Raw genomic sequence first — 136,159 nt, 5'->3', positions numbered from 1 at the left:
ATTATCTCATGAAGCATTTTTCTGCTGTTGGAAGCAATTTGTATAAAACAGTAAGCCTCTTCGCCCCCATTCTTTTACGGGGCTAATTTCTACTTATTCTCCAGTTCTCATCATAAACTTCACATTGTTAGAAAGGGCTTTGCTGTCTCTCCCACTAGATTAGGTGTCCCTGTTCCATGACTCTCAGCACATTTCATTGTGATGTCTTATTAAATGTTGGTATTCTCAGCTGGACCCTAAGCTACATGGACAGGGACCTAACTTTTGTTCACCACTACCCCAGTGCTTAGCACATTGATGTCACAAAATTGGCCACCAATAAATATGTTTGGCCGAATGAGTAAAAGAAACATGGCAAACCGGAGTGCCCTGGGAAGGCCTCCTGCTTCAGAACCAAGAAGACAGGAAGAAAGAAGGGCTACAGCCCAGCTGTGGAAGCAGAGCCCTAGGCAAGGAGGTGTCCGTGCAGTCCTGGTCCCTCTGTGCAGGAGCCTCTCATAAAGAGGCCGAGCTGTGTCAGCACCAGGAGCCCCATCATCACAGGAGGTCAGTGAAGCTTGGGAGTTCTGGCAGATGCAGCAGAGGTGGCCCTGAACACTTGGAGATTCTGGGATGGTCACCTGGGAGCCAGCAGCCATGCAGGGTAATGGGGAAGACAGCAGAGATTTCTGGAGATTGGCTCCCCTCAAAGACAGAGAGAGGAGCTTGGGCAGGACTAGATTTTCCAGTTTTTTTGTTTTGTTTTGTTTTTGTTTTTTGTTTTTGTTTTTTTTTTTTTTTGAGACGGAGTTTCACTCTGTCGCCCAGGCTGGAGTGTTGTGGTGCAATCTCGGCTCACTGCAAGCTCCGCCTCCCACGTTCATGCCATCCTCCTGCCTCAGCCTCTTGAGTAGGTGGGACTACAGGCACCCGCCACCACGCCCAGCTAATTTTTTGTGTTTTTAGTAGAGACAGGGTTTCACCATGTTAGCCAGGATGGTCTCGATCTCCTGACCTCGTGATCTGCCCGCCTTGGCCTCCCAAAGTGCTGGGATTGCAGGCATCAGCCACCACACCCGGCCTAAGTCACACTTTCAAAATTCCTAAATCCACCCAAGGCACAGATAGCTCAGTGGCTTCTGCAGGGCCCTGGAGAAACTTCCCTCACCAGGTCCTGACCCTCTGGCTCATGTTGGGTAATCATCTTGTTTAGTCTGCATCTGCACCTTAGTACAAGGAAGTGCCTTAGGCAGAGGCACAAGAATTCACTACTCACTGGAAAGACCAATGTCCCAGGTATTCTAGCTTACCTATCAGTCTCGTGTGACTTTGGCTAGCGTCATTCAGTTCCCTTGAATGTCGATAACGCTGAATATTGTGGCAAATAGAACTTTAAGTCAAATTATCCCTGGATCCTAGTGACAATCATCAGTCCTTAATACTAGATGATGGTTTGTTTGTTTATTAGTAAACCCTGACTGAGCACCTCCTGTGGGGGAGACCATGGTTGGGTCTGTCCCTGGTTATCAACTTAGACAAATATTTCCATGTGATCCAGATATCTTAATCTATAGAGTGGATCTGAAAGCTGATGGCTTAGACCAGCTGTTTGCTAAATTTCCTTCCCAGGATCTCAAAGGAGAATAGAGTAATGAAGGGAGGAGGTTACTTGAGAGGGCCTGATTCAAGCATGCAGGTTTGACTAAATTGTTGGGTGGGAGTCACCATCACTACAGCATTCCTCTCTGAGTAAAGCTGGGGCAATCCCAAGACAAGCCTTACAACTGAGTAGGGGCCTCTGGGAGCTGACTCTTCCCTGAGGTGACCAGCTACTGGCCAGACAAGGTCACATTGGCACTTTTTTACTGCCACGCACAGACCTTTCACTTTTTCACTATGAGGGCATTTTACCACTTTATCCTTTGAATAAACTACAAGTACATAAGAGACTTCAGCCCCACACAAGCTTGGAAGGTAGGATACCACAATGGTGGGTAAAAGCATGTGCTCTGGGGACAAAGTCTGATATCAAACCCAACCTCCAGGGAGTCTCTCTGAACCCATTTTGGTTCAGGGGGCTGCCTGAAAAAACAACAACAAAACAAAAAACCCAACCTCCAGCCTTAATGTCTCTAGGTCTCATGGACAAATAGGGTTAATAAGAGTCCTGCAACAAGGCTGGGCGTGGTGGCTCAACCCTGTAATCCCAGCACTTTGGGAGGCCGAGGTGGGCAGATCACTTGAGGTCAGGACTAGCCTGGCCAACATGGTGAAACCTGTCACCACTAAAAATACAAAATTAGCCTGGCGTAGTGGCACATGCCTGTAGTCCCAGCTACTGGGGAGGCTAAGGTGGGAGAATCGCTTGAACTCGGGAGGCGGAGGTTGCAGTGAGCCAAGATGGCGCCATTGCACTCCAGCCTGGGCGACAAGAGTGAAACTCCATCTCAAAAATAAATAAATAAATAAACATAAAAATAGAGTCCTGCAACAGTGAGGATGCATTCAGATGAAAGCAACAGAAAACTCAGCTAATAATGTCAGTTAATAAAGACATTTAATTGTTTCATATTTCAAAAATGTCTGGAGGTCAGCAGCCAGTAAGCCCCTTAACGATATTATCTAGGACCTAGGGTCTCTTCATCCTGCTCCATCATCCTTGGTGTGCTGGCTTTTGGGGCCCTCTGTGTGACACTCCACTGATATTCTTGGCACATGGGAAACATCATCTGCTCTTGGATTTCCCAGATCAATCTGAGGATACTACTTCTTGGGGGTAGTAGGGCCCTGTGGTGGTTTGGACTGTTATTCCCAATTTTTTGCTTCCTCCTTATTATTTAAGTGTACATCCATCCCCTTTGCTGTGTGACTTGCTTGTGCCAACAGAATGTCAGAGGACACGATACAAGCAGATGCTTTAAATGTGCTTTTGTAGTTTGGCTTGGCCTCTTGCACTCCTGTGATCTGACAAGAGAAAGGCAAATTCCAGATATCCATTGCCCCTTCAGCTGTGGCCCAGAATAGACACTGGACCAGGACTAAAGGAGTCCTACCAAGCCCTGCCAAGCCCAGCCTGATTAGACAAACCACAGACAACTCACAAACCCATGAGCATGAAAATAAATAGAGTGGCTTAAGCAATCTCCTGGGGACAGGTATAGGGGGAGAGCAAGGGTCTTTGGGTTCTCAGAGTATCCTCCGGCTCCTCCACTTTATGAGTCAGTATGTACTTGGTCACATTCATCCTGGGGGCCTTTGGCTAAAGTCAACATTTAGAGTTTCTCATGGATCTCTTGGCTGGATCTGATCTCATTGGTGCTTTCTGGCTGACTCAACCTCCCTGTGGCTCTCGGTAGCCCAGTGAACCCCCTGAATCTCCACCATGTCTCCCATTCAGCTCCTAACCAAGTTATGCAAACCACATGCCTCTGCTGCCAGGTCACCCTCTTCCTATCCCCATGCCCCATGGCAGGCCCATGGCTCTCAATTCAATACCCATCACTGGAAAAGGGCTGGTAACACAAAACAGACCCTGTCTCCCTGCCAATGCATCCTGATTTGTCCACTTATTTACAATGGGCAAAATTTTGTAGCAGCTTCAGTGATCTCTTCTGTTTTCTGGATGTTTCTGAAGCCATTCCCCCAATTCCAAGGCATCTCCTTGACTCTCACCTCCCTGCCGTCCTCTTGTTCAAACCCCAAGATGAGAAGTGGTAGGCTTCTCTTTTATTCTTTTCATATCTTATCTTTGGCTTCCTGGCTCTAATTGCCGCTTCAAAAGACAAGGGTTCCCTTTGGAAACAATCTGTTGAGGTAGGTGTTATTATCCTCATTATGGACATATAGGAAATCAAAGATGAGAGATTAAATTACCTCCTCCTTTGGTAGAAACTTGATTCTAGATCTGGCTCTTGATTATGTTAAATGGGAGCTAAATGAATGCAGAAAACGATTTCTTTCTCATAGTCCAGTTTTCAAGTCCATTGTCTTGCTGCAAAATCCTATTTTGAATCTCAATAGAAGCATATTATCATTTCCTTCTCTTTATATTTCTTCTGAAACAATCTTAGTCTCCTCACAAGCAGTTTGATGCCACAACCAAATAAGAAAGAGGTCATTTACTTGCTGAAGGCAAAAGAGAAGAGAAGAGGATAAAAGGAAAAAAACACATTAATAGTTTCTTCATACGTCATCCATTCTAGCTCCCTGCTTCCACCTGACTTCCTTATTGCAAAGTCTGGAGAATCTTTATCTAGTCCTTTGAATGTGTGCATGCACACGTGAGAATTCATGGCTGCATGCAAGAGTGTGTGTGCATGCATGTATTGATGAGAGTGTTGAAAAAAGGAACTCTTCATTTTCTTTTTTTTTTTTTTGAGACAGAGTCTTGCTCTGTTGCCCAGGCTGGAGTGCAGTGAGCTCACTGCAACCCCTGCCTCCCGGGTTCAAGGGATTCTCCTGCCTCAGCCTCCCGAGTAGCTGGGATTACAGGCACGTGCCACAACACCTGGCTAATTTTTGTATTTTTAGTAGAGACAGGGTTTCACCATGTTGGCCAGGCTGGTCTCGAACTCCTGAATGCAAGTGATCCACCCACGTCAGCCTCCCAAAGTGCTGGGATTACAGGCTTGAGCCACTGCTCCTGGTCCATTTTTTCTTTCTTTGTTTTTAATGCCATAAGTCTTTGAAACTCCAAAGCCAAAAATTTGACCCATTTATAATTGGTATTATACTGTCATTCCTTGCTTTAGGTAATAAAGCCAGAACCCTTGGTTTATTTCATTGAGATAGGGAACCAGATTACAAGGATTACCAAAAATATAAGATAATAGGCTGCTATTTTTAAAACCTTACCTCTCCAGGATCTAAGTCAGTGGCAATAGGGAGGGAAGAGAGTCATTTTGTGACCCAAACTGCTGCTGAGCTGCCCAGTGCTCTGGCTCCTCCTTTGACTTCTTGGAACCATCACTTTGACAACAATAAACTCCCAATGCAGGAAAACAAAGCCAGGATTTTTTTGAGTCTCAGCCATATGCTAAGCGATATGTGATGTACTTTTGTGTACATTATCTCATTTCTTCTTAAAGCAATACTTCATAGTAGGTATTATCATTTTCACTTTTTTTTTTTTTTTTAGACAGGGTCTCATTCTGTCACCCAGGCTAGAGTACAGTGGAGCAATCACTGCAGCCTCAAATTCCTGGGCTCAAGTGATCCTCCCACCTCAGCCTCCTGAGTAGCTGGAACCGCAGGCGTGTGCTACCATGCCCAGATAATTTTTAAATTTTTTTGTAGAGATTGGGATCTCGTTATGTTGCCCAGGCTGGTCTCAAACTCCTGGCCTCAAGCAATTCTCTTGCCTCCGCTTCCCCAAGCGTTGGGATTACAGTCATGAACCACTGCACTTGGCCTCATTCTCATTTTTTAATGATGAGACAGGGTGCACAGGCTGAAAGAGGTAGAATAACTTCCCCAAAGCCCAATAGCTAAAACGCGAAAGAGCCGGGATTCAAACCCTGCTCCTTGGTACTGCTAACCTCACCATCGTTTCTCTACATTGGGTGCCTCTTGAGAGATTGTGCTAGCACTACATGGAGAGGACTCTATAAAGATGACTACTTTCTTCCTTGTGGGAGTTTTTATTTTATTTTATTTTAATTTTTTGAGACAAGGTCTCGCTCCGTTGCCCAGGCTGGGGTGTAGTGGCACGATCTCGGCTCACTGCAGCCTCAACCGCCCTGGGCTCCCATCTTGACCTCCAGAGTAGCTGGAACTACAGGCGCATGCCACCACTCCCAGCTAAATTTTTTATACAAAGGCTGAATGTAACAAAAGCCCACCAAGAGTTTTGCCTAGGCCTTTCCTGGAACTTAAAGCATGACAAAATAATGAAGGAATCCTTAATGGGACCCACTTAGGATTAAACAAGTTTTACTGTGGGTCTGAAGAAACTCCCCGGGCCTCCACAAACAAGTTTATTGGGGTCTGAAGGAACTCCCCAAACCTCCATGATTTAGCAGGAGACAAGATAAGGGTAATCACCCCAGCACCTGGACCCATTTAGATTAAGTAAATTCACTGAGGCTCCAGAGGAAGGTCTTCAGGACTTGGACCTTAGTTATAGATTAAAAGAAGTTAATCACTTATGTCTTTAGATGAATGCACATGTACACATAGACATATAGCTTAGAAGGTATATAAACTCTGAAAAACTTTGTAATTTTGAGTTGGTCTGGCAATAATATCCAGGCCTTCTCTCTGTAACCGGTTTACAGAAATAAAAACTCTCTTCCTCCCCAGTTCATCTGCATCTCGCTATTGGGCTGAAAGAAATAGCAGCCCGACCCTCAGTTCGGTCTGAGAACAGTGGCACACGCCTGTAATCCCAGTTACTTGGGAGGCTGAGGCACGAGAATCGCTTGAACCCAGGAGGTGGAGGTTGCAGTGAGCCGAGGTCATGCTACTGCACTCCAGCCTGGGCAACAGAGTGAGACTCTGCCTCAAGAAAATAAATAAATGCATACATGTGTACATACATACATACATACAAACATATATAAAATGAGTTTACCGGCCACGTGCAGTGGCTTATGCTTGTAATCCCAGCACTTTGGGAGGCTGAGGCAGGCAGATTGCTTGAGCCCCTGAGATGGATAAAAAAGCCACCCAATCTGTAGGTACTGTTGAGGGTATTTCCACTCTTGTCTTTAAACTTGGGCTTTTATGGCATCATGGTTTGTGATTTATAATAAATAAGTAAATAAATAAACTTGGGCTTTTAAAGAACAGAACTATGGGCCAGGCGCAGTGGCTCACGCCTGTAATCCCAGCACTTTGGGAGGCTAAGGCGGGTGGATCACCTGTGGTCAAGAGTTCGAGGCTGGGCGCGGTGGCTCATGCCTGTAATCCCAGCACTTTAGGAGGCCGAGGCGGGAGGATCACGCAGTCAGGAGATTGAGACCATCCTGGCTAACATGGTGAAACCCTGTCTCTACTAAAAATACACAAAAAAAATTAGCTGGGCGTGGTGGCGGGCGCCTGTAGTCCCAACTACTCAAGAGGCTGAGGCAGGAGAATGGCGTGAACCCGGGAGGTGGAGCTTGCAGTGAGCTGAGATCGTGCCACTGCACTCCAGCCTGGGTGAGAGGGAGACTCTGTCTCAAACAAACAAACAAACAAACAAACAAAAAAGAGTTCAAGATCAGCTTGGCCAACATGATGAAACCCCGTCTGTACTAAAAATACAAAAATCAGCTGGGTTTGATGGTGGGCACCTGTAATCCCAGCTACTCGGGAGGCTGAGGCAGAAGACTCACTTGAACCCAGGAGCTGGAGATTGCAGTGAGCCAAGATCCCACCACTGTACTCCAGCCTGGACCACATAGCGAGACTGTCTCAAAAAAATAAAAAATAAAATAAAATAAAGAATGGAACTGTGGGTAAATTTTAAAAAGTCTAAAGTTAATACTTTCTAAAGGTTTTTTTTTTAATTCTAAAATGCATATTTTCTTCCGGACCAACAAATACTTTTAGCTACCTTCTCTGTTCAAGTCTAAATGTTGCCAGGTCTTCCTGACGTGTAGAGGAAATCCCTCAAACATCAGTAATGCAAAGCTTCTTTTCTGGTTTACTTGGGTTATCTATTGCCGTGTAACAAACTGCCCCAGAACTATTTCCTAAAACAGCAACCATTGTATGTTTTGCACAATGCAGGGTCAGAATTCCACAAGGGCACAGCTTGCCTCTGATCCATGTGATGTCTGCTGGGGATGAAAGGCCCGTGACGGCTTCTTAACTTACACGCCTAGAGCCTCAGGTTGGAGAGTTTGAATGTCTAGGGCATGGCTGGAACTGCTCAACTAGGTCACATGTCTGGGCCTCATCCAGACAGAAACCCACCAGACAAGAGATTGTCCAGGACACGTGACAGGGACAAGAAAGAAAAAAAGACCTACAAATACTGATGGGAATTCCCAAGTAACAGCCCAGCTAGGTCACCGTAGCACACGTCACTGACCCATCCATACCCCCTGGGCAGTCCCACTTTAATGTACTTCTGCTGACTTCCAACTGCCAGTGACTGCGGCACGTTGCTTGAAGTGTCTCTTCAAAGCCAGGGAAGGTTACTCTGCCCAGGAACAAGGCAGGCAGAAGGAGCAGGGAATTAACCACCCCAGGAGCAGCTCTCACACCCAACAACTGTCAGAATTTGATTTATAAATACCCCAGCTCTCTTGCCTTGCGTGCAATAACTCTGAGGTGTACGTTTTACATTCTTCCCAAAGGTCCTCTGCAGGATTAAGCCTCACTCACTCCCAGTCATAGTTAGCATCATGGCTGCCTTAGCTTCCCTGTCTCACATTGCTACTCCCCACCTGTGTTTCCACTGAGCACTCTACTCAAATCCATGTCTTAGGGTCTCTTGGGGGGAACCCAAGCTAAGAAAATCACATTAAAGTCACCAAGCCCCATGCAAGATGAACAAAGCCACTATCAGCTTTCTATTTTACTTTATTTTATTATTTATTTATTTTTTGAGATGGAGTCTTGCTCTGTCAGCCAGGCTGGAGTGCAGTGGCATGATCTCAGCTCACTGCCATCTCTGCCTCCTGGGTTCAAGCCATTCTCCTGCCTCGGCCTCCAGAGTAGCTGGGATTACAGGCACCCGACATCACATCTGGCTAATTTTTGGATTTTTATTTTATTTATTTATTTATTTATTTTTGAGACAGAGTCTTGCTCTGTCGCCCAGGCTGGAGTGCAGTCACAGGATCTTGGCTCACTGCAAGCTCCGCCTCCCGGGTTCAAGTAATTCCCTGACTCACCCTCCCAAGTAGCTGGAATTACAGGTGCATGCCACCACGCCCAGCTAATTTTTGTATTTTTAGTAGAGACAGGGTTTCACCATCTTGGACAGGCTGATCACAAACTCTTGACCTCAAGTGATCCGTCCACCTCAGCCTCCCAAAGTGCTGGGCCCTGCTCATCAGCTTTTTAGTGCCCCGTTGTCAAATATAAGCAGAGGAAGATTACCAGAAATGACAGAAAGACCTCTAACTTGAAATATGGCGATTAAGCAAAACAAAAATAAAAGAATAACTTGGAGAAAATAGAGACTAAACAAAAGGAAGAAAACTTACCAAAAATCTGTTATCTATATCTTTAAGAAAGTTAAGAAAGGAAATTATAACCATGAAATCAGAAAAAAAAATACTATAAAAAAATCTAGACAAAACGGAGCTTTTTTTTTGAAATGCAGTCTCGCTCTGTTGCACAGGCTGGAGTGCAGTGGCGTGATCTTGGCTCACTGCAACCTCCGCCTGCCGGGTTCAAGCAATTCTCCTGCCTGAGCCCCCCGAGTAGCTGGGACTACAGGCACGCACCATGATGCCCGGCTAATTTTTTGTATTTTTAGTAGAGACAGGTTTCACCATATTGGCCAGGCTGGTCTCGAACTCCTGACCTCATAATCTGCCCACCTCGGCCTCCCAAAGTGCTGGGATTACAGGTGTGAGCCACCACGCCTGGCAAAACAGAGCTCTTGATAACTAGAAAAATATGGGCTGGGCACGGTGGCTCATGCCTGTAATCCCAGCATTTTGGGAGACAGCGACAGGCAGATCATGAGGTCAGGAGTTTGAGACCAGCCTGGCCAACATGGTGAAATGTTGTCTCTACTAAAAATACAAAAATTAGCCAGTTGTGGTGGCATGCGCCTGTAATCCCAGCTACTTGGGAGCCTGAGGCACTAGAATCCCTTGAACCCAGGAGGCGGAGGTTGCAGTGAGCCGAGATAGTGCCACTGAACTCCAGCCTGGGCAACAGAGCGAGACTGTCAAAAAATGAAAAAGAGGGGACGGGGAGGGGAAGGGAAGGGAGGGGAGGGAAGGGGAGGGGAGGGCAGAGGCTGGGTGCTGTGGCTCACGCCTGTAATCCCAGCACTTTGGGAGGCCGAGGCGGGCAGATCACAAAGTCAAGAGTTTGAGACCAGCCTGGCCAACATAGTGAAACGCTGTCTCTACTAAAAATACAAAAATTAGCCAGGTGTGGCAGCACTCGCCTGTAGTCCCAGCTACTCAGGAGGCTGAGGTGGTAGAATCACTTGAACCCGGGAGGCGTAGTTTGCAGTGAGCCAAGACCACACCATTGCACTCCAGCCTGGGTGACAGAGTGAGACTCTGTCTCAAAAAAAAAAAAAAAAAGAAAGAAAGAAAAAGAAAACCGGAAAAATATGGTAGCAAAAATGAAAAATATCCCAGAAAATTTGGAAGATGAAGTTGATGAAATCTCCCAGAAAGTAGAGCGAAAAGAAAGAGATGAAAAATGAGAGAAAAACATAATTTAAAAATTAGGGGCCGGGCTCAATGGCTCACGCCGGAGGTGGGCAGATCACCTGAGGTCAAGAGTTCAAGACCAGCCTGGCCAACATGGTGAAACCTCGTATCAACTAAAAACACAAAAATTAGCTAGTCGTGGTGGTGCAGGTTTATAGTCCCAGCTACTTGGGAGGTCGAGGCAGGAGAATTGCTTGAACTCAGGAGGTGGAGGTTGCAGTGAGCCGAGATCACGCCATTGCGCTCCAGCCTGGGCGACAGGGCGAGACTCCATCTCAAAAAAAAAAAACAAAAAACAAACAAAAAAACCAGTGGACAGAAAATCAGTTCAGGATATGGAAGACCTGAACATATTATCAACAAATTTGAGCTAATTGACATTTATAGGTCACTTAATCTAACAACAGAACACACGGTATTTTCAAGAGTACATGGAGCATTCATCAGGATAAATGGTATTCTGGTCCACACAGCAAGTCTCAACACGTCTAAAACAATTGAAATCATAAAAAGTATGTTCTCTGACCACACTGGATTAAATTAGAAATGAATAACAGAAAGATACCTAGAAAATCCCCCAAATATTTGTAAATTAAACAGCACTCTTCCAAATAACCCAGGGGTCAAAGAGGAAGTCACAAGGGAAATGAGAAAATAGTTTGAATTGAATAAAAATAAAGACACAACGTCTAAAAATGTGTGGGACACAGCCAAAGTGGTGTTTAAATGAAAATTTAAATATTAAATTAGAAAACAAGGAACGTTTCAAATCAGTAATTAAATATTCCACTTAAAGAAACCAGAAAAAAGAAGAGGAAATTAAATCCAAAGCAAAGAAGGAAGGAAATAAAGTAGAAATTAATGAAATGGAGAACAGAAAAACAATAGAGAGACCAGGCACAGTGGCTCACACCTGTAATCCCAACACTTTGAGGGGCCGAGGCAGGTGGATCACGAAGTCAGGAGTTCGAGGCCAGCCTGGCTAAGATGGTGAAACCCCGTCTTTACTAAAAATACAAAAATTAGCCAGGTGCAGCAGCGGGCGCCTGTAATCCCAGCTACTCAGCAAGCTGAGGCAGGACAATTGCTTGAACTTGGGAGGCGGAGGTTGCAGTGAGCCGAAATCACGACACTGCACTGTAGCCTCGGTGACACAGCAAGACTGCATCGGGAAGGGGAAGGGGAAGGGTCAATGAACCAAAAGCTGGTTCTTTGAAAGCATCATTAAAAATCAACAAACTGCTAGACAGACACATCAAGAGAAAAACTATATTAAAAAATTGGTGGCCGGGCGTGGTGGCTCACGCCTGTAATCCCAGTACTTTGGGAGGCCAAGGCAGGTGAATCACAAGGTCAGGAATTTGAGACCAGCCTGGCCAATATGGTGAAACCCCGTCTACAAAAAATACAAAAATTAGCCGGACGTAGTGGCACACACCTGTAGTCCCAGCTACTTGGGAGGCTGAGGCAGAATTGCTTGAACCCGGGAGGCGGAGTTTGCAGTGAGCCAAGATCGCACCACTGCACTCCAGCCTGGGCGACAGAGAAAGATTCCATCTCAAAAAAAAAAAAAAAATTGATAAAAGAGGAGATTAGGTCATTGCGTGTAGGAGCTGCCAGTTAGGGGAGAGATTGACTACAAAGGAGCCAAAGGGAACTTTTAGGGAATTGGAAATGCTCTATATCTTGATGGTGATGATGCATGTAATTCTACACACTTATCAAACCACACAGAACTGTACATCTAGGCCAGGTGTGGTGGCTAACACCTGCAATCTCAGTACTTTGGGAGGCTGACACACACAAGAGGACTGCTTTAGGCCAAGAGTTTAAGGTTGCAGTGAGTTATGATGGCACTACTGCACTCCAGCCTGGACAACACAGCAAGACCCTGGCCACCCCCCCCAAAAAAAAAAGAAGAAAGAAAATAAAATATGAATGCATTTTAGTATTTTATATAGAAGGACTATCTTATAAAATTTTTGTTTTAGATGTGTGTTCTGGATTGCAGAATGTAATGTGTTATTTTACCCCATGAATTGTGGCTTTGTAAAAAGAAAGAGGCCTGGCGCGGTAGCTCAGCCTGTAATCCCAGCACTTTGGGAGGCTGAGGCGGGCAGATCACCTGAGGTCGGGAGTTCAAGACCAGCCTAACCAACATGGAGGAAGCCTGTCTCTACTGAAAAAACAAAATTAACCAAGCGTGGTAGTGCATGCCAGTAATCTCAGCTACTCAGGAGGCTGAGGCAGGGGAATCAGTTGAACCTGGGAGGCGGAGGTTGCAGTGAGCCGAGATCACGCCATTGCATTCCAGCCTGGGCAATGAGTGCGAAACTCCATTTCAAAAAAATAAACGAATAAATAAAAAATTAAAAAGAAGAAAGAAAACCATTGTCCGACAACATGCCGAGGTCTTTCCCACCTCGGGACTTTCGGACCAGTGTTCTCTCTGCCTAAAGTGCTGGAGCATTCTTCTACTTCAGGTCGCCTCCTTGGGGAGCTCTTTCCAGGCCACTCTATCAAGTAACTAAATCTCTCCCCACTGTCTATCTCTATTTCTATCACACTATTCCCTTCATATCACTTACTCCAATCTGTCATTATTTTACTTCTGCGGTAGTATATTGAAACTGTGAACCTATAAATTGCATCAGATAGCTGCTTTCTCCAGTCCCACCCCCATATTTTTAGAGATGGGGTCCTCCTGTGTTACCCAGGCTGCAATGCCAGGACTATTTACAGGTGCAGTCATTGAGCACTACAGCCTCCAACTCATGGGCTCAATGCAGAGCTTACAGCTTGCAGTGCATGCCAAGAATGAGTTCTCAGACAATTCCAACTGAGTGGGGCCCGGGGTTGGGGGGGCGGGCAGTTCTAAGAGAGCCCATCCCTGCGTCTGTCTGCCAAGTATTTATTGAAAGGGCTTGTTAAACCACAAACAAACATCCGCTAGATGGCTTTTTTGAGGTCGTGTTGTGAGATACCTGTGGCCGTGTAAAAGCTCTCAAACCGCATTCTCAGGAGGCTGTTTTCAGCGTTCCTTATCACACCACACACTCCACTCCCTGTCCTGTTTTCGGGGTCAAGGAGTTTGATTCTCACGCACAAATAACATATACACAGTGCCTCAGTATTTTTCCATGCCCCGACCTCAAATGCCATGTACATAAGCTTGAATATGTTGCCGTGGACCCCCCACATCTCCTTTTTTAATTCTTAGAGCCTGCTGGTCATCCAATGCAAGGTAAGCTTCTATCATTCTTCCCTGGTCATGGATGTGTTTGGTTGCAGTACAGAGTCATCTGCAGATGCCTAGCAAACAGATACAAAAAGAATAAGTACAATGGCCGAAAAGAATAAATACAACGTACGTTTAACCCACACAACCAAGTGTTTGGGTTTAACCATTGAAAACCTTCTTGTAATTGCTGAAGGGTACTTGTTAGTAGTTGCTGTGACTATTTGTCAAGCTTTTTCTTTAATTTACACTCAGGAGTGGAAATTTGAGAAGACAAACGGTTGTGATAAGCCCTTTATAGATGTGCTTTTACTCTCTCCCAAGCATGTTGGGAGCTATTATATGGCAGAGGTGTGACACAGATAGAATTATATTGCCAATCACAATGTAAATTTTGGCGGGTAATGAATTCCTGCTGCTGATTCCCCAGCTATTTAACAGCGGCTTCAAGAGCCTTCAGGTGAGACAGAATAGTTTTATCAATATTTACCTGTTCTTGAAATTCATGGGTTACATTATATACCATGTGGCTTACCACTGAGGCTGTGTAAATAGATTCTGTCAGAGAAACAGCTGTAGTAGCGGCAGTTGCTAATATAATAATAGCTGAGCCTAAAAAGGCAATTAAAGTGGCCAGAAATCTTTTTTTTTTTCCAAGTATGAGACAATGCTTTTCTTTTCTTTTTTTTTTTTTTTCTTGAGATGGAGTTTCGTTCTGTCACCCAGGCTGGAGTGCAGTGGCGCAACCTCGGCTCACTGCAAGCTCCGCCTCCCGGGTTCACACCATTCTCCTGCCTCAGCCTCCCGAGTAGCTGGGACTACAGGCACCTGCCACCACCCCTGGCTAATTTTTTGTATTTTTAGTAGAGACGGGGTTTCACCGTGTTAGGATGATCTCAATCTCCTGACCTTGTGATCTGCCCGCCTTGGCCTCCCAAAGTGCTGGGATTACAGGCGTGAGCCACTGCGCCCAGCCAACAATGCTTTTCTAAATAGCTGCAAGGTGGAATCTGCCCCCCATCTCCGGGTTAAATTTACAGGCAGCCACAATTCTGTACGCCATTTTAAGATCATGACATAGGTTATATTCAACTGGGTAAATTTCAATGAGACAAGCATATAGACCAACTACTGGAAGAGACTTTAATACTATAAAAGGATTGATTCTGCTCTATGTTAGGAACATCTTGTCCAAACAAGAGTATGTAAGGGTGCGTAGTACAAATTAAAACTGTGTCAGTAACATTATTATGCAAGGAGAGGGTATAGTTGCCACCGCCTCAGCACCAATATTACAACTGAAAGGGAAACAAGCTTTAAGCCCTGCTCATACCCAAATTTAGAGATTAGGACTTCGTTTCTTTTTAACAGGTTTTTTCACATGGTGAGTATATTACTAGAGGTGCAGAATTGTGGCTGCCTATAAATTTAACCCGGAGCTGGGAGGGAGATTCCACCCTGCAGCTATTTAGAAAAGCATTGTCTCTGCCGGGTACGGTGGCTCACGCCTGTAATCCCAGCACTTTGGGAGGCTGAGGCGGGCGGATCACGAGGTCAGGAGATCGAGACCATCCTGGCTAACATTGTGAAACCCCGTCTCTACTAAAAATACAAAAAAAAAAATTAGCCAGGGGTGGTGGCGGAAGCCTGTAGTCCCAGCTACTCAGGAGGCTGAGGCAGGAGAATAGCATGAACCCGGGAGGCGGAGCTTGCAATGAGCTGAGATTGCGCCACCGTACTCCAGCCTGCGCAAGAGTGAGACTCAGTCTCAAAAAAAAAAAAAAATTTTTTTTTTTGGTCCTGAAAGCCCATACTCTGACTAGGTAGTAGAATTATTGGAGGGACTTCCAAATCCAATAGTCTGATTTGCAGACATAAGATTACCATGGGGACCCCAATCAAGTAAGGTGCCATAATCAAACAGAGGCCCTTGACGCGGTGCAGGTTGTCTGCACGGTGACCACTGGACGGCCTCAAACTTGTATCGCCAGTCGCTACTTGGATGGCATATACGAACATTAGGCAGTTGTGTAGCTTCATTAGATACCTCAGTAAGATTAGTGGTAACAGCAGAAAATAAAGGTCAAGTTTGCAAGCTTAATATCCCTTTCGGACTGATAGTAAAGATACTCCTGAGGAATGAGTGTAACACACTTATGTGCTATTGTGCAAAAACAAAGAGAGGGATTACTAGACAATAAAATCAAGGTGTCATTAAGTTTAATCCATCCCAAATTTTCAGTTAAGGGGTAAGACAGGGGCATCCATCGACCTTCTGTCCAAGAAGTATCATTAGATGACAAAGGCGGGTCAGCATCCCACCATGTAATAACATTAAAAATCGGGGGATTTAGAACATGACTCCAATAAACATGTTCTTGAGTTTATCCCACTTGGCAAAGGACAAGAATTACCAGCCACCCCAACATCCATGTCTGTCTTACTTTCTCAGAAGTTTCCCCAGTTACCGCCAGATACATAAGAGACCAATTCTCTGCAGTTGCAGGGGCTTCCACAGCTGCATGCCGGATAGGTACTTGTTGATCCAATTTCTTTTTTTTTTTTCTGAGACAGAGTCTCGCTCTGTCACCAGGCTGGAGTGCAGTGGTGCAATCTCAGCTCACTGCAACCTCTGCCTCCGGGGTTCAAGAGATTCTCTTGCCTCAGCCTCCTGAGTAGCTGGGATTACAGGTGCACACCACCAGGCCCGGCTAATTTTTTTGTATTTTTAGTAGAGACGGAGTTTCACCATGTTGGCCAGGATGGTCTCAATCTCTTGACTCCATGATCCGCCCGCCTCAGCCTCCCAAAGTGCTGGGATTACAGGCGTGAGCCACCGCGCCCAGCGATCCAATTTCTTTAGCTGTCCCCAGGTAATGTCAGGTGCCTTCCAAGTCATCAACGTCATTGTCGGTTCGTTCTCCAACAACAGGGCCCATTCTCGAGAAAAGAGCCACATATTCCCCCTTTTTTGTTTATTAAGATATATTTTAGGAGTTTAATGAGCTTGTTTAACAATGGCCTGACTGGTTGAGTTATAAGGAATATTAGTTTTGTGTTGTATGTGCCAAAGTTGTAATGCATATGCAAATTGAACACTAAGATAGCAAGGTCCATTATCAGTTTTTATAGTGTGTGGAAAGCTTAAAGTCATAATAGATTTAAACAAAAGAGCAATTGTATCTTTAGTTTTTTCTCCGGTCTGGAGGGTAGCATGTATCAGGCCTGTATAACTGTCCACCATAACGTGGAGAAATTTGAAACATCGAAAGTGTGGATACCGAATAACATCAGTTTGCCAAATAGCATTAGGCACCCAACCTCGTGGGTTGGCACCAAGGCCTAAGGAAAACGGGGAAAGAGAATGCGGTTGGCAACCAGGACAAGTTTTATTAATCATGTGAGCTTGAGTAAGTGTCAAATGAAACTGTTGTTTAAGACTGCGGGCATCCTGATGAATAAAAGCATAATCAGCTTGAGCTCACAAAAAAAGCAGGAGAATCTGCAAACCACATCTGTGGTCATACAAGAGCATCAGCTCTAGCATTCTTTTCTGATAAAGGACCAGGTAGCCCAGAATAAGAGCGAATATGTATGATGTAAAGAGGGTGACAACAGCAGGTACAGAGGAGCTCTTGTGCCACAAGAAACAAAGCTAGTAGAGGTTCATTTGTAATGTCCTTCACATGTGCAAGATCTAAATGAGTAATACTATGCACCGCGTAAATGGAATTACTAATTATATTTATGTTTTGGTGAGAAAAATTTGTAAGGCCAATATCAGGGCACCTAATTCTACCTGTTGCGTAGATTTTAAAATGCTCCTGGATTTTGTGCTGCCAGTTCTGCATGGCATCTTGCCACACTATATAGCTTTTTCAGTGTTTTTTTTTTTTTTGAACCATCTGTAAAGACAGTGGTGGCATGAAGTAAAGGCTCAGAGACAACAATAGATGCAAATTTAACAGGCACAGTTTGTAAAAATTTCAGGAGCTTAGAGGCTGATAAATGAAAGCTGATATTACCAATAAAGTCAGCCATTGCTACTTGCCAGTCAAGATCCCAAGCTAAGAGAGTATGAAATTGTTCCTTGCTTAAAGGTAGGAAAAGAGTAGCAGGGTCATATCCTGACAGCTGGATGCAACGTTGGCATCCCTTTATGAGAAGAGAAGCTATTAAATCTGTAGTCTTTTGTACATGTTTAGAGGGATTATGAGACAGGTACATAACGTATAAAATACAGAAATGGCAAAAGATAAAGCCTACCTGTTCAACTGAGGCATGGAAGGGATGGATATTTTAAGTAATTTTTACTATATTTTGGCCCTTGAAAGTCATTAGAATGTGACTGCAAGTTGCCAGGATAATAAACCTGCATTGAGTTAGCTTACATGTGTAAAAAAAAGAAAAAAAGAAAAAAAAACTTTTTAAAATGTCCTTTGGTGTTAGCCATTTTCCTGCATCAGCCTTTAGCTGGAATGTCTTAGAAGTGAGCTTGGGAAAGTAGGGCTGTGGCCAGTTTCTTTTTATTCATTCTGAGCTCCTTAGGCAGCTTCTCTTTTTAATGGCCTGCTACTAGTTGCTGCCCTTACCCTGAGATGAAGGAAAGAAGACTACAAGTGGCATTAAGAGGCCAGAGAATGACTAGGTGGTAAAGTGTGTGTGTAAGCATGGAGGCTGAAGGCAAGAGGGTAACAGGCTGGGGGAAAATCACTCCCCTTATCTTCTAGGCCACCTACGCCTGCAGCCAACCCTGTTAGGTAAGGTACTGAAAATATACTGGGCTTTTTATTATTTTTACCACCCTCAAGCAGAGAGGCTCAGGGGAAGAGCAGACATGCAGCACAGGGTCTGCTTTGAAGTTTCTTTCTTTTTTTTTTTTTTTTCGATGCAGTTTCGCTCTGTAGCCTGGGTTAGAGTGCAGTGGCACAATCTCGGCTCACTGCAAGCTCCACCTCCTGGGTTCATGCCATTCTCCTGCCTCAGTCTCCCGAGTAGCTGGGACTACAGGCGCCTGCCACCATGCCTGGCTAATTTTTTGTATTTTTAGTAGAGACGGGGTTTCACCGTGTTAGCCAGGATGGTCTCGATCTCCTGACCTTGTGATCTGCCCACCTCGGCCTCCTAAAGTTCTGGGATTACAGCATGAGCCACCGCGCCCGGCCTGAAGTTTCTTAGCCACAGTGCTTTTAAACATGTTATAAAAAAGCGAAACAAACATTCCTTACTGCTGCATCTATCTTCTGAAGATGACAGCAGCTGGCAGAGCTCGTCCACCTCAGCCTAGTTAGCATTTAAATATGGCTATAGGAGAGCGTCCCTTATTAGCGGGCTCCTCCCCCAGGGCTCTGTACTCTAGGCTGCTCCACACTCCTTTGCCCACCTTAGGCTAGTAAGGTCGGGGTGTACATGGACTGTTTCTTAGCCCTTTCCCTAGGGGGCCAGGGGAGACGAGGAATTGCTTGTCAACTGAGACATGTGAGGGGTGGCAGGCAAGGGCAGAAGTAGGAAAAGCAGCAGCACAGCAAGCAGCAGGCCACTTCCTGGGCACAGTTACTAAGGCAGGTGACCATGGTGAGGAGGATCCTCAGGACTGGGCTGGAGCTGCCTGCAGCCACCTGGGGACTTGGTCTGTGCCTTTTGGCCTCCCCTCCGTAACCACAAACCCAGAAAGGGGCAACCTGCCCAGACTGCCAGTGGCCAAATGGGCACTCCATGGCATCTTAGCAACTCTCCTGCTCCAGGCCTCTGTGGGCAGCAAGAAAGCTAGAGCTACCTGGGATAAAACCCAGGCGGCAGCATGCAACTTCCCCTTATATTCCAGGGTATTAGATATGAGTTCTAAATTTCTTTTCAAATAATTGTCATTATGTTCAATTCTTTGCCTTCTACTTTTAAACTTAACTTCCTCGTAAAGCAATCTTTTTTGATTACCTACTCCACCCTGACTCATTCCGATCTGCTCCACCCTAACTCATTTTGATCACCTGCCACCTGCTCTGCCCTGACTTCCGCCAAAGCACTCATCCCGTCATTCTCTTTAAATTAGCCAATCAGAATTAGTTTAGCCTGTGCCGTCTAACCCTAGCCAGTAGGGGAACGAAACAGCAGCAGAGGCCACGTGCGTTAGGGATAAGAACCCCTTCTCCTCCCTTGTCCAAGTGTGCGCTCACCATTGTTCCATCTGCAAGGGTGCACCTTTCTACATAGAAGTACCTAGCCTTGCTGAGAATTAAAAGGAAAATTTTATATTTGAGTGATATTCCTTTTGCGGCACCGAAACTTTATATATAACAATTTCGGGGCTTATCTGGGATTACGTTCCCCTCCGGGGGCAGTCTCTGGTTCTCTCTCTTGAGGAGGTGAACCCCGCCTTATTGTGGCCGCCTCAGGGGTGAAAAATCAAGATCGACCCAGTGCAAGGAATAACCCAAGCTCTCAGCAATGTGGGGAAAAAAAAACCCAAAAACTGGCCATCAACCTTTTGGGGTGATCAGACCCAACACCAGGCCGTGGGGGCTACGAAGTCCAGCAGAGTCAAAGGAATGAGAAAACACAAGTTAAGAGAGAAAGTGGGACCAGGGGGCCAACACTAGTATGGAGGTTGTGAAGGCCCTGAGCTCTGGAAGCCCACACTATTTATTGGTGATCAAACAAACAGGGGGTGAGGATGTGGGGGTTGAAAGGAAGCGATGTATCAAGCGAATGAACTACAGTTGTGATGGTTTAGCATTTTCTTTGAAACATATGGCTACTTGAGATAATGGGAGTGCTAGAAGCAAGAAGCCAGCAAGTCTGGACACATTCCAAAGGCCACCAGGGGTTTTACCCTGAATGTACAACTATTGAAGAAACAATTTATGTGCAAGGTGTATAAGGAAAGTAAAATATACTTTTAGTAAAAGGATTATAAGGAGGCATAAGAATGTGGATTTTTACCTACATTAAAAGGTTAAAAAAAATTTTTGTGGCCAGGCATGGTGGCTCACGCCTGTAATCCTACCTAGCACTTTGGGAGGCCAAGGTGGGTGGATCACCTGAGATCAGGAGTTTGAGACCAGCCTGGCCAACGTGGTGAAACCCCGTCTCAACTAAAAATACGAAAATTAGCTGGGCGTTGTGGCGGGCACCTGTAATCCCAGCTACTCACTCAGGAGGCTGAGGCAGGCGAATCACTTGAACGTGGGAGGCGGAGGTTGCAGTGAGCTGAGATCGCGCCATTGCACTCCAGCCTGGGTGACAGAGTGGGACTCCATCTCAAAAAAGAAAAAAAAAATTTGTTTTGAAGGTTTAAGCAAGTTTTAAAATGTTAATTGTAATGGAAATTATGTGTGTAAACATATTGGCTAAGGTTAAAAGGGTATCACCCAGTTTTTCTGTGAATTGAACATTAAAATAAAAACACAACGGGTTTTTCTTAAAACACTAACCTGCTCTTTAACAAAAATTATAAAAAGTTAAAAACAGGCCAGGCTCGGTGGCTCACGCCTGTAATCCCAGCACTTTGGGAGGCCGAGGCAGGCAGATCACCTGAGGTCGAGAGTTCGAGACCAGCCTGACCAACATGGAGAAACCCCCATCTCTACTAAAAATGCAAAATTAGCTGGGTGTGGTGGTGCATGCCTGTAATCCTAGCTACATGGGAGGCTGAGACAGGAGAATTGCTTGAATCCAGGAGGCAGAGATTGCAGTGAGCCAAGATTGTACCATTGCACTCCAGTCTGGGCAACAAGAGAAAAACTCCATCTCAAAAAGAAAAAAAAACAGTCCATAAAAATCTTACCTTATGGGCTGGGCATGGTGGCTCACGCTTATAATCCCAGCACTTTGGGAGGCCGAGGTGGGTGGATCATGAGGTCAGGAGATCGAGACCATCTTGGCTAACAAGTAAAACCCCATCTCTACTAAAAATACAAAAAAATAGCCAGGCGTGGTGGTGGGCGCCTGTAGTCCCAGCTACTTGGGAGGCTGAGGCAGGAGAATGGCATGAACCCGGGAGGTGGAGCTTGCAGTGAGCCGAGATCATGCCACTGCATTCCAGCCTGGGTGACAGAGCAAGACTCCATCTAAAAAAAAAAAAAAAAAACTTACCTTATGATCAGACATTAAAAATTGAATAAATATGTCTACAAAGTGTTATTAAAACTAAGTTTAACATTAATAGGCTGGGTGCGGTGGCTCACGCCTGTAATCCCAACACTTTGGGAGGCCAAGGCGGGCAGATTGCCTGAGCTCAGGAGTTCGCGACCAGCCTGGGCAACAAGGTGAAACCCCCTCTCTACTAAAATACAAAAAAATTAGCCAGGCGTGGCAGCGTGTGCCTGTAGTCCCAGCTACTGGGGAGGCTGAGGCAGGAGAACTGCTTGAACCCAGGAGGCAGAGGTTGCAGTGAGCCAAGATCACGCCACTGCACTCCAGCCTGGGCAACAGAGTGAGACTCCGTCTCAAAAAAAAAAAAAAATTAATAACACACTAATATAAAGGTGAAATTTAGCTTATCTGGTATAAAAATCATACAGGAAGCCCTGTCAAATATAAAATGGTGTTTGGCGTTCTTTGGTCTAAAAAACTAATAAAAATAAGTGCTAAAGGAAATTTCTCAGTAAGAAGGCACCAAGGACTATAAAGCCCACTGCTGATGTCCCCACATTTAAAACAAAAGGTCAATTTCTTAGAAATTATATGCTTGGTTTATCTTCCACTTTCCTTTCCCTCAAAACTAAAAGTATTTTAGCACATGTACCACCCCTAAAATTTCTGGTAAACCAGCACTAGCCTGAAGATCATGTTGTCATCAAAGGGTGGAAAGAAGGAAAACTCGAGCCAGCCTGGGAAGGACCCTACCTTGTGCTGCCAACCACCGAGACTGCAGTTTGTACAGCGAAAAAGGGATGGATTCATCACACCCGAGTCAAGAAAGCACCACCCCCTCCAGAGTTGTGGGCCATAGTCCCAGGGGAAAACCCTAACAAATTAAAGCTAAGAAAAATTTAACTCTTTCGTCTATTCTATTACTCTTTCTTCTTTCCTCGCTCTATTGCTGACCATCTAGTTATTAACATAACCAAGTCAATTTCGCCTCAAACTATTGCATTTAGTGCTTGCCTTGTTATACCCTGTAGGAACTTGCCAAGTCAAAGACAGGTCTCTACTTCTGAAAAGTACCTCTGTCCCTCCTGACTCTCCTCAGACTGGGCATTAGTAAATTAGGACCATTGAATCACGGGGGATTTCGATAAAGACCCCAGTGTCAACCAGGAGTCTTGACCCCTGATGTAGAGCTTTTATGCCATAGTTGGTCCAACGTTCTGTGGATCACTAAAGAGCAAGTATGGCCTGCCCCAACCAGTTTTTGTAATTTCCTAAAACCATACATTCATTTTACTAGAGGATCATAGAAGTTAAAGACTTAAAAAACATTTTGGCAATTAACACAGGATACCAAGATGCTAATGCCTGGTTGGAATGGATCAAATATTCCGTCCACGTTAAACAAAAGCAATTGTTATGCTTGTGCACACGGCAGGTCAGAGGCCCAGATTATCCCCTTTCCACTAAGGTGGTCCTCCAGTCGACCAGGTGTGGGCTGCATGGTAGCTCTTTTCCAGGATTCTGCAGCCTGGAGTAATAACTCATGCCAAGCTCTCTCTCTGCTATATCCTGAAGTCCGGCACCCTGCGCATCAGCCCCCGAGGGCCATCCAGCTTCTGTCTCCCAACACTAAGTTCACTTCGTGTCTCTCCCAATAGGGAGGAAACTTAGCATTCCTTGGAGACCTGAAGCGATGCGGTGAGCTTAAGAATTTTCAAGAGCTTATCAATCAGTCAGCCCTTGTTCATCCTCGAGCGGATGCGTGGTGGTATTGTGGTGGATCTTTACTGGACACTGCCAAATAACTGGAATGGCACTTGTGCTTTATTCCAATTGGCTATCCCTTTCACCCTGGCATTTCATCAACCAGAGGAAGGAAAAATAAGATATCATAAAGCAAAAGAAGCCCCTTATGGGTCTTTCGACTCTCATATCTATTTAGACATAATTAAGAGTCCCATTGGGAATACCAGATAAATTTAAAGCCCAAAATCAAATTGCTGCGGGATTTAAGTCAATATTTTGGTGGGTAACAATTAATAAAAGTGTAGATTGGATAAACTACATCTATTACAACCAATAGCGATTTATTAACTACACTAGAGATGCTGTTAAAGGAATAGCTGAACAATTAGGGGCTACTAGCTAGATGGCTTAGGAAAATAGTGTCACAGGCATCTGTGTGAAGAGACCACCAAACAGGCTTTGTGTGAGCAATAAAGCTGTTTATTTCACCTGGGTGCAGGCGGGCTGAGTCCGAAAAGAGAGTCAGCAAAGGGTGGTGGGATGATCATTAGTTCTTATAGGTTTGTGATAGGCATACAAACTACATTCTTAAGGGCGGGGGAGAATATTACAAAGTACCTTCTTAAGGGTGGGGGAGAATATATTTATCAGTTAAGGTGGGACAGGAACAAATCACAGTGGTGGAATGTCATCAGTTGAGGCTATTTTCACTTCTTTTGTGGATCTTTAATTGCTTCAGGCCATCTGGATGTATATCTGCAGGTCACAGGGGATATGATGGCTTAGCTTGGGCTCAGAGGCCTGACAGTCCTATCTTCTTATACTAATAAACAAAATAGTGGTGAAGTGTTGGGGCGGCGAAAATTTTTGGGGGTGGTATGGAGAGATAATGGGCGATGTTTCTCAGGGCTGCTTTGAGCGCGATTCAGGGCAGCATGGGAACCTAGAGTGGGAGAGATTAAGCTGAAGGAAGATTTTGCGGTAAGGGGTGATATTGTGGGGTTGTCAGAAAGAGCACTTGTCACTGGGCGCGGTGGCTCACGCCTATAATCCCAGCACTTTGGGAGGCTGAGGCGGGCGGATCACCTGAGGTCAGGAGTTCAAGACCAGCCTAGCTGACATGGTGAAACCCCGTCTCTACAAAAAAAAAAAAAAAAGAAAAATTATCCGGGCATGATGGCAGGTGCCTGTAATCCTAGCTACTCAGGAGGCTGAGGTGGGAGAACTGCTTGAACCCCAGGAGGTGGAGGTTGCAATGAGCTGAGATTGCGCCACTGCACTCTAGTCTGGGTGACAGAGCAAGACTCTGTCTCAAAAAAAAAAAGAAAAGACAGCTGGAAAAGAATGGTTATCATCTTTAGGAAAAAAGAAAAGGCCGGGCACAGTGGCTCACGCCTGTGATCCCAGAAGGAGCATTTGTCGTATAGAATGATTGGCAATCGCCTGGATATGGTTTTGGATGAATTGACAAACTAAACGGAAGATACAAGGTCTGAATAAGAGAAGGAGAAAAACAGGTATTAAAGGACTAAGAATTGGGAGCACCCAGGACATCCAATTAGAGAGTGCCCAAGGGGGTTCAGAGTAATTACTTGCTTGGTTGGTGAGTTTTTGGCCTCTATCCTTGAGTTTTTTTATGTTGTCATACACCAGGCCAGATTGATTTAGGTAAAAACAACACTCTTCATTAAAAATTATACAGAGTCCTCCTTTTTCAGCAGTAAGTAAGTCAAGGCCTCAGTGGTTTTGGAGGACAACTGCAGCTAAAGAGTCAACTTGGGCCTGGAGGACTGATAAAGTTTGTGATATGTCTGTGATGCTAACAGAGAAGTCATTAGAGAGGCTACGGAAGGTCGTGACAGAGGTTGAAATGCCTGCTATTCTAGTATTGAGAGCAATAGTGGAGGCAGAAAGTCCTAAACCAACAAGCAAGGGAATTACCGGAATAACTCTTTTTGGTCGTGTGGGTGTCATGAGGGGAACAGGAAGATGTTCGGTCCCATTTGCAAATTGAATTTTGGGAGTAAGGAAAACTAGTGTGCATGTGCCTGTCCAATTAGCAGGTAGACACATGTAGGTAGAGGATCCATAGAGGAAGAAGAGACCTTGTGTGAGGCAAAACTGGAAATGCAAAGTAAAAAGATGAGAAGGAGTGCTGAAAGAGGTGTCCTGTACCCAGACTCCTAGGGATCCAGCTAAGGCGGCAGCCATCAGAGGTTGTAATGGGGACTGATGGGGTAACTACGTAGAGGGGGAGGTTTGATTTTCATGGTGTATGAGAAAATGTTAAGTGTCTACGAGCAAGCTTTCACTGTTATTTATGGGGCTGAGTGTAAGCAAACAAGAAGAGGGCCTGGAAGGAGAGTCTGACGAGCAAGGGAAAGGTAGCCAAGGATGGAGTGAAATACAGGGTAAATGTCTTCCTAAGCAATAATAACTGCTAATATTTTTAAGTTTGTCAGTATTGATAGACAGCTTATCTGTAATACAGAGCTGGGTGGCTCCAATTGTTTCAGTGGTGTGTGTAGTTGGGCTTTGGAGATGAAGAGTGAAGGAACATCAAGAAGGTGAAAGGTTACCCAGGGGAATTCCAGTGGGTCTTTGCCAAGAGATACACAAAGGAGCAGCCATAGGAATAGTAATTTGTGTTGTGAGGGGTCCAAATATGGGGGGAGTAGAGTTGATATAAGGAGAAAGGTTTTTTAAGTAAGTGTGGAGGAGGGTGGCAGCTTGCTGAAGTGAAATGTCTGGGGAGGTCTTGCTGGACCTGTCTAGAAAGTAAAGAAGTTCTTTAGGAAGGTAAAGGTGAGGGCTTTTAAAGAAGTTCGGAGGTGTAGGGAGACAGGAGAGGTTGCCCAGTCTGTATGTAAGGCGGGGACAGCTGTGTAGGTGCAGGAAGCAAGGGAAATGCAAATCCAGCAATTGTTCGCTAAGGAGGGATTAGAAACGGGTAGGAGAGAGTGAATGAGATTGATAGGGTGGTGGAGCTAGCTGGGGAGAGGTAGAAGGTGGCATAAGAATGGGAACAAGAATAGGAATGAGTATAAAAGTAAAGAATAGGACTTCATCAGGGTGAAAGTATTGGAGTGTGCCCTGCCAGCAAATATTATTTATTTACTTTAAGAGGGAGTTAAGAGTGGCGGTTTGGGGATAGCACCAGGAGATACCAGCTGTGATGGCTTGGAGAAACAGTGTAAACCGGCAGTGTAAACAAGAGCAGGGCATTTATGACTAGTTGAGAACGGTGAATAAGAGTATGACTAGACAGAAGATAGTAGGGATGACAAGTTTTTGGGGTGCAGTCCAAGTTGGGCTGGTGTCTGGAATGAGACCGGGGCCTAATAAAAAGGAGCATCCATACAGGAGCTCAAATGGGCTGTACCCTGTAGCATTCCGAGGACAGGCCCGAATTCTGAGAAGGGCAAGTGGTAAAAGTACTGTCCAGTCTTTTTAAGTTGGAGGCTGAGCTTGGTGAGGTGTGTCTTTAAAAGACTATTAGTCTGTTTTACTTTTTCTGAAGATTGAGGATGGTAAGGGGTATAAAGGTTCCACTGAATACCAAGAGCCTGAGAAACTTCTTGGGTGATTTGACGAATAAAGGCCAGTCTGTTATTGGACTGTATAGAGGTGGGAAGGCCAAAGCGAGGAATTACGTCTGACAGAAGGGAAGAAATGACCGCGGTGGCCTTCTCAGACCCTGTGGGAAAGGCCTCTACCCACCCAGTGAAAGTGTCTACCCAGACCAAGAGGTATTTTAGTTTCGTGACTCAGGGCATGTGAGAAAAGTCAATTTGCCAGTCCTGGGCAGGGGCAAATCCCCGAGCTTGATGTGTAGGGAGGGGAGGGGCCTGAACAATCCCTGAGGAGTAGTAGAATAGCAGATAGAACACTAAGAAGTGATTTCCTTGAGGATAGATTTCCACGATGGAAAGGAAATGAGAGGTTCTAAGAGGCGGGCTAGCAGCTTGTAACTTACATGGAAGAGGTTATGAAATGACAACAGAATAGAATGGGCCTATGAGGCTGGAAGGAGATATTTTCCTTGGTCCAAGAACCATTTGCCTTGTGTGGGAAGAGACTGATAAGTAGAAGTTTCAGTGGGAGAGTAGGTGGGAGTGACCCATGAGAAGGAGAAAAACTGGCCATGAGGGACAGAATTTGGAATGCTAGCTGGTTCTTTAGCTACCTTATCAGCAAAAGCATTGCCCTGAGCGATGAGATCTGACGCCTTTTGATGGTCCTTGCAGTAAATGACTCCAGCTTCCTTTGGAAGTAAAGCGGCCTCGAGAAGAGTTTTTATTAAAGAGGCTTTAATGATGGAGGACCCTTGCATAGTGAGGAAACCTCTTTTTGCCCATATAACAGTATGGTGGTGCAGGATATGGAAGGCATATTTAGAGTTGGTATAAATATTGACGCGTAGTCCCTTTGCAAGAGTGAGGGCTTGAGTTAAGGCAACTAGTTCAGCTTGCTGAGAGGTAGTGGAGGGGGACAGAGCGGTAGCCTCAATGATAGATGTGGAAGATACTAGAGCATAGCCTGCCTTTGCTGGTGTGTGGCAATTAGGCCTGGTGGAAGTGCCATCAACAAACCAAGTGTGATCAGGGTGAGGAACAGGAAAGAAAGAAATATAGGGAAATGGGGTGAATGTCAGGTGGATCAGAGAGATATAGTCATGGGGGTCAGGTGTGGTATCAGGAATAATGTGGGAGGCTGGATTGAAGTCCTGGCCAGGAACAATGGTAACTGCGGGAGACTCAACAAAGAATGAGTATAGCTGAAGGAGCCGGGGAGCAGAAAGTATATGTGTTAGATGTGAGGAAGAAAATAGATTTTGGAAATTATGAGAACTGTAGAGAGTGCGTTGAGCAGAGTTTGTGATTTTGAGGGCCTGTAAAAGTATTAGGGCAGTGGCAGCCACTGCACGGAGACATGATGGCCAGCCTAAAACAGTAAGTCAAGTTGTTTGGACGAAAAGGCTACAGGGTGCGGTCCCGGTCCTTGTGTAAGAATTCTGACTGTACAGCCCTGCACTTTGCCTGTGTGTAATGAAAAGGGTTGGGATGAGTCAGGGAGAGCTAGTGTGGGAGCTGTGTTTTAAGGAATGGAAAGGAGAGTGGGGAAAGGATTTAGGATCTATGGGGTCAGCTAGGTTTATCTAGAACACAATAATGGGTTGTGGAGGGAGGTATTGAGGATAGGAGAGTATATGGGTTTGACACCACAGGGTGGATAGGCAAAACAATTTGGTTGATATGGCACAGATCCTGAACTAACCTGTAAGGCTTGTCTGGTTTTTGGACAGGTAAAATGGGGGAATTGTAAGGACAGTTTATAGGCTTTAAAAGGCCATGCTGTAACAGGTGAGTGATAACAGGATTTAATCCTTTTAAAGCCTGCTGTGGGATGGGATACTGGCATTGCACGGGGTAAGGGTGATTAGGTTTTAATGGGATAGTAATGGGCGTGGGATCAGTTGCTAGGGAGGGAGTAGAGGTGTCCCATATCTGTGGATTAAGGTGGGGAGATACAAGGGAAGGATGTGAAGGAGGCTTTGAACTGGGGAAAAAGGCGGCAATGAGGTGTGGCTGTAGCCTAGGATTAGTCAGGGAAGCAGATAATTTAGTTAAAATGTCTCGACCTAATAAGGGAGCTGGGCAGGTGGGGATAACTAAAAAGGAGTGCATAAAAGAATACTGTCCAATTTGGCACCAGAGTTGGGGGGTTTTAAGAGGTTTAGAAGCCTGGCCATAAATACCCACAACAGTTACGGAGGCAAAGGAAATAGGCCTTTGAAAAGAAGGTAATGTGGAGTTGGTAGCCTACATATTGATTAAGAAGGGTGACTTACCCTCCACTGTAAGAGTTACCCAAAGTGTCTGTGATGGCCTGGGAGGCTTCCAAGGTGATCGGGCAGCATCAGTCTTCAGCCACTAAGCTGAGAAGATCTGGGAAGGAGTCAGTCAGAGAGTCTTGGGCCAGAGATCTCAGAGCTCTGGGAGTGGCTGCCGGGTGAGTTGGACAGTCTGATTTTCAGTGGGGTCCTGCACAGATGGGACACGGCTTAGGAGGAATCCCGGGCTGCGGGCATTTCTTGGCCCAGTGGCCAGATTTCTGGCACTTGAAGCAAGATCCTGATGAAGAAGGTCCTGTAGGAATGCTTGACCACTGCAGTTTAGGCATGTGCGGCTTAGGTATTTTGAAGTTCTTGTGTGCTGGAGGTGCGGCTGGGTTTTGTCTCACAGCAGAGGCGATTAATTGTAACTTTTCTCTATTATTGTACACCTTGAAGGCGAGGTTAATTAAGTCCTGTTGTGGGGTGATGCGCGCCTGTAATCCCAGCTATTTAGGAGGCTGAGGCAGGAGAATGCTTGAACCAGGGAGGCGGAGGTTGCAGTGAGCCGGGATCGCGCTACTGCACTCCAGCCTGGGCGACAGAGTGAGACTCCGTCTCAAAAAAAAAAAAAAAACAACTTTTTATTCTTTGTTCATTTCCTGACCCATGATAACCGAACCCCTGGTATTTTTCGCGTGGGTCCTGTCCACCTGATGGTAGTCAGGACTGTCCCTTACCGGGATTTTCCGAAAATTGATGAGCTCTCCTCCTTTCACGCATAACTTCAAGGCGATCACGTTGGGTGCACCACTTGCAGAGTTTATAGCTTGCAGTGAACGCCAAGAATGAGTTCTTAGACAATTCCAGCTGAGTGGGGCCAGGGGAGAGGGGGGCAGTTCTTCTAAGAGAACCTGCCCCAGCATCCGTCTGCCAAGTATTTATTGAAAGGGCTTGTTAAACCACAAACATCCACTAGATGGCTTTTTGAGGTCGGGTTGTGAGACACCTGCGGCCTCGTAAAAGCACTCAAACCGCATTCTCAGGAGGCTATTTTCAGCGTTCCTTATCACACCACACACTCCATTCCCTGTCCTGTTTTCAGGGTCAAGGAGTTTCATTCTCACGCATAAATAACATACACACAGTGCCTCAGTATTTTTCCATGCCCCGACCTCAGATGCCATGTACATAAGCTTGAATATGTTGCCGTGCACCCCCCACACTCAAGTGTCCCCACCCCTTTAAATATGTCGTGTGGGACTAGTTCTCCCATTGCCCATGAAAGATAACTCAGGCAGGCCACAGAGCATACCTGCTCAACCCTTGGAACAAAAAAAAAAAAATCCTCCAAGCATCATTTTGAATTATGTTTTTTCTCTCGGCCAGCTCCATCTGAGTGGTTTGACATGGGAAGCTGCCAGTGGGAAACTGGCAGAGTGGCTGGCTTCCTCAAGAATTTCTTTCTTGCCTTCCTGTGTCTGACTCTCCACCCTCCCCCTCACAGCCAGAAGCAGCGGAGGTGAGGGGGACAAAATGCTTTACCTGACGGCCACACACTAGAAGTGGTTTTGGTTTCCTCTGGCTGTGGTGGATGTTCAAATTGACTTTTGCTCTTGTGCGATGTTTGTGGGTCTTTTATAAACTCCCAATAGCTAAATATCTCTCACTTATACTCTGTAGCCCAAACTTTGAATTATATTATTTTATTTTTTAACTTTTATTTTAGGTTCAGGGGTACATGTGTAGGTTCTTTATATAGGTAAATTGTGTGTCATGGGGCTTTGGTGTACAGGTAATTTAATCACCCAAGTAACAAGCATAGTACCTGATAGGTCCCACCTTGAATTTGTCTAGGCGTTAGATTGGCTGAAGTTCTCTACCACTTCCTGTTATCTGAGGCCTTTACAGTGTGCCTTGGTGGCTAGTCACTCTCACCAAAAGGTAGAGTTTAGGAGGGCATGGTGGCTTCCACCTGGAGTCCCAGCTACTTGGGAGGCTGAGACAAAAGGATCACTTGAACCCAGGAGGTCGAGGCTGCAGTGAACCATCCGTGTTCATGCCACTGCACTCTAGCCTGGGCAACAGAGAAAGATCCTGTCTCAAAACAAACAAAAAAACATGACAAAACCCTGTCTCTACTAAAAATACAGAAATCAGCTGGTGGTGGCATGCACCTGTAATCACAGCTACTGGCTGAGGCATGAGAATGGCTTGAACCTAGGAGGAGGTGGAGGTTGCAGTGAGCTGAGATCATGCCACTGCACTCCAGGCTGAGTGATGTAGTGAGACTCTGTCTCAAAAAAAAAAAAAAAAAAAAAGCTTGATAACACACTCAGCTGATGGGGTGGGGAAAGGAAACTGGTACTGTCACACATTGCTGACAGGAAGGAAGGTACACTGGTGCGGCTTCTACAGAAAGCATTTTAAAAATATCTACCCAAATCAAGTATTTACGTATTCTTTGACCTAGCAATTCTACTTCAAAGAACATACATTTACACTAGACCTTTTTTTTTTTTTTTTTCTGAGATGGAGTCTTGCTCTGTCACCCAGGCTAGAGTGCGGTGGTACAATCTCAGCTCACTACAACCTCCGCCTCTGCCTCCCAGGTTCAAGCGGTCTTCCTGCCTCAGTCAGCCTCCTGAGTAGCTGGGATTACAGGTGCGCACCACCACGTGCATCTAATTTTTGTATTTTTTGTAGACAGGGTTTTACCATGTTAGCCCGGCAAGTCTTAAACTCCTGACCTCAAGTGATCCACCTGCCTCGGCCTCCCAAAGTGCTGGGATTATAGGTGTGAACCACCACGCCTGGCCTACACTGGACATTTTTGAGGGTCAAAGGAGCACTATAACAAACAAGGGGTCGGGTGTGGTGGCTCACTCCTATAATCCCAGCACTTTGGGAGGCCAAGGTAGGTGGATCACTTGAGCCCAAGAATTTGATACTATTCCGGGCAACATATTGAGAGACCTCATCTCCATTAAATTAAATTAAAAAAAAAAAAAAAAAAAAAAGAGGCCAGGCGCAGTGGCTCATGCCTGTAATCTCAGCACTTTGGGAGGCCAAGTCAGAAGGATCACGAGGTCGGGAGTTCGAGACCACCCTGGCCAATATGGTGAAACCCCATCTCTACTAAAAATACAAAAATTAGCCAGGCATGGTGGTGTGCGCCTGTAGTCCAAGTTACTTGGGAGGCTGAGGCAGAAGAAAAACTTAAACCTGTGAGGTGAAGGTTGTAGTGAGCCGAGATTGGGCCACTGCACTCCAGCCTGGGCAACAAAACAAGACTCCGACTCCGAAAAAAAAAAAGAAGGAAGCACCTCTCTGTTTGATTTCAAGGTATTAAGTGAGGAAAAGCAAGGAAAAGAATAGTGATCATGTATTTATATGTATGTATACATTTATACATATATACTTATATATATTAATACATGCTTATATATATATAGACTCTATCTCTGCAAGTGCAGCAGATGTAGGTTGGTGGGAGGCTGACATGTGTACAATTTTGGTGACCTGTTTTAAGAGAAAGAATACCAAAAGTATCCCAGCACTTTGGGAGGCCAAGGTGGGCAGATCACCTGAGGTCAGGAGTTTGAGACCAGCCTGGCCAACATGGCCAAACCCCATCTCTACTAAAAAATATATAAAAATTAGCCAGTCATGGTGGTGGGTGCCTATAATCCCAGCTACTCAGGAGGCTGAGGCAGGAGAATCGCTTGAACCTGGGAGGCGGAGGTTGCAGTGAGCTGAGATCACGCCACTGCACTCCAGCCTGGGCAATAGAGCAAGACTCCGTCTCAAAAAAAAAAAAACCAAAAGTATAAATACAAAATTAGGTACAGACCAGCCTGCCAACATGGCAAAACACTGTCTCTACTAAAAGAAATACAAAAACTAGCCAGACATGGTGGCAAATGCCAGTAATCCCAGCTACTTGGGAGGCTGAGGCAGAGAATCATTTGAACCTGAGAGGCAGAGATTGCAGTGAGCCAAGATCTCATCACTGCACTGCAGGCTTGGTGACAGAGTCTCACTATGTTGCCCAAGCTGGAGTGCAGTGGTGTGATCATGGCTCACTGCAGCCTTGACCTCCAAGTCAGATGATCCTCCTGCCTCAGCCTCCTGAATAGCTGGAAACACAGGTGCATGCCACCATGGTTTTTTTTTCTTTTTTTTTTTCCTTTTTTTTTTTAAACTGGAGTTTCACTCTTGTTGCCCAGGTTGGAGTGCAATGGCATGATCTCAGCTCGCCAGAACCTCTGCCTCCCAGCTTCAAGCGATTCTCCTGTCTCAGCCTCCTGAATAGTTGGGACTACAGGCATATGCCACTACACCAGGCTAATTTTGTATTTTTAGTAGAGACAGGGTTCACCATGTTGATTATGCTAGTCTCGAACTCCTGACCTAAGTTGATCTGCCCACCTCAGCCTCCCAAACTGCTGGGATTACAGGCATTAGACACTGCGCCTGGCCATTTTTCTTTCTTTTTTGGGATTTCTTTTTTTTTTTTTGACAGAGTCTCTCCCTGTTGCCCAGGCTGGAGTGCAGTGGCACAATCTCGGCTCACTGCAAGCCCCGCCTCCCGGATTCATGCCATTCTCTTGCCTCAGCCTCCCAAATAGCTGGGACTACAGGCGCCCGCCACCATGCCTGGCTAATTTTTTGTATTTTTAGTGGAAATGGGGTTTCACCGTGTTAGCCAGGATGGTCTAGATCTCCTGACCTCATGATCCACCCATCTCGGCCTCCCAAAGTGCTGGGATTACAGGCGTGAGCCACCGCGCCCAGCCATGGATTTCTTTTTTTTCAGAGGAAGTCTTGCTTTGTCGCCCAGGCTGGAGTGCAAGTGGCCTGATCTTGGCTCACTGCAAAATCTCCCAAGTTCAAGCAATTCTCCTGCCTCAGCCTCACGAGTAACTGAGATTACAGGCATGCACCACCACACCCAGCTACTTTTTTTGTATTTTTAGTAGGGATGGGGTTTCATCATGTTGGCCAGGCTGGTCTCGAATTCCTAACCTCAACTAATCTGCCCACCTTGGCCTCCCAAAGTGCTGGGAATACAGGCATGAACCACGCCCAGCCCTGGCTAATTTTTTTTTTTTTCCTCTTGAGACAGAGTCTCATTCTGTCACACAGGCTGGAATGCAATGGTGCGATCTTGGCTCACTGCAACTTCCACCTGCTGGGTTCAAATAATTCCCCTGTCTCAGCCTCCCAAGTAGCTGGGATTACAGGTGTGAGCCACCATGCCCCGATAATTTTTTTTGTATTTTTAGTAGAGATGGAGTTTCACCATTTTGGTCATGCTGGTCTCGAACTCCTGATCTCACATGATCCGCCTGCCTTGGCCTCCCAAAATGCTGGGATTACAGGCATGAGCCACTGTGCCCTGCCTGCTAATTTTTAAATTATTTGTAGAGACAAGTCTCCCTATGTTGCCCAGGTTGGTCTCAAATGTCTGGGCTCAAGCAATCCTCCTACGTCAGCCTCTTAAGTGTTGAGATTACAGGCATGAGCTACCGCACCTGGCCAAAATCTAGATCTTATAATTGGGTTCAAGTTTCTTTTTCTTTTTTCTTTTTTTTTTTTTTTTTGAGATGGAGTCTCACTCTGTCACCCCGGCTAGAGTGCAGTGGTGCGATCTCGGCTCACTGCAACCACCGCCTCCCAGGCTCAAGCGATTCTCCTGCCTCAGCTTCCTGCATAGCTGGGATTACAGGCACCCACGACCACACCCGACTAATTTTCATGTTTTTAGTAGAGATGGGGTTTCACCATGTTGGCTAGGCTGGTCTTGAACTCCTGATCTCAAGTGATCTGGCTGCCTCAGCCTCCCAAAGTGCTGGGATTACAGGTATGAGCCACTGCACCTGGCTCAAGTTTTCATTTCTCATATCCTGTTGATCTTACAACTCTTGTTCTTCTTCTGATACTCATTTTCTCTTATCAGTGTGGAAATTTATTATAGTTTATATGAAGTTTTCCTCTTCTGTCTCTCTTTCCTCCATGTTTGTTTTTACTTTTTTTTTTCACATTTGTTGATTTTTATTTGCTATCTCTTTTCTTTTTCTTCTTTTCTTTTCTTTTGAGACGGAGTCCCGCTCTGTCGCCCAGGCCGGAGTGCAATGGCACGATCTCGGCTCACTGCAAGCTCTGCCTCCCGGGTTCATGCCATTCTCCTGCCTCAGCCTCCCGAGTAGCTGGGACTACAGGTGCCCGCCACCACGCCTGGCTAATTTTTTTGTATTTTTAGTAGAGACAGGGTTTCACCGTGTTAGCCAGGATGGTCTTGATCTCCTGACCTCGTGATCCACCCGCCTCGGCCTCCCAAAGTGCTGGGATTACAGGCGTGAGCCCCCGCGCCCGGCCTTCTTTTCTTTTTTTTTTTTTTTTGACTGAATTTTGCTCTTGTTGCCCAGGCTGGGATGCAATGGCGTGATCTCGGTTCACTGCATCCTCTGCCTCCTGGGTTCAAGTGATTCTCCTGCCTCAGCCTCCTGAGTAGCTGGGATTACAGGTGCCCGCCACCACGCCCAACTAACTTTTTGTATTTTTAGTAGAGACGGGGTTTCACCATGTTGGTCAGGGTGGTCTTGAACGCCTGACCTCAGGTTATCCACCCGCCTTGGCCTCCCAAGGTGCTGGGATTACAGGTGTGAGCCACTGTGCCCGGCCATGATCTCTTTTTCAATACAATTTACACCCTCATCCCCATTTTCAGTCTGATTATACAAGTGCTGTGTGGCAGAAAGTTCTGGAATAAATACATCAAAAAAAAAAGAGGCAAAGCTGTGAAACTAAGTTGTATGCAATAGGTTCTATGAGGGTGGGGGAAGTGTCTGAGAAATAAAACAGAGTAAGACAATGTAGTTGGAAGGTTTTAGCTAAAGTTCTTTTCAGTCATCTTTGTCTTTTGCTCCATGTTTCAGGTTGTGTGTGAACTCTATGTAATTGAAATTCCCCTTTCTGTCAATAGGCGCTTCTCTGTACAGCTCATCCACTTCCTCATCCGTAAACCGATCCCACATGGTTGTCAGCAGCTCTCTCAGGTAATCTTCCTGAATAATGCCTGTTGCTTCTTCATCAAAGCAAGCAAAAGCATTTCTGATGATATCTTCAGGATCTGTGCCATTTAACTTCTCACCAAATATGGTGAGGAACATGGTGAAATCGATGGACCCTGGTGCCTCATTCATTATGGCATCAAGGTATGCGTCGGTGGGATTCTTCCCTAGGGAAACAAGCATATCATGCAAATCTTCTTTGTTGATGAAACCATCTCTGTTCTGATCAATCATGTTGAAGGCCTCTTTGAACTCCTGAATCTGTGACTGGTCAAACATGGCAAACACATTGGATGTTGTGTGCTGAGGGCGCTTCTTGGTGGTCTTGGTCTTGCCTTTTTGCTCCACATGGTGGTTGTTTAATTCCAGCGCCAAACAGCAGAAGTGGGGCTGCCCTGCGCGAGATGACGAGTGACAGCGAAGAGTACAAGGCTGTGTCATTTTTACTTTTAATTTTGGGTTTTTGCTCATGTCTGAAGTCTTCCTCAAATATCTGGTGTTCCTTAACTGGGCACTCATATTTAAGACAGCCGGCTGGGTACAGTGGCTCACACCTATAATCTCAGCACTTTGGGAGGCCGAGGTGGGTGGATCACCTGAGATCAGGAGTTCGAGACCAGCCTGACCAATATGGAGAAACCCCATCTCTACTAAAAATAAAAAATTATCCAGGCGTGGTGGTGCATGCCTGTATTCCCAGCTACTCGGGAGGCTGAGGGAGGAGAATCGCTTGAACCCGGGAAGCGGAGGTTGCAGGGAGCCAAGATCGTGCCATTGCACTCCAGCCTGGGCAACGAGAGCAAAACTCCATCTCAAAAACAAACAAACAAACTATATGTATATATATATTTTTTTACATATATAACACATATATTTTACATATATTACATATATATTTTTTACATATTTATTTATTTATTTATTTATTTTGTGGCCAGGTGCGGTGGCTCATGCCTGTAATCCCAGCACTTCGAGAGGCTGAGGAGAGCAGATCACCTGAGGTCAGGAGTTCCAGACCAGCCTAGCCAACATGGTGAAACCCCATCTCTACTAAAAATACAAAAATATTAGCCGGGCGTGTGGTGGCACACCCCTGTAATCCCAGCTACTTGGGAGGCTGAGGCACAAGAATTGCTTGAACCTGGGAGTAGCTGGGATTATAGGCCTGTGCCACCATGCCTGGCTAATTTTTGTATTTTTGGTAGAGATGAGGTTTCACTATGTTGGCCAGATTGGTCTGAACTCCTGACCTCAGGTGACCCACCCACCTCAGCCTCCCAAAGTGCTAGGATTACAGGCGTGAGCCACCGCACCCAGCCAGACAGTTTTTTGTTTTTTGCTGTTGTTGTTTTTGTTTTGTTTGTTTTGTTGTTTTTTTGAGATGGAGCCTGGCTCTGTCGCCCAGGCTGGAGTGCAGTGGCGCGATCTCGGCTCACTGCAAGCTCTGCCTCCCGGGTTCATGCCATTCTCCTGGCTCAGCCTCCCGAGTAGCTGGGACTACAGGCGCCCGCCACCACACCTGGCTAATTTTTTTGTATTTTTAGTAGAGACAGGGTTTCACCGTGTTAGCCAGGATGGTCTTGATCTCCTGACCTTGTGATCCGCCCGTCTCGGCCTCCCATAGTGCTGTGATTACAAGCGTGAGCCACCGCGCCCAGCCTGTTTTTGTTTTTTTGAGATGGAGTTTGGCTCTGTCAGCCAGGCTGGAGTGCAGTGGTGTGATTTTAGCTCACTGCAACCTCCTCCTCCCGGGTTCAAGCTATTCTCCTGCCTTAGCCTCCTCAGTAGCTGGGACTACAGGCACGTGCCACCACGCCCAGCTAATTTTTGTATTTTTAGTAGAGATGGGGTTTCACCATGTTGGCCAGGCTGGTCTCGATCCATTGACCTCGTGATCTGCCTGCCTCAGCCTCCCAAAGTGCTGGGATTACAGGCGTGAGCCACCGTGCCCAGTTGACAGTTTTATTTTACAATGTCAATATTTATATAAGACACAAGATCTGTTACACTCTTTTTTTTTCCTGAGATGGAGTCTCACTCTGTTGCCCAGGCCGGAATGCAGTGGTGTGATCTCGGCTCACTGCAACCACCACCTCCCAGGTTCGTGCAATTCTTGTGCTTCAGCCTCTCGAGTAGCTGGGATTACAGGCATACGCCACCATGCCCAGCTAATTTTTGTATTTTTCGTACAGACAGGGTTTCACTACGTTAGCCAGGCTGGTCTTGAACTCCTGACCTCGTTATCCACCCACCTCGGCCTCCCAAAGTACTGGGATTACAGGTGTGAGCCATTGCACCAAGCCGATTTGTTATACTCTTTGCAGTTATTTAAATCAACAAGGAAAAAAATTAGATGCCAAGTAAAAATATATACAAAAGGGCACATAATTTTCCAAAATGTTTTTAAGGAGCATGCAAGAAAATGTGAAGACTGATGGACTAATTCTAGTGCTGCTCTTATATCCAAGCAAGAGGAGATCCTGCCTGGAGCCCCACATTTCAGAAGGCCCCACATATCATAAATGTTAAAAGAATAAATTTGGAAGGAATATATGGGTGTATCTGTTACTGAGGATCTGGTGCTCAATTCTAGCACAGTGTATGAGTTATCTATTGCTGTGTAACAAATTACTCCAAAACCTGGTGGCTCAAAACAACACACTGTTATCTGATGGCTTCTGTCGGGGAGAAATCTGGGAACAGCTTACCTGGATCCTCTGCTTTGGAGGCTCTTATAAGACTGCAATCTATGAGTTGCCTGTGATCTCATCTGAAAGCTCAGGGCTGGACTCAGTGGCTCACACCTGTAATCCCAGCACTTTGGAAGGCTGAGGCGGGTGGATCACCTGAGGTCAGGAGTTCCAGACCAGCCTGGCCCACCTGGTGAAACCCGGTCTCTACTAAAAATACAAAAATTAGCTGGTTGTTGTGGCGGGCACCTGTAATCCCAGCTACTTGGGAGGCTGAGGCAGGAGAATCACTTGAACTTGGGAGGTGGAGGTTGCAGTGAGGTGAGATAGTACATTGCACTCTAGCCTGGGCGACAGAGCGAGACTCTGTCTCAAAAATAAAAATAAAAATAAAAATAAAGCTTAACTGGGGAAGGTTCTGCTTCTAAGCTCACTCACATAGCTGTTTGCAGGATTCAGTTTCTAAAGGGTTTTTTGACTGAGGGTCTCAGTTCCCTGTTGGATAGTATTCAGAGACCACACCTAGTTTCTTGCCATGTGGGTTTCTCCAATATGGCATCTTACATCATCAAAGCCAGCAATAGAGAGGCCAGCAAGTAGAAAGTCCTAACTTTTTTTTGTGTATGTGTGATGGAATTTTGCTCTGACTCCCAGGGTGGAGTGTATTGGCGCAATCTCGGCTCACTATAACCTCTGCCTCCTGGGTTCACGCAATTCTCCTGCCTCAGCCTCCTGTGTAGCTAGCTGGGATTACAGGCATGTGCCACCGTGCCTGGCTAATTTTTTGTATTTTTAGTAGAGACAGGGTTTCACCACGCTGGCCAAGCTGGTCTCAAACTCCTGACCTTGTGATCTGCCTGCCTCAGCATCCCAAAGTGCTGGGATTACAGGCATGAGCCACTGTGCCCAGCCTACAAATAATGTTTAAATTCCCCGGATGTGCTGGCACACACCTGTAGCCGCAGCTACTCAGAATGCTGAGGTGAGAGGATTGCTTGAGCCGAGGAGTTTGAGGCTGCAGTGAGCGATGATCCTGCTACTGCACTCTAGCCTGGGCGACAGAGCAAGAACCTGTTTAAAAAAAAGAAAAGAAAAGAAAAAAAAGAAAGAAGTGAAAGACCTCTTCAAAACTGTCAAATTCATGAGAGACAAGGAAAGACTGAGAACTTCCCAGATTGAAGGAGACTACAAATAGATATGTGACAGTCAAATGCAGTATGTGATCCCGGACTAGAAAGGACAGATGGGCCAAGTATGGTGGCACGCATCTGTAGTCCCAGCACTTTGGAAGGCTGAGGTGGGAGGATCACTTGAGCCCAGGAGTTTGAGGCTGCAGTGAGCTCTGATAGCACCACTGCACTTTGGCCTGGGCAACAGAGTGAGACCTCATCTCAAAAAAAAAAGAAAAAAAAAGCCGTTAAAAGAAAAGATAATTGCACTTTGGGAGGCCTAGGCGGGTGGATTGCCTGAGCTCAGGAGTTCAAGACCAGCCTGAACAACACGGTGAAACCCCGTCTCTGCTAAAATACAAAAAATTAGCTGGCTGTGGCGGCGTGTGCCTATAGTCCCAGCTACTTGGGAGGCTGAGGCAGGAGAATTGTTTGAACCCAGAAGGTGGAGGTTGCGGTGTGCCAAGATTGCACCACTGCACTCCAGCCTGGGTGACAGATCTGTCTCCCCCCAAAAAAAAAAAAAAAAGATAATTTAAAAAAGAAGAGGCAGTCATTACTGGGACAGCTGGTGAAATCTGAATGGGATCTATGAATTGAAGAGTGATATTGATTTCCTGATTAGAATGGTGTTTTAGTTTGCTAGGGCTGCCATAAGAAAGTATCACAAACTGGGTGACTTAAACAGCAGAAATTTATTGCCTTACAGTTCTGGAGGCTAGAAGTCTGAGATCAAGGTGTAGGCAGGGTTGGTTCTTTCTGAAGGGTGTAAGGGAGAATCTGTTCCAGGCCTTTCTACTAGTTTCTGGTGGTTTGCTGGCAATCTTGTGTGTGTGTGTGTGTGTGTGTGTGTGTGTGTGTGTGTGTGTGTGTGTGTGTGTGTGTTTTGAGACAGAATCTTGCTCTGTCACCCAGGCTGGAGTGCAATGGCGAGATCTCGGCTCAGTGCAACCTCCGCCTCCCAGATTCAAGCAATTTTCCTGCCTCAGCCTCCCGACTGAGTAGCTGGCATTACAGGCGCCCACCACCACTCCCAGCTAACTTTTTGTATTTTTTTTCTTTTTTTTCTGAAACAGAGTCTCGCTCTGTCGCCCAGGCTGGAGTGCAGTGGCACGATCTCGGCTCACTGCAACCTCCGCCTCCAGGTTCAAGCAATTCTCCTGCCTCCTGAATAGCTGGAATTACAGGCGCCCATGACCACGCCCTGCTAATTTTTGTATTTTTAGTAGAGGCAGGGTTTCACCATGTTGACCAGGCTGGTCTCGACTTCCTGACCTCGTGATCTGCCCGCCTCAGCCTCCCAAAGTGCTGGGATTACAGGTGTGAGCCATTGTGCTCGGCCAATTTTTTGTATTTTTAGTAGAGATGGGATTTCACTATGTTGGCCAGACTGGTCTCGAACTCCTGACCTCAGGTGATCCACCTGCCTCGGCCTCCCAAAGTGCTGGGATTACAGGCATGAGCCATGGCGCCTGGCCTGCTGGCAATCTTTGACATATCAACCTGATCTCTGCCTTCATGGTCACATGTCATCCTCTCTATCTACAAGCCTATGTCCAAACTTCCCTTTTTAATTAAGGGGGTGAGAGGCCCACTCAACTCCAGTATGACCTCATTGAACCAATTACATATGCAACAACCTTATTTCCAAATAAGGTTACATTCTGAGGAACTGGGAGTTAGGACTTCAATATATAAATTTTATTTTTTTCCTTCGACTTTTATTTTAAGTTCAGGGGTACATGTGTGGGATGTGTAGGTTTGTTACATAGGTAAACGTGTGCAATGGTGGTTTGCTGCACAGATCATCCCATCACCCAGGTATTAAGCCCAGCATCCATTAGCTATTCTTCCTGGTGCCCTTCCTTCCCCCACTCCCCCAGACAGGACCCAGTTGTGTTGTTCCCCACCATGTGTCCATGTATTCTCATCATCACTTGTGAGAACATGCGAAGAAATGAATTCTTCACCTTTTTATTTTTATTTTTATTTTTTTTGAGAGGAGTCTTGTACTGTCACTGGGGCTGGAGTGCAATGGTGAGATCACAGCTCACTGCAACCTCGGCCCCCTGGGTTCAAGTGATTCTCCTGCCTCAGCCTCCCATGTCGCTAGCTGGAATTATAGGGGCCTGCCACCATGCCCAGCTAATTTTTGTATTTTTAGTAGATATGGGTTTTTGCCATGTTGGCCAGGCTAGTCTCGAACTCCTGACCTTGTGATCCACCCACCTTGGCCTCTCAAAGTTCTGGGATTACAGGCATAAGCCACCACGCCTGGCCTGATCTTTTTCTTTCTTTCTTTCTTTTTTTGGCAACAACTCGCTCTGTTGCCAGGCTGGAGTGCAGTGGTGCAATCTCAGCTCTCCACAACCTCCGCCTCCCGGGTTCAAGCCACTCCCCTGCCTTAGCCTCCTGAGTAGCTGGGACTACAGGCGCCCACCACCACACCCGGCTAATTTTTTGTATTTTTAGTAGAGACGGGCTTTCAGCGTGTTAACCAGGATGGTCTCGATCTCTTGAACTTGTGATCCGCCCGCCTCGGCCTCCCAAAGTGCTGGGATTACAGGCATGAGACACTGCGCCGAGCCCAGCCCTTGTTCATTTTTATGGCTGCACAACATATGAATTTTTAGGAGACACAATTCAACCTGTAACACATGGTTATACTGGGATTGAGAGCGAGATGGAACAAATACAGCCAAGTGTTGACAAATGGAAAATCTGAGTGAAAGAGGTATATGCCGAAGTTCTTGGAATTGTTCTTAAATTTTTCTGTAAGCTGAAAATTGTTTCAAAATTTAAAAAATTCTAAAAGATGCTAGGTTTATTTATTACACAAGATATTGGTGTTGAACCTACCATGTAAAGAGACAATAAAGGTGTTTGTGTGGCCTTATTGCACACTTGCCTGGGACGTAAGTGAGGGTATCAGAGATTAATATGTTACATTTACATAGTGCTTTATAATTTACAAAAAACCCACAACATCAAAAAACCTTTATTTCATTTATCTCAGAATAATTCTGGAAGGCAAGAGCTTTTTCTGATTTTATTAAAAAACAAAACAAAACACTAAAGAAAGGTCATGTGACTTGTCCACAGCTTCACACAACTAAATGATCAGTTTAAATTCTAGTCCAGGGTTTTTTCACTTTTTTGAGACTCCTTTGCAGCTGCAGCAAAAGACAATGCGGCATGACTTGAAACAACATTTTTTTTTGAGACAGAGTCTCGCTCTGTCGCCCAGGCTGGAATGCAGTGGAGCAATCTCTGCTCACTGCAAGCTCCGCCTCTGGGTTTCACGCCATTCTCCTGCCTCAGCCTCCTGAGTAGTTGGGACTACAGGCTCCCACCACCACAGCCAGCTAATTTTTTGTTTTTTGTTGTTTTTTTTTTTGAGACGGAGTCTCGCTCTATCGCCCAGTCTGGAGTGCAGTGGCACGATCTTGGCTCACTGCAAGCTCTGCCTCCTGGGTTCAAGCGATTCTCCTGCCTCAGCCTCCCGAGTGGCTGGGACTACAGGCACCTGCCACCACACCTGGCTAATTTTTTGTATTTTTAGTAGAGATGAAGTTTCACCGTGTTAGCCAGGATAGTCTTGATCTCCTGACCTGGTGATCTGCCCACCTTGGCCTCCCAAAGTGCTGGGATTACAGGCGTGAGCCACCGCGCCTGGCCTAATTTTTTGTATTTTTAGTAGAGATGGGGTTTCACCGTGTTTGCCAGGATGACCTCGATCTCCTGACCTTGTGATCCGCCCACCTCGGCCTCCCAAAGTGCTGGGATTACAGGCGTGAGCCACTGCGCCCAGCCCTCGCAACAACATTATAACATCATTTCTGCTCTTTTGGGGGTGACCTGACTTCCCAAGTAAAGAAGGTATTCTTAGTCAGGCATGGTGGCTTATGCCTGTAATTCCAGAATGATGGGAGGCTGAGGTGGAAGGATTGTTTAAGCTCAGGAGTTAAAAACCAGCCTAGGTAACATAGCAAGACCCTGTCTCTACAAAATTCAAACATGAGCCAGGAATGGTGACACACACCTGTGGTCCCAACTACTCAGGAGGCTAAGATGAGAGGATTGCTTGAGCTAGGGAGATTAAGGCTGCAGTGGGCCATGTTTGAGCCACTACACTCCAGCCTGGGTGACAGAGCAAGATCCTGTAGCCCGGGTGCGGTGGCTCACGCCTGTAATCCCAGCACTTTGGGAGGCCGAGGTGGGTGGATCACGAGGTCAGGAGTTCGAGACCAGCCTGGCCTACATTGTGAAACCCCGTCTCTACTAAAGGTACAAAAAATTAGCCAGGTGTGGTGGCACGTGCCTGTAATTCCAGCTACTTGGGAGGCTGAGGCAGGAGAATTGTTTGAACCCGGGAGGTGGAGGTTGCAGTGAGCCGAGATCGTGCCATTGCACCCCAGCCTGGGCGACAGGGCAAGACTCCATCTCAAAAAAAAAGAAAAAAAGATCCGGTTTAAAAAAAAAAAAAAAAAGGAACAAGATCTTCCTATTGAGGTGAAAATGAAAATGAAATAGTTTAGGTAGGAGGCTCCAAAGGTTCCCAGTATAAGGTTCACTACTATACACACTGCTTCCTCCACCGTTCCCCCTCCCCTCCCTCAGCCTCACTTGGGGGAATCCCTTGTCTCCAGATGGGCTTCAATTTCCTTACCCAACCTTCAGGCCAATGCCTGGGGAACAGGGTCAATAAAACATCTTCTTTTTTTATTTTTATTTTTTTGAGACGGAGTCTCACTCTGTCACCCAGGTTGGAGTGCAGTTGCAGTGGCACGATCTTAGCTCATGGCAACCTCTGCCTCCCAGTTTCAAGAGATTCTCCTGCATCAGCTTCCCGAGTAGCTGGGATTACAGGCATGCGCCACCACTCCCGGATAATTTTTGTATTTTAAGTAGAGACAGGGTTTCACCATGTTGGCCAGGCTGGTCTTGATCTTCTGACCTCAATTGATCCATCCGCCTCGGGCTCCCAAAGTGCTGGGATTACAGGCGTGAGCCACCACGCCTGGCCTAAGAAAAGGTCTTCAATCAATCAAAAAAAAAAAAGAAAGAAAAGAAAAGCTCTTCAATCCTTGCTCCTACAACCTCCTCAACCACATCCTCCACTGGTAGCCTCTGAGACCTGGACCATCGATGGCAAAACTTCACTCTTCTTTAAAATTACCCTGGCTAGGTGCAGTGGCTCACACCTGTAATCTCAGCACTTTGGGAGGCCAAGGTGGGCGGATCATTTGAGGTCAGGAGTTCCAGACCAGCTTGACCAACATGGTGAAACCCTGTCTCTACTAAAAATACAAAAAAAATAGCCAGACTTGGTGGCACATGCCTATAGTCCCAGCTACTTGGGAGGTTGAGGAAGGAGAATTGCTTGAACCCAGGAGACAGAGGTTGCAGTGACCTGAAATCATGCCACTGCACTCCAGCCTGGGAGACAGAGTGAGACTACGTCTGTAAATAAATAAGTAAAATAAAGTAAAATAACCCCAACCCAACAGCCAAGTCCCAATCACATACCCTTGCCCTGCTGATCCATCACCGTCTTTGTCTTTTTATAAGCCTCCCCTTGGGCTCATGCAGTCAATGATAATCCTCCCTTGGTACTGCAGAGACCAAAAGTTAGGAAGAGAGTGCTCTGGGTTATACCATCTCAAACTTAGCTGCCTGCAGACCCAGTGGGGAGAACTACTCCTGTGAGAACTCAAGTCTCCTCTGCTTGTTCCCACCCGCCTTGGTTAGGATAGACCATCTCACCCCCTACCATCCAGCCAGAAGGGGCTTTAGATCCTTGACTGACCATCGCTCACAGATGCATTGTAGGTCCATTTCCTCACTCGCTATCAGTCGGGGCCCAAGGTTTTGAGCCTTGAGCCTTTGAGACTTGAGACCCAGAGTGACAGGCAGTTCTAGCTTATGCCTCCATGTTGGGCCTTCAGTTTCCAAATCACAGAATTATACTATGAAAAAGCTGAATAGAGTTCATGGATCATTTAGTCCAGACCTTTCACATCACACTGGATGTTTAAATAATTGATCTGAAGGCTCACAGGGTCCTCTCTCTTTTCTCTTAGGTGTGGGAATTAAGGTCAGGACTGGCAGGTGCAGGACTTGCCACGGCCATGCCCCTTAATCCTGGCAGTGCTGAGCAAGGCCTTTCATCCCAGCCCCCTGATCCAGCCAGCTGTCTGACTGTGAGTCAGGATGGCAGAGGAAGGTAATGTGGACGAGGGGGATGTGTTCCTGGCATTTGCCCAGGGTCCCTCTCCTCCCAGGGGTCCCGTGCGACGTGCCTTGGACAAGGCTTTCTTTATCTTCCTGGCCCTGTTCGTGACACTGCTGATGCTGGAGGCTGCTTATAAGCTGCTGTGGTCACTACCATGGGCAAAGTTAGGGGACTGGCTCCTGGGGACACCTCAGAAGGAGGAGGAGCTGGAATTGTGACCACCTTTCCTATAAACATCTTCTTTCCCCACCGAGGAGGTGAGAGGGGAGACAGGAGGGAAATGGGAGTGTTGGGGGCTATGGAGGAGATGCTTGGATAGCTTAGGGCAGCAGTCTTTTTTTTTTTTTTTTTTTTTTGAGATGGAGTTTTGCTCTTGTTACCTAGGCTGGAATGCAATGGCGCAATCTTGGCTCACTGCAACCTCTGCCTCCAGGGTTCAAGGGATTCTCCTGCCTCAGCCTCCTGAGTAGCTGGGATTACAGGCATGCGCCACCGCACCCTGCTAATTTTGTATTTTTAGTAGAGAAAAGGTTTCTCCATGTTAGTCAGGCAGGTCTCGAACTCCGACCTCAGGTATCTGCCCGCCTTGGCCTCCCAAAGCGCTGGGATTACAGGCGTGAGCCACTGTGCCCGGCCAGGGCAGCAGTCTTAAATTCTGCACCTATACTCAGGGAAATAATTTTGAAGAAGTATATACTCCTTCATATATCTTTAAGTAGGTATCTAAAAATTTTCATCATAAATTAAAATTGTGGCCGGGCACAGTGGCTTATGCCTGTAATCCCAGAACTTTGGGAGGCCAAGGCAGGGGGATCACCTAAGGTCAGGAGTTCAAGACCAGTCTGGCAAAAATTGCTTGAACTCAGGAGGCAGTTGCAGTGAGCCAAGATCACACCATTGCACTCCGGCCTGGGTGACAGAGTGAGACTCCTTCCAAAAATAAATAATAAATAAAAATAAAAATAAATAAATAAAAATTGTTTCAAGGATGTAATTCTGGCATATTGAAAATATTCACATTTTATTTATTTTTTAATTTTTATTTTTTTTGAGATGGAGTCTTGCTCTGTCGCCCAGGCTGCAGTGCAGTGGCGCAATCTCGGCTCACTGCAACCTCTGCCTCTGGGGTTCAAGCAATTCTCCTGCCACAGCTTCCTGAGTAGCTGGGACCACAGGTGTGCGCCAGCACGCCTGACTAATTTTTATATTTTTAGTAGAGATGGGGATTTCACCATGTTGGCCACGCTGGTCTTGAACTGTTTTTTTTTGTTTTTGTTTTTTTTTTGAGACAGAGTCTCCTTCTGTTGCCCAGGCTGGAGTGCAGTGGCAGTGATCTCTGCTCACTGCAGCCTCCGCTTCCCAGATTCTAGCGATTCTCCTGCCTCAGGCCCCCAGATAGCTGGGACTACAGGTGTGTGCCACCACGCCCAGCTAATTTTTGTATTTTTAGTAGAGACGGGGTTTCACCATGTTGGCAAGGCTGGTCTGGAACTCCTGACCTCAAGTGATCCGCCCATCTCAGCCTCCCAAAGTGTTGGGATTACAGGCGTGAGCCACTGTGCCCAGCCTATTTATTGATTTATTGAGATGAGGTCTCACTATGTTGCCTAGGCTGGTCTGTACTCCTGAGATCAAGCAATCCACCCACCTCAACTTCCCAAAGTGCTGGGATTATAGGCGGTGAACCACAGCTGGCCACATTTTATTTTATTTATTTATTTATTTATTTTTTGAGACAGAGTCTTGCTCTGTCACCCAGGCTGGAGTGCAGTGGCACCATCTCGGCTCACTGAAACCTCTGCCTCCTGGGTTCAAGCGATTCTTCTGCCTCAGCTTCCCAAGTAGCTGGGACTAAAGGCGCGAACCACCACGCCCGGCTAATTTTTGTATTTTTAGTACAGACGGGGTGTCACCATATTGGCCAGGCTGGTCTCGAACTCCTAGACCTTGTGATCTGCCCGCCTCGGCCTCCCAAAGTTCTGGAATTACAGCATGAGCCACCACACCTGGCCTATTTATTTATTTTTTTGAGACAGAGTCTCTCTGTGTCACCCAGGCTGGAGTGTAGTGGTGCGATCTTAGCTCCCGGCAACCTCTGCCTCCCGAGTTCAAGCGATTCTCCTGCCTCAGCCTCCCAAGTAGCTGGGACTACAGGCGCCTGCCACTACACCCAGCTAATTTTTTTGTAATTTTACTAGAGACGGGGTTTCATCATGTTGGCCAGGCTGGTCTCGAACTCCTGACCTCAGGTGATCTGTCCGCCTCGGCCTCCCAAAGTGCTGGGATTACAGGTTTGAGCCACCACGCTCGGCCTATTTTTTTATTTTTTGAGACAGAGTCTTGCTCTATCACCCAGGCTGGAGTGCAGTGGCGTGATCTTGGCTCACTGCAACCTTCGCCTCCCAAATTCAAGGGATTCTCCTGCCTCAGCTCCCAAATAGCTGGGATTACAGGCGCCCACGACCACGCCTGGCTATTTTTTGTATCTCTAGTAGAGACGAGGTTTCCTCATGTTGGTCAGGTTGGTCTCGAACTCCTGACCTCAAGTGATCTGCCTGCCTCGGCCTCCCAAAGTGGTAGGATTACAGGTGTGAGTCACCATGCCTGGCCCCACATTTTAAAATAAAACAATTAGATCACCATTTATTGTCCAGTGGAATTGAAATATCATAGTGATGGCCGGGCACGGTGCTTCACACCTGTAATCCCAGCACTTTGGGAGGTCGAGTTGGGTGGATCACAAGGTCAGGAGTTCGAGACCAGCCTGGCCAACATGCTGAAAACCCATCTCTACCCCCCCAAAAAAAAAAAAAAAAATCAAAAAATTAGCTGGGCATGGTGTTGTGTGCCTGTAATCCCAGCTGCTCAGGAGGTTGAGGCAGGAGAATCACTTAAACCCGGGAGTGGGAGGTTGCAGTGAGCCGAGATTGTGCCATTGAACTCCAGCCTGGGTGACAGAGCAAGACTCCATCTCAAAAAAAAAAGTATAAATTAGTTCTTACCATTTGGGAATCATTCCTTTTTTTCTTTCATCACCTCTTTTCTCCTTGAGCTCCTACTACTACTCCACTTCCCCACAAAGTTTATGCTTTTATACTTGAAAGTCCTTTATTGACCAATCTTTTACATCTTCCTGCATATACATATATATTAATTGAGATGAAAAATATCTTTCTTGTGATTGTAAGACTCTAGTTGTTAAAAATTATTCTGGAGGAGTTACTGTTACAATTATTATAAGAACAGAATGTTCTTATAAACATGTGATGGTACACTTTTTTTATTATTTTTTTTTAAGACGGAGTCTCGCTCTGTCGCCCAGGCTGGAGTGCAGTGGTGCGATCTCGTCTCACTGCAAGCTCCGCCTCCCGGGTTCACGCCATTCTCCTGCCTCAGCCTCCCGAGTAGCTGGGTCTAAGAGGCGCCCACCACCACCCCTCCAGCTAACTTTTTTTTTTTTTTTTTTTTGTATTTTTAGTAGAGACAGGGTTTCACCCTGTTAGCCAGCGTGGTCTCGATTTCCTGCCCTCGTGATCCTCCCGCCTCGGCCTCCCAAAGTGCTGGGATTACAGGCGTGAGCCACCGCGCCTGGCCTATCGTAAACATTTTTATAATTGTTAAAAAGAAATATTTAACAAGATAGTAGTCTGGGAGTGGCGGTTCACGCCCATAATCCCAGCACTTTGAGACGCTGAGGTGGGAAGATTGCTTGAGGCAAGGAGCTCAAGATCCGTCTGGGCAACATAGTGAGACCCTGTCGCTACAAAAAACCTTTTTTTTTTTTTGAGACGGAGTCTTTCTCTGTCGCCAGGCTAGAGTGCACTGGCTGATCTCAGCTCACTGCAACCTCCGCCTCCCAGGTTCAAGCGATTCTCCTGCCTCAGCCTCCTGAGTAGCTGGGACTACAGGCGCATGCCACCAAGCCCAGCTAATTTTTGTATTTTTAGTAGAGACGGGGTTTCACCATGTTGGCCAGGCTGGTCTCAAACTTCTGACCTCAGGTGATCCGCCCGCCTCGGCTTCCCACAGTTCTGGGATTACAGGCATGAGCCACCGCGCCCAGCCTCTACGAAAAACTTTTTTAAAAAAAATTAGCCGGGTGAGGTGGTGTGCGCCTGTAGTCCTAGCTACTTGAGGTGGGAGGATGGCTTGAGCCCAGGAATTTGAGGTTACAGTGAGCTATGATCGTACTACCGCATTCCAGCCCTGGTGATAGAACAAGAGCCTTTTTTTCTTTTTTCTTTTCTTTTCTTTTTTTTTCTTTTTTTTTGAGATAATCTCGCTCTGACGCCCAGGCTGGAGTGCAATGACGCGATCTCGGCTCACTGCAACCTCCGCCTCCCGGATTCGAGCGGTTCTCCTGCTTCAGCCTCCTGAGTAGCTGGGACTACAGGCACCTGCCACCACGCCCAGCTAATTTTTTTGTATTTTTAGTAGAGACGGGGTTTCACCATGTTGGCCAGGATGGTCTCGATCTCTTGACCCCATGATACGCCCGCCTCGGACCCCCAAAGTGCTGGGATTACAGGCGTGAACCATCGCGCCCGGCCGACCCTGCCTTTAAAAAAAAAAAAAGACAAAAGAAAGGGGGAAAAAAAAAAGAAAAGGTGGTATTCATGGTGCCTTGGTGAAAGAAACAGGGTATATTTTCCTTTATTTTAAACAGGTAAGATTACCCCAGGAGATTTCATGGTTGGGAAGTATACTTTTGAGGAGGGAGGGGAAAAAAAGAGAACTATTCCTTTTTTTTTCTTAAGAGGGTGACTCTATTGTAAAAGGAGAAGTGAAGAATGATAACCTGTACTGCAGGTGTTTCCTTAGGAAGACCAATTTTGGGAAAGTTGAGGTTCTTGAAATTAAATCCCTTACATCTCCAAGTTCCAGTCCCCGCGGAGAGTTTTTATGTTCCCCATTTTGAAAGCTGTAGACTTTGACGACTGGAGAGAAGTGATGTGAGATTGTTCAACGGACGGGTGTTTGCGATTCTAGGACTCAGCGTTAGGGATCTAATAAGCTCTGTGACCCTAGTTAAGTGGCAAGATGCCCACCACTTGTGGAAATGGGAATCTTAGCGATTGGGACCCTGTTAATCTTTCTGGTTTCCTCATAAGCTCACCTCTGGACCCAGCCTTTCCTCCACGCGTCCCTCCAGCCTCCCTAAACTCAACGAGGTGGGTATCAAATCTGTTTCTTCATCCTTCATTCTTTTTTCCCCTCTCCCCGAAGAGGAGGAGGAGACCCAAGGTATTTTATGAGCCTCATTTCGCCTCACAGCAGCCCTCGCAGCGGCAATTTGAACAAACTCTCCTCCAAGCCCCACCCCATCATCGCCCATCCGCAGACCCTAGGCCTCCCACGACAAAGCACGGCCTCCTGGTCAGCACAGGCGGCCCTTCGAGGACCCCCTCTGGAGAAGAACCATTCAGGTCCCAACGGTCTGGCTGGTCATTAGTTCTGTGGTGAAGCTTGAAAAGCAAATCAGCAACAATAGTAATAATAATAACAACACTTTTATGGCGCGTTGTGCTCATTTGTACGCATGTGTTATAACGATCGCGGGACGCAGCACCTGGCAGTGGAAGCAGCTGCTGGACAGCGGCAAGGAGCGCGCCGCCCTTGCAGGGGAAGGGGCTGGGTCCGCCGAATAAGCCGTGGAAATGGGAACCTCGGGGACAGGAAAGCAGGGCCAGATAGCTTGCCAATAGCCCAACTGAAGGAAAAGGTTTTACTTCCCTTTTAAGAGACTTCCGCCCTTCCCTGAAACTCTGCGCAGCTTTGGAAAGCCCAATTCCTAATCCACCTTGTTCGGTTCCCCTGCCCCTCTTTGGAAAGGAGGCTCGGTCTTCCCCACGCGCTACTCGCCGGCGGTTGGGCCCCAGGCAGGAAGTTTCTGATTGGCGGAGTCGTAGAAGCACCGGGTGAAAAGAGCTCCACTGGCTGCGCACCGGAGTCCGGGCGTAGCCAGCGCCGTACGGCAAAATGGCGGCCCCCAGCTGCTTTGGGACGCCTGGGTTCGGGGAGACAAACTCCGACCTGGAAGAGACCGCTGACTATGTAGGCCGCAATGGAGGTGTTCGCGGGGCGGGCCTACTGCCACTTCCGGCCACAGGAAGCCTGTGTTCCGTACGACAATATGGCGGCGCTTAGTTGCATGCAGGCGGAAACTCTATGACTTCCGGTCCGTAGTGGGGCCTGCGGTGGGAGTGGGAAGGAAGGCGGAGGGAACCATGCGAGGTTCTGAGATCTGCGGCGAGGGTCGCCTGGAGAGACGGTTTCTGAGGTGGGGGCCGGACGGTGCGGGGATCAGAAGCGGGGGCGGGGATATAGAGGGAGCGGTATTGGGGAGAGCTGGGCGCTGAGTCTGAGGGGAAAGCTGTGGTACCTTCCTGTCCCTGAAAGGGAGTGGAGCGGCCGGGGGCTGAACTGGGGGAGGGGGATTTGGCGGGAAGCGCATCTACCGGACCGGCCGGACCCACGGTTGGGATCTAAGAGGAATCGCGAGAGCGTAGCGCGGTGCGGGGGGACTTTTGATCAGTTACGGGTCACCGAGAGAATGGGGAAAATTAGGGTGGGGTGAAAGGGAGGGGACTTGGGTAAAATATCTTCAACCTAAAGCCCTAGTTTGAGGAGACTCATCGGAGGGTGAATTATGGAGATAATTCAAGGAGAAGAAAAGAGAACGGACTGTTGGGAGGGAACCTCTTTCACCTCAGAGAGTCTAGGAGTTGGGGTGATCATTCAGGATAGGGTGGGTGTGGGGTTGACTTATTTGAGGGCAGAGGGGGCAAACACATGAGGTGGCCCCCACAGGAGTGTGTTATCTATGCAAGGGGGTGTCAGGACGATTTGGGGTGCAGGGTGGAAGAATCAACTTGCCAACTCTGAGAAATAGGGGAGAAATGCAACAGAAAGACCGGAAATCGACGTGAGGGGTGGAGCAGAAGGTGGCAACTTAAGGTGTGGGGGTGGTTTGCCCCCCCCGACACCACTTGAAGGGCCCGAAAAGCATATAGAACTAATGGTTATTGAAATCAGGTGGTGAAGACAGTGTTGGTCAGGGCTGGATGTTACTGAAACCCAAGGAGTTCAGAAAATGTGTGAGGTGAAGGGATGGGGCTATGCTGGAGGGGCTCATTCTGAGGCCCCATCCCCTTCCAGCAGGAATTCTGAAATCCCCACCACTTCCTCCCTCCGGGGGATTTGATCCCCTATGGCCACCGCTAACAGCATCATCGTGCTGGATGATGATGACGAAGATGAAGCAGCTGCTCAGCCAGGGCCCTCCCACCCACTCCCCAATGCGGCCTCACCTGGGGCAGAAGCCCCTAGCTCCTCTGAGCCTCATGGGGCCAGAGGAAGCAGTAGTTCGGGCGGCAAGAAATGCTACAAGCTGGAGAATGAGAAGCTGTTCGAAGAGGTGAGCTTTAGTGGGGAAGATTGTTGTACCCCAGGGAGGGGGATGGCTGACTGGTTCTCCTGTCCTTTCTTTCCCACTAACCCCACCTCCCCTTTCTCTCAACCCCCTCCCTTGTCTCTCTTCCCCTTTCTTCTTCCCCTGAACCTTCTAGTTCCTTGAACTTTGTAAGATGCAGACAGCAGACCACCCTGAGGTGGTCCCATTCCTCTCTAACCGGCAGCAACGTGCCCACTCTCTGTTTTTGGCCTCGGCGGAGTTCTGCAACATCCTCTCTAGGGTCCTATCTCGGGCCCGGAGCCGGCCAGCTAAGCTCTATGTCTACATCAATGAGCTCTGCACCGTTCTCAAGGCCCACTCAGCCAAAAAGAAGCTGAATTTGGCCCCTGCCGCCACCACCTCCAATGAGCCCTCTGGGAATAACCCTCCCACACACCTCTCCTTGGACCCCACAAATGCTGAAAACACTGCCTCTCAGGCTCCAAGGACCCGTGGTTCCCGGCGGCAGATCCAGCGCTTGGAGCAGCTGCTGGCGCTCTATGTGGCAGAGATCCGGCGGCTGCAGGAAAAGGAGTTGGATCTCTCAGAATTGGATGACCCAGACTCCGCGTACCTGCAGGAGGCACGGTTGAAGCGTAAGCTGATCCGCCTCTTTGGGCGACTATGTGAGCTGAAAGACTGCTCTTCACTGACCGGCCGTGTCATAGAGCAGCGCATCCCCTACCGTGGCACCCGCTACCCAGAGGTTAACAGGCGCATTGAGCGGCTCATCAACAAGCCAGGGCCTGATACCTTCCCTGACTATGGGGATGTGCTTCGGGCTGTAGAGAAGGCAGCTGCCCGACACAGCCTTGGCCTCCCCAGACAGCAGCTCCAGCTCATGGCTCAGGATGCCTTCCGAGATGTGGGCATCAGGTTACAAGAGCGACGTCACCTCGATCTCATCTACAACTTTGGCTGCCACCTCACAGATGACTATAGGCCAGGTAGGGGGTTGGTGGGATGCCTCTCAGTGACCCTTATATGTCAGGTATTAGGCAGATGGGGCATCTCTCTAGTCCTTTCTAGAGTTTGTACTTTTCTAGTCCCTTCAAGGGCTGAGTGCTCTGACTTTATGTCTTCCCACGTAGGCATTGACCCTGCACTATCAGATCCTGTGTTGGCCCGGCGCCTTCGGGAAAACCGGAGTTTGGCCATGAGTCGGCTGGATGAGGTCATCTCCAAATATGCAATGTTGCAAGACAAAAGTGAGGAGGGTGAGAGAAAAAAGAGAAGAGCTCGGCTCCAAGGCACCTCTTCCCACTCTGCAGACACCCCCGAAGCCTCCTTGGATTCTGGTGAGGTGTGGATGGGGTACAGCCTTCAGAGAGACATTGTCCTTCCCCTGCATTGGCCACCAGGGAGTCCAGGTTGATTGATGGGGGAGCATGAGAAGGAATGCAAGAACCAAACCCTCTGGGGCAAGGGATTCCTTAGAGAAACTTCTTTGTCTCCCAGGGCCCTAGTGGAATGGCATCCCAGGGGTGCCCTTCTGCCTCCAGAGCTGAGACAGATGACGAAGAAGATGAGGAGAGTGATGAGGAAGAGGAGGAGGAGGAGGAAGAAGAAGAAGAAGAGGAGGAGGCCACAGATTCTGAAGAGGAGGAGGATCTGGAACAGATGCAGGAGGGTCAGGAGGACGATGAAGAGGAGGATGAAGAGGAAGAAGCAGCAGCAGGTACGTCAAGGGAACATTCTCCTCACCTGTCATTTCTGTTTTGTTAGGCATGAGCCACCTGTTTGAAACCTTTCCCTTCCTCCTCCTAGTGTCCTCTCAGCAGTATTTTTTCCCCCTCATTCTCAGGCTACCCTCTCCCCTTTTCTTCTTTTCCAGGTAAAGATGGAGGCAAGAGCCCCATGTCCTCACCACAGATCTCCAAAGAAAAGACCCTGGAACCTGGCAAACAGATCAGCAGGTCTTCAGGGGAGCAGCAAAACAAAGGACGCATAGTGTCACCATCGTTACTGTCAGAAGAACCCCTGGCCCCCTCCAGCATAGATGCTGAAAGCAATGGAGAACAGCCTGAGGAGCTGACCCTGGAGGAAGAAAGCCCTGTGTCTCAGCTCTTTGAGCTAGAGATTGAAGCTTTGCCCCTGGATACCCCTTCCTCTGTGGAGACGGACATTTCCTCTTCCAGGAAGCAATCAGAGGAGCCCTTCACCACTGTCTTAGAGAATGGGGCAGGCATGGTCTCTTCTACTTCCTTCAATGGAGGCGTCTCTCCTCACAACTGGGGAGATTCTGGTCCCCCCTGCAAAAAATCTCGGAAGGAGAAGAAGCAAACAGGATCAGGGCCATTAGGAAACAGGTAATAACAAGAGGAGGAGGAAGAGGGAAGCCAAGGAGGGATTGCAGGGGACTTTCGGAGAGGAATATTGGGGAACTGAGTCTGCTGGGAGAGACTGGACTGCCCCCTCCAGCCTCAGTCTTCCCGTACCCCTCCACATATTTATGTTTCTGTTTCTAGCTATGTGGAAAGGCAAAGGTCCGTGCATGAGAAGAATGGGAAAAAGATATGTACCCTGCCCAGCCCACCTTCCCCCTTGGCTTCCTTGGCCCCAGTTGCTGATTCCTCCACGAGGGTGGACTCTCCCAGCCATGGCCTGGTGACCAGCTCCCTCTGCATCCCTTCTCCAGCCCGGCTGTCGCAAACCCCCCATTCACAACCTCCTCGGCCTGGAACTTACAAGGTAAGAAGGGGAGGGCATGTTTCCTCTGATAATTTGTTCTCTTTCATTGTCTGTTTCAGCTGCTCTGTCTGAATATTGCATGTGCCACATCCTGTCTCTTCCTTTTTCCCACCCATTTTATCCTCTAAATCCTCCTGTTTCTTTTCTCCTGTACTCCAGATCTCTTTGACTCTTTGTCTCTCACTTCCCTGCAGACAAGTGTGGCCACACAATGCGATCCAGAAGAGATCATCGTGCTCTCAGACTCTGATTAGCTGCCTCCCCTTCTCCCTGCCTCCAGAATGTTTTGGGATAGCATTTGGAGGAAGGTGGGAAGCAGATGACTGAGGAAGGGATGGACTAAGCTAATCCCCTTTTGGTGGTGTTTCTTTTAAAAAAAAAAAAAAGCTTAAGTTTTACACAGAAACATTAATAAACAATAAAGTTCTTTTCTTACTGTATCACTGTCTTTCTTGTTCTTCTACTGTTACTGTTGGCATTAGCTGTCCCGTTGCTCAGGGTTAGCCCAATATCCCCGGGGTAGTCCCGATCTATCCTTTCTAGCCTGGCCTTTTTTTTTTTTTTTTTTTTTGTCTCGCTGTGTCGCCCAGGCCAGAGTGTAGTGGTGCGATCACAGTTCACTGCAGCCTGGACCTCCCAGTCTCAAGCGATAATGCCTCAGCCTCCCGAGTAGCCGGGACTACAGGCGCGTGCCACCATGCCTGGCAAATTTTTGTTTTTGTTGTTTGTATTTTTTGTAGAGACAGGGTTTCGCCATGTCGTTCAGGCTGTACTTTTTTTTTTTAAGTGCTTCAGCCGCCTAACGCACTTTACTTTTTCACTTCGTGCAGTTAAGAGTGAAAAAGCCAATGAGGGGCCGACTCAAGGTTATTTGGCCAATCCAGGCCCGGAGGAAGGGGGCGGGGCTTCAGGGGGACTGTAAGGAGCTAGGAAGAGGGCGATTAGATCCCACCAACCAGCTAATGGTCACAGCTCAGAGGCGGAGCCCGGGGAACGATACCTGGACCCATCGCCAATGGGGAAAGGCAGGCTTATAGCTTTAAAGGGGAATAAATGCTTCGGCCGAACCAAGTCCTGAGCTCCCAGCGGAGGAGGGGACCTGATCTTTTAAGGTGGAATGTGGCGACGGTTCTTTAAAGGCAAAGTGGCCGAGTCGGCCGAGTATTGCCCAGAGGCACGGGCGGGGTGCCCGGCTGTGCCTTTAAAGGCGGAGGGGCGGGAGGCGGAGCGGAGGCGGAGGGCGGAGGGAGTCGGCGCAAGATGGCGGCGGGAGGGGCCCAGGTTGCTGCTGTGGCCGCCGAGTGAGGGGCGGGGGGGGCCCGGGGGCGCGCGGCCCGGTAAGCGGGGACGCGCGAGGTTGGGGGGCGCCTTCCGGGTGGGAGAAGAGGCCGAGGTAGCGCTTGGGGCGGAGCGGGGGGGGGCGGGGTCCGTTGTGGGCGGAGGTAGACAAGGGGCGGGGTCGAAAGGCCCGATAGTGGGCGGGGCACGGGGGGGTGGGCCTGGAAAGGGGCGGGGCTAGATAAGCTGGGGCGAAAGGGGGCGTGGTCGGTGAGAGAGCTTGGGGGGCATAGCCTGAGGGGAGATGGAGCAAGCGTTGGTTTTCAGTAGCGGAGCTGCCCTTCCCCCTCCCAAAAAGTGGGTGCAAAACACCAAAAAGGTAGATTTTGGAATGTCAGGCTCTCAGGTAAGTGGGAAATAGGGTATAATTCCGAAGGAAGCCACTCCAGCCCCTAAGAGCACCTTATTTCTCTAATCTCCAAGGAAAGGGCACAGGATTTGTCAGATACCTGTGTTTGCTGGCGCTGCCACTTGCTGTGTGACCTTGGATAATCTCTTAATGTTTCTGAGCTTCAGTTTCCTCATCTGTCAAATGGGGTTGAGAGGAATACCTACCTCACTGTTGTGGGGAGTTACACAGATAATGAGTGTGAACATATTTTTGACTTGTAACGGGCTGTGTCGTTATGAGATGTTATCATTATTCTTTTCTCTTTTTCTTCCCAGAGACCCCCCCGGCCGCCCTCCTCCTTTCTTTGTTCCTGTGGCTGGGGGGGTATCCCCTCCCTCCACAACATGGAGCCATCTCCTCTGTCTCCCAGTGGGGCAGCACTTCCCCTGCCGCTGTCGCTGGCTCCGCCCCCACTACCCCTGCCAGCAGCTGCAGTGGTACATGTGTCCTTCCCTGAGGTGACCAGTGCCCTCTTGGAGTCCCTCAATCAGCAGCGTCTGCAGGGCCAGCTCTGCGATGTGTCTATCCGAGTGCAGGGCCGGGAGTTCCGGGCTCATCGGGCTGTCCTGGCTGCCTCCTCCCCTTACTTCCACGATCAGGTCCTACTGAAAGGCATGACCTCCATCTCGCTGCCCAGTGTCATGGACCCAGGCGCCTTTGAGACTGTCCTAGCCTCCGCTTACACTGGCCGCCTCAGCATGGCTGCTGCTGACATTGTCAACTTCCTTACAGTGGGTTCTGTGCTCCAAATGTGGCACATTGTGGACAAGTGCACTGAACTACTCCGAGAAGGCCGGGCCTCAGCTACCACCACCATCACTACTGCTGCAGCCACCTCTGTCACTGTCCCTGGTGCTGGGGTGCCATCCGGGAGTGGGGGCACTGTGGCCCCTGCTACCATGGGCTCTGCACGCTCCCATGCCTCCAGCCGGGCCAGTGAGAATCAATCTCCCAGCAGCAGCAACTACTTCAGCCCCAGGGAGTCCACTGATTTCTCATCTTCCTCCCAAGAGGCATTTGCAGCTTCTGCAGTGGGCAGTGGGGAGCGTCGAGGAGGTGGCCCTGTATTCCCAGCCCCTGTTGTTGGCAGTGGGGGGGCCACATCTGGAAAGCTGCTGCTGGAGGCAGATGAGCTGTGCGATGATGGTGGGGATGGGAGGGGGGCAGTGGTTCCTGGGGCTGGGCTCCGGAAACCCACCTACACACCCCCTAGCATCATGCCACAGAAACACTGGGTATATGTGAAGCGAGGTGGTAATTGCCCAGCACCAGCACCCCTGGTTCCCCAAGACCCAGATCTGGAGGAGGAAGAGGAGGAGGAAGATCTGGTGTTGACCTGTGAGGATGATGAAGATGAAGAACTAGGGGGTAGCTCCAGGGTTCCAGTGGGGGGAGGGCCTGAGGCTACCCTCAGCATAAGTGATGTCCGTACCCTGAGTGAGCCCCCAGACAAGGGGGAGGAGCAGGTCAACTTCTGTGAGTCCTCCAATGACTTTGGCCCATATGAGGGTGGGGGTCCTGTGGCAGGTCTTGATGACTCAGGGGGGCCAACTCCCTCTTCCTATGCCCCCTCCCACCCTCCTCGACCGCTCCTTCCCTTGGACATGCAGGGCAACCAGATCCTGGTCTTCCCGTCGTCTTCATCCTCGTCCTCACAGGCTCCTGGCCAACCACCAGGGAACCAAGCAGAACACGGGGCAGTGACCGTGGGGGGCACGTCGGTGGGGAGCCTGGGTGTGCCGGGTAGCGTTGGTGGGGTCCCTGGAGGGACTGGCAGCGGGGACGGGAATAAGATCTTTCTGTGCCATTGTGGGAAGGCCTTCTCCCACAAGAGCATGCGGGACCGGCACGTCAACATGCACCTCAATCTGCGGCCGTTTGACTGCCCCGTGTGCAACAAAAAGTTCAAGATGAAGCACCATCTGACTGAGCACATGAAGACGCACACAGGTCTCAAGCCCTACGAGTGCGGAGTCTGCGCCAAGAAGTTCATGTGGCGAGACAGCTTCATGCGCCACCGAGGACACTGTGAGCGCCGGCACCGCCTGGGCGGGGTCGGGGCCGGACCTGGGCCTGGGACGCCCACGGGGCCATCCTTGCCGTCTAAGAGAGAGTCTCCCGGAGCGGGCGGGGGCAGCGGCGACGAAGCGAGTGCGGCCACGCCCCCGTCCAGCAGACGTGTCTGGTCCCCACCCAGCGTCCACAAGGTGGAGATGGGCTTCGGTGGAGGTGGAGGAGCAAACTGAAGGGGCAGGCTACTGGGGTGGGCTAGCTTTCGGGAAAGGGAATAAGGAGCACGATGCAAGGGCGCTGTGGCCCCCGGGTGATCTCCCACCACACTTACTGTCTTCCTTTATCTCTGTGGACTTGTATATATTCTGGAAGGGGAACCACAGTTGCACCATCGCCCGCCCATTCTACTACTCAATCCCACCCTCCCAAGGTATTTCCAGAACTAAGCCCTTCCTTTCCCTCTGATGGGTACACTGAAGCCCCTGCTCCACAGAGTAGGGTGCACATGGAGGGAGGGAGAGGGGGCGTGTTGAACATCCTGCGGTCACAGGGTCAGGGGTCAGGTGGTTGTAGTCTGTGCCTGAAGTCTGTGTTTGTGTTGTCGTGGAGACAAGGCCTTTGAGCCCCACCCTTGTCCTAGAACCTACTCCCTCTCAAGGATGCGCTCTTTATTTCTACCCTGTCTCTCCCCGCCACCCCCCACTTCCCGTGGAAATTCCCAACTCGGTTCTCATGGAGGAGTGGGTGGAGACAAGGAGGGAGTAAGTCGTAGAAGTACAAGGTTTTTATTTTTTTTAACAGTGATTAAAATATTTATTGGTCATTTACTTGGCTTCCCGACAACCCGTGTGTTTGCTGGGGACGCGGCACAGATGGCGGGAAGCCGGAGTAATGGTTTTCGGGCAAGTGGATGCTGGAGAGCACACACAGGAGTTGGGGGGCGGGGGAGGGCCCGGGCTTGGGGAGGGCTCGAACTCGGGGCTGCTGGGTAGTCCAGGAGGGCGCGGTAAGGCTGGGGTGTCCTGGTGAGAACTGGAGAGGATCTACCCGTGTCCCTGCCTGGCCAGTGGGGAAACACCGGTCCCCCAGACACCCTCACCTAACCAGAGCGGGGATTTCCACCGCCCCGCCTGCCGCCCTTTGGAGGAAAGTGAAAGTGAAAGGAGGAAGAGGAGGCTTCATGGCTGAGGAGGTCGCAGCGCCATGAAGTCCCTGTCTCTGCTCCTCGCTGTGGCTTTGGGTGAGCGAACCCCGCGACTCCTCGCCCAAGAACTAGAGGGAAGCGGAGGGAGGTGGCCCCACTGGAGCCGATGCCAGGGTGGGAGTTTGTATGTCACCAGACATACAAACCGCTCCTCACTCGCGTCCCTATACGCCAGGCCTGGCGACCGCCGTCTCGGCAGGACCCGCGGTGATCGAGTGTTGGTTCGTGGAGGATGCGAGCGGAAAGGGCCTGGCCAAGAGACCCGGTGCACTGCTGTTGCGCCAGGGAACGGGGGGACCGCCGCCCCGGCCGGACCTCGACCCTGAGCTCTACCTCAACGTGCACGGTGAGTCTCTAGGGACTCGCCGCCCCGCTACCTCTGTCGCCTCCACCGAAACCCCCTCCTCTTTAGATCCGGCAGTGACCTCGGGCCTCAGCTTCCCCTCTATAAAGTGAGTCTCACTATGGGGTAGTCTGTGCATTTGAAGTTCCCCGAATGCTGCCCTTCCAGCCCCTTTCCCGGCGGTGACTCTACAGCTGCAACTTCCTTCTCTACACTCAGATCCCGCGGGCGCCCTCCAGGCTGCCTTCAGGCGGTATTCCCGGGGCGCCCCCGCACCACACTGCGAGATGAGCCGCTTCGTGCCTCTCCCCGCCTCTGCGAAATGGGCCAGCGGCCTGACCCCGGCGCAGAACTGCCCGCGGGCCCTGGATGGGGCTTGGCTGATGGTCAGCATATCCAGCCCAGTCCTCAGCCTCTCCACCCTCTTGCGACCACAGCCAGAGCCTCAGCAGGAGCCTGTTCTCATCACCATGGCAACAGGTAGCTGGGGAGGGGGGGTGGAGAAGGGTGGGTAGATTCTAAGGGTCCAGATCAGCCGGTGGTCTCGCTTTATGGACTTGAGCAAGACATTTCGCCAATCAGGGTTCAGTTTCCTTTTTTTGTTAAGAGAGGTGGTTTGGCTAGAATGAATCAATCTCTACAGCTCCTTCTAGCCCTCACCCAGTTAAAAAAAAAAAAAAAAAAACTGCAGCTTGGCAGTGGGTAGGGGGAAAGCAGGGGCGGGCAGGGGGGTTACTTTCTGGTGTTTCGAAGGGCGGGGCTTTGAAAAGGTGGGGTTTCCCGACACCAGACCTTGAGAGACTTGTCAGGTGATGCGAGGTGGGAGGGGTTCAGAAGCAGGAGCGTTTTTTCTCTGCTCCTCCCAGATCTGTATCCTCAGCTTTGCAGTTCACTCAACCGCAAAGCACCCTCAGCTTTGCGGTTCACTCTTTCAAAACCCAGCACTCTATGCCCACCTGCGCCCACACCCGGCGCTGCGGCAATCCGCAAAGCAAAGGCTCTTGCACTCTAGCGCGTTGACCTTCCCTGACAGCCGCGTGTGGGGATGTGCTGCCGCTCTGTGGTCCGCAAGCAAGTGGGCTCGAGTGGCGGATGGACGCGGCTGGAGAATGGATAGTTCCTATTGCATTGAAAGGTGCATTGCAGTTTGAGGCCCAGGGGTCGGAAGCTTTGCTAGGCTGGGATGTGGGAGGGACTGTGCAGGTAATTCAAGAATGAAGAGAGTCTGACCTGGATATCTGGGAGCTCTCCCTCCTGGCAGCGGAGGCGAGGTATTCTGGGGTAGAATACCGGTAGAGTTCTTAGCTTTTCTATCTGGATTTTATGTCAGCGACACAGCCTGATGGACAGGCCAACCCCAGCCAAGCCCTGTACTCTCCCTTCCCTCCACCCTCCTGAGAATTACCCACAGAACCAGGGAGACAGACTTGAAACCCATGCTGAAACCCTCACCTCTGCCTATACCTCGATTCTTAGTCTCAAGCCCCCACCCTGGCAGAAGCTGAGGAACACTGCTCTTGTGTGGACAGTGGCTCTCTCTGGTGGGGTGGAATATTTCCTAGGGCTACTGGCTCCACCGAGGTGATGATGAGAATGGTCTTTGCTTTCTGAGTTTGTTTTTCCAACTGTAAAATGTGGATACTATTTCCCAGCTGCCTTTCTTGTTGTGACTATCAAGAGATGGCACTGTGTTAATTTATTCATTGATTCAATAAATACTTATTAGCACCAAGAATGAGTTAGGACTCAGCAGTTCTCAGTCCACGCTGTTAGAGGTTTCTAAAATATACTGAAACCTGATTCAATCCCACGCTTAGCTTGCCCGATTAAATCAGAATCTCTGGGGTGGCCCTGGGTGCCCTTAAGGGTCACAATGATGATCTGATGTAGACTCTGCTCTCCAGGAGGTTCTGGGCGGATTTGCCACGGATAATCCTAATGTAAAGTAGAAAGTGAAGGACGTGCAGACAGGGAACCCTGGAAGTGCCAAGGTGGTAAGATTGTCTGTATTTCACAAACAACTGGGGTCAAAGCAAGATGCTGTGCTATTTATTTATTTTTGAGACAGAGTTTTGCTCTTGTTGCCCAGGCTGGAATGCAATGGCGTGATCTCGTGCTCACCAGAACCTCCACCTCCCTGGTTCAAGCAATTCTCCTGCCTCAGCCTCCCGAGTAGCTGGGATTACAGGTGCCTGCCACCACACCCAGCTAATTTTGTATTTTTTTGTAGAGATGGGGTTTCTCCATGTTGGTAAGGCTGGTCTCGAACTCCCAACTTCAGGTGATCCTCCCGCCTCGCCTCCCAAAGTGCTGTGATTACAAGCGTGAGCCACTGCGCCTGGCCTGCTATTTATTTATTTATTTATTTTTGAGACAGAGTCTCCCTCTTATTGCCCAGGCTAGAGTGCAGTTGCAGTGGCATGATCTTGGCTCATTGCAACCTCCGTCTCCCATGTTCAAGCAATTCTTGTGCCTTAGCCTCCCCAGTAGCTGGGATTACAGGCTCGTGCCACCACGACCACCTAATTTTTGTATTTTTAGTAGAGACAGGTTTCACCATGTTGGCCAGGATGGTCTTGAACTCCTGACCTAAGGTGATCTGCCCACCTTGGCCTTTCAAAGTGCTGGGATTACAGGCGTGAGCCACCACGCCCGGCCTGCTGTGCTCTTTCTTTTCAAGCATTTCTGCTTGATTAGGGATTTAAGAAAATGAAAGCTGTTGTACTGATGTAAAATTAGAAATGAAATTTCTCCAGGGTCAAAGATCATTGATGATTTTGCTAATATACATTTATACTTGTCTTATCAAATATTTTTAAATGTTTATTGACAAATATACTTATTTATTTATTTGAGACAGGGTCTCCCTCTGTCGCCCAGGCTGAAGTGCAGTGCAGGCTGGAGAGCAGTGGCATGATCTCAGCTCACTGCAACCTCCACCTCCGTGGCTCAAGTGATCCTCCTGCCTCAGTCTCCTGAGTAGCTGGGATCACAGGCATGTGCCACCATGCCCAGCTAATTTTTGTATTTTTTTTGTAGAGATGGGTTTTCGTCAGGTTGCCCAGGCTGGTCTTGGACTCCTGGGCTCAACTGATCTGCCCACCTTGGCCTTCTAAACTGCTGGGATTACAGGTGTGAGCTGCCTGGCCCAAAATATACTTTTTTGTTTTTGTTTTTGTTTTTGTTTTTTTGAGACAGAGTCTCACCCTGTCGCCCAGGCTGGAGTGCAATGGTGTGATCTCTGCTCATTTCAACTTCTGCCTCCTGAGTTCAAGTAATTCTCCCGTCTCAGCCTCCCGAGTAGCTGAGACTACAGGCGCCCACCAGCACGCCCAGCTAATTTTTGTATTTTTAGTGGAGACAGGGTTTGGTCATGTTAGCCAGGCTAGTCTTGAACTGCTGACCGCAGGTGATCCACCCGCCTCAGCCTCCCAAATTGCTGGGATTACAGGCGTGAGCCACCACGCCAGGCCTATACTTTCTTAATATACTTTGTGTGTATAGCGTTTAATTCTCACCATTCTTTTAAAATATTATGGAGTCAGGTGAGGTGACTCACGCCTGTACTTCCAGCACTTTGGAAGGTCTAGGTGGGAGGATCATTTGCACTCAGGAGTTCGAGACCAGCTTGAGCAACATAACCAGACCTTGTCTCTACTAAAAATTAAAAAAATGCTGGGCGCAGTGGCTCATGCCTGTAATCCCAGCACTTTGGGAGGCTGAGGTGGGCAGATCACCTGAGGTCGAAAGTTCAAGACCAGCCTGACCAACATGGTGAAACCCCGTCTGTACCAAAAATACAAAATTAGCTGGGCATGGTGGCGCATGCCTGTAATCCCAACTACTCGGGAGGCTGAGGCAAGAGAATTGCTTGAACCTGGGAGGTGGAGGTTGCAGTGAGCCAAGATCATGCCATTGCACTGCAGCCTGGGCAACAAGAGTGAAACTCTGTCTCAAAAAAAAAAAAAAAAAAGGTTGGGTGTCGTGGCATGTACCTATGGTCCCAGCTACTCGGGAGGCTGTGGTGGGAGGATTGCACTTTCGACGGGTGACAGAGTGAGACCCTGTCTCCAAAAAAAAAAAAAAAAAAAAAAAGAGTTAAACTGTAAAACCTTTAGGTCTTGTTTATTATTTTTTAAAATTTTTTCTTTTAAATAGAGATAGGGTCTTGCTGTGTTGCCCAGGCTGGTCTCAAACTGCTGGGTTCAAGTGATCCTCCCACCTCAGCCTCCCAAGGTACTGGGATTACAAGTCTGAGCCACCCTGCCCAGCAAGGTTTTGTTTATTAATTCTATGGATTTTTTTTTTTTTTTTGAGATCGAGTTTTGCTCTTGTTGCCCAGTCTGGAGTGCAATGGCATGATCTCGGCTCACCACAACCTCCGCCTCCCAGGTTCAAGTGATTCTCCTGTCTCAGCTTCCCAAGCAGCTGGGATTACAGGCGTGTGCCACCATGCCTGGATAATTTTGTATTTTTAGTAGAGACGGGGTTTCTCCAGTCTGTTCTCAAACTCCCAACCTCAGGTGATCCACCCGCCTCGGCCTCCCAAAGTGCTGGGATTACAGGCGTGAGCCACTGTGCCTGGCCTGTGGATCTTTTTTTTTTTTTTTTTTAACAATTCAAAAGTATGTTTCTGGATTTTGACAAACTAAGTGAAATTGCATACTTTTTTTATTCTACTGAACAATTCCATGAAGATGAGAACAGTTTAACCTTATAGGCCTCAGAAGCTAGGACTAAAAAGAACATAAAGATAATTACGAGAAGAAAAAGATTACTTCTACCTGAAGGACCTAGACTTTTCTGGGAAGAAACAGCAGTGAAAGTGACCTTAACGTACACGGAGCATTTAGATCGGGGTCCCCAGTCTTTTGGCTTCCCTGAGCCACACTGGGAGAAGAATTGTCTTGGGCCACGCATAAAATACACGAACACTAACGATGGCTGATAAGCTAAAAAAAAAAATGCGAAAAAATCTCATAATGTTTTAAGAAAGTTTATGAATTTGTGTTGGGCTGTATTCCAAGCCGTCCTTGGCCGCATGTGGTCCCTCGGCTGGAGGTTGGACAAGCTTGATAGATGTTTGGGAGAAAATGGGAAAGACAATGTAAACTGAAGGGACCTCATGACCAAAGCAGAGAGATGACCAATGATGACCACTTCTACTAGGCACAAGAAAGGGGTTCTATGTGGCTGGTTTGTAGGGCGCAGGAGAAGTCTGGAAGGGTGGGTTAGGGGCTGAATGTTCAAATACCTTGAAAGCTGGGCTTTGTTCTGTAGGTGAGAGTGAACCATCAGAAGTTCTTTTGGAGGGCGTGTCATTCTAAAAAGCCTGTTTTTATTATGTACGTATTTATTTTTTGAGACGGAGTTTCACTCTTGTCACCCATGCTGGAGTGCAATGGGGTGATCTTGGCTCACTGCAACCGCTGCCTCCCGGATTCAAGCAATTCTCCTGCCTCAGCCTCCCAAGTAGATGGGATTACAGGCACCCGCAACCACGCCCAGCTAATTTGTGTGTGTGTGTGTGTGTGTATTTTTAGTAGAGATGGGGTTTCACCATGTTGGCCAGGCTGCTCTCCAACTCATGACCTCAGATAATCCACCCGCCTCAGCCTCCCAAAGTGCTGAGATTACATGTGTGAGCCACCATGCCCGGAAAAAGCCTGTTATTTTACTTGATTCTTTTAAAAGATAGGCAAAGGTCAGATCTTTGGACTAGTGAGGAAAATACAGGTTAAATGATTTTCCCAAGTTAACCAGCAAGTCCATGACAGTGATGAAGGTAATGAAAATAGTAACAGCTAACATTTATCAAGTATTTTCTATATGCCAGGCCCTGTTCTAAGCACTTTATATGCATAATCTCACTTATTCCTCTCAACAACCATATGTTGTAGGTTTTAATATTATCCCTATATTGCAGACAGATAAATATGGGACACAAACCAGTTAAATAATTTGCCCAAGGACACACAGTGTGTAAGAAGCAGAGCTAGAGGCCAGGCGTGGTGGCTCACGCCTGTAATCTCAGCACTTTGGGAGACCAAGGCAGGCGGATCACCTGAGGTCAGGAGTTCAAGACCAGCCTGGCCAACATGGTGAAACCCCATCTCTACCAAAAATACAAAAATTAGCTGGGTGTGGTTGTGGGCGCCTGTAATCCCAGCTACTCAGGAGGCTGAGGCAGGAGAATCACTTGAACCTGGGAGGCAGAGGTTGCAGTGAGCCGAGATCACACCACTATACTCCAGCCTAGGTGACAAGAGCAAAACTCCATCTCAAAAAAAAAAAAAAAAAAAAAGAAGTAGGGCTAGCTAGCAATTGAACCCAGGCCATGTAGCTTCAGCCTATGCCTTTATCAGCTGACTTCCTAGGTATTTGGGATTATTTATTTATTTATTTATTTATTTATTTTTGAGATGGAGTCTCACTCTGTTGCCCAGGCTGGAGTGTAGTGGCATGATTTTGGCTTACTGCAACCTCTACCTCCCAGGTTCAAGTGATTCTTCTGCCTCAGCCTCCCAAGTAGCTGGGACTACAGGTGCCTGCCACCACACCTGGCTAATTTTTGTATTTTTAGTAGAGACAGGGTTTTGCCATGTTGGCCAGGCTGGTCTTCAACTCCTGGCCTCAGGTAATCCACCCGCCTCGGCCTACCAAAGTGTTGGGATTACAGGTGTGAGCCACCACACCTGGCCGTATTTGGGATTTTTTTTTTTTTTTTTGAGACGGGGTTTCCTTCTTGTTGCCTGGGCTGGAGTGCAATGGCACAATCTCGGCTCACTGCAACCTCTGCCTCCCGGGTTCAAGCAATTCTACTGCCTCGGCCTCCCGGGTAGCTGGGATTACAGGCATGCGCCACCACACCAGGCTAATTTTGTATTTTTAGTAGAGACGGGGTTTCACCACGTTGGTCAGGCTGGTCTCAAACTCCCAACCTCAGGTGATCCACCCGCCTCGGCCTCCCAAAGTGCTGGGATTATAGGCATGAGCCACTGCGTCTGGCCCATATTTGGGATTTTTAAACAGGTAGGTGATGGGATCAGACTTGTAGTCACCTTGTTTGGCTACAGTGTGAAGGAGGAGTTGAAGGAGAGACTGAGAATAGGGAGACCAGACAGGAGGGCTGTTGTAATTGTCTAAACGTACATTGATGAGAACCTAAATTGGAAACAGATGTGAGATCTGTTAGGTCCTGGTGGGGATAGCACATAGCACATTATTTTTGACAATTTGCTTGTCTGTCATTGGACTATAGGCAATTTGAGGGCAGGGACTGCTTGTCTTGTTCACCATTTTGTCTTCTACCAGGATACCTTGAACATCTTCAGTGCTCGATAGTTGCTGAATGAATAAATGAGTCTGAGTAACTCCAAGGGTTTGCTTTTAGTGTCTGGCGGGCTTGGTGATCATTCATCAAAGACAGGGAAGATGGGCATTGGAGCAGGGTGGGGAATGTTGCAGAGATGCTGTTGACTTGGGGTATGCTAAGTGAGGTGTAACTATAGCAAACACATGGGTATGCTAAGTTAGGTGTAACTATAGCAAACACATGTGTAGACTTACTGTGTTCCAGACAGTGTTCTAAGCACCCTTCATGTGTGGGTGTCTCTGTTATCTAAAATTGGGAACTGAATAGACTTGAGTAGCAAGAGGTATTAATGATTTAACCATCACAGCAACCTCATGAAGTAGGTACTATTATTATCATCAACTTTTAATTTTAGAGATTAGGAAGCTGAACCATGGAAAAATGAAGTGGCCCAAGGCCATATAAATAAGCTGCAGAGGGGATTTGAACCAGGTCAGCCAGGCTCCAGGCACTTAGCCACTGCACCGTACTGCTTCAGTAGAGCATAGAGGTCTGTGCTTAGGTCTAGGCTAGAGCTGGAACCTTCTAGAGTCAGTAAATATTCTGTACAGCACCACAGGACCGACAGTCATGGCTCAATCATTGTCTTCGCCTGTAATCAAGAAAGGCCTGGTTCCTCAAGGGTGGTGCTTGGAGATAGAGTGGTTCAGGTTGTGTCAGAAGTGGCCTCGGATTCTGCAGTCCCCAGAGCTAGAGTGTGCTATGTGTTCAGAGTAGGCTTCAAAGGCCATACCCTCTCATTGCCCCTACTCACCACCCCTAGACCTCTCTGCTCACCCTCAGTCACACTAGGTGCCACCCAGTCGCAGAGCAAAAGGAGTTTGCAGGGAGGGCTAGGAAACGGTGAGTATCAGAAAAGGTGTCCTCTGAGGGGTGGGTAAACTGCAGTTTAGTCCTCCCCAATAACTGCATTTCTCTATCTTTTTCTCCTTCTTTCTCTCCCTCATGCCCCTCCCAACCCCTCATCTCCCTGTCTTCCTCAGTGGTACTGACTGTCCTCACCCACACCCCTGCCCCTCGAGTGAGACTGGGACAAGATGCTCTGCTGGACTTGAGCTTTGCCTACATGCCCCCCACCTCTGAGGCCGCCTCATCTCTGCCTCCGGGTCCCCCTCCCTTTGGGCTAGAGTGGCGACGCCAGCACCTGGGTAAGGGACATCTGCTCCTGGCTGCAACTCCTGGGCTGAATGGCCAGATGCCAGCAGCCCAAGAAGGGGCCGTGGCATTTGCTGCTTGGGATGATGATGAGCCATGGGGCCCATGGACCGGAAATGGGACCTTCTGGCTGCCTAGAGTTCAACCCTTTCAGGAGGGCACCTATCTGGCCACCATACACCTGCCATACCTGCAAGGACAGGTCACCCTGGAGCTTGCTGTGTACAGTGAGTTGGGGGACAGAGGTCTCCAGGGGTAGAAGGTGGGCACTGGATTGTGGGGACCATAATAAGGGGAGGGGGAATGGATAAGAGGGTGCCTGGGCAAGTAAGTAGAGATAGAAAGGGGTTCCTGGGAGTTAGAGGGGTAATGGGAGGCTAGAAGTTTCCTGGGAATTTGAGGGGCTTTGACATGGGTATTTCTGTGATGCACCAATGGAGAGACAGTGGGTTCCCTATTTCAGGAGAAGAAACCCAACCTTCTTTAGTTCTGAGGAAGCCAGCAGGCAAACTGAGGGTCTCTTAGGGAGGACAGTATGGACTGATTTCCCTATGCTCATTTCGTCCTTTTTCCCCAGAACCCCCCAAAGTGTCCCTGATGCCAGCAACCCTTGCACGGGCCGCCCCAGGGGAGGCACCCCCAGAGTTGCTCTGCCTTGTGTCCCACTTCTACCCTTCTGGGGGCCTGGAGGTGGAGTGGGAACTCCGGGGTGGCCCAGGGGGCCACTCGCAGAAGGCCGAGGGGCAGAGGTGGCTCTCGGCCCTGCGCCACCATTCCGATGGCTCTGTCAGCCTCTCTGGGCACTTGCAGCTGCCCCCAGTCACCACTGAGCAGCATGGGGCACGCTATGCCTGTCGAATTCACCATCCCAGCCTGCCTGCCTCAGGGCGCAGCGCTGAGGTCACCCTGGAGGTAGCAGGTAAGAGCTGGGAGCTCCGCAGAGCCTGAGCCAGCACCCAGGAAGACAGGAGCTCACTCTCACCCCTTCTGCCTGCCAGGTCTTTCAGGGCCCTCCCTCGAGGACAGCGTAGGCCTTTTCCTGTCTGCCTTTCTTCTGCTCGGGCTCTTCAAGGCACTGGGCTGGGCTGGTAAGTGTGAGCCCCACCCTGACCATGACCTGAGGTTGGTGGACTTTCCCCACCTACTCCCAGGAGCCTGACGCCCATCCCTCTGCCCTCCACCTCTACCACTCCAGCATCCCATCCCTTCTCAATCTTTTCCCACAGCTGTCTACCTGTCTACCTGCAAGGATTCAAAGAAGGTACAGTGCTCCACCTCTCTGTATCTTTCCCTTGTCACTTTATCTCCTCATCCTATCTCAAAACCCATGGAGGGAGGCTGCTGGTGTGGTAGGCAGAACCTAGGCTTGGAATTCACACTGATCTGGGTTAAAACCTGGCACTATATCCTAACTGTAGGACTCTTTGAGCATGCTACTTAATCTATGTTTCCTTGGGTGTAGGGATTTTAAAGTTACTTAGGTAGTGCTGTCCAATAGAAAGATAATGCAAGCCACATATGTAAATTTAAATACTCTAGTAACATTAAAAAAAAAAAAGCAGAAACAGGTAAAATTAACTTAATAATATACCTTATTTAATCTAATAATTCTGGTCCCTTATCTGAAATGCTTGGGCCAGAAGTGTTTTTGGATGTTGGATTTTTTCAGACTTTGGAATATTTGCATATATTTAATATCTTTGGGATCAGACCCAAATCTAAACACAGAAATCATTTGTTTCCTATACACCTTATACACATGGCCTGAAGATTTTTTTCTTTCTCTTTTTTTTGAGACAGAGTCTCTGTCGCCCAGGCTGGGGTGCAATGGTGCGATCTCGGCTCACTGTAACCTCCACCTCCCAGGTTCAGGCGATTCTCCTGCCTTAGCCTCCCGAGTAGTTGGGATTACAGGCGCCCACCACCACGCCTGGCTAATTTTTGTATTTTTAGTAGAGACGGGGTTTCACCATGTTGGTCAGGCTGGTCTTGAACTCCTGACCTCAGGTGATCCGCCCGCCGCCTTGGCCTCCCAAAGCATTGGGATTACAGGTGTGAGCCACTGTACTCGACCACAATATTTTTAATAATATATGTGACCCATCACATGAGGGCAGCTGTGGGATTTTCCACTTGTGGCATCATGTTGGCACTAAAAAAATTTCAGGTTTTGGAACATTTCAGATTTTAGAGTTTTGGATCGGCAATGCTCAACCTGTACATCCAAAATATTATTGCAACATGTAAACAATATAAGAAATTACAGGCTGGGTGCGATGGCTCATGCCTGTAATCCCTGCACTTTGGGAGGCCGAGGCGGGAGGATCACCTGAGGTCAGGAGTTCAAGACCAGCTTGGACAACATGATGAAACCCCGTCTCTATTAAAAATACAAAAAATCAGCCAGACGTGACGGGCACCTATAATCCCAGCTACTCGGGAGACTGGGGCAGGAGAATTGCTTGAACCTGGGAGGCGGAGGTTGCAGTGAGCTGAGATCACACCATTGCACTCCAGCCTGGGTGACAAAAGGAAAACTTCGTCTCAAAAAAAAAAAAGAAATTACAGTCTTGGCCAGGTGCGTTGGTTCATGCCTGTAATCCTAGCACTTTGGGAGGCTGACGTGGGTGGATCACCTGAGGTCAGGAGTTCAAGACCAGCCTGGCCAACATGGTGAAACCCCATCTCTACTAAAAATACAGAAAAATTAGCCGGGTGTGGTGGTGCACACCTGTAATCTCAGCTACTCAGGAGGCTGAGGCAGGAGAATTGCTTGAACCGGGGAAGTGGAGGTTGCAGTGAGCCGAGATCGCACCACTGCACTCCAGCCTGGGCAACAGAGTGAGGCTCCGCCTCAAAAAACAAAACAAATTAGCTGGGCGTGGTGGCACACGCCTATAGTCCCAGCTACTTGGGGAGCTGTGGCAGAAGGATTGCTTGAATCTGGGAGGGTGAGGCTGCAATGAGCCAAGATTGTACCACTGTACTCCAGCCTGGGTGACAAAGTGAAATCCTGTCTCAAAAAAAAAAAAAAACAAAGAAAAGAAAATAAATTGCAGCCCTTTTCCCACCCTAAGTATTCAAACACAGGTGTTTATTTTAAACAGTCAGCACATCTCAATTTGGACTAGCCACATATCAAATGCTCAGTAGCCTAATGTGGGTGGTGGCTGTCATATTGGACAGCGGAGACTGAGAGGATTGTTAGGAGGATTAAGGAAGACAGTGTATCTCCTTTAGAAGATGCAGGAGATACAGCACTCAGCACAGTGTCTGGAGGGCAGAAAATGTTAGCCTCATCCTTCTCCCATCATCTGTGCCCATGATAGTTTGTATGTCTCTAGACTGACCGTGTACACCTCAACTGCCTTCTAATATCCTGAATTCCTCACCACCTTCCTCTCTTCCAGAAAGCAGAGTGAGGGCACTCACTGCCATCCTGTGGAAGCCACCACCATCTCTGGCCCAAGCTTCTGTAGTAGCTCCCTAAAATAATACCCCATCATCTGCTCCTAATCCCTCCAATCTCTCTCTACTGAGTGGCTGGAATGCCTTTTTTTTTTTTTTTTTTTTTCACTTATACAAGGGAGAATTTTTTTTTTTTTTTTTTTTTTTTTTTTTTTTTTTTTGAGATGGAGTCTCACTCTCTCGCCCAGGCTGCGGTGCAGTGGCATGATCTTGGCTTACTGCAACCTCCGCCTCCTGGGTTCAGCAATTCTCTGGCTTCAGCCTCTGGAGTAGCTGGGATTACAGGCACATGCCACCACACCCAGAGAATTTTTGTTATTTTTAGTAGAGACAGGGTTTCACCATGTTGGCCAGGCTGGTCTTGAATTCCTGACCTCAGGTGATCCGCCCACCTCGGCCTCCCAAAGTGCTGGGATTACAGGCGTGAGCCACTGTACCAGGCCCGAGAAATGCTTTTTTTAAAAACACACATCTTACAGCATTCACCTTCTTGGAGCTCTAGGACAGTGGTTCTCAAAATTTTTTCTCAGGACTTCTTAAAAATCATCAAGGACCCCAAAAAGCTTTTGGGTATGTGGGTTATAGCTATCAACATTTATGGTACTAGAACTTAAAACTGAGAAAAATTTGAAACACGAGAATACATAGGCACACATTCCATTCACTGTGGGAATCATGGTGTCAATACATATCATGTAGCTTCTGAAAAACTCCACTGTACACTTATAGAATGAAGAAGGCAAAAAACTTTTTTTTTTTTTTTTGAGACGGGGTCTCGCTCTGTCGCCCAGGCTGGAGTGCAGTGGCGCGATCTCGGCTCACTGCAAGCTCCGCCTCCCGGGTTCATGCCATTCTCCTGCCTCAGCCTCCCAAGTAGCTGGGACTACAGGCGTCCTCCACCATGCCTGGCTAATATTTTGTATTTTTTAGTAAAGACGGGGTTTCACCGTGTTAGCCAGGCTGGTCTCGATCTCCTAACCTGGTGATCCGCCCGCCTCGGCCTCCCAAAGTGTTGGGATTACCGGCGTGAGCCACCGCGTCCGGCCGCAAATTACATCTTCTTTTTTTTTCTTTGTTTTTCAGACAGTCTCACTTTGTTGCCCAGGCTGGAGTGCAGTGGCGTGATCTCGGCTCACGGCACGCTCTGCCTCCCGGGTTCACGCCATTCTCCTGCCTCAGCCTCCCGAGTAGCTGGGACTACAGGGGCCCGCCACCGCGCCCGGCTAATTTTTTGTGTTTTTAGTAGAGACGGGGTTTCACCGTGTTAGCCAGGATGGTCTCGATCTCCTGACCTTGTGATCCGCCCGCCTCGGCCTCCCAAAGTGCTGGGATTACAGGCGTGAGCCACCGCGCCCGGCGGCGAAACACGATATTGTACTAACATCTTAATTTTGTTATAAAATCTCACATACCCCCTGACATAGTCTCAGCGACCTGTAGGGCCGAGGTTACACTTGGAGAACCCGTACTCTAGGGCCAAATCCATTCTTCTTGCCCTGGCTCACTTGTCCCCCCCACCGCCCCGCGCTGGAGCCACTGCCTAGTTCTCCAGCCCTAGACGGTGCTCGCCAGCCCTCCTCTCAATGCTCATCACACACAGGGCTATTCCTTTCCTCCAATGAACCAAACGCCTCCCGCCCATCGCCAGGTCCCAGTCCTCTGTTCCCTTTGCCTGGTCCACCCTTGCCCTCCCTGGGTCGCAGACGAGGTCGGCCTCGTCATTCCCCGCAGACCGCCGCGCGTCCCTCTTGTGCGGTTCACCACAGTTGTATTTAAGTGATCGTGTGAGTCGTCGTTAAATGCCTGTCTCCCCGCGGATCCTGGGCTCCTCGAGGACCGGGACCGGCCTGTCTGTCCACTGCTGTAACCCCGCGCCGGCATAGGGACCTAAGGCCCACTGGAGGGCGCTCATCAAATAGCTGCTGGATGTTGACGAAGGAAGCGGCGGCGCAGCTCAGGGATCTCCGAGTCAGGACGGTTGGCCAGACCGACGGGGTAACAGGTCTAATCGTGTGGGAATAAAGCTGTATTCCAGTGCTTCCAAACGGTTCTCTCATTCCAACCCCTTTCCAAGCTCAATGAATATTCCAATCACCTCTGGTCCCTTCCAGTGACCCTGAACCCCTCAGAGAACGCCCCGTCGACACCGCTTGGGGCGGGCGCCACTACTGGCACATGAGATGCGCTCAAGCGGAGGGTACTCCACCGGCGAGGCTATGCCGAGCCGACGGGGATCTCGGTCTCAGCGCCGGAAGCCCCTGAGAGCCGAATCTGGAACCGGATGTGGCTGCTTCCTGCCCCGCCCCCTGCCGAGGGGGCGGGAATCGAGGGCCCTTCGGAAAACCCGGCCGGGATTTCGGTCAGCTACATTCGTGGGTTGTGGTGGGGAGCGTAATCCCGTGGGGATGGAGTGACCGGCTCTCTCTCCGCCTGAAACGCTTCCCGCGGGAGTTTTAGCCGTGTTATTGTTTGGGAAGGGAATGTCAAATTCTGCTCCTGCCTTCCCCCAAGGGCTGGAGACTGGAATCTTTATTCCAGTTCAGTGCGGGGCGACGTGGTCTCCAGAATCCGCGAGTGTAGAGGCGGAGGACAGTGGAGCTGGGGACTCGGGCGCCTGGGTCCTGGTCCCTGAGCGTCCAGCGCTCCCCTAGTCCGCGGCCCTGGCTCCTGTCCTCACTTCCTTCCCCTTTTGGCTCCTGCTCTCGCTCTCGGAGCGGGCGGACGCGGGGGGGAGCGGAAAGGGCGGGAGGGCCCAGGAGCCCGGCGGGGGGGGTTCAAGGGGGTACGGAAAAGCCGGGGAGGGGACTCGGTCCGGGGCCGGAGACCGACGGCAACAGCGGCTCAGGACCCACGCTGCCCCCACCCCTCCCGAGCAGGTCAGAGCCTGAGCACCCTGTGCGTCCCCGTACTCGTGACCCCTCCTTCCCCAACTGCACCAAGGGCCCCCCTATTCCACCCTTCTGTTGCCCCCTCCCCCAACCTTCCTGCAGAACTCCCTTCCGGTCTTCTTGACACCCACCCACGTCCCTTCCCTGCCCGGTTCCCCCGCGCCTGCCTGACTCTCCACCCCCACCCCACCCCGTCTCTCCCCAGGCGCCCCCATGGCCCGACCCCGCTGATTCCTTCACTCGGCCATGCTCCCGCGGCCCCTGCGGCTGCTTTTGGACACGAGCCCCCCCGGGGGAGTCGTACTGAGCAGCTTCCGAAGCCGGGACCCCGAAGAGGGTGGGGGCCCAGGTGGCCTGGTCGTGGGCGGGGGGCAGGAGGAAGAGGAGGAGGAAGAAGAAGAGGTGAGACGCGGGTGGTGGGAGGTAGGGGGCGTATGTATTTCTGAAGTCTCCACTTTTCTCTTGTCTCTGGGTCCCTACATCTCCTCCTTCTTGCCTCAGTTATTCTCGCGCCTCCCAGGGTGTCGGCCCGTTTCTCTGCTGCGGGGAGTCCTGGCGTCTCTGTGGTTCTCTGTCAGTGTGACTCAGGACCTGCCCGCAGGAACCTGCCCTGTTCCTGCCTGGAACTTCTGGCTGGCTATCCCTGCGGGTCTCTGGCCCTCTACCTCTGCCTGCCTGAGTGTGCCTACCTCTCTGAGCAGTCGTGTCTTGGTCCCTGTCTCCCTCCTTGTTTTTGTTTGGCGGGGAGGGGTTTGTTTCCACAGTAACCAGCTCCTCTGACTCTGGGATTGGGGAGGGAACCCTCAGATTTCGTGACCCCTCCTTCCCTCTCTCCCCCTTCCCCCCGCCCGCCCGCCCCGCCCTGGTCCTGCGTAGAGGCCCGGAAGCCACGATTCTGGGACCTGGAGGAGAGATCCCAGGGTGGGTAGAGAGTGGTCACCTGTTTTCATTAGGGATTAATGGTGGTGGCCAGGAGCAGGATTTCGGGCCTCAGGAGGGGCCAGAGTTTGGATTTGGGGCCCCGAGGTCCTAAACTCCTAGGTCCAGATCCTAGGTGAGGGCAGGTTGACTGGCAGGGCTGGTTTTTCGGGATCGGTCGGGGGAGGGGCTGGGGCCACGTGACTCTGAGTCTACCGCCCCCCACCTCCCATCAACCCACTTCCCCTTTTTCTTCCTGCACTGGGATTGGAGCTGCTACCTTCGGGGGTCCCTTAAGGCTGCGATAGTAGAGGCGCTACCCGAGGGACCAGGGTGAAAGGGGGCCTGAGAAAGACTAATTCTCTGGGCTGGTATAGTCCTTGGCCGGGAGGGGCGGGGCATGCGGCAGTGCCTGGACTGAGGTTTCAGCTACCCCTAGTCGCTGCCTCTGGCTTGCTGCCTGTCGCTTCCCTCTCCTGCCCTTTGTACCCTGCTTCTCTGTCGTGTGTGGGTTCAGCTCTGTGGAGAAGGGGCTTTGGGGGTCTCCAGGATCAGAATTCCTATACTCCATCCACGCCTCCACTGCAGCCCCTTCGACTCCACCGGGGCCCTGAGGCGGCTGGGGTGGGGCTGTCTGGGCCCCAGTAGGGGAGACCTGGGGTCACCAGCTCCCCCAACCCTTCCTCGCACTCGCTGGTACTATGCCCTGCCACCACAGGTGAGGGGTACAGAGGGAGGAGCAGGGCCTGGGGTGAAGGCTGAGGGCAATGGGGGGTGGTGTGGAACTGTCTGACTTCCCCTTCCTTGCTCCTCCAGGCCCCTGTGTCCGTCTGGGATGAGGAGGAGGATGGTGCCGTGTTTACTGTCACAAGCCGCCAATATCGACCTCTTGATCCCTTGGTGAGATAATGACTTTAGCTTCTCACCTCTGACTCTTCATTCCCAGTTTTCCTTCCTCTGGCTGACTTTCTGGCCAGAGTGCTAGGTTGGAGTTCTGGAGTCCTGGACTCTGCTGTGTGACATAGGCCAAGACTTTTGCCCTCTCTGAGTATCAGAAAAATGAGTCTGGAACATCTCCTGGGTCTGGGATTGTCCTCAGAAATCTAGGGGCAGAGTGGGAGAAAGGGTTGGTGATCATCTCTCTGTGTTCTCCAGGTCCCTATGCCTCCCCCACGTTCCTCCCGACGTCTCCGAGCTGGCACTCTGGAGGCCCTGGTCAGACACCTACTGGATACCCGGACATCAGGGACTGATGTGACCTTCATGTCAGCCTTCCTGGCCACCCACCGGGCCTTCACCTCCACGCCTGCCTTGCTAGGGCTTATGGCTGACAGGTCAGAGTCATAAGGGACCCAGGGTGGTGGAGTGTCTGCCCGGATTTCCTAAAGCTGCAACATCCCACCAAAATAGTCAAAGCCACTGAAGGTTTGGGAAAAATGGACAGATAGATCCTCTTCTCCCCCTCAGGCTGGAAGCCCTTGAATCTCATCCTACCGACGAACTAGAGAGGACAACAGAGTGAGTGACCCCTGGTTCTTAATCTCACAGTCCTCTCTGCCCAGGCTGCAGCTTTACCTCTCACCCTTGGCTGATTCCCTTCTCCCAGGGTAGCCATCTCTGTACTGTCAACCTGGCTGGCCTCTCACCCTGAGGATTTTGGCTCTGAGGCCAAGGGTCAGCTTGACCGGCTTGAGAGCTTCTTACTTCAGACAGGGTATGCAGCAGGGAAGGGTGTTGGGGGGGGCAGCGCTGACCTCATCCGCAACCTCCGGTCCCGGGTGGACCCCCAGGCCCCCGACCTTCCTAAGCCCCTGGCCCTCCCCGGCGATCCCCCTGCTGACCCCACGGATGTCCTGGTGTTCCTCGCTGACCACTTGGCCGAACAGCTGACCCTGCTAGATGCGGTGAGACCCTGACCTCTGGCCCCTATGCCCCCGACCCCTTACTAACCTCTCCTTGACTCCAGATCCTTTCCTTGCTTCCACCCCTTCCTGATCCAGCTCCTAGCCTCCTCCACCTACCATTTTGATTTTCCTTTTCCCTTTGGTCGTTACCCTTCAAACCCTGTGCCCCTCTGGTTCCTTGGCCACCTGAGATCCTCAGATCCCTGATATTGGAAAGCTGACCTCACTTGACTGTGAACTTTAACCTCTGACCTCTACCCTGCAGGAGCTTTTTCTCAATTTGATCCCCTCTCAGTGCCTGGGAGGCCTGTGGGGTCACAGAGACCGGCCAGGACATTCTCACCTCTGTCCATCTGTCCGAGCTACTGTCACACAGTTCAACAAGGTGGCAGGGGCAGTGGTTAGTTCTGTCCTGGGGGCTACTTCCACTGGAGAGGGACCTGGGGAGGTGACCATACGGCCACTCCGTCCCCCTCAGAGGGCCCGGCTCCTGGAGAAGTGGATCCGCGTGGCAGAGGTGAGAGAGAAGATTGCCCTACGGTTGGCGGCCATGGAATGGAGAGGCCTCCCATAGCCTTAGCTCTCCTCTTTGACCCCCACAGGAGTGCCGGCTGCTCCGAAACTTCTCTTCAGTTTATGCCGTGGTGTCAGCCCTGCAGTCCAGCCCCATCCACAGGCTTCGGGCAGCCTGGGGGGAAGCAACCAGGTGGGGAGGATGAGGCATCGGACTGGGGTGGGAGTTCCTCAGAAGGCAGGGAAGAGGGGGTAACAGAGCCAGGCCTGTCCTCAGGGCCACTTTTCTCCCTTCCCCAGGGACAGCCTCAGAGTCTTTTCCAGTCTCTGCCAGATTTTCTCCGAGGAGGATAATTATTCCCAGAGTCGGGAGCTGCTCGTGCAGGTAAGAGCCTGGTTTGTGGCATTCCCACCTCTCCCTGCTCCCTACTGCTCCCCCATGTCTCTATTTTGTCACCACCAGGAGGTGAAGCTGCAGTCTCCTCTGGAGCCACACTCCAAGAAGGCCCCGAGGTCTGGCTCCCGGGGTGGGGTGAGTGACTAGCGGGGTGGTGGGCTTGGGGGTGGTGATTATGAAGGGGTGAGGAGTATGTTTTGGGCGAGCAGCCTGAAGGATGGGTAAGGGAGGCACAGAGGGGTGAGGAGAATGAAATCTGTTCTCTGAGGCAATGGGGAGGGCAAGTGCGGAGGGATGGTGGGCCCTCACGTCAATGGCAGGCACTTCTGACCCTGACCCCTGACCTCAGGGTGTGGTCCCATACCTTGGCACCTTCCTGAAGGACCTTGTGATGCTGGATGCAGCCTCCAAGGATGAGTTGGAGGTCAGTGGTGTGTGTGTGTGTCATTGTGATGATGTAACAAGTGGGCTGCAGGGTCGGACGGACCCCCCCCCCGCCCCTTGCAAGGGGCTGTAAGGCACAAATAGCTGAGTGTGGGACAGAGCCAGATCTGTTTCTGTGCCAAGTCGCCTCAGTGATCTGTAAATGGGAAACTAGAAATAGCATCTACATTGATCTGTTATAAGGGTTAAATGAATTTATATTTGTCAAGTGCTTAGAACGTGCCTGAAACGTAAGCACATCTAGGTTTTGCGATGGGCTCCTGCTCTATTGCTAGTTTGTTAAATAAACAAATACTGAGACCTTGGGCAAGTTCCTTATCCTCTCTGGATAAGGAATCCTGTCAAATTGGATACTATCCGGTCCTCTCATCTGCAAAGCAGCCTCATTGTCTGCCTGAGATATTCAATTTAAAGGGTCAAGTGGAGTGCTTAGGCCATGATAGATTGAGGAGGAAGACAGGGAGGGATGGAAGAGTCAGAGAGGCTGGAGGGAAGTGGTTATGAGTTGGATGTGGCTGTGTGTGTTTAAGAGAGGGGATATTCTCTCTCTGTGGCCTGGAAGGTAGGGTTGGAACTTTCACCCCATCCCCATTTTCCTCGCAGAATGGATACATCAATTTTGACAAGCGGAGGAAGGTGAGCGGAGTGCCTGGGCTGGATGCTGGACTTCCCTATCCATGTTCCAGGAAGGGGAGGGGGGAAAGTCAGGGGTCCCTGAGTTTTGGCTCCTGCAGTTTGAGGGCTCCTTCCCAGGAGTTTGCAGTCCTTTCTGAGTTGCGACGGCTCCAGAATGAATGTCGTGGCTATAACCTCCAACCTGACCATGATATCCAGAGGTGGCTACAGGGGCTCCGGCCACTGACAGAGGCTCAGAGGTGACTGGCGGGTGAGGTTGGGACTCCAGGGTTCTAGCCAGGTGTGGGGGATTGGTGTCATGTCCTGAGCTCTGCCTATTGCCCCCCTAACCCAGCCATCGTGTATCCTGTGAGGTGGAGCCACCTGGTTCCAGTGACCCTCCTGCCCCACGGGTGCTTCGGCCAACACTGGTCATCTCGCAGTGGACAGAGTGAGAGATTCACTGGCTGGGGGGTGGTTTCTTGGGACTTCCACTTTTCTTCTGATCCTCCCAACCTCCTGCCACTGCAGGGTTCTGGGCTCTGTTGGGGTCCCTACCCCACTTGTGTCCTGTGACCGGCCCAGTATCGGGGGAGATGAGGCGCCTACAACTCCTGCTCCTCTGCTGACTCGGCTGGCCCAGGTGAGTTCTACTCCTGACTCTGACCTTGATGCTGACCCTCACTCTGTAAATTTTTCTTCCTTAACCTCCCTGCCTTCATGCCAGTCCCATGTTGTTTGTTCCTAGCACATGAAGTGGCCATCTGTCTCGTCACTAGACTCTGCCCTGGAAAGCAGTCCATCCCTGCACAGTCCAGCTGACCCCAGCCACCTCTCCCCACCAGCCTCCTCCCCTAGGCCTTCTCGAGGTCACCGCCGCTCAGCCTCCTGTGGCTCCCCGCTGAGTGGGGGTGCAGAAGAGGCCTCCGGGGGGACTGGATATGGGGGAGGGGGATCTGGGCCAGGGGCCTCTGATTGCCGCATCATCCGAGTCCAGATGGAGCTGGGGGAAGATGGCAGTGTCTATAAGAGCATTTTGGTGAGGGAGCCTTGGGATGGAGTTGGGGTGAAGGATGGTGTCTTGTTGGACTATAAATGTTGTCTGAGGTTTGGGCAGCCAAATGGAATTCAATGTAGTTTTAATTTTGACCTTTGGTTTTGGCAGTTATGTTTTATTTTTATCTTCTAAACTCTAGTCTTTAATAGAAGCTGAAATTTATTTTGATGGCTATTTTGCATTAGTTGCTACACCTTAAACTTTTGGTGGCCGTATTAAAATTTCAGAATCAACAGCAGTTTCCCCACAGGGAAGCAGCTCTGTTTCATTGGGCACCATGTGGGCTGGCTTATGGGGTATAGGAAGCCACCGTATTGGGTTTCCCTGTTCATTTTAAAGCCTCGGACACAAGTAACATTTTGTGGTTGGGTTTAGTGGCTGAGGGTAGAAGGATGGGAAATCGTGGCTGATTGATTGCTCTTTTGGTCTCCTGTCCTGCCAGGTGACAAGCCAGGACAAGGCTCCAAGTGTCATCAGTCGTGTCCTTAAGAAAAACAATCGTGACTCTGCAGTGGCTTCAGAGTATGAGCTGGTACAGCTGCTACCAGGGGAGCGAGGTCAGAGGCCACGAGGGAAAGGCAGACTCGGGAGGAGAGTGGAGTGCTTCCACATCTGGGCGGCTGTGGGGGGAACAATTGTGTTTGTGTTTGACATCCATCCCCTGAACCTTCAGAGCTGACTATCCCAGCCTCGGCTAACGTATTCTACGCCATGGATGGAGCTTCACATGATTTCCTCCTGCGGCAGCGGCGAAGGTCCTCTACTGCTACACCTGGCGTCACCAGTGGCCCGTCTGCCTCAGGAACTCCTCCGAGTGAGGGAGGAGGGGGCTCCTTTCCCAGGATCAAGGCCACAGGGAGGAAGATTGCACGGGCACTGTTCTGAGGAGGAAGCCCCGTTGGCTTACAGAAGTCATGGTGTTCATACCAGATGTGGGTAGCCATCCTGAATGGTGGCAGTTATATCACATTGAGACAGAAATTCAGAAAGGTAGCCAGCCACCCTGGGGCAGTGAAGTGCCACTGGTTTACCAGACAGCTGAGAAATCCAGCCCTGTGGGAACTGGTGTCTTGTAACCAGGTTGGATACCTGTGTGTAGCTTCCCATCTTCCATGAGTGCAGCACACAGGTAGTGCTGGAAAAACGCATCAGTTTCTGATTCTTGGCCATATCTTAACATGCAAGGGCCAAGCAAAGGCCTCAAGGTTCTGAGCCCCAGGGCAGAGGGGAATGGCAAAAAGTAGGTCCTCGCAAGAGCTCTTCTTCCCACTCTGGGGGTTTCTATCACTGTGACAACACTAAGATAATAAACCAAAACACTACCTGAATTCTACTCCCCTGTCCTTGCAGTACATATAAACTGGCTGCTATGAGTGGGGGTGGGGAATTGGCTGAAGGTAGATGCCATGGAACAGGAAGGGGCACAATGTTTTCTGTCCCCATGAACAGAGCAAAAAGTGAGGTATTGGTGAAAAAAGTTTCCTCAGAACAATTTCTCTCCAGTAACCTCTCTACCACTGGTCCTTTGCTGCAAATGTGTATAACACAATTTTAGAACAAGGAAATGGCAGAACAACTTTATGGACAACATATAAACTTGGGAGGACTTATAATACCGTAAAGCATTACGTGCTGGGATTTTAAGTCAGTTTAAGCTACATTCAAGCAAATTCTAGGAAGACAGAGGCTGAAAAGTACTAATAGAGATGCCAGGGCTGCTGGCAAGGAGGGTAACCACATTTCATCCTGGGGCCTCAGGTTAGAGAACTGTGTATTCTTTTTCAATTAAACTGACATTCCTAGCAATATTCTATGTTGCAAATGCCCTTCCAAAAGAATCATGCCAACCAAGATGAGGGAGAGTTAAGGTTTGTATATACAGGCAAGAAGTAGGTTTGAAGACATTTAGGATTTCACTTTCAAGAAAGAACACTGTGCCACAAAAAGAGATTCCAAGTGCAAGAGTTTGAACCTCAGGGAGTAATACAGGTGGTGTGTGTTAAGGTGGAAGGGGCTGTGGGGATATGACAGAAGTGCCTGGTCAGGAAACAGAGCCAGGTGTTTTTACATTTTATTAGCTACAGTATAGATCCTAGAGCTGCCTCATTCCCTCCCCTCCCCTCCCCTCCCCACCCCCGACCATGGGGTCAGGCCTTGTCAGGAGCCCCTGCCTTTGCTGCCTGGGCCCGCTGGAACTCCTGCTGCAGCTGAGCAAGGGTCTCCCTCTGTTGCTCTGACTGCCGCTCAAGATCCCGGAGCTGGGATTCGTATCGCTTACTAAGGAGAGACAAGGGAGACAAGCAGAAAGGGAGAAATCAGTAGGACTTAACTATGGAGGGTGCTAAACGCAAGAGATAGGTGGAAAACTCGAGATCTAGGGGAGGGAGAAGAAGGGGGGTTAAAAGGGAAGGAAAGGGTTGGAGGAACTGGAGGACTAGGGGCCACTATGGAGAGCTGTTCTGCAATGGTTCAACACCTCTACTCCAATGATTCACTTGCAGCACACGGTGGTGGAATAAAAACTCACATTTCAGCTGTGATATAGTCCAGCCTCTTCCCTACTGTGGCCCGAGCCTCCCCCAGCTCCTGTTTGACTAGTACCGGACCCAGAAGTTTAAAGACCACGTTGGACCCATCCAGCAGGGCCAGTTCCTGATGGAGGGATGGGACATATGTGATCAGAACCATGGCTAGTACAGGTCCCTCCTCGCCCCACAAATCCCAGTCCCTCACCTCTTTCACGATATTATTTTCTGTTAGTTGTGCTTCAAGTTTCTGCCTCCCCGACATGGATTTACTTAAGTCTGTGGATGAGAGGCAAGATTAGAAACATCAAATGTGCCACCTATCCCCACAATCCTAGTCAGGTGGATATGGATCTGAGGAAGCAGAAAAGGATGGGGGCAGCGGGTGAGTGATAGGGAAGAGTACTGAGGCGGTAAAGTCTCTGCACGCGAGGGCCCAGATGGGGCAACAAACCTTATCTCGGTAATGGCTTTGGGTTGTGAGTGCATTGGGCGAGGCCATACCGACCCTGTTCCCTTACCCTTCTGTAGCTGTTGATATTTCTCCACTTCTCCCTGCAGCTTCTTCTGGATCAGCTCCGCCATGGCGGGGATGAAAGCCTACGGGGTGCGAGACAAGGGCGCTGGGTCTCACTCTCTGGAAGGTACCTGAGCTCCCTTTTCTGATCTGGCCTGCGGAAATGATAGCACTCTTGAGACGTAGCCCTGAGGGGCACCGCAACCTCCCCCCCGTCCCAGATATCGACTCCAACCTGTCTTCAGGAGATGGTGGGCGAAACGCCAAGACCCCAAGCCTCTCAACCGAAATCCTAACCTACTCACGTTCTTCCTTCAGTAGTAATAAACCCGGAAGTAAACAGGGAATGCTGGGAAAAGACTGTGCCGGAAGTTTCTTTCTGACCCTTGATGGGAAGTGTAGTTCTGACATGTTTAGCGAGTGGAGTTCTGCTAAAAAGATTAGACTCGGACATTTTTAGGCAAGATGGGGAAACTAATCCGGAAAAAGAAACCGCACCGCTACTTAGCCCCTGGCCCCGGGCCTGCCTGTCTTTTTTAAGTCACTCTTGCATAAGCTGCCGCTCGCGAGAAGGAGCCAAAAACTGTTCCACCCCTCTAAGGAGAGCGTGCCCTTACTCAAGATGGCACCTAGAGAGCTTCAGGCCTGGTACGCTGCTGATTGGATGAAGGACAGAAGGCTTCCGGGAGTTTTCAAGCCGACCGTGTGGCAGCTGAGGGGAGTTTTGCACGTGGATCGCCGTTCGGGTGGGCGAGATGGAGACAGCCCCCAAGCCGGGCAAGGATGTCCCACCCAAGAAAGACAAACTTCAGACCAAGAGAAAGGTAGAGGCCTCCCTGGGTGGGAAAGGAAGTTTTTAGCTGTGGGGTCGGGGGGCAGGGCGTGAATGCGGAGTATCAGAGTTCCTGATGTGCCTGTAGAAACTGCGGCGATACTGGGAGGAAGAGGCCGTTCCGACCACAGCCGGAGCCTCTCCAGGGCCTCCTCGTAACAAGAAGAATCGGGAGCTCCGTCCTCAGAGACCAAAAAATGCTCACATCTTAAAGAAGTCTCGGATCTCTAAGAAGCCTCAGGTCCCGAAGAAACTCCGAGAATGGAAGAACCCAGAGTCCCAGCGGAGCTTGTCCGGGGTGAGCGTGGGACTTGATGGGTGGCGAGGCAGGCCGCCTCGTGCCTTGAGAGTGACAGGGTTGGGGTCAATCCAAGGCTGTCTGCTAATTGCGTCCTCCTTTCCCCTAGGCCCAAGATCCATTCCCAGGCCCCGCCCCCGTCCCTGTGGAGGTGGTCCAGAAGTTCTGTCGCATTGACAAATCCCGAAAGGTGAGGTCCAACCGGAGAGTTGGGAAGTGTTGGAGGCAGGGAGTGTCTGGGTGAGTTGAATGGAGGCTGGGACAGGTAGCTCTCCTGTGACCCCACTTATCCTGTGCTTCTTCTGCCACTCCTCCCCACCAACAATGTTATAGCTACCACATTCTAAAGCCAAAACTCGAAGCCGACTTGAGGTGGCTGAAGCTGAGGAAGAGGAAACGAGTATCAAAGCTGCTCGTTCTGAGCTGCTGCTTGCTGAAGAACCTGGGTGAGTGGGCCCTAATCTGGACCCCCATTCCCTGCCTTATGGGACTGTCTTTTCTCGTTTTTATGTTGGTATACTTGCTTCATATTGGGAAGCTTTACTGCCATCCTAACCCTTGCTTTCAGGTTTCTGGAAGGGGAGGATGGGGAAGACACAGCAAAGATATGCCAGGCTGACATTGTGGAGGCTGTGGACATTGCAAGTGCAGCCAAGGTGAGCCTGAGGAGGTAAAGGAGCCAAGGGATTGATTGGTGGTGCGGGACAATAGAGGAATGGGGGCTAGAAGAAGGCGTTACTGCAGGGCACTCATTTTTTTTTTTTTTTCACTCTTCTCTTTCCCAGCACTTTGACTTGAATCTGCGGCAGTTTGGACCCTACAGACTAAACTACTCTCGAACTGGAAGGTAAGGTTGAATTCTAGTGACTCTTGAACTAAGATGTGTTTCCTTAACCACTTCAGCCATTCCCAGTGTATGTTTGGGTTGCTGATGAGGGGAGGGTCCTTCAATTTGCTTGGGTGTGAGGGTGAGCACCTACAGCAACATGTGTCTGCCCACCTGGAGAGATGGGGCTGGCATGGGGCAGACCTCAAGTTGTCTGAGTCGGTGGTCCCCTGCCTTAACACCCTGCCTGCCCCTCACCTCCAACAGACACCTGGCTTTTGGAGGGCGCCGAGGTCATGTGGCTGCCCTTGATTGGGTAACAAAGAAGCTTATGTGCGAGATCAACGTCATGGAGGCGGTGCAGGACATCCGGTCAGTGGCCTCACTGTCAGCGGTCAGTTGGGGTGAGATAGTCCATTCCTGATTGAATGATAGCCTGTGACCTCATTTCCCAACTGAACCACTCTTCCTCTCCCCCCAGGTTTCTCCATTCTGAGGCACTGCTTGCTGTTGCTCAGAACCGCTGGCTCCACATCTATGACAATCAGGGCATTGAGCTCCACTGTATCCGCCGCTGTGACCGAGTAACACGGCTTGAGTTCCTGCCCTTCCACTTCCTCCTGGCTACAGCTGTGAGTGGCCGTGGAGCTCAGGAACTGGATGGAAGCCCTTGGGATGACCACCTCTCCTTTAGGACCCCAGCAGAGGGAATACAGAGGGCAATCAGGACTGGGTCATTCTCTCTGTCTTTCTCTCTCAGTCAGAAACAGGCTTTCTAACCTACCTGGATGTGTCAGTGGGGAAGATTGTGGCAGCTCTGAATGCTCGAGCTGGGCGGCTTAGTGTTATGAGTCAGAACCCTTACAATGCCGTCATCCATCTCGGACACAGCAATGGTCAGTACCTGGCTTAGTTTTGACTCTCTGACCATCCTGACTTGCTTTTCTTCTATATTTGTACTTCATGAGTCCCTTAAAGTTACCCTTTTATTTCCCTTTTTTTGTTATATCTTGGTCTTGAGTTCCCATCTTTCCCATGTTTAGTAACCTCAGGCTTAGGTGTGTATTAGCAACTTTGGTTCTTCTTCTCTTCCAGGTACTGTGTCTTTATGGAGTCCAGCTATGAAGGAGCCACTGGCAAAGATCCTCTGTCATCGTGGTGGCGTCCGGGCTGTGGCAGTAGATTCTACAGGCACGTAAGTCACTGGTGGGATGAGGTGTTAGGAGTCATAGGTGGGCAGAAAGGTGTGGAAGGCAGTGTGCTTTAGGAGCACAGAGTCTAAAGCCAGGATGCCCAGGTTTAAATCCCAGTGTTACCACTGATGGGCCTTGCAAGTATGGGCATATTTCATAACCTCTGTGTGCCACAATTTCCTCACCCCGAAAATGGAAATATGAGTGTCCATTTTAAGGGTCCACAAACTTTTTCTGTAAAGAGTCAGATAGTAAATATTTTATGATTTGCTGATAAGAGGTAAAATCAAAGGGTACCGTGTAGGTATTTAAATACCAAGAGAAAACAAATTATTACAACTTTTTTTTTTGAGATGGAGTCTGGCTCTGACGCCCAGGCTGGAGTGCAATGGCGCAATCTCAGCTCACTGCAGCCTCCACCTTTCAGGTTCAAGTGATTCTCCTGCCTTGGCCTCCCGAGTATCTGGGACTACAGGCGCCTACTACAACGCCTGGCTAATTTTTGTATTTTTAGTAGAGACAGGGTTTCACCATGTTGGTCAGGCTGGTCTCAAACTCCTGACCTCAAGTGATCTGCCCGCCTCAGCCTCCCAAAGTGCTGGGATTATAGGCGTGAGCCACTGTGCCTGACCTTTTTTTTTTTTTTTTTTTTTTTAATCTTTTGAGAGAGACATAGTCTTGCTCTGTCTCCCAGGCTGGAGTGCAGTGGCGTGATCTCGGCTCACTGCAACCTCCGCCTCCCGGATTCAAGCGATTCTTCTGCCTCAGTCTCCCAAGTAGCTGGGATTACAGGCACCTGCCATCATGCCCAGCTAATTTTGTATTTTTTTGTAGAGACGGGGTTTTACTATGTTGGCCAGGCTGGTCTTGAACTCCTGACCTCAGGTGATCTGCCCGCCTCGGCCTCCCAAAGTGTTGGGATTACAGGCATGAGCCACTGCACCTGGCCCACACATTTTTAAGTTATAAAATTGAACGTAACATGGCCAGGTGCGGTGACTCACACCTGTAATCCCAGCACTTTGGAGGCCAAGGCGGGTGGATCACCTGAGGTCAGGAGTTCGAGACCAGCCTGGCCAACATGGCGAAACCCTGTCTCTACTAAAAATCCACAAAATTAGCCGGGTGTTGTGGCGGGGGCCTGTAATCCCGGCAACTTGGGAGGCTGAGGCAGGAGAATTGCTTGAACCTGGGAGACAGAGGTTGCAGTGAGCTGAGATTGCGCCATTGCACTCCAACCTGGGCAACAAGAGCAAAACTCCGTCTCAAAAAAACAAAACAAAACATAATATGAGACTGGACACAGCGGCTCATGCCTGTAATCTTAACACCTTGGTAGGCTGAGGTGGGCAGATCACTTGAGCCCAGAAGTTCGAAACAAGCCTGTGTGACATGGCAAAACTCTTGTCTCTACAAAAGATAGAGAAATTAGCTGGTGTGGTGGTGCATGCCTGTAGTCCCAGCTACTCAGGAGGCTGAGGTGGGAGGATCACCTCAGCCCAGGAGGTTAAGGCTGCAGTGAGCTGTGATCATGCCACTGCACTCTAGCATGGGCAACACAGTGAGACCCTGTCTCAGAAAAAAAAAATAATAATAATCAAATATGATATTTGTGTAATACAGATCTACTAATGGGAAGAACTGAATTTCTCTTTTTGAGGTTAACATTTTGCCTAATTGATGTACAAAGTTAGTGTTCCAAATGGTCAAATTTGACTGTAGATATTCATGTTCATGCTGATCTGTAGAGATTGCAAGTATTTCATCTTTGAAAACACCTTTTCACACAGTTAGGTAATGATGGGTGATATGTGAGGTACTTGAAATGCTGTGAAGCACTTACAACTGTGTCACTGTGACTTGTAGTGTACAAAGCAGCAGTGCAAATCAGGATGCTGTAGTCTCTGTCATGACCACTCGGCTGTGTGTTGTAGAGCAAAAGCAGCCACAGTGTAAGTAAATAGTGAGTGTGGCCACGTTCCAATAAAACTTTATTCGTGGATATTGGAATTTGAATTTCATACAGTTTTCACAGTCTCAAAATATTCTTTTGATTTTTTTTCAACCACTTAAAAATGTAAAAACCATTCTTGGCTTGTGGGCTATACAGAACTAGATGATGGGCCAGGTTTGGCCCATGGGCAGTAGTTTACCAAGCCCTGGTTTAAAGCCCTCATAAAAGCTGTTGTAGACATTAAGATGAGTTAAGGCATATAGTTTAGCACAGCGCTTAGCAAAATAGGGAGTGCTGTGTTCATCATTGTCATTCAAGATGATCGTTCTCTCCAGGTCTGGCTGATGTGAGGGGTGGAGGTGGTGTCTGCTTTGGATTTCTGCTGTTCCTGAGGGAGTATCTGCATTTTCCACAGCTTTTCTGTCTGATTTGTATTTTCCTCTGATTCCTTTTGTCGTCAGGTATTCACTGGGCACCTGCTGTGGGCGGGGCTCTGCTCTGAGGTTCTGGAGATAAAAGGATGAATCGTTGAGCCTGCCCTGGTGTGGTGCTCCAGTTATCCTTTAGGTATAAAAACTTGTGGCTATGTTTTTTTTTTTTGAGACGGAGTCTTGATCTGTCACCCAGGCTGGAGCGCAGTGGCACAATCTCAGCTCACCACAACCGCTGCCCCCTGGGGTTCAAGCGATTCTCCTGCCTCAGCCTCCTGAGTAGCTGGGATTACAGGCGCCCACGAACCACGCCTGGTTAATTTTTTAATGTTTAGTAGAGATGGGGTTTCACCGTCTTGGCCAGGCTGGTCTTGAACTCCTGACATCATGATCCACCTGCTTCGGCCTCCCAAAGTGCAAGTGTTGGGATTACAGGCATGAGCCACTGCACCTGGCCATGGCTATGGTTTTTGAGAATGACTGGCCAGGTGATGCATTTATTTATTTTATTACTATTTTCCAAGACAGAGTCTTGATCTGTCACCCAGGCTGGAGTGCAGTGGTGCGATCTCGGTTCATTACAACCTCCGCCTCCTAGGCTCAAGTGATTCTTCTGTCTCAGCCTCCGAGTAGCTGGGACTACAAGTGCGTGCCACTGCACGCAGCTAATTTTTGTATTTTTAGTAGAGATGGGGTTTTGCCATGTTGGCTTGGCTGGTCTCAAACTCCTGACCTCAGGTGATCCGCCCACCTTGGCCTCCGAAAGCGCTGGGATTACAGGCATGAGCCACCACGCCTGGCCCAGGTGATGCCATTAGTTTCTACGCAGTTGTCCTCTGTCATCCCAGACTCAATGTGTCCATCACTGGATAGGTCACCGCCTCCTAAAGTTTCTCTTGACCTGCTGTCATCTCCCAGAATTTTCCTGTCACCCAGAATTTGACTCAGGCACACAACACCACACCTGGATAATTCTTCTATTTTTTGTAGAGATAGGGTTTCACCATGTAGCCCAGGCTGGTCTCTGTCTTGAACTCCTGGGCTCAAGCGGTCCTCCCACCTCAGCCTCCCAAAGTACTGGCATTACAGGTATGAGCCACCACACCCAGCTTGGCCACCAGCTTATTCAAAGTCTCCAGGATGCTGGGACCACCCCCCCCACCACCCCCTCCTTGCTTTTCCATAATTGTATCTTTTTTTTTTTTTTGAGACGGAGTCTCACTCTGTCACCCAGGCTGGAGTGCAATGGTGTGGTCTCAGCTCACTGCAACCTCCGCCTCCTGGGTTCAAGCGATTCTCCTGCCTCAGCCTCCTGAGAAGCTGGGACTACAGGTGTGCGCCACCACACCCGGCTAATTTTTGTATTTTTAGTAGAGATGGAATTTCACCATGTTGGCCAGGCTGGTGAACTCCTGACCTTGTGATCCGCCCACCTGTCCTCCCAAAGTGCTGAGATTATAGGCATGAGCCACCGTGTCCGGCCTTTGTAATTGTATCTTTGTGAACAAGTGATTTGGTTCTGCCCTTGGTTTCTGCCCTCTCTGGGCCACTGGGCCAAAGCTGTAGCTTGCTCTCCGTGGGCTACCTGGGTCAGCCACTCCTGTGCTTAGGGCTTAATCACTAGTTCACTGAGGCCTGAAGTTTAATCAACACCTTGATGCTGAACAGCTCTGGTCCTTGTGACCTTCAGCCCATCTCTGCTTTTCTTTGGTCCTCCTCAGGAGCTTGTCAGGCCACGGGGGCTCCAGTGATGAAGCTGACCATCTTTCTTAAGAGGTGTTCTGGTAGCTTGTATTATGACTGGAGTGGGTTGACTTCTCAAAGCCAAACTGCTGCTTGCAAGTTTAGTAGTACAGTAGACTCCTTTCTGGCACTGGGCTGGTCTTTACCCAGGGGTCCCATAGATGGGTGTGTGGAGGGGAGAAGAGCCAGCATGCATCCTTGAGTTGTTAGTTCACCAAAGGATGTGACTCTGTGTTCCAGGAGCGCTCAGTAATTCCTGGTTTGCACTGATGGCCTTTCTCTTTGGTAAAGTCAGGGCACTGATTATCTTGTCGGAAGTATCCAGCTGGGCCTCTCTTGGGCTCCATCACTGTGCAAGTCTCTGCTCATAAGAACTCTTTAGCTCCCTTCTCCTGGGTTCACAGCCAAGGCAAAAAAGAGTCCTTGGCCTCTTGGCAAACATACATCCCCTACCTGGCTGGTCCCCCTTCAGTTTCCCTCTCTAAGGAACAACTTGAACATAGAAACTCCAACCTCACCTGTAATCCCAGCACTCTGGGAGGCCGAGGTGGGCAGGTCATTTGAGGCCAGGAGTTCAAGACCAGCGTGGTCAACATGGCGAAACCCCGGCTCTACTAAAAATTAGCGGTGGTGGCGCATGCCTGTAATCCCAGCTACTTGGGAGGCTGAGGCGCGAGAATCACTTGAACCAGGGAGGCAGAGGCTGCAGTGAGCCAGGGTCATGCCACTGCACTCCAGCTTGGGCAACAGAGTGAGACCCTGTCTCAAAAAAAGAAAAACTCCAACTTCTGAAAGTAAACAACTTATGCAGTGCATGATTCCTGGAGAGGATTTGGTCACCAACCTTCCCTCCTTCCTTCCAGGGAAAGGACACAGAGGGGCAGGGCAAGGGCCTCCAGTGCGTTACTTCACCACTTCCTGAGTAGGTCTTCTCAAGTCCTTGGAGCCTTCACTTTGTGATTTGTCACTGCCAGAGAGCAATGTTGGGATCATGAGCTGTGGGTCCTCAGTCTGACTTTAAAGAAACCTCACAAATTGTCTGCTCCTGATTTTCCTGACCATGTTTCCCACCAATCCTGCTAACAAACCTCTGCTTCCCTCTCAGTCTCCACACTCTGGTGTTAATGCATTTGAACCTGCTGTGTATCTGCTTCCTGTACTTTTTTGAGAATTATCTAGAATGGCTCAAATCCCACCTTTCCCATGGAGCCTTTCTGACCACTGCAGATGCTCCTTCCCCTTGCTGGGCTGTGTGCTGCATGTGTGTACAGGGGCACATCACACTTAGGTGCAGCCTGTAGTGTGGGTGTTCGTTTTGACGCCTGTGTCTTGAGAGGGCTGTGTGGTATTCGCAGGTTAGAGGCAGATGCTAAAGAGACAGGCCTGACCATTCACTGACCTAGCTTTCCTTTCCCTGAGCTTCAGTTTCCTCACCTCTTAAAGGGAAATAAAAATAGTAAGAGTTGTGTGCAGCTTAACTGAGAGGATGCCTGCGGAGTGTTCAGGGTGATGGCAGTGGTTATTACTATTAATCTTTTTCTCCCCAGCCAGACTTGATGCCTGGACTTGGCCACAGCTTGCTTGGTAAACCCATTTACTGACATATTAATTGATCCCTCTTCTCTCACCAGGTACATGGCCACCTCTGGCCTAGACCACCAGCTGAAAATCTTTGACTTGCGAGGGACGTACCAGCCTCTGAGCACTCGGACCCTGCCCCATGGAGCAGGGCACCTGGCCTTCTCCCAGAGGGGACTGCTGGTGGCGGGAATGGGTGACGTTGTCAACATCTGGGCAGGGCAGGGCAAGGCCAGCCCACCCTCCCTTGAACAGCCCTACCTCACCCACCGGCTCTCAGGCCCTGTGCATGGCCTTCAGTTCTGCCCCTTTGAAGATGTGCTGGGGGTGGGGCACACTGGGGGCATCACCAGCATGCTGGTCCCTGGTGAGTGGGCCAGGGGATGGGGCTTGAAGTGAATGAACTCTGGGTGGAAGTTTGGGCCGGAGACATCCAGGAACTGGGGGCTTAGTTGGGCTGGAGCTGTTGGACTGAGGTTCTTCCTTATGGCTCCATGCTTCTCCCTCCCTCCCTTCAGGGGCCGGTGAGCCCAACTTCGATGGCCTGGAGAGTAATCCATACAGAAGCCGGAAGCAGCGCCAGGAGTGGGAGGTGAAGGCCCTGCTAGAGAAGGTGAGGCTCCCCTGCTGGAGAGGGTGAGATTCCCCCCACTGCTGGAAAGGGCCAGGTTCCCCCCTCCTGGAGAGGGTGAGGTTCCTCCTTCCTGGAGAAGGTCAGGCTCCCCCATGCTGGAGAAGGTAAGGTTCCCTCTTCCTGGAGAGGGTGAGATTCCCCTCTCCTGGACAGGGTCAGGTTTCCCTCTGCTGGAGAGGGTGAGATTCCCCCTGCTGGAGAGGGTCAGGTTTCCCTCTGCTGGAGAGGGTGAGATTCCCTCTCCTGGAGAGGGTCAGGTTTCCCCCTGCTGGAGAGGGTCAGGTTCCCCGCTGCTGGAGAGGGTGAGATTGCCCCTGTTGGAGGTGAGGTTCCCCTGCTGGAGAGAGTGAGGCCCCTGCTGCTGGGGAAGGTGTGCATGTGGTTTGGGGTTGGAGGTAGAGAAAGCTCTCCTGATGTCTCATGCTGGGGGTCTTGGGTAGAGGGGTTCAGCAGCCTCCCTGGCTTCTCTTTTTGGTGCTGCCCTCCTGTGGCTCCTTGCTGAGTCCTGTCCCTCTGTGACACCCCCAGGTACCTGCAGAGCTTATTTGTCTGGACCCACGAGCCCTGGCCGAGGTGGATGTCATCTCCCTGGAGCAGGGAAAGAAGGAGCAGATAGAGAGGCTGGTATGGAGCAGGCCCCTGAATGCCCAGGCCCGTCTTCTCCCCCACATCCTCTCCCCACCATGGCTTGTCCCCAGAAGTGCGGCCAGCAGGTGGGTGCTGCCAGTTCCCTGACTCCGAGGCTGTAACAGATTTCACTCCTGTCCCCTCCCTCAGGGCTATGACCCGCAGGCTAAGGCTCCCTTCCAGCCAAAGCCAAAGCAGAAGGGCCGCAGCTCCACGGCAAGCCTGGTGAAGAGGAAGAGGAAGGTCATGGATGAGGAACACAGGGTAAATGGGCCTTCCCAGGCTGCACCCTCCTGCTTGTGCCTCTGCCCTTGTCAGCCTGCCACTTCTCACTCTGTGCCTGTGTCCTCCCCCTCTCTGGTCCCCAGGACAAGGTCCGACAGAGCCTTCAGCAGCAGCATCATAAGGAAGCGAAGGAAGCGAAGGCCAAGCCCACGGGGGCCCGGCCATCTGCCCTGGACAGATTTGTGCACTGAGCCAGACTCCAGGGTTGCCTGGGAACAGTCTCTCCCCAAGATCACCTGTAGGGAAATGAGTGTTCCCTGGAACAAGGAGGTGGGGGCAGTGTGGCCCCTTCCCCAACTGGGGGTGGACAGCCGTCTCTTGGGGTGGGTTGGTATTAAAGAGGAAAGCGATTTTTTGGATAATGTGTCTGGATCATCTTGTGGACCTGTTCCCCTCCCCCTTGCCAAGCATGAGGCCATTCTAGGATCGGAGGGGTCCGTGTCCTGCCTCTGCCCCCACCCCCGTACCTTGTGGCTGCTGTGGCCTTAGCTTTGCCTTTTAGGGGCCTTCGTCCTCAGAGAGGCTGTCCTCTCTCCCATGTCCCTGGAGATGTCCTTCCCATGCAGCAGGGTCTGGCAGCCTCTGGGCTCTCCAGGTTTGTGGTGTTCTGGGGGTCCTGGTGAAGACCACACTGCACTCGAAGAAGTGGAGACAAGTTTATTGAGGCGCTTGACACCCCTCTTCTGCCCTAGCTTGAGAGAACAACTGCAGCATTTTTTTCTTTTTCTCTTCCCGATGACCATCTTTCGGGCTGGCGGGCCAGGCCCCTGGGTGTCTCCCATATCCCTGTCTTTAGTGAGACTGAAGATCTGGTATAAGGAAACAGATCAGCTGCAGCCAGTGAGGGTCCCTGCGTTGGGCCTGGGAGAGAGAAGGTCCTGTTCCTGCCTTTCCTGTGGCCCCAGGCACTCTCAGCTCTGAAGCCAGGCTATTGCTCGACACCGCAGGATGCCCAGGACTCCCTGGAACCAGGAGCAAAAGGGCGCAGTCCTTTCCCCGTCAGAGCCACCCACCAGCTTCCAGGCTTCCTGCATCTTCCACGGATCCAGCCTGTGGGACGTCAGCAGGAATTTCCCATAGCAGCACCGGTCTAGCGGGTAGTGGGTGGCACCAGCCAGCTTGACACACTGTGTTGGGGCGAGGCCTCCTCGTCGGGCACTTACCCCCACAAAGACATCCTCTAATGGGAGAGGGGGTGCCCGGCTGGCCACCTTGAGAATGAGCTGCACAGCAGACGCTGATAGCACATACCCTGTGCCTGAGGCATAGGGTGGAAAGGGGCCCCAGGTGTGAGGCCACTGCTCCTCTGATACGCGGTGCCTGCCTCCTGGTGTCCGAGAGGGGTTCACGCGCCAGTGCACCCGGCCCAGGTACAGAAGAGGCACTTCCTCGCTGTGCAAAACCTGGCCTCCTTCCTGCTCAGCCTCTCTCTGGGGTTCCGTGCTTCTCTCCCATTGCTCCCAACGGCCCCCTCGCAAGACCAGCTCTGATACCAGTTCAGGGACGTTGACATACACATCATCGTCCGTCTTGAGGACGTATCGGGCCATGGGGCAGTGTTTCTCAGCCCAGTTCAGCCCGCTGAGGGTCTTTAGTGTGAGGTTGCGGTAGGAGTCCTGGAAGGCGGCCTGTAAGATATCCCCCTGGGCTGCTGACTCCGAGGCCAGGTCACTCCCCTGAGAGCCCCACACGGGGTGCTGTGCATTCGGCTCTCCCAGCAGGAATAGCGTCTGTACCCTGAGCCCCCGGGCCTCGCGCAGCCCGCCCCACGAGGCCCGAATGGCGTTTCTCTGGTTCAGGTTCTCCGGAGCCGTGCACACCAGGATGAGCAGGAAGGGAGGGGCCCCGGGACCACTGCAAGCTTCCTGGTTGGGGATCAAGAGACGGGGCAGGGCCAGGGGCGGCCCCGGTGAGGCGGGGGCTGGAAGCAGGGAGGCTAGTGAGAGGCTCAGCAGCTCCTCCCCCAACCCCGAAGGCCCGAAGAGGGTCCAGACGATCACCAGCAGCAGAGCGGCGAGAAGGAGGCGCCGGAAGAGCCTGAGCTGCATGGTGCGGCGTACTCCGAGGGGATCCGTAAGAGCGAAGGGCGGAGACTAGCTCCCCGGGCCTGGGTCACGGCCGAGGACTTAACCGACCACGCCCGGGATGCGGAGAACGGAGCGCGCGACCGGGACCAGCGCACCCTGGGGGGCGGGGAGAGGCGGTGCAGCTGCGGACCGCGGTCGAGGCATGCTGCGGGGGTGGCTACCTTGTCGCCGCGGCCTCGCCGCCAGCAAGCTCCGCTCCATGGCTGGCCGACTGCGGCACTCACGGCCCCTCCCCCGCCTCGCCCCGGCGGCCGGTCTGCCGCCCGCTTCCGCGTTGCGCGCTCCCATCCCCGCCGGAAGCGGCGTCGGAGCAGCGCGGCAGGGCGCGGAAACCCGGGCGGGTGGAGTGGCACCAAACGGAGTGAGACCGGTCTGTCCAGCCGCTCCCCATCCCAACCCACCCACGTACTCCACCAGGGAGACCACACCCTTCATAACCAACGTCCGCGTTTTTGCCTTTGTTGCTTCGGTCACAGCCCGAAGGATTTTCTCTTATGACTAGATGACCCTTTTAAAAACAAAACAAAACAAACAACCCAGAGTGACCAAGACCTGCAAACTCACCTGAACCGCAACTGGCTAGGCTCAGCTACCCACTCCACAATCATGCTGCACACCACCCCAGGGTGTTGGTCTCTAAACTGGTCTGGGTCAGCCCCTCAAGGCTGGGAACTGTTTTCCCCTCACATTTCTCTTTACAGAGAGGGACATCACTAGCTACATATAAGGAGACTGGGGGGTCTGCAGCATCACCACTGCTAAAACTAATAGCACTGTGTGGTCAACTGAGTAGGGCAGCTCTAAATGGAAAAAGGACCCAGCACTTTAACATTCCCTATTAGAATGGACAGAAAGGACAGGAAGCCATAGGTATATAAACTATTTATTAACAGACAAGGCCTACAGACTTATTTCTTCTTGGACACACCCACGGTGCGGCCACGGCGGCCAGTGGTCTTGGTGTGCTGGCCTCGGACACGAAGGCTGCAGGTAAAAAGAGAAGGGTCATAGGTCATACACAGCACAAACAAAAGGTCGGGGAAAAGGAAGAGCGAGTAGGAGGAATGCTGTGAGTCGAGGTAGGCAGGGAGATCAGACCCCCACTCACCCCCAGAAGTGACGCAGCCCTCTGTGGGCCCGAATCTTCTTCAGTCGCTCCAGGTCTTCACGGAGCTTGTTGTCCAGACCATTGGCTAGGACCTGGATTCAGAGGAGAGGGCAAGGGATGTTTTATCCCCTGACCTCCTATGCCCAATTCTGTTAGGACCCTCCACCCTTCCTCTAATCCTGCCCTCATTTCAGTACACACCTGGCTGTATTTTCCATCCTTTACATCCTTCTGTCTGTTCAAGAACCAGTCTGGGATCTTGTACTGGCGTGGATTCTGCATAATGGTGATCACACGTTCCACCTGGCAGGCAGGACAAGGTCAGATCTAGATGGCCCCCTTTCTGAGGCTGACCCCACCCCCAGCCCCCTTCCTTGTCCTCACCTCATCCTCAGTGAGTTCTCCCGCCCTCTTGGTGAGGTCAATGTCTGCTTTCCTCAACACCACATGAGCATATCTTCGGCCCACACCCTGAATGAAGTGAGGGGTTTCGGAATTAGGGTTGAATCTAATTTTTAAATTCCTTTATAGCCTCATTATCCAAAAAGCTCACAAAGGTAGGATCTGCAATAATCTATTTTGCAATCCCCTAAGTCACCCTTTCCTCACCCACCTTTCCAGATATAAACCATTCGACAGAAGGTTAACTTTGGGCCGGGTGCAGTGGCTCACGCCTGTAATCCCAGCACTTTGGGAGGCCCAGGTGGGCGGATGACATTGAGGGCAGGAGTTCGAAACCAGCCTGGCCAACATGGTGAAACCCCGTCTCTACTAAAAATACAAGAAAAGTAGCTGAGCATGGTGGCAGGCGCCTATAATCCCTCCCAACTTGGGAGGCTGCGGCAGAATAGCTTGAACCTGGGAGGTGGAGGTTGCAGCAAGCCGAGATCGCGTGACCACACTCTAACCTGGGCAACAGTGAGACCCAGTCTCAAAAAAAAAGAAAAAACTAACTTTGTTCAGGGGCACGACTGAATCATGAACACAGAATTTAGTATTACAGACAACCCTTTGAAAGCAGGCAGTATCTTTTTTTTTTTCCCCACGTTGCTCAGCATATGTAGTTGTCACTAAGTGCCTTCTGATTCTTGCATTTAGGAGAACAAGGGGCCTGCCTCTCCAAGCTGATGCAGTAAACCAGGGTCTTATGAGTTACAGGCTTTGATTAAGGTACTGGGCTGTCAGTTCCTCGGAATCTCTAAGGGTCACAATTATTTAGGCAAATCACCGTATCCCTATAATCAAAGTATTCCAAGATCACAAACTCAATTTTGTCAGTGCCCAGAACTGACCGCCCAAGTTATTATAAAAATAAATTAATGCTTACATTGGTAGCATCACATCAACACCAGCACTAGCACCCATGCCATCTAAACTCATGAACCAAAGTGATTTGGAGATTGAAGGATGAACTGAATAGTGAGCCCTGCCCCTCATTTTGTCCAACTAGAACCTCAGAATGTGGCCCTATTTGGAAATAAGGTCTTCACGGAAATAATTAGGTAAAATGACGTTATATTTAATTAGGGTGGGCTCTAGATCCAATGACAAATCATAAGAGAGACATGAAGAGGACCATGAGATGACAGCAACAGATTGGAGTAATGCAGCTACAAGCCAAGAACACTAAGGATTACTGACAACCACCAGAAGACAGGAAGAGGCAAGGTAGGACTCTTAAGTGCCTCCAGCGCCAAGAGTAATTTTCTGCTTAGTTTATATGAACTTGTTACAGAAGGCTCCAGGAAACTAAAACAAATGGCAGTTCCTATCTGCAAGAAAGAGATCAAGGGTTGGCTTCACCGTGGCTCATGCCTGTATGCCTGCAATTCCAGCACTTTAGGAGGCTGAGGCTGGAGGATCACTGAGCCCAGGAGTTCAAGACCAGCCTGGACAACACAGCAAGATCCAGATTAGCCAGACGTGGTGGTGCACACCTGTAGCCCCAACTACTTGGAAAGTTGAGGCAGGAGGATTGACTTGAGCCCTGGAGGTCGAGGCTGCAGTGAACAGTGATTCCGCCACTCCAGCCTGGGCGACAGTCTCAAAAAATAAATGTGGCTGGGCGCAGTGGCTCACGCCTATAATCCCAGCACTTTGGGAGGCTGCGGTGGGTGGATCACCTGAAGTCAGAAGTTTAAGACCAGTCTGACCAACATGATGAAACCCCATCTCTTCTAAAAATACAAAAATTAGCTGGGCGTGTGCCTGTAATCTCAGCTACTTGGGAGGCTGAGGTGGCAGTGAAATGAGATTGCACCATTGCTCTCCGGCCTGGGTGACGGGGCAAGACTCTGTCTCAGAATAAATAAACAAACATGACCAAGGGAAATTTTTAGGTTGATTCAGAAGAGGGCAGGGTCTTTCAAATTTATTTATTAATTAAATGACAAGGTTTCACCATGTTGGCCAGGCTGGTCTCGAACTCCTGACCTTAGGGGTTCCGCCCACTTCAGTGAGCCACTGCACTAAGCCTCAAATTTAATTATATGTTTACAAGTGAAAAGACTTATTTCAAAATGGGTGTGGGAAGAGATACAGATGAAATAAGATTTCTAATTTTTAGTTAGATACATCCATGAAGGTTATTCTCTATCACACTTCTGAATGCTGTACCTCTACTTAAGCCTCACAGCCAGTCTCTGAAATAAGTACAGTATTTCACACTGCCTTATTAGTTTCACAGAGCACCCAATAGAAGAAATTTCCCTCTACAAACTCCTCAACAGAGCCAACGGTATCCCTACTACTATCCATTCCCTAACGTCGCCTAAGTACCTACCATGCAACAGAAGCCGAGAAGACGGGCCTAGCCCTGCACCCATGGACACATACTGGTAGGCTATTTCCACAACTAACTACACATTCTGACTTAAGGAAAAAAAAAAAGAACGTTATGTACCTAGAAAGCCAAGAGTTCATTAGGTTTGTGGAGAGAAATACTCAAGTGAAATAATATTCTTGCATTCATTGATTCGATTCTTAAAAGCCAAAGAGAGATGGATGTACTCCTTCACACTTCGACAGGAAAGGAGTGTCAATTATGGCATCTGAGTAAATGTCCCGCTCAGACTTCTTCCACCCTCCATCTACAGGCTTCTTCACACTTTTTATCTGTTGGTATTTCTACTTATCCCTCAAGATGCCCAATAATCCTCCAATTCTCAGGGAATATAAATTTCGCAGGAAGGGTTGCTGTTATCATGGTGGGATAGGTAAAGAAACCGAATCTAGAAGGAATCTCACAAGCTCATGGTTCAGGAAAATCTTAGCGAATTCGGGTGAGCAACCATACCTCCTCCCCACTTCCCCGAGTGAAATGTTTTGGCTTGACCTTAGACCACTCTCTTGGCTTTAATCACTTATTTTCTGTGGTAAATGCTAAAGGGGTCAGTCTCTCCCTAAACCACTTTCTTTTCTTAATCCAGCAGTCAAGGTGATCTGGATGAGACTCAAGTCTCCCCAACCTTGCTTCATTTTTGCTTATGTCTTCACAACCCAATTCTCATTTACATTCCCTATTCCTTACCCTACTTCACTTACCTTAATGGCAGTGATGGCAAAGGCTATTTTCCGCCGCCCATCGATGTTGGTGTTGAGTACTCGCAAAATATGCTGGAACTTTTCAGGGATCACTAGAGACTAGTTGAAAAAGTACGGGGGAAGAAATCAGACACAGTAAACTATCAAACAGTAAGGTTGATAAGGCAAACGAACTTCATACAAAAAGGTTAAGCCTGTCACACAAGTGGCAAGACACCCGCCCCCCACCCCTTAGGTTTTCACACCACAAACTCCTCAGTCCTGCAGAGTAGGCACATGAAGCGTTCAAGCTTGGGAAAATGCAACCTCTGGAGAGAGGAAGCAGGTCTCCTGCCCATTCCCAAAAGTGCGTGGCGGAAGCCAGAGTTCCCCATATACGCCCGAGCCTTAGGCAGCTTCCTTGCGCCCGAGCAGTGACCCTTCCTCGGGCCCGCTCTCCGGAATTGGAAATCTTTGGAGTCCCTTTCCAGGCACGCGATCCAAGGCTCCATAAAGAAAGTCGCAGGCCCTCAGGACAGGACGTTTCCAGAACCCTGACAGCCGGCTTTCCTTGCCCGAGTTGCGATGTCGCTGGATCACGGCACGGATTCCAGTCTTACCATGGCGGCAGCACGAGCGGCGGCGTGTAGGCCTCCTGTGGAAGAGAGAGCGGAAGTGACGCGATATCATTATATAGCTTCCAGGAGGAAGAGGCGGTGCGATCTAGGAGACGTGCTTCCGGAAACTGTTTAAGCGCGACCTGGCTGGATTTATGAGAGTATGGCTTGTGTACCACAACTTCCGGTGCGCCTTTCTTTACAGTTCGTAAGGTTCATAGGTATGAGAACAGCGAAGGTTCCGGGGCTAGTTTGTGCTTCAGACTTCCATATTTCCATTTGCAGTTGGGTGAAGTGGTTAGAGCTGAAAGGGGACAGCTGGAGTCAAACAACTTAACTCAAATATCTGGGAACGATTTCGCGCTGAGGAAGACCCTTTGGGACTTGTAGCTCCACTCCGGGGAACGGACTCGCCGTGACTGACAGTTGCCGGAAGTGAGGCTGCGGGGAATGGCCGCCGCTGCGACCATGGCGGCTGCCGCCCGGGAACTGGTGTTGCGGGCTGGGACCTCAGATATGGAAGAGGAAGAGGGCCCGCTGGTGAGAGCGCGGAGCTGTTTCTCTTCCGTAGTTCCAGTGCTCCTAGCTTCAGAAAGACCTGAGCTGGGTTTAGGCACAAGGGTGGGAACTTGGCTGCTACCCGTGATATTACCTGTTTGGCTCCCCGTACCCTTCCCTGTGATCGGACCCGACCCTGAGCGGGACCCTAGTGGCTGAAACTCATGTTCTGGGGCACAATTTCAACTTCACTCCACATTTTGGGGTAGAGTCAAGAACTAATATAATGTAAAGGTTAAGAACATGGCCTCTGGAGCCAGACTGCCTGGGTTCTAGTTCCATCTCTGTCACACACGCTGTGTGCCCTTGGGCAAGTTAACCAGCTTCTCTGTGCCATCATTTCTCACACCTATAAGGGGAGGAAGATAGAACCTACTGTATACATCGTCGTTAGGATTAGATGAATTAGTATGTGTAAGATTGCACCTGGCACGCAGGTAAACACTATGTGTTTTGACATTTCTAGAAAGCCTGGGGTTCCCCAGAGGTGTGATAGAACACCCAAGATGGCAGGAGTCTGAGGGTCTTAAATTTAAGTGCAAGTTCTGCTCTATTCTCTGCAATTCCTAGCTTTCCTCATTCGGTCATCTCCACTGTACTTTTTTTTTTTTTTTTTTTTTTTTTGAGACGGAGTCTTGCTCTGTCGCCCAGGCTGGAGTGCAGTGGCGCGATCTTGGCTCACTGCAGGCTCCACCTTCCGGGTTCACGCCATTCTCCTGCCTCAACCTCCCAAGTAGCTGGGACTACAGGCGCCCGCCACCACGCCCGGCTAATTTTTTGTATTTTTTAGTAGAGACGGGGTTTCACCGTGTTAGCCAGGATGGTCTTGATCTCCTGATCTCGTGATCCGCCCGCCTCGGCCTCCCAAAGTGCTGGGATTACAGGCGTGAGCCACCGCGCCCGGCCTCCACTGCACTGTCTTGTCTTTTACTTTTTTTTTTTTTCTTGAGACGGGTTTCCCTGTGTTACCCAGGTTGACCTTGAACTCCTGATCTCCTCAAACAGTCTTCCTGTCTCAGCTTCTAAGTAGTTGGGACTACAAGGAGCCGACCACCATGCTGGGCTACCTCCACTGTCTCACTGGATCGTCTCACTCCTTGTCGTATTCCTTACCCATCAGCACAAAATAGGAGAGTGGGTACGACGTGAGACTCTTAGAATTTTTCAAAGCAGTACCTGTGGCTCCCAGTAAAAGCAGCTCCTTCTCAATTGAAGGACTGGGGATATCCAATTATAGTTTTTCTTTCTGTCTTTCACCGTACCCTACTCCCATTAACTTATCCCTTTCCAGGCGGGTGGTCCTGGGCTCCAGGAACCACTGCAACTTGGGGAGTTGGACATCACTTCTGATGAGTTCATCCTGGATGAAGTGGATGGTAAGCGATGGCATGGGGTGGGTGCAGTACCTGTAACCTGAGAGGCATGGGGGCTGGAAGGAATAAGGTAGGGATTGGTGTGCAGATACTCAATGTGGGGAGAGGGAGCTGTGGAGCTGGACCCTTATGATAAACTTCTGTTTCCAGTTCACATTCAGGCAAATCTGGAGGATGAGTTAGTAAAGGAAGCTCTTAAAACGGTGAGGCTTTCCCCTGTACTAATCTGCCCTTCTATCTACTCTCCCCCAAAAGGAAAAACAACAGTCTCTTGCTTTTGTTGTATCAGCCTGGTATCTGACCCTTTAGTCCTTCACTGATTCTGTTACAGTATCCCTTTACTGAGACTTCCTTCTGACCTGTCATCTTTATGTTCTCCCAGGGTGTAGATCTCCGTCACTATTCAAAGCAAGTTGAGCTGGAGCTACAGCAGATTGAACAGAAATCCATTCGGGATTGTATCCTCCAGCAGAGGGAAGGGGTGGTGCTATTGACATGGGGATTCTGTGGCGTGTGGTACAGATGTCCCAGCTGGGGTCAACATCTCTGAGGTTTCTATCACTTCAAAGAGAAATTGGAGAGGTACTACAAATCTGAGGATCTCCCATCTTCACCATGAGGCCCCTTGACTTTTTGTGGGTCAGATATTCAAGAAAGTGAAAATATAGCATCTCTACACAACCAGATCACAGCCTGTGATGCTGTCCTGGAGGTTAGTAATTATGACCTGTGACCCCTAATAGCTACTCTGAACCAGATTATGGACTCTGGTGCCATTTTTAGGTCATCAGCCTCAAGATGGGGACAGGTTAGGGTCATTTTCAAGATGACTTCAGGAGCCTTTTTTGTTATTACTGCCATATTTAATGTTATTTCCTGATAATCTGGGGTGTCTCATCATCTGCCACCCTCAAGGACTGATAAATACTGAAGACTTCACAAAGAGTCTTTGGTGGCCCACTTATCCCCTACAAACCCTATAGCACTCCAGCAACATCTACCCTCCCTACAGCGAATGGAGCAGATGTTGGGAGCTTTTCAGAGTGACCTCAGCTCCATCAGCTCTGAGATCCGGACACTGCAGGAACAGTCAGGAGCCATGAACATTCGACTTCGAAATCGCCAGGCAGTTCGGGGGAAACTTGGGGAGCTTGTTGATGGTCTGGTGGTGCCTTCTGCTCTGGTCACGTGAGTTACCAGTTTGAAGGGTCATAATGTCCATAGCAGGTGGATGGGCTGGGGTGACCTACCCTATTTACCATATGGGTCTCCTGGCTCCAGGTTAAGTGCTTTTTAGAAATTAGTAGCCAGGTTAACCACCATTTCTTTAGGCATGCATTAGGCATCAGAGATTGAAATTAAGAATGATGTAAGATCAGGTGTATAGTGGGGAGGTCCAGGAATAGAAAACTTTGTACATGTGTCCTGACTGTATGGTACAATGCAAGGTGGTAGAGATGACAGGGGCTGGAGGTAAGGAGTGTAGTCTGGGTCTGGTTTAGGGATGTCTGGGTCTCCCTTGTAACTCATCCCACCCCTCCCTGCTAACCAGGGCAATTCTGGAGGCTCCAGTGACAGAGCCCAGGTTCTTGGAGCAGCTACAGGAGCTGGATGCCAAGGCAGCTGCAGTCAGAGAGCAGGAAGCTAGAGGCACAGCAGCCTGTGCAGATGTCAGAGGCGTGCTCGATCGGCTCCGGGTCAAGGTGGGAAGTAGGGATGGATACCCTGGAGGCTACTGGAAACAGCCTTCCCAAGATCTTCACTATGGATTTCCTTGGCAGAGCTCACTGTAGCCTGTCTCCAAGAACTTCACCCTGCCTTTTCTGGGCAGCCCCATTCTTGCCTCTCTGGGTTTCCCTGAAAATCTTGAGAAATACCAAAGAGATATTCACCACCCTTCTGCTTATGTTTACCATTTGTTGCTTCCCCCAGTTCCTCTCATACAGCAAAAGGGTTGCAGCTTCATGCCCTGTGTTTGGTTTCCCACATCTAGGCAGTGACGAAGATCCGAGAGTTTATTCTCCAGAAGATTTATTCCTTCAGGAAACCCATGACCAACTATCAGATCCCCCAGACAGCCCTGCTGAAGTACAGGTCACAACCCCAAGGAAGTGCATGGGATGGCCTTTGAGCTTTTGAGCAGCCTAGTGTGGGCATCTGGTTTCTTGGGAGACAGGTAGACTGACATGTTCCTGACCCCCCTAGGTTCTTCTATCAGTTTCTGCTGGGCAATGAACGAGCAACAGCAAAGGAGATCAGGGATGAGTATGTGGAGACGCTGAGCAAGATTTACCTGTCTTACTACCGCTCTTACCTGGGGCGGCTCATGAAGGTGCAGGTAAGGTCAGGAGGGAGAGGCATTCCTGGGCACATGGACTGGGAGGAGGGGACATCCCTGGGCAAGGAATATTTTATTGTGTTGTGGGAAGAGACGGTTATCAGTTCTCTTTTCTCTTTTCTTAGTATGAGGAAGTCGCTGAGAAAGATGATCTAATGGGTGTGGAAGATACAGCAAAGAAAGATATCCTAGTACTGGGGAACCCTCATGCCAGGCCTTGAGAGTGGGAGGACTTTCGACTCCAGCCACCAAGGCACTGCTCCTTACCTTTTCCTATGGGACTGAAACCTTTTAGAATGTGGTGAAAGCTATAGCCTCCCTCCCCAGAAAGATGCACACATTATTTTGACACACAGTTTTGCATATGACTGCAGGGGAGGGAGAGACACTCTGAAGCCCATTCACAGATGTCAGCACGTGGGGCCCTAGTACTGGGAAAGAGGGCTGGCTAGGCCATGTCTGCCTGTCTGGGGTCCCCGCAGATAGTGAGTCTTTGGGCCCAGTTATGGTCTCATTGTTTTCCCTGACTCTGACCCATCTTACGATTCTTCTCAAAGCCATCACTCCGCAGCAGGAACACCATTTTCACCCTAGGAACCCGTGGCTCTGTCATCTCCCCCACTGAACTTGAGGCCCCCATCCTGGTGCCTCACACAGCCCAGCGCGGAGAGCAGAGGGTATGAGGAGGAACAAGCTTCAGTCACGAAAGAGGCTCTGAGCATGGCGGGGAGGGAAGGCCAGACCTCAGGGCAGAGCTTCCCAACCTGCAGGCCCTGTCTTAATCCCCTTAGACTTGGGAGTGGCCTTCTCCAGTCACTCCAGCCTGCTGTGATGTGAAAAGAGCTGGGAACCATTAAGGGCATGCAGAGGGGAGAGACTAGATGAGGGGAATGACGGTCAGGGGCAGGTGTTGAGGTGGATGCAGGAGTAGCAACAGCAGGTGGGGGTAGGCCCTTTTTGTACCCCTATGTTCCCCTACCTTTTCAGTGCCCGTTCAGCTTGCTCTTAGACAGCCTGGACCTAGATAGATGCGAAGGGTCTGCTTAGCTCTTATTACTCAGGTTTACTGATTTTCCAGCCATATCCATGGGAAGTCAGTGTTGGGGTCCATCCCTTCTGTTTTTCTTCTTTACTCCTCCTTTCCCAGTATCCATTTGAGGCCCTCTTCCGCAGCCAGCACTACGCCCTCCTAGACAATTCCTGCCGCGAATACCTTTTCATCTGTGAATTTTTTGTTGTGTCTGGCCCGGCTGCACACGACCTGTTCCATGCCGTCATGGGCCGTACACTCAGCATGACCCTGGTAAGACTCCTGTTTCCTGTACTGTTCAACACCTTTGTCCCCAGTCTTCATCAGCAGCATAGTGGGGTCATGACTCTGGTAGAACTGAAATCAGGATCACCTCATTCTAAAATGTCTAAGCCTTGGCTGGGCGTGGTAGCGCACGCCCATAATCCCAGCACTTTGGGAGTCCAAGGCAGTAGGATTGCCTGAGCTCAGGAGTTTGAGACCAGCCTGGGCAACAACCTCATCTCTACAAAAAATGAAAAATTAGCCGGGTGTGTGTTGATGTGTGCCTGTGGTCGCAGCTACTTGAGATGCCGAGGTGGAAGGATTGCTTGAGCCCAGGAGGTCAAGGCTGCAGTGAGCCATGCACTCCAGAGTGAGACCTGTCTCAAAAAAAAAAAAAAAAAAGCCGGGTGCAGTGGCTTACGCCTGTAATCCCAGCACTTTGGGAGGCTGAGGCGGGAGGATCACAAGGTCAGGAGTTCGAGACCAGCCTGACCAACATGATGAAACCCTGTCTCTACTAACAATACAAAAATGAGCCAGGTGTGCGCGGCCTGTAATCCCAGCTACTCGGGAGGCTGAGGCAGGAGAATTGCTTGAACCTGGGAGGGGGAGGAGATTGCAGTGAGCCAAGATTGCGCCATTGCACTCCAGCCTGGGTGACAGAGCGAGACTCCATCTCAAAAAAAAAACTTGTTACTTAGACTTGTCACACTGTTACTCCCCATGAAATCCTCAGTGCGTAGGGTCCCTGAGACTACCCCTACTGCTGACCCACAGTCAGGCAATAGCACGTGAAAACTAAGGGTCCCCCAAATCTTGGTGCTCAAACCCCTGACCTAAGCTCAGCCCTGAACTCTGCTGTGATAGGCTTGTGATCATAGATCCTGGTGCGGCCAGGTGCAGTGGCTTACGCCTATAATCCCAGTACTTTGGAAGACCAAGGCAGGAAGATTGCTTGAGGCCAGGAGTTCGAGACCAGCCTGGGCAATGCGGCAAGACCTTGTCTCTACAAAAAATTTAAAAATAAACTTAACCAGGCATGGTGGTACACACCCATGGTCCCAGTTACTTGGCAGGCTGAGGTGGGAACATCACTTGAGCCCAGATGTTTGAGGCTGCAGTGAACTATGATTGTACCATTACAATCCAGCCTAGGTGACAAAGCAAGAACCTGTCTCTAAAGCCGAAAACACCGGGTGCAGTGGCTCACACCTGTAATCCCAGCACTTTAGGAGGCTGAGGTGGGCGGATTGCCTGAGGTCAGGAGTTCGAGACCAGCTTGACCAACATGATGAAACCCCATCTCTACTAAAAATACAAAAATTAGTTGGGCGTGGTGGCGGGCGCCTATAATTCCAGCTACTCAGGAGGCTGAGGCAGGAGAATTGCTTGAACCTGGGAGGCAGGCGGAGGTTGCAGTGAGCCGAGATTGCGCCACTGCATTCCAGCTTGGGTGGCAAGAACGAAACTCCATCTTAAAAAACAAAAAGCGAAAAACATAGATCCTGGTGGGTAAGGCAGTAAGACCACCTGGGTGGCAGTGGACAGGAAAGCAGGGGGCAGTTGCATTTTACATCTCTCCCTTCTGTCCTGTCCAGTGCATCATCCCCAAAGAAACACATGCGTTTGTTCATAGTCACTGAGGACAACAAACTGACATTCTCTTTTAATCCTCTGCTTGTTCCCCAATCACACAGAAACACCTGGATTCCTATCTAGCTGACTGCTACGATGCCATTGCTGTTTTTCTCTGTATCCACATTGTTCTCCGGTTCCGTAACATTGCAGCAAAGAGGGATGTTCCTGCCCTGGACAGGTCACTGAATTCTGGTCCTTGATGCCCAACAGGCCACGAACTCTCTTGATCTTGCACGACTCTATCCTGACCTTAGACTCCTACTGACCTGGTATCATCAACCTTTATTCCCATTCATTTTCTCTGGAGGCAGTACTGCTGCTTTTTGACTCACCTTTCTCCAACCACTGCCCCCCAACCCCCACAACTAGCTGTTGACCATTAAACTGAATGATGCCCCACTCCTTCCCATCCCCCTCCAACATTCCTTGCTGGCTGACCTCTGATTCTGATTAAGCCCACAGGTACTGGGAACAGGTGCTTGCCTTGCTATGGCCACGGTTTGAACTGATCCTGGAGATGAATGTCCAGAGCGTCCGAAGCACTGACCCCCAGCGCCTAGGGGGGTTGGATACTCGGCCCCACTATGTGAGGGAGGGCAAGGGTAACAAAGGGTTCTTGAAAGGCAGGGCTCTAAGCATCATTGTGGGGGTTGGCCAAGGTCACAGTTGTGTCATGGGCCATGCTATGAGCAGGCGTTCTGGGAGGGTGGTAAAACTCATGGTGAGTGGTGCACTGTGGGTAGGAGGGACTGGAGGTAGAGTTACATCACATGGAGGTGGGTTGGTTAAGGAAGTTGGGAGGTTGTGTTGGTTGGGCCAGGAGGTGGGTGTGATTTTCCTTCCCACTCTCTCCTAGATCACACGCCGCTATGCAGAGTTCTCCTCCGCTCTTGTCAGCATCAACCAGACGATTCCTAATGAACGGACCATGCAATTGCTGGGACAGCTGCAGGTGAGGGTCGGACAGGAGACACTTCCCAGCAGCAGGGCTGCTGCCAGTGGGTGGAGTCTGAGGAGGAGCCAGATGAGGCCCAGATGACCTTGCTTTCTGGTGTCACCTCTTCCTCTCTGCCTTTTCAGGTGGAGGTGGAGAATTTTGTCCTCCGAGTGGCAGCTGAGTTCTCCTCAAGGAAGGAGCAGCTTGTGTTTCTGATCAACAACTATGACATGATGCTGGGTGTGCTGATGGTAATAGATGCTCCTTCTCCTTGTCTTCCTACCCAGAAAATTCGGTTTCCCCCACTGCTCTGTTAGCTCTGTGAGGGCAGAGATGATGCCTGTCTTGTTCAGTGTTTTACTCTTGGAGTCTGGCACAGTGTCCAGCTTAGTACAATAAGTATGGAAGGAAGGGGACATCCTGAAGTGAAGGACTGCTTTCCCCAAACTAGACATTTCCCTTTGTCTTCCCTTAGGAGCGGGCTGCAGATGACAGCAAAGAGGTTGAGAGCTTCCAGCAGCTGCTCAATGCTCGGACACAGGTAGGGGTGTGGGGAAAAGGGAAGAGACAGCCTTGTGTGCTGTTTTCAGCTCTCTGTCTCTCTCTCTCTGTGTGTGTGTGTGTGTGTGTGTGTGTGTGTGTGTAGGGAGTGGCATAATGGACCTCAGGTATGTGGAATTACTGTAACTCTTAATTCACAACATACTGTCATTATTGGTATATTTTATTTTATTTTATTTTGTCTTTTTTTTTTGAGGCAAAGTGTCACTGTGTCACCCAGGCTGGAGTGCAGTGGCATGAACATGGCTCACTGCAGCCTCAACAGCCTGGGCTTAAGTGATCCTTCCACCTTAGCCCCCTGGGTAGCTGGGACCACAGGTGCGAGCCACCACGCCTAGCTAATTTTTTATTTTTAGAATGAATTTTATTTTTTTCTTTATCCATCCTCTCAAGCGTTTATCCTTTGTGTTATAAACAATCTGATTACACTCTAAGTTATTTTAAAATGTACAATTAAGTTATAATTGACTATAGTCACCCTGTTGTGCTGTCAAATAGTAGGTCTTATTTATTCTTCCTATTTTTGTTTGTACCCATTAATCATCCCCACCTTCTCCCCAGCCTTCCACTAGCCTTCCCAGCCTCTGGTAGCCATCCTTCTGCTCTCTTCATACATGAGTACGTGAGTTCAATTGTTTTGATTTTTAGATCCCACAAATCAGTGAGAACACATGACGTTTGTCTTTCTGTGCCTGGCTTATTTCACTTAATATAATGATTTCCAATTCTATGCATGTTGTTGCAAATGACTGAGTCTCATTCTTTTTTATGGCTGAGTAGTACTCCATTGTGTATATGTCCCACATTTTCTTTACCCATTCATCTGTTGATGGACACTTAGGTTGCTTCCAAATCTTAGCTATTGTGAACAACACTGCAACAAACATGGGAGTACAGATATCTCTTCAATGTACTGATTTCCTTTCTGTTGGGTATATACCCAGCAGTGGGATTGCTGAATCATATGGTAGCTCTACTTTTAGTTTTTTGAGCCACCTTCAAACTGTTCTCCAAAGTGTTTGTACTAATTTACATTCCCACCAACAGTGCATAAGGGTTCCCTTTTCTCCACATCCTTGACAGCATTGTTATTGCCTGTCTTTTGGATAAAAGCCATTCTGACTGGAGTGAGATGAGATCTCATTGTAGTTTTGATTTGTATTTCTCTGATGATAGTGATGGTGAGCCCCTTTTCATATATGTCTGCCATTTGTATTCTTTTGAAAAATGTCTATTCAAATCTTTTGCCCATTTTTTAATAGGATTATTAGACTTTGTCATGTAGAGTTGTTTGAGCCCCTTATATATTCTGGTTATTAATCCCTTGGCAGATGGGATTTGCAAATATTCATTGTCTCTTCACTTTGTTTCTTCAGCTGTGCAGAAGCTTTTTTTTTTGAGATGGAGTTTTGCTCTTGTTGTCCAGGCTGGAGTGCAATGGTGAGATCTCAGCTCACCGCAACCTCCGCCTCCCAGGTTCAAGCAATTTTCCTGCCCCAGCCTCCTGAGTAGCTGCGATTACAGGCATGTGCCACCATGCCTGGCTAATTTTGTATTTTTAGTAGAGATGGGGTTTCACCATGTTGGTCAGGCTGGTCTCAAACTCCTGACCTCAGGTGATCTGCCTAGCTCTGTCTCCCAGAGTGCTGGGATTACAGGCGTGAGCCACCGTGCCCAGCTGTGCAGAAGCTTTGTAACTTGACGTGATCCCATTTGGCCATTTTTGCTTTGGTTGCCTGTGCTTGTGGGGTATGGCTCAAGAAATTTTTGCCCAGACCAGTGTCTTGGAGATGTTCCCCAGTGTTTTCTTGTAGTAGTTTCATAATTTGGTCTTAGATTTAAGTCTTTAATCCATTTGATTTGGTTTTCATATGTGGCGAGAGATAGGGGTATAGTTTCATTCTTCTGTGTAATGGATAGCCAGTTTTCCCAGCACCATTTATTGAAGAGACTATCTCTCTTTTTTTTTTTTTTTTCAGACGGAGTCTTGCTCTGTCACCTAGGCTGGAGTGCAGTGGTGCAGTATTGGCTCACTGCAACCTCTGCCTCCTTGGTTCAAGTGATTCTCCTGCCTCAGCCTCCTGAATAGTTGGGATTACTGATGCCTGCCACCACACCGGGCTAGTTTTTGTGTTTTTAGTAGAGACAGGATTTCACCATGTTGGCCAGGCTTGTCTTGAACTCCTGACTTCAAGTGATCCTCCCACCTTGGCCTCCCAAGTGCTGGGATTACAGGCGTGAGCCACCGTGCCTGACCAAGAGACTGTCTTTTCCCCAGTGTATGTTCTTGGTACTTTTATCAAAAATGAGTTTACTGTAGGTGTGTGCCAGCTAATTTTTTAATTTTGTAAAGACAGTTGTCTTTACAAAAGACAACTGTTGCCTGGGCTGGGCTGGTCTGGTCTTGAATTACTGCCCTCAAGTGAAAAATCTTATGATTCTTTTTTTTTTTTAGAGATGGAGTCTCACTCTGTCTCCCACACTGGAGTGCAGCGATACAATCTCAGCTCACTGCAACCTCCGCCTCTCAGGTTAAGTGATTCTCCTGCCTCAGCCTCTGAGTAGCTGGGACTACAGGCACGTGCCACCATGCCCAGCTAATTTTTGTATTTTTAGTAGAGATGGGGTTTTACCATGTTAGCCCAGCTGGTCTTAAAACTCCTGACCTCAGGTGATTCACCCGCCTCAGCCTCCCAAAGTGCTGGGATTACAGGCATGAGCCACTGCACCCGGCCGAGATTCTGTTTTTAATGACACTGAAAAACAGAATGAATTTTTGTTTTGGCATATATATAGCTCTACTTTTAAAAGCAAGAACACACACAAAAAAGGGGAAAAAAAGCAAGAACACAATAAATGCAACATTTAGATCAACGAGTACCTGTGCACGAGAAGCACAGGGATGGTTTCAGTAGGATTTCATAGTTTGATGGTGACTTTTGCCAAGCTGCTACTTCTTGGATTGTGTGGTGTGTCTGTGAGTGTTTATATCATTAAAAAACAAAACAGCCACTGCACTAGGTTGTTTTATTTTTTAATGATATAAACACTGATGAGACAAGGCAAGAAAACAGCAAGGCAAAAAAAAAAAAAAAAGAAAAAGAAAAAGCCAGGCATGGTGGTATGCACCTGTAGTTCTAGCTATTTGTGAGACAAAGGCGAGAGGACCACTTGAAATCCAGGAGTTCAAGGTTATAGCGAGCTATGATCATGCCATTGTAGTCTACCCTTGGCAACAGAGCAAGACCCTGTCTCAAACAGCAAAACAAAACAAAAAACTCCAGAATCACAGGATTTTTTTCATGCATAATTTTTCTAATAGTGTCATGTTATTGCATATGGCTGTAGCTCATTCCTTTACACTGCCATATATGACTTATGTGATTAAACATATTCTATAAATGGATTGTTTCCAGTTTCTTGCTTCTGTGAGCATTGTTTTATGATCATGTCTTTTAGCACACATAGATATTGATTATCTTCATCAAAAGTTTCTCTTGGGTATAAACCTAGGACAGTAGTCTTGCTACTTATAAGATATGCAGTATTAGTCTTTATGAGACAATGATAAATTGTTTTCCTAAGTAGTTCCTTCTCACCAGCAATATGTAAGAATTCCTACTGAGCCACATTTTCTCCAACATGTGGTATTATCAGATCTTTGCCATTTTTTTTCCTTTTTTTTTTTTTAGAGACCAAGGATGCTGCTAAAGATGCTCGGGATCAGAAATATTTCAGATTTTGATTTTTTTCGGATTTTGGATTACTTGCATTATTTTTACTGGTTAGCATCTGTAGTCTGAAAATCTGAAATCCTCCAAAGAGCATTACCTTTGAGCATCATGTTGATACTCAAAAACTTCTGGATTTTGGAGCATTTTGGATTTCAGATTATTGGATTAGGGATACTCAACCTGTATTTCAGTGGGTCTTTATTTGTAATTTCCTGATTACTAATAACATTGAGCATCATTTCAAATGTTTAGTAACTATATGTAGGGGTTCAGTCAGGCTGGTGGGAAAAATATTAGTTACGATAGCCACAAACCCTCTTGGAAGGCCTAAGAGTTTGCATAACTTCGGTAATAGATATGGTTGAAGGCGACCTGATCTTTACCTTTAGTTAAATAAATTAGAGTAATAACAAAGGAATGTGGGGAAGTTATCTAGCTAGCTTGTTTACTCATGTGGTCTTAAGACTAACCTTTGATGTACTGCAGGTGCTTAACTGCTTTCTACTCAGGAAGTCCACAATGTCAGTTACCCTGTAGTGGTGTTGACTCAAGTCTTTGTCAATTAATCTTTACTGAATAAATGCAAGTCTCACTAGCTGGTCAGGGCCGCCATTGCAACTGTTTACAGTACTCTCCAGGGAGTCTGTAAACAGCCTGGACACACTCAGCTGGACTGGCAAAGCAGAGTATCTGTGTGTCAGTGTACCTCATTCATCCATTGCCGGGTCAGGGGTCTGCAAGGGACAGACTCCCCGAAGTTGGTGCTCTGTGTGAGGAGCGTCACCACAACTATACAATTTTTTTTTTTCTGTAAAATGGCTGTCATAGCATTTGACCTTTTAAAAATCGGCTTGTGGCTGGGCAGAGTGTACACCTGTAATCCCAGCACTTTGGGAGGCTGAGGTGGATGGATCAGTTGAGGCCAGTAATTCAAGACCAGCCTGGCTAGCATGGCAGAACCCTGTCTCTACTAGAAGTACAAAAACTAACCAGGCATGGTGGCGCATGCCTGTAGTCCCAGCTCCTCAGGGGCGCTGAACCTGGGAGGCAGAGGTTGCAGTGAGCCAAGATTATGCCACTGCACTCCAGCCTCAGTTACGGAGCGTGACTCTCTCAAAAAATAAAGAAAAAAATAAGTCTGCTAGTATTTTTGATTTATACGAGTTCTTTGCATCATCTACATACTAATCTTGTTGATTATACATAAGTTACAGATTATCTTTTAGTATGTATCTTTTTACTTTTTTTTTTTTTTTTTTGGTGAGATGAGGGTCTTTCTATGTTGCCCAGGCTCCTGGGCTCAAGAGATCCTTGCACCTTTTTTTTTTTTTTTTTTTTTTGAGATGGAGTTTCACTCATGTTGCCGAGGCTGCTGGAGTGCAATGGCGTGATCTCAGCTCACTGCACCTCCGCCTCCTGGGTTCAAGCACTTATCCTTTCTCAGCCTCCTGAGTAGCTGGGATTACAGGCGCGTGCTACCACGCCCGGCTAATTTTTGTATATTTAGTATAGATGGGTTTTGCCATGTTGGCCAGGCCAGTCTTGAACTCCTGACCTCAGGTGATCCATCTGCCTCAGCCTCCCAAAATGCTGGGATTACAGGCATGAGCCACCGCGTCCAGCCTTTGTTTTTTTAATGTTGCTTTTTGATGAAAGAAATTTGTAATTTTAATATGATTGAATTTATCTGTCCTTCATTTTTATGTCTTTGTTTTTAGTAAGAGTCTTGCTCTGTCACCCAAGCTGGAATGCAGTAGTGTGATCATGGCTCACTGTAGCCTCAACCTCCTGGGCTCAGGCAACCCTCCTGCCTCAGCCTCCCAAGTAACTGGGACTACAGGTGTGTGCCATATGCCCAGCTAATTTTTGTTGTTGTTGTTGTTTTGTAGAGAGAGTCTCACTATGTTGCCCAGGCTGGTCTCAAACTCCTGGGCTCAAGTGATCCTCCCGCATCAGCCTCCCAAAGTGGTGGGCTTACAGCCACCATCTACCACGCCTGGCTATTTTTGTCCTGTTTAAGAAATTCCTGGGCTGGGCGTGGTGGCTCATGTGTGTAATCCCAGTACTTTGGGAGGCCAGGGCGAGTGGATTATGAGGTCACGGGATCAAGACCATCCTGGCCAACATGGTGAAACCCCGTCTCTACTAAAAATACAAAAAAAATTAGCTGGGCGTGGTGATGTGTATCTGTAGTCCCAGCTACTCATGAGGCTGAGGCAGGAGAATCACTTGAACCAGGGAGGTGGAGGTTGCAGTGAGCCAAGATTGTGCCACTGCACTCCAGACTGGTGATAGAATGAGACTCCGTTTAAAAAAAAAAAAAAAAGAAATTCCTTATTACTCCAAGGCCAGAAAAATATTATGCTACATTTTCTTCTTAGTATTGTAGAATTTTGGCCAGGTGCAGTGGCTAAAGCCTGTAATCCCAGCACTTTGGGAGGCCAAGGCAGGAAGATTGCTTGAAGCCAGGAGTTCGAGACCAGCCTAGGCAGCATAGTGAGACCTCATCTCTACAAAAAATTAAAAATATATATTAGCCAAGCATAGTGGCACACACCTGTAGTCTCTGCTACTCAGGTAGCTGAGGTGGGAGGATCACTTGAGCCTGGGAGGTTGAGGCTGCAGTGAGCCCTGTTTGTGCTGCTGCACTCCAGCCTGGGCAACCGAGTGAGACCCTGTCTCAAAAAAATAATAATAAAATTAAAGAATAAACAAATATATATATAGAATTTTTTTGTTACCTTTAAGTCTCAAATTTACTTGGAATTAATTTTTGTGTATGATGTGAGGTAGGGATCTATTTCTTTTTTTTATGTGGATGGTTGGCCCAGAACCATTTATAGAAAATCTTTTTCTTTTCTTTCTGTTTTTTTTTTTTTTTGAGACAGAGTCTCACTCTGTCACCCAGGCTGGAGTGCAGGGCCACAATCTCAGCTCACTGCAACCTCTGCCTCCTGGGTTCAAGTGATTCTCCTGCCTCAGCCTCCTGAGTAGCTAGGATTACAGGCATGTGCCACCACACCCAGCTAATTTTTGTATTTTTAGTAGAGATGGGGTTTCACCATGTTGGCTAGGCTGGTCTTGAAAAGTTTTCACATTTTAAAAAGTCTTTAAGGATTTTGATTAGAATTACATCATTGTCTATAGATTAATTTGGAAGAATTGATACTTTATGATATTGAAACTTCCTATCCATGATCATGATCATGGGCTCCCTATCCTTTTTTTTTTTTTTTTTTTTTGAGACAGGTTTTGCTGTGTCACTCAGGTTGGAGTGCAGTGGCACAATCATAGCTCACTGCAGCCTTGAATTCCTGGATTCAAGTGCTTCTCCTGTCTCAGCCTCTCAAGTAGCTAGGACTAGAGGCACACAGCACCACACTTGGCTTTTTTTTTTTCTGTAGAGAATACAAAATTTAAAAATTTAATTTTTTGTAGTGTCTCACTAAGCTGGGATTACAGATGTAAGCCACTCCACCTGGCCTCCTCCTCCAATTTTTAAGATAGTTTTTTAATGTCTTTTGATAACCTTTTTAAATTTTCAGCACAAAGACACTGTAAGTCGTTTGCCATATTTTTAGGTGGGTATAATACGTATGTTTAGTCCTACTAGGAATAAATACATCTTTTCTAGTCTTTTGTCTTTAACGTCTTATGTTTTTGATTTCTTATTCTACTGGCTAACACTCCCAGGATGATGTTTAGAAGTTGAATAGAAAGGTGATAATGAGAACCCTTTTCATATTCCTGATTTTGAAAGAATTGTTGCTGGCACTGTGGCTCATTCCTGTAATCCCAGCACTTTGGGATGCTGAGATGGGAGAATCTCTTGAGCCCAGGAGTTTGAGGGGATCAGCCTGGGCAACATAGTGAGACTCCATTTCTTTTCTTTTCTTTTTTTTTTTTTTTTAAGACAGAGTCTCCCTCTGTCACCCAGGCTGGAGTGGTGCAGTGGTGCGATCTCGGCTCACTGCAAGCTCCGCCTCCCGGGTTCATGCCATTCTTCCTGCCTCAGCCTCCCGAGTAGCTGGGACTACAGGTGCCCAGCACCATGCCCAGCTAATTTTTTGTATTTTTAGTAGAGATGGGGGGTTTCACCGTGTTAGCCAGGATGGTCTTGATCTGACCTCGTGATCTGCCTGCCTTGGCTTCCCAAAGTGCTGGGATTACAGGTGTGAGCCACCATGCCCGACTAAGACCCCTTTTCTTTAAAAAAAAAAAAAAAAGCCAGGCGTAGTGGCATGCACCTGTAGTTCTAGCTGCTTGGGAGGCTGAGGCAGGATCATTGCAGGAGATTAAGGCACCCACAAAGATGCAGTTAAACCAGTTGTTTCTGCTGAGAGCAGCTGGGATTTGTCACTGGATTTGCCAGGTATAGAGACTCGCCAGCTGCCATCAATGCTTCTGGTCCTTTTTGGTCAGCTGCTGCTTCATACTACGTAGGAAAGATTGTTAAAGCCCAGTGCACTGTTTCCTCTGGTCACTCCTCTGCTATCAAGGTGTTCTCTTTTGCGTAATAGAAAGCTTAAAGTTCGTCTAAGTCCAGACCAGTACTCCTATAGGAATATAATGCATGCCACAAATGTGAGCCACTTAAATAATTTTAAATTTTCTAGAAGCTACATTAAAAAGTAAGGAGAAACAAATGTGAGCCACTTAAATAATTTTAAATTTTCTAGAAGCTACATTAAAAAGGAGAAACAAATGTGAGCCACTTAAATAATTTTAAATTTTCTAGAAGCTACATTAAAAAGGAGAAACAAATGTGAGCCACTTAAATAATTTTAAATTTTCTAGAAGCTACCTTAAAAAGTAAGGAGAAACAGATTAAATAATTTTTTAAACCACTACATCCAAAATATTATTATTTCAACATATAATCAATAAAAAATAGTACTGAGGCCAGCACGGTGGCTCACACCTGTAATCCCAGCACAGGCCAAGGCAGGGAGGATCGCTTGAGCCCAGGAGTTTGAGACCAGCCTGGACAACATGGTGAAACCCCATCTCTACAAAAAATAAAAAAAAAATGAGTGGGGCGTGTTGGCACATGCCTGTTAGTCCCAGCTACTCAGGAGGCTGAGGTGGGATAATCACTGAGCCAGGAAAGTTGAGGTTGTAGTGAGCTGTGATTGTGGCACTGCACTCCAGCCTGGGTGACAGAGCAAGACCCTGTTTCCGAAAAAAAAGATATACTTAAAATGTATTCCAATATGAAGTCTTCAAAATCAGGTGTATATATCATGCTTACAACACATTATATAATTTATGGCTCCTGCCTAGCAGGGGTCATCACTGTTAGTTCAACTTTTCTTTGGCAAGTCTACTCCCTGTGCCCCACCGTACACTGCTACATTGTTGTTTGTATATGTGTGTGTGAGACTGTATTTAGGCAACTGTCATAGGTTGAATTTGGTTATTTAATCTCTGTCCAAAATCACATCACAAAGATGCCTTGATTATAGAAAGATCCTTCCTTGCAGCATATTAGTTATTTGACACCCTCAGTGGATATAAGTGAATATTTTGAGGGAAGAATAGAAAAGATACACTTATTTTATTTATTTATTTATTTTTTGAGACAAGTTGCTGCTCTGTTGCCCAGGCTGGAGTGCAGTGACATGATCTTGGCTCACTGCAACCTCTGCCTCCCGGTTCAAGCGATTCTTCTGCCTCAGCCTCCCTGAGTAGCTGGGATTACAGGCATGTACCACCACACCCGGCTAATTTTTGTATTAATAATTTATTTTTAAATGGAATAATAATTTCACTTTCTTCTTACCAGATCTTGCTGTCTGGGTTGTTTGCTTTTATGAGTTTTTTTGTTTGAATCTCCCTTTTACATTAAACAAAAATTAACATTTTATTATGGGAAATTTCAATATGCTATTAGAAAAGCATAGTGAACCCCCAGGCATCATCAGTGATATTCAGTGTATAGCAGTTCATGGACAGTTTTGTTTCATCTATACCAACACCTATTGGTTATCCTCCTTCTGTGTCCCCCAGTTACTTTGAATTAAATCTTACACATATACAGGTGAATATTATCACTTCATCTGTATCAGAATGTTTTTATTTTTTATTAAGAAAATTATTTTTGAGATAGGGCCTTGCTGTAGTGCCCAGGCTGGAGTGCAGTAGGATGATACAGCTCCTTGCAGCCTAGAACTCCTGGGCTCAAGTGATCCTCCCACCTCAGCCTCCTAAGTAACTGGGACTACAGGTGTGTGCCACCACACCTGGTAACAGAATGGTTTTAAAAACTACAATACATTATCACACTTAAAAAAATTATCTTATTTAAAATAACTATTCAGATTTCCCCAGTTATTTCATAAATGATTTTTTTTTTTTTTTTTTGAGACAGAGTTTCACTCTTGTCGCCTCCAGGCTGGAGTACAATGGCCCGATCTTGGCACACTGCAACATCTGCCTCCCGGGTTCAAGCAATTCTCCTGCCTCAGTCTCCCGAGTAGCTGGGATTATAGGCACCCACCACCACGCCCAGCTAATTTTTGTATTTTTAGTAGAGAGGATTTCACCATGTTGGCCAGGCTGGTCTCAAACTCCTGACCTCAGGTGATCTACCCACCTCAGCCTCCCAAAATGCTGGGATTACAGGCATGAGCCACTGTGCCTGGCCTTCATAAATGATTTTTATGATTCAAATCAGGATCCATATAAAGTCCATATATGTGTCTTTTTTTAATCTATAGATTTCCCTTCCATCTCCTCTGCAATTTATTTTTGGAAGAAACTGAGTTATTGAGTCATTTGTCATCTAGAATGATGTACAGTTTAGATTTTGCTGACTGCATTCCATGGTGTGGCCAAACTTCCTCTGTCTGGTGTATTTCTCATAAATGTGTAATTAGATGGAAAGGCCTGATCAGATTTAAATTTTTTTTTTTTTTCTACAGGGATATTTGAGAGGTAGTGGTATGTATTTCCATCAGGAAGCACATAATGTCTTCTTGGCTCTCTTTGTGATGTTAGTAGCCATCAATTTCAGTGCCTAGATACATTAATTAGATTTCTGTATCTCCTACTATCTCAAAATTTTCCTTCTTCTGTCTGTGCTACATTCTGAGTCCTTTCTTCAATTATAAATTCTAGTTCATTGTATAATTCTTGTTAATCTGTTGGCTTTCTAAAACTGGCTTTTCATGTCTAAAAAAATTTCCTTTTTTCAAGTCTGTTCATTCCTAATAGTTCTTACTAATTGGTCATTTTTACATCCTTAACTTTTTTTTTTTTTTTTTTTTGAGATGGAGTCTTGCTCTATCGTCCAGGTTGGAGTGCAGTGGCACGATCTCTGCTCACTGCAACCTCCGCCTCCCAAGTTCAAGTGATTCTCTTGCCTCAGTCTCCCGAGTAGCTGGGATTATAGGCATCTACCATCATGCCCAGCTAATTTTTGTATTTTTAGTAGACACGGGGTTTCATCACGTTGGCCAGGCTGGTCTTGAACTCCTGACCTAGGTGATCTACCCGCTTCAGCCTCCCAAAGTGCTGGGATTACAGGCGTGAGCCACTGTGCCCGGCCTAGCCTTAACTTTAGACATTGCACACGGTACAACTGCTATCCATATCGGATAGTTCTAAGGTCAGCAGCTATTGCTTATTGTGTCTGCTAACTCTCTTGGTAGCTGCCCTTCTTTTGTGTCTAGTGATCTTTGAGTTCATTGTTTGATCTTAACCAGGGGAACTGTATGGGCCAAAATTAGGATTGAGGATATTTTTCTCCATAGAGGATTTCCCTTAACTTTTGCAGCAGCTGAAAGATGCCATTCACATGGATCTACATTAGTCATGATGCCAGAATTGGGCAAATCTGCTGACACCAGGACACCTGTGTATATGTGTTTGTGTCTTTCCAGGAATTCATTGAAGAGTTGCTGTCTCCCCCTTTTGGGGGTTTAGTGGCATTTGTGAAGGAGGCTGAGGCTTTGATTGAGCGTGGACAGGCTGAGCGACTTCGAGGGGAAGAAGGTATGAGGAAAATATGGCAATGATGGGATCAGTGGTAAGGGAAGTGGAAAAGAAAAATGAAAGGATGCAGATTACATGGTGGGGGAATAGAGTATGAAAGACTGGATTGAGAGAATACCAGAAAAGAGGGTTTGATGGTAAGGATGGCTATACCTTGGGGAGAACTTAGTGGAGATGAAGATCAGCCAGATCCCTCTCTGACACTGTTTCCTCCTGCTATTAGCCCGGGTAACTCAGCTGATCCGTGGCTTCGGTAGTTCCTGGAAATCATCAGTGGAATCTCTGAGTCAGGATGTAATGCGGAGTTTCACCAACTTCAGAAATGGCACCAGTATCATTCAGGTGACCTGCAAGTCCCAGGCCCCACTCAGATCCCCCATCATTATTTTCCCCCATCTTTTTGCTGGGCTCAGCATCATCTAAGTGACCCTTGGTCTTCAGTTACTAGTTGTGCCCAAAGTTCCGTATGAGCCCTAACCTGATTCTTTTTTTGTTTGTTTTTTTTTTTTGAGACAGAGTCTAGCTCTGTTGTCCAGGCTGGAGTGCAGTGGCACAATCTCGGCTCACTGCAACCTCTGCCTCCCAGGTTCAAGTGATTTTCCTGCCTCAGCCTCCCAAGTAGCTGGGATTACAGGCACCTGCCACCACACCCAGCTAATTTTCATATTTGTAGTAGAGATGGGGTTTCACTGTGTTGGCCAGGCTGGTCTCGAATTCCTGACCTCGTGATCTGCCCGCCATGGCCTCCCACAGTGCTGGGATTACAAGTGTGAGCCACTGCGCCTGGCCGCCTAACCTGATTCTTAATCATCACTATTAGCACCATTTTACAGTTTGATCCCTCAATGACTTTCTTTGACCAGGGAGCGCTGACCCAGCTGATCCAGCTCTATCATCGCTTCCACCGGGTGCTGTCCCAGCCGCAGCTCCGAGCCCTCCCTGCCCGGGCTGAGCTCATCAACATTCACCACCTTATGGTGGAGCTCAAGAAGCATAAGCCCAACTTCTGATGTGCTGGAAACCGCCCTGAGATCTGCCAGTCATCTCCATGGACTTCTGCACCCCATTCCATACCCTTCTTCACCTGGGGTCCCCCTTCCAGTTTTCCCCTTGCTTCCCAGGCCCTTGACATGGCTTACTTGCCTTCACTCCCAGCACCTTGCCCAACAGGATAAGCTGGATCCCCTTGGCCTTCTGAATATCCCACTGTCTTCAGGTTTCCCAAGACCACTTCCCTGTGGGCTTCCAAAATGGCCTTTATCATTTCTCCAGTCTGTCACCTCCTTTCCTGCTCCCATACACCCAAGGCTTGTTTCTTCCCCTGTAAAAACCTTCACTGCCTCAGTCTCTGGTTTATTCAACTGGTCACCATGTCCTGAGGCATGAAGCCTCAGCTCTTGGAATTGCTGGCAAGGGGTGACTGCCTCTAAGTCATTGTGTTTTTCAAAGTGATTTCTTTTCTGTAGCTTTTTGACCTAAGATCTCAGCAATTTGAACACTAACCTCTCCCCTCCTGGCTCAAGAATTACTCTGAAGTCAGTCTGCAGAAAATAAATATTTAATATGACATGACACTTCTCCCATTTCCTTTCTCCTTCCTCCTGAAGGTTTTCAGGTGGCCCCATCTCTAGAGTGACCTTTCCTTTCTGACTACTTCCTGGGCTTACATCCCTTCTGGTGGGTGTAACCTCTAACCTCTAGCTACTTCCAGGCCATTGGAGGAAGATGGCCCCTGGCTAAAATAGCAGATGCTGCAAGGGCTGAGAACCAGGCCGCGCAGCCCCAGACACTGTCCCGAGGGCTCCCTTGGGACAAGCCCAAGCTGACTCTGGAATCCCTCCTCCGTAGCAGCTCCGTAGCTCCTCTGGTTTTGGCTGTGACAGCCCCTTGCTCGGGGGCTGCAGCACCCAACCCACACCCACACCGTTGGGGCAGGGGTAGACCAGGCGAAATTCATACCATCCATTTCTGTTTGACTTGGAGCCTTCCTGCTGTCCTCGCCTATACGCCTCGTTTGAACTTAGGCTGTAGACTGGAGAGACACGGGGACCCCTTTAAGGGCTAAGAGGAGAGGCGCAGTTAAGGAAAAATGGTAATTTGGGGATGTTTCCTGTGTCCTCCACCTCCAAGGCCTAAACATTCCCTCCCCAGGTCCCTGGAGAGTGGTGGAAAGAAAGCGGTTACTCCCCGCTTAGGCCCTTCGGATGCAGGTCTAGCCCGCCGGCAACGGGAGGTGTCCTGAGTGGGTCTGTGACCGCCGAGCACACCCGCCGCGGAGCGGAGGCTGCTGCTTCCTGAGGCTGAGAGCGGATCCGGCTCTGGGCTCTCCTAATTGGCGGACGCTGGGGGGCGGCGTGGTAAGGCAGAACGGAGCGGGATCTCAGCTCTCGCGTTTTCAGGGTTCCTCCCCATATCCGAGAGCCGCTCTCTAATTGGCTTGGGAAACCGTATCTCAGCGCTTTGGCCTAGCGACTTTGAACGTGTTTGCGTCTGAGACCGAAGTGCAGAAGACGGCGAGCACAGGAGGAGAGGCTTGGTGAATCAGCGATTCCTGATTGGCCAGGCATGCCTTGAGGGCGGGGCCAGGACTGCGTCCTTAACTGACCTCGCCCTTGCCCAGCTCACCGCCTCTGCCTTGTTCCGGGTTTACCCCGCCTGACTCGCTGTGCTATGCGTTCCCTCACGCCTGCCGGATGCCAGCCGGCGGTGTGCCAGGCTCTGAGGGGCCGCGAGCTCACCCCAGACGCCGGCCCCCGGAATCCTCTGCTCCTCCGCTTTCCCTTCCCGCTACTGGTTTCCTGCCCACCCACTCCCAGGTGTCACTCTTGGGGCATCCAGATGTTCTGGCATTTGACCTGACTCCAGCCTTAGCGCGAGGACGGGAGAAGGGCCAAGGGTATGAGATTTGGGACAGGAGAGGCATTGGCTACTCTGACAAAGAGCGTGGATTCCCAAAGAAAGGGTCCCCAGATACCCCGCAGGGGAGACTGTCGAGACAGGCGACTTTAGCCAACTAATGCTCGCACGCGGGGAGGGCTGTGCGTGCAGGCAGGCACCACGGTTCTTCACAGCCTTCATTCTTTCCTTCCCCTGTCCGTCGCAGAACCCAAATCCTTAGAGCTGACCGAGAAGCGCGTGTTGTTGCAGAAGTCACTGAGGGGCAGAACTGGAATGTGAACCGTGGGGCGAAGGGACAGCTCTGGAGACTCGTGATTCCGGAACCCGGTGGGCATTCAAGTGATACTGGGGCACGCAGTTTTCGGGGACATTAAGCTCGCCCCGGGGGTCCACAGAAACCCTCTGACCCAACGGTCTCTCTGGACAGGATGATCCAGAACAGACGATGAAGAGACAAAACACCGTGAAAGGGAGCGGCGATACCTACACTGACCTCCGGAGGGCAGCATGATCAAGGGAAGGAGCTGTTCTCGCTCCGCTCAAACCCCCGCGCAGCCTCTGCGGCTTACTCCTGCTTCGGAAGGCGGCGAGGTTCCATCCCCACCACCCTCGGCCCCCGCTGCCCTCGTCGCGCTGAAGCTGCGGAGGGTCTTTTTCTTCAGCCCCGAATCCTCTGCTCTGTGGCTTCAGATTCCCAGGCTTAAACCCATAACTGCTAGGGTCATCACTCCTCAAACTTCTCCCTCGCTTGTTTTGCTGATGACGGACACAGGGGCCTCACAGACTCAGAAGCATCTGGAATCATTTCGAAGGACAGAACTGTGGCAGTATCCTCTTTCTCCCTGCTAATCTCTGAGAACAGTGTCTGTATATGGCACGGGGGTCCCTAGTGCCATATAGAAGGACTCGGAGATGTCCTCATGGGCTGTAACGGCCCCCGGTGCTATTCAGGGATCTCTGTTCTTTAAAGAAATATCATTTCCCCTATTTCTCTGCCTTTGTGCCCTCACCTCGCCCTGAATTGTTTCTTAAACTGGGCTTTCTGGGAAACGTTTACTTCGTGTTCAACAGCAAAGTCTCGGCATAAGGCGAGGGCGGCAGGGGGCGGGGGGCGGGCGTTTGCTCGCCTTGGCATTAATTTCAGAGCTGCTGAACGTGGACAAAAGAGAGAGGGAACATCCTCCTTTCTTCCATTCCTGTAAATATGGACCCACCTACCCTCCACTTAAGATGGGTGGCTTTTCTGATTTTAAGATATCAGGCAGCCTGGCGAGGTGGCTGACACCTGGGATCCCAGAAATTTGGGAGGCCGAGGCAGGAAGATCCCTTAAGGCCAGGAGTTCTAGACCAGCCTGGCCAACATGGCGAAAAACCATCTCTACTAAAAACACAAAAATTAGCCTGGCGTGGTGGTGCCTGCCTATAATCCCAGCTACTAGGGTGGCTGAGTCAGGAGAATCGCTTGAACCTGGGAGGCGGAGGTTGTAATGAGCCGAGATGGCCACTGCACTCCAGCCTGGGTGACAGTGAGACTCTGTCTCAAAAGTAATAATAATAATAATAAAAAGATATAAATTGGCTGGGCTTTAAAATAAAGTAGTCAGAGGCCCAGGGTGGTGACTCATGCCTGTAATCCTTTTGGAAGGCAGAGGCCAGAGGATCTTGAGCACAGGAGTTTGAGACTAGCCTGGGCAACATAGGGAGACCCATCTCTACAAAAAAAAAAAAAAAAAAAAAAGCAACAAGCCAATCATGGTGGCCCATGCCTGTGGTCCCAGCTAGTTGTGAGGCTAAGGCAGGAGGATTGCTTGAGAACAGGAGTTAGAGATTGCAGTGAGCTATGATTGCACTACTGCACTCCAGCCTGGGTGACAGAGTGAGAACCTATCTCTTTTTAAAAAATTAAAAAACAAAGTAGATTTAGTGTGAAGATTCAAGGAAAGAAAGAGAAAGCAAGACAAAACTTTAAGGAGAGGAGAATCGAAATTGGCTGACTTCATCCTGGACATAATGGACACAGCTATTCATGTTACGTACTAGCGTCAACAAAGTGTTTTCAGAAGCAGTTGTCATTAAACCAACACATTTATTGAAGCTCTTCTCTGTGTTCTGTGATAGGCACTGCAGATTCAGCAGAGACTAAATCAAAGTCCTTGATCTCAGAGAGCACATATTTCATCTAACTGAATTCACATACCAGCCTTATGAGGAGGTGTTCTTCCTGTTTCAGGTAATGAGTTTGAATTTCAAATAATGAGCTCAAAACCATATAGGCACTCAGTGGCTGAACCTTCTGTGCCCACATTCAGCTTTTGTTCTATGACTCCAGGCTGGGAGTCTTGGAGCTGAGGAGGCAGCTGGTTGTAGAGAAGCAACAGATTAATAAGTAATAGTAAATTATTGAAAGGATATTTACAGAACTGAAGGAAAAGCTGAACAGGCGGTCTTTGGAAAGGACAGAAGCCAGGATAGTTCCAGCATCCAGGCAGCAGACACCAATGGTCAGTGCTTCTACTTTGGATCAAAGAGAGAACTCCAATAGGCTTAGGGTGGGTCAGGTGCTCACACGCATCTGAGGAAGTGAAGGGTCCCTTGAGGAATAGTACCATAGACTACCCAATGTTGGAGGATAATGGCCCCAACGCAAAAATAGGATCCTGCTACCAGACAAATGGGATATAGATGCCAGACAGCAAAATCCAACAAATGTACACGTGCCCAAATCCCAACTCCATCACTAATAGCCATGGAATCCTCTGAATATCAATTAGATTAATTGACACTTTTTCTTCTCGCTACTGTGGTACATGCAGTAGTTACCTTTATTCTTCACTTTGTTTTCTCATAAGACTAACAAGCAGTTTTTTAAAATAAAGAAATAAAAGCAAAATTGCTTATTATCTTAGTCTATTCATTGGCAAACTAGTAACATTAAATAAACTCCACACAGAGCCACCGGAGAAGAATCAAGTACAACTTAGTAGAAATAACACTGTATGTGTGAAGGTGAGTGTGTGTGTGTGTGTGTGTGTGTGTGTGATGGAAAATACTTTGTCCTGCCCAAACTGTAAGTCATGACCATGCCCCTCTCAGCAGTTTATCTTCATCTCATTTGGAAGAAGTTTATAAGAACTCAGCTTAAAAAAACCCTGTGATTTTGGAGCAAGGTCAAGCCTTTGCTATTGCTTCCACATTTTGTTTTGTTTTATTTATTTATTTAGTTTTCAGTTTTTTTGGAGTTTTGTTTGTTTGTGTTTTTGAGACAAGGTCTTGCTCTGTTGCCCAGGCTGGAGTGCAGAGGCACCATCTCGGCTCACTGCAACCTCCGCCTCCTGGGTTCAAGCAATTCCCCTGGCTTAGCCTACTGAGTAGCTGATATTACTGGCACGCACCACCACATCCAGCTAATTTTTGTATTTTCAGTAGACACAGGGTTTTGCCATGTTGGCCGGGCTGGTCTTGAACCCCTGGCCTCATGTGATCTGCCTGCCTCAGCCTCTCAAAGTGCTAGGATTACAGGCATGAGCCACCACGCCTGGCTAGTTTTTAGTTTTTTGAGAAAGAGTCTTGCTCAGTTACCCAGGCTGGAATGCAGTGGCATGATCACGGTTTACTGCAGCCTTGACCTCATGGATTTAAGCAATCCTCCCACCTCAGCCTCTGGGATAGTTGGGACTACAGTCATGTGCCACCACACCTGGCTAATTTTTGTATTTTTTGGTAAACGAGGTTTCACCATGTTGCCCAGGCTGGTCTTGAACTCCTGAGCTCAAGTGATCTCCTACCTCGGCCTCCCAAAGTGTTGGAATTACAGGCATGAGCCACTGCCCTAGCCTGGTTTATTAATTTAGTTAAAAATATATGAAAAGAGGCCCTGCGCGGTGGCTCAAGCCTGTAATCCCAGCACTTTGGGAGGCTGAGGTGGGCAGATCGCTTGAGGTTTTGGAGTTCAAGACCAGCCTGACCAACATGGAGAAACCCTATCTCTACTAAAAATATAAAAAATCAGCCAGGCATGGTGGCGCATACTTGTAATCTCAGCTACTGAGAGGCTGAGGCAGGAGAATTGCCCTAACCCAGGGGAGGTTGTGGTGAGCTGAGATTGCGCCATTGCACTCCAGCCTGGGCAACAAGAGCGAAACTCCGTCTCAAAAAAAAAAAAAAAAAATATATATATATATATATATATATGAAAAGGCTGGGTGCAGTGGCTCACGCCTGTAATCCTAGCACTTTGGGAGGCTGAGGCGGGTGGTTCACCTGAGGTCAGGAATTGGAGACCAGCCTGGCCAACATGGCAAAACCCTGTCTCTACTAAAAATACAAAAATTAGCCAGGCATGGTGGCAGGCGCCTGTAATCCCAACTACTTGGGAGGCTGAGGCAGGAGAATTGCTTGAACTCAGGGGGCAGAAGTTGGCAGTGAGCCAAGATCACACCATTTCACTCCAGTCTGGGCAAAAGAGCAAGACTCTGTCTCAAAAAAAAAAAATATATATATATATATATATATATGAAAAGGGCATGGTGGTCCACGCCTGTAATCCTAGCACTTTGGGAGGCTGAGGTGGGCAGATCACTTGAGCACAGGAGTTCAAGACTAGCCTGAGCAACATGGTGAAACTCTGTCTCTACCAAAAATACAAAAATTAGCTGGGTGTGGTGGTGCATGCCAGTAATCCCAGCTACTCCAGAGGCTGAGAGGCAGGAGGATCGCTTGGGGAGGCAGAGGTTGCAGTGAGCCGAGATGGCACCACTAGACTCCAGCCCAGGTGACAGAGCGAGACCCTGTCTCAAAAAAAAAAAAAAAAAAAAAGAAAGAAAAAGAAAAGAAGAAAAGAAAAACAACAAATCACCTGCCTTATGAAGAAACAGTTGGTAATAGATATAAGACACAGAATGTACAGCCCCTGGTATGGAATAAGTGCTTAGAAAATGTTAGTTCCTCTCTGTCCCCGTGTGACATGAAGGGAATTCCAGGGCCAGTACCACTTCCTGGTGGTTTCCCTCACTTAAGCACTGTGTACTCCATTGCAAAAGCATGTCTTCCAGGTTCCTGATACCACACCCCATGTCCTCTGCCTTTGGGGCTCTCATAGGATTAAGTGTCATTTTCCCTACGAGCTAGAAAAGAATCTTCTGAATGTCTGCCTTGGGAATGATGATATAGCTGCGCTGAAAGGACAATTAGTTTTCCTCCCCAGACCAACCCAACCTTCAAGGCTGGGGACTCATTTGATGCTCCCATTCAAACAGTTGGAGAAATTGTCTCTGAGTGCCAGGTCTTTTTAGCGTCTTTTCTCCAAATGTTACATCCTTAGGGGCTTTGAATAGTAGAAGAGCCTTCAATAGTGGTTCAGATGGAAGCATGCAGGCATGTGGAGAGTTTCCACTCCCTGATCCCTGAAACAAGGCTTAGGATGGAAAAGAGCCTCCTGGGGAGGTTGGTTCTGAATGTAAAGCTGGGAGAGGCACCTCCTGTCAACCTAAGGGCTTGTTGGCAGGGGCAACATGTTGACCTGGCTTCCTTGCCACTCTGAGACATCACTAGCTCTCATGCAGAGCTATCTTTCTTTCTTTCTTTCTTTTTTTTTTTTTTTTTTTTGAGTTGGAGTTTCGCTCCTGTTGCCCAGGCTAGAGTGCAATGGCACAATCTCGGCTCACCACAACCGCCACCTCCCTGGGCCAAGCAATTCTCGTGCCTCAGCCTCCCGAGTAGCTGGGATTACAGGCATGCGCCAACATGCCCAGCTAATTTTGTATTTTTAGTAGAAATGGGGTTTCTCCTTGTTGGTCAGGCTCGTCTCAAACTCCCAACCTCAGGTGATCCACCTGCCTTGGCCTCCCAAAGTGCTGAGATTACAGGAGTGAGCTGCCATGCCTGGCCTTTCATTCTTTTCTTTCCTTCTTTCCTTCTTTCCTTCCTTCCTTCCTCCCTCCTTCCCTCCCTTCCTCTTCTTTCTTCTCTTTCTCTCTCCTTCCTTCCTTCCTTCTCTCTCTCTCTCTCTCCCTCTTTCTTTCTTTCTTTCTTTCTGGGTTTTGCTCTATTGCTGAGGCTGGAGTGCAGTGAGTGGCACGATCATGGCTCACTGTAGCCTCAACTTCCTAGGCTCAAGCGATCCTCCTACCTCAGCCTCCTTAGCAGCTGGGATTGCAGGTATGAGCCACTGTGCCCAGCGTAATGCAGGGCTCTTCATCCAGGATCCCAAAGGGCAAACAAAGATAGGAGAAAATTACATTTCGTTTTCACTAATCTCTAACTGAAATTTAGCATTTTCTCTAATCTCTAACTGAAATTTAGCATTTTCTCCAATGATAAATGTAGGCAATAAACCTACACAGGTATTTGTAGTACATGTGACTGTTGTTAATAGAATTTACACATTTATGTCATCTTCCAGTAGTTGCAGAAATTTCAAAATGTCATGTATGCTCATGGTTACTTTGTAGTTAGTGGTGGTGGTTAGACTCACCACTAGATCTTGTTACACATTTTGTTCATTTTGACAACTGTACTTCAATATGATTGTTTTCCTTTGTAATCCCATTTATTTTACTTTATGCAGTTGAAGATTATTCTGAGACTCCACAGGCTTCACCAGCCTTCCAAAGCCTGTCCTAGACGTAAAAAGTTAAGAAACCTTAAATCTCTAATGATACTGTCATTTCCTGTTTTGTATTATCTCGCAACCAGGGTAATTAGAAATGCCTTCTTCTTCTTTTTTTTTTTTTTTTTTTTTGAGACAGAGTCTTGCCCTGTCACCCAGGCTGGAGTGCAGTGGCACAATCTTGGCTCACTGCAACCTCCGCCTCCCGGGTTCAAGCGATTCTCCTGCCTCAGCCTCCCAAGTAGGTGGGATTGCAGGCATCCACCACCATGCCCAGCTATTTTTTTGTATATTTAGTAGAGATGGGGTTTCACCATCTTGGCCAGGCTGGTCTTGAACTCCTGACGTCAGGTGATCCACCCACCTCAGCCTCCCAAAGTGCTGGGATTACAGGCATGAGCCACCATAACTGGCTTGCTTTCTTCTTGTTTAAACTAAAGGTCTGCTTGTAAAATTTCTGCTCATATTTTCTTCATTATTACTCAAATTCAATTATTCATTTATTTGCCAAATATTTAGAAAACACTTCTCTCGTACAAAACCATGCTGCATAAAACTTATTATGCGAAAAATAATCCTTACTCGCCATGCCCTCCACCCCGATCCCCCAACCCCATTTACAATCTGGTAGAGGAGCTGGACTGTTTACCCACATAGGACACACAGGCTGCAGCTTACCATGGGGAGGGAGGGGGGATGGTTGTTCCGGGTGCAGGTAATAAGAAAGTGTATTGTCTGTGGAGAATTTAAAAATAATTCTAAAACCAACTTTTTTTTTTTTTTTGAGAGGGAGTCTGACTCTGTTGCCCAGGCTGGAGTGCAGTGGCACCATCTTGGCTCACTGCAGCCTCTGCCTCCTGGGTTCCAGTGATTCTCCTGCTTCAGCCTCCCAGGTAGCTGGCATTACAGGCACACACCACCACGCCAGGCTAATTTTTGTATTTTTAGTAGAGACGGGGTTTTACCATGTTGGCCAGGCTGGTCTTGAACTCCTGACCTCAGGTGATCTGCCCACCTCATCCTCCCAAAGTGCTAGGATTACAGGTGTGAGCCACCACAGCCAACCTAAAGCCAACTTTTTATTGATATCACGCACCAGCAATTATAAAACAACGTTAGTGACAAAATACCCCTTGCAGTGTAGCCTCCTCCCCCCACTCCACCCTGCTTGGTATGCCACTGCACACAGGGGAGTTTAACCATTTCCAGTTTACATACATACATACACACACACACACACACACACACACACACACACAACCTTTGAGACTTCCTTTTCTCCTCCTCAACTCCCCCAGCCCAGTTCTCATGTCACTCTACTCAGGGTGGGATCTGCAGCGCTGCTGGGCCAGTATCCCCAAAGGTAAGTGTCCAGCCCTGTAAGCTCCTTGGCCTCTGGATGGTCTCATTAATAGTCCAGGATGAGCCCTGCAATCTTGGCATCTGTAGACAGGTCTCAGCTCTTCTTCATGCCCCTGGGCTTGAACCCCTTGGCAACTGTGTTTGACAGTACATGATTCCCATTTTTCATCTCCAGATTTTCCATCCTTCAAGAAAACCCCGGATTTCCAGGTCAAGCCAAGGCTTAATGAACTGGTCTGGCAGCTTCTCTGGTCCTCAAGTTTCCTTTTCTTGCCTTACTTTCTGAAGACTTCTAGTAGTTTTACTCGGAAGTGTCACTGTCTCCATTTTTATTCCTGAGTTTTCTGCAGTTCTTTTTTCTGTAGCCCCAGGGACTCATCCAGGGCCTGCAGGGAGCTGACACCTCATCTGAGCTGCTAGAATTGAGGTGAGAAAGGAGGTTCCTAAGTGCAGAAATGTGTTTTCTCCTCTCCAGCCACCACTGAAGGCCTTGGATGTGATTGAGTCAGACCTCTCCTGCACAGTCTCCCTTCGGATTACCTCAAGATAAACCAATTTGTGACTTTAATTACATCTGCAAAGTCCCTTCCCAGCAGCACCTAAGCTAAAGTGTGATTGAATGAGTGAAAGAGGGTGTGCTGGCCATCAGCTAGGGAAGTGATTCCAAGGGTCCCTAGACTCCACATTACCAACGGCAAAATGTGACGTTGTACGTTCTGACAAGTGAACTCTCCTCCCAAATTCATTGCCTGAGTTGATGCAAATGAATTCAGCCATGCCTTTTGGGTTTGGCATCTGAGAAGTGTCTGTGACTTGGGAAGAGTGGCCAGAATGGCAGGTAATGGGAAGAAACCACATTTCAGCTGGTGGAGAGTGAAAGGACAGCCAACATCTTGCTCTTTCTGAAGCATAGACATATTGGAGATTGAAAGTGTCTGTTGGCCTCACAGGCACCGAGGAAAGCCTCCCATCCCCTCAGATTTTCCTCCTTTTTCCTGAGGTCTCCTGAACCTGATAGTCTGTAATCTTATTCCATGTCTGGGCCAACAAACCACCTTCCATGGAGGATTTGAATATAATAATCAGTTTCCTCTGCATTCCTCCAGAACACAGAGTCCACACCATCCATGAGTCTATCAAACAAAAGCTTCCTCATTGGTCTCAATGTTGAGCACTCAAAGTTCTCTGAGCTCATTTAGCACCAACCCATCATCCTTAAAATCCATAGGATGGGCCGGGTGCAGTGACCCATGCCGATGATTACAACACCTTGGGAGGCCAAGGGGCAGATCTCCTGAGCCCAGGAGTTCAAGACCGACCTGGGCAACACGGTGAGACACCTTCTCTACCAAAAAAAAAAAAAAAAAAATTTGTGGTGCGATCTCAGCTTGCTGCAACCCCTGCCTCCAGGGTTCAAGCGATTCTCTGCCTCAGCCTCCCGAGTAGCTGGGATTGCAGGCATCCACCACCACGCCCAGCTAATTTTTGTATTTTTAGTAGAGACAGGGTTTTACCATGTTGGCCAGGCT

The 136,159-nt window shown here is 48.9% G+C and overlaps 11 protein-coding genes and 1 long non-coding RNA gene across 29 annotated transcripts; 7 read left to right on the top strand and 5 right to left on the bottom strand.

The window, feature by feature from the left end:
• Positions 1 to 36,129: 36,129 nt before the first annotated feature.
• Positions 36,130 to 36,738, bottom strand: LOC134761632 (myosin regulatory light chain 12B-like). The gene has a single exon (XM_063725286.1). The coding sequence runs from the start codon at positions 36,736 to 36,738 to the stop codon at positions 36,130 to 36,132; it is 609 nt and encodes a 202-aa protein (XP_063581356.1).
• A 9,631-nt stretch (positions 36,739 to 46,369) lies between these two features.
• On the top strand, positions 46,370 to 46,609 carry SMIM40 (small integral membrane protein 40). The gene has a single exon (XM_054557390.2). The coding sequence runs from the start codon at positions 46,370 to 46,372 to the stop codon at positions 46,607 to 46,609; it is 240 nt and encodes a 79-aa protein (XP_054413365.1).
• A 5,601-nt stretch (positions 46,610 to 52,210) lies between these two features.
• On the top strand, positions 52,211 to 56,975 carry DAXX (death domain associated protein). Of its 4 annotated transcripts, none has more exons than XM_009240790.4 (8): positions 52,211 to 52,671; positions 53,553 to 53,808; positions 53,960 to 54,791; positions 54,936 to 55,147; positions 55,303 to 55,522; positions 55,679 to 56,153; positions 56,313 to 56,535; positions 56,730 to 56,975. In XM_009240790.4, the coding sequence occupies exons 2-8, from the start codon at positions 53,602 to 53,604 to the stop codon at positions 56,787 to 56,789; spliced, it is 2,229 nt and encodes a 742-aa protein (XP_009239065.2). In that variant the 5' UTR covers positions 52,211 to 52,671; positions 53,553 to 53,601; the 3' UTR covers positions 56,790 to 56,975. The 4 variants fall into 4 exon arrangements, with proteins under 4 accessions (XP_009239065.2, XP_063581278.1, XP_002809204.2 ...); XM_063725208.1 differs by having other exon boundaries at positions 53,550 to 53,808; positions 54,284 to 54,791; XM_002809158.5 differs by having other exon boundaries at positions 53,550 to 53,808.
• A 461-nt stretch (positions 56,976 to 57,436) lies between these two features.
• Positions 57,437 to 61,120, top strand: ZBTB22 (zinc finger and BTB domain containing 22). Of its 2 annotated transcripts, none has more exons than XM_024248372.3 (2): positions 57,437 to 57,647; positions 58,540 to 61,120. In XM_024248372.3, the coding sequence occupies exon 2, from the start codon at positions 58,609 to 58,611 to the stop codon at positions 60,508 to 60,510; it is 1,902 nt and encodes a 633-aa protein (XP_024104140.3). In that variant the 5' UTR covers positions 57,437 to 57,647; positions 58,540 to 58,608; the 3' UTR covers positions 60,511 to 61,120. The 2 variants fall into 2 exon arrangements, with proteins under 2 accessions (XP_024104140.3, XP_024104139.3); XM_024248371.3 differs by lacking the exon at positions 57,437 to 57,647 and adding an exon at positions 57,781 to 57,872.
• Positions 61,121 to 61,235: 115 nt separating this feature from the next.
• On the top strand, positions 61,236 to 75,867 carry TAPBP (TAP binding protein). 4 transcript variants are annotated; one of them, XM_002809150.6, is made up of 8 exons: positions 61,236 to 61,517; positions 61,657 to 61,827; positions 62,044 to 62,304; positions 70,183 to 70,581; positions 70,932 to 71,273; positions 71,353 to 71,442; positions 71,581 to 71,615; positions 73,765 to 75,867. In XM_002809150.6, the coding sequence occupies exons 1-8, from the start codon at positions 61,481 to 61,483 to the stop codon at positions 73,774 to 73,776; spliced, it is 1,347 nt and encodes a 448-aa protein (XP_002809196.4). In that variant the 5' UTR covers positions 61,236 to 61,480; the 3' UTR covers positions 73,777 to 75,867. The 4 variants fall into 4 exon arrangements, with proteins under 4 accessions (XP_002809196.4, XP_063581280.1, XP_054413362.2 ...); XM_063725210.1 differs by having other exon boundaries at positions 61,378 to 61,517; positions 74,906 to 75,867; XM_054557387.2 differs by lacking the exon at positions 71,581 to 71,615 and having other exon boundaries at positions 61,378 to 61,517.
• A 282-nt stretch (positions 75,868 to 76,149) lies between these two features.
• Positions 76,150 to 83,891, top strand: RGL2 (ral guanine nucleotide dissociation stimulator like 2). 4 transcript variants are annotated; one of them, XM_054557383.2, is made up of 19 exons: positions 76,150 to 76,698; positions 76,916 to 77,112; positions 77,587 to 77,631; positions 78,445 to 78,528; positions 78,784 to 78,962; positions 79,096 to 79,146; positions 79,235 to 79,532; positions 79,798 to 80,049; positions 80,135 to 80,238; positions 80,346 to 80,430; positions 80,509 to 80,577; positions 80,792 to 80,866; positions 81,490 to 81,522; positions 81,640 to 81,761; positions 81,857 to 81,952; positions 82,033 to 82,144; positions 82,250 to 82,540; positions 83,001 to 83,115; positions 83,232 to 83,891. In XM_054557383.2, exons 2-19 carry the CDS (start codon positions 76,957 to 76,959, stop codon positions 83,441 to 83,443), a joined length of 2,379 nt encoding a protein of 792 aa, XP_054413358.1. In that variant the 5' UTR covers positions 76,150 to 76,698; positions 76,916 to 76,956; the 3' UTR covers positions 83,444 to 83,891. The 4 variants fall into 4 exon arrangements, with proteins under 4 accessions (XP_054413358.1, XP_009238749.2, XP_054413359.1 ...); XM_009240474.4 differs by lacking the exon at positions 77,587 to 77,631 and having other exon boundaries at positions 76,152 to 76,698; XM_009240547.4 differs by lacking the exons at positions 76,150 to 76,698; positions 76,916 to 77,112 and adding an exon at positions 78,217 to 78,346 and having other exon boundaries at positions 77,585 to 77,764.
• Positions 77,125 to 78,792, bottom strand: LOC129059920 (uncharacterized). The gene is made up of 2 exons (XR_008526130.2): positions 78,555 to 78,792; positions 77,125 to 77,492 (listed from the first exon to the last, which is right to left on the bottom strand). It is a non-coding gene; the product is annotated as an uncharacterized LOC129059920 (long non-coding RNA).
• A 721-nt stretch (positions 83,892 to 84,612) lies between the features above and the next one.
• Positions 84,613 to 85,974, bottom strand: PFDN6 (prefoldin subunit 6). Of its 5 annotated transcripts, none has more exons than XM_009240352.4 (5): positions 85,836 to 85,974; positions 85,605 to 85,755; positions 85,292 to 85,362; positions 85,086 to 85,210; positions 84,613 to 84,835 (listed from the first exon to the last, which is right to left on the bottom strand). In XM_009240352.4, the coding sequence occupies exons 2-5, from the start codon at positions 85,666 to 85,668 to the stop codon at positions 84,706 to 84,708; spliced, it is 390 nt and encodes a 129-aa protein (XP_009238627.1). In that variant the 5' UTR covers positions 85,669 to 85,755; positions 85,836 to 85,974; the 3' UTR covers positions 84,613 to 84,705. The 5 variants fall into 5 exon arrangements, with proteins under 5 accessions (XP_009238627.1, XP_024104138.1, XP_009238664.1 ...); XM_024248370.3 differs by having other exon boundaries at positions 85,605 to 85,683; positions 85,906 to 85,932; XM_009240389.4 differs by having other exon boundaries at positions 85,906 to 85,930.
• A 13-nt stretch (positions 85,975 to 85,987) lies between these two features.
• Positions 85,988 to 96,360, top strand: WDR46 (WD repeat domain 46). 2 transcript variants are annotated; one of them, XM_002809149.6, is made up of 15 exons: positions 85,988 to 86,424; positions 86,521 to 86,730; positions 86,840 to 86,920; positions 87,064 to 87,176; positions 87,299 to 87,386; positions 87,516 to 87,577; positions 87,824 to 87,928; positions 88,038 to 88,188; positions 88,317 to 88,452; positions 88,652 to 88,751; positions 94,509 to 94,822; positions 94,974 to 95,068; positions 95,618 to 95,713; positions 95,867 to 95,980; positions 96,085 to 96,360. In XM_002809149.6, the coding sequence occupies exons 1-15, from the start codon at positions 86,356 to 86,358 to the stop codon at positions 96,190 to 96,192; spliced, it is 1,842 nt and encodes a 613-aa protein (XP_002809195.2). In that variant the 5' UTR covers positions 85,988 to 86,355; the 3' UTR covers positions 96,193 to 96,360. The 2 variants fall into 2 exon arrangements, with proteins under 2 accessions (XP_002809195.2, XP_054413360.2); XM_054557385.2 differs by lacking the exon at positions 94,509 to 94,822 and having other exon boundaries at positions 85,994 to 86,424; positions 88,652 to 88,747.
• Positions 96,361 to 96,643: 283 nt separating this feature from the next.
• On the bottom strand, positions 96,644 to 98,976 carry B3GALT4 (beta-1,3-galactosyltransferase 4). The gene has a single exon (XM_009240211.3). It carries the CDS (start codon positions 98,047 to 98,049, stop codon positions 96,913 to 96,915), a length of 1,137 nt encoding a protein of 378 aa, XP_009238486.1. The 5' UTR covers positions 98,050 to 98,976; the 3' UTR covers positions 96,644 to 96,912.
• Positions 98,956 to 103,515, bottom strand: RPS18 (ribosomal protein S18). The gene is made up of 6 exons (XM_002809152.4): positions 103,339 to 103,515; positions 102,740 to 102,838; positions 99,581 to 99,667; positions 99,398 to 99,499; positions 99,197 to 99,288; positions 98,956 to 99,072 (listed from the first exon to the last, which is right to left on the bottom strand). The coding sequence occupies exons 1-6, from the start codon at positions 103,339 to 103,341 to the stop codon at positions 98,997 to 98,999; spliced, it is 459 nt and encodes a 152-aa protein (XP_002809198.1). The 5' UTR covers positions 103,342 to 103,515; the 3' UTR covers positions 98,956 to 98,996.
• A 4-nt stretch (positions 103,516 to 103,519) lies between these two features.
• On the top strand, positions 103,520 to 125,335 carry VPS52 (VPS52 subunit of GARP complex). Of its 3 annotated transcripts, NM_001374226.1 has the most exon segments (20): positions 103,644 to 103,875; positions 105,185 to 105,269; positions 105,417 to 105,469; positions 105,649 to 105,724; positions 105,911 to 105,978; positions 106,279 to 106,454; positions 106,819 to 106,969; positions 107,260 to 107,360; positions 107,472 to 107,604; positions 107,730 to 107,787; positions 108,148 to 108,281; positions 108,752 to 108,907; positions 110,596 to 110,714; positions 110,999 to 111,122; positions 111,393 to 111,488; positions 111,617 to 111,724; positions 111,949 to 112,014; positions 123,652 to 123,763; positions 123,987 to 124,105; positions 124,627 to 125,335. In NM_001374226.1, coding segments are annotated over 20 exon segments (2,172 nt in total). In that variant the 5' UTR covers positions 103,644 to 103,785; the 3' UTR covers positions 124,774 to 125,335.
• Positions 125,336 to 136,159: the final 10,824 nt, after the last annotated feature.

Source organism: Pongo abelii, chromosome 5 (assembly GCF_028885655.2).
Source record: "Pongo abelii isolate AG06213 chromosome 5, NHGRI_mPonAbe1-v2.0_pri, whole genome shotgun sequence".
In the NCBI taxonomy this organism is placed as follows: domain Eukaryota; kingdom Metazoa; phylum Chordata; class Mammalia; order Primates; family Hominidae; genus Pongo; species Pongo abelii.
This window is presented reverse-complemented; position numbering and strand designations above follow the sequence as displayed.

Excerpts from the sequence above, each read along its gene's own strand:
- LOC134761632 (XM_063725286.1), bottom strand. The coding sequence starts at position 36,738 with ATGACACAGCCTTGTACTCTTCGCTGTCACTCGTCATCTCGCGCAGGG.
- SMIM40 (XM_054557390.2), top strand. The coding sequence starts at position 46,370 with ATGGCAGAGGAAGGTAATGTGGACGAGGGGGATGTGTTCCTGGCATTT.
- DAXX (XM_009240790.4), top strand. The coding sequence starts at position 53,602 with ATGGCCACCGCTAACAGCATCATCGTGCTGGATGATGATGACGAAGAT. Across the intron at positions 55,148-55,302 it reads CCTCCTTGGATTCTGGTGAG|GGCCCTAGTGGAATGGCATC; the intron begins GTGTGGATGGGG and ends TTTGTCTCCCAG. Across the intron at positions 55,523-55,678 it reads AGAGGAAGAAGCAGCAGCAG|GTAAAGATGGAGGCAAGAGC; the intron begins GTACGTCAAGGG and ends CTTCTTTTCCAG.
- ZBTB22 (XM_024248372.3), top strand. The coding sequence starts at position 58,609 with ATGGAGCCATCTCCTCTGTCTCCCAGTGGGGCAGCACTTCCCCTGCCG.
- TAPBP (XM_009240642.4), top strand. The coding sequence starts at position 61,481 with ATGAAGTCCCTGTCTCTGCTCCTCGCTGTGGCTTTGG. Across the intron at positions 61,518-61,656 it reads GCTCCTCGCTGTGGCTTTGG|GCCTGGCGACCGCCGTCTCG; the intron begins GTGAGCGAACCC and ends CCTATACGCCAG. Across the intron at positions 71,443-71,580 it reads CAAGGCACTGGGCTGGGCTG|CTGTCTACCTGTCTACCTGC; the intron begins GTAAGTGTGAGC and ends CTTTTCCCACAG.
- RGL2 (XM_009240547.4), top strand. The coding sequence starts at position 77,670 with ATGGTGGTGGCCAGGAGCAGGATTTCGGGCCTCAGGAGGGGCCAGAGT. Across the intron at positions 80,867-81,489 it reads CCTCCAAGGATGAGTTGGAG|AATGGATACATCAATTTTGA; the intron begins GTCAGTGGTGTG and ends TTTTCCTCGCAG. Across the intron at positions 81,953-82,032 it reads GTCATCTCGCAGTGGACAGA|GGTTCTGGGCTCTGTTGGGG; the intron begins GTGAGAGATTCA and ends CTGCCACTGCAG.
- PFDN6 (XM_009240352.4), bottom strand. The coding sequence starts at position 85,668 with ATGGCGGAGCTGATCCAGAAGAAGCTGCAGGGAGAAGTGGAGAAATAT. Across the intron at positions 85,363-85,604 it reads ATATCAACAGCTACAGAAGG|ACTTAAGTAAATCCATGTCG; the intron begins GTAAGGGAACAG and ends TCTCATCCACAG. Across the intron at positions 84,836-85,085 it reads GACTATATCACAGCTGAAAT|TAAGCGATACGAATCCCAGC; the intron begins GTGAGTTTTTAT and ends GTCTCTCCTTAG.
- WDR46 (XM_002809149.6), top strand. The coding sequence starts at position 86,356 with ATGGAGACAGCCCCCAAGCCGGGCAAGGATGTCCCACCCAAGAAAGAC. Across the intron at positions 86,921-87,063 it reads GCATTGACAAATCCCGAAAG|CTACCACATTCTAAAGCCAA; the intron begins GTGAGGTCCAAC and ends ACAATGTTATAG. Across the intron at positions 95,714-95,866 it reads AGGAGCAGATAGAGAGGCTG|GGCTATGACCCGCAGGCTAA; the intron begins GTATGGAGCAGG and ends CCCCTCCCTCAG.
- B3GALT4 (XM_009240211.3), bottom strand. The coding sequence starts at position 98,049 with ATGCAGCTCAGGCTCTTCCGGCGCCTCCTTCTCGCCGCTCTGCTGCTG.
- RPS18 (XM_002809152.4), bottom strand. Across the intron at positions 99,289-99,397 it reads AGGATGGAAAATACAGCCAG|GTCCTAGCCAATGGTCTGGA; the intron begins GTGTGTACTGAA and ends CTCTGAATCCAG. Across the intron at positions 99,073-99,196 it reads GGGCTGCGTCACTTCTGGGG|CCTTCGTGTCCGAGGCCAGC; the intron begins GTGAGTGGGGGT and ends TTTTACCTGCAG.
- VPS52 (XM_054556766.2), top strand. The coding sequence starts at position 103,786 with ATGGCCGCCGCTGCGACCATGGCGGCTGCCGCCCGGGAACTGGTGTTG. Across the intron at positions 106,970-107,259 it reads TCGATCGGCTCCGGGTCAAG|GCAGTGACGAAGATCCGAGA; the intron begins GTGGGAAGTAGG and ends TCCCACATCTAG. Across the intron at positions 111,725-111,948 it reads TGATGCTGGGTGTGCTGATG|GAGCGGGCTGCAGATGACAG; the intron begins GTAATAGATGCT and ends GTCTTCCCTTAG.